General features: G+C 40.8%; 1 protein-coding gene across 1 annotated transcript; it reads left to right on the top strand.

Moving 5' to 3' along the window:
• The first annotated feature begins 38,304 nt into the window (after positions 1-38,304).
• On the top strand, positions 38,305-142,413 carry LOC126176491 (sialin-like). The gene is made up of 10 exons (XM_049923646.1): positions 38,305-38,391; positions 62,128-62,339; positions 65,528-65,761; positions 69,410-69,494; positions 77,068-77,282; positions 82,775-82,927; positions 86,323-86,455; positions 109,921-110,162; positions 124,779-124,899; positions 141,467-142,413. The coding sequence occupies exons 1-10, from the start codon at positions 38,352-38,354 to the stop codon at positions 141,586-141,588; spliced, it is 1,557 nt and encodes a 518-aa protein (XP_049779603.1). The 5' UTR covers positions 38,305-38,351; the 3' UTR covers positions 141,589-142,413.
• Positions 142,414-144,179: the final 1,766 nt, after the last annotated feature.

Genomic DNA, 144,179 nt, shown 5'->3' with positions numbered 1-144,179 from the left:
TGTCCATCCACACATTTATTATAGTATCGTGAGATTAATCACTCAAGACCTTTTTGTGATTTTAGCTAAAAAAGTTTCCTCTTTACATATTATATAGATACAGGGTGACAGTTATTGCATTATATAAAATAAAATCGTCATTACTTCTGAACGGTGTGCGTTAGGAAGTTCAAACTGTGCGGTTGGCCATGTGGCATGATGGGAATTAGTATGTGCTTGGCGAAGAAGTGCGCTTTCATTTCGATGGGTTCGTCAATAACCAAACTCTACATCTACATCTACATTTATACTCCGCAAGCCACCCAACGGTGTGTGGCGGAGGGCACTTTACGTGCCACTGTCATTACCTCTCTTTCCTGTTCCAGTCGTGTATAGTTCGCGGGAAGAACGACTGCCGGAAAGCCTCCGTGCGCGCTCGAATCTCTCTAATTTTACATTCGTGATCTCCTCGGGAGGTATAAGTAGGGGGAAGCAATATATTCGATACCTCATCCAGAAACGCACCCTCTCGAAACCTGGACAGCAAGCTACACCGCGATGCAGAGCGCCTCTCTTGCAGAGTCTGCCACTTGAGTTTGCTAAACATCTCCGTAACGCTATCACACTTACCAAATAACCCTGTGACGAAACGCGCCGCTCTTCTTTGGATCTTCTCTATCTCCTCTGTCAACCTGACCTGGTACGGATCCCACACTGATGAGCAATACTCAAGTATAGGTCGAACGAGTGTTTTGTAAGCCACCTCCTTTGTTGATGGACTACACTTTTTAAGGACTCTCCCAATGAATCTCAACCTGGCACCCGCCTTACCAATAATTAATTTTATATGATCATTCCACTTCAAATCGCATCTGGGGGATTGAGAATCCGTATTTCGCGATCGAGAAGTCTCTTCACTTCAGTTGGTGACTGTGTGGTGTTCAATGTCCAGTCACGGTATAATCGGTGCGATATTCCTCAATGGCACAGTGACTACTGAAAGCTACGTGAAGGTTTTGGAAGATGATTTCATCCCCATTATCCAAAGTGAACCTGATTTCGACAATATGTGGTTCATGCAAGACGGACCTCGACCCCATCGAAGCAGGAGAGTGTTTGATGTCCTGGAGGAGCGCTCTTGGGAACGTATTGTGGCTCTGGCTCTGGTGTACAAAGAGGCTACTGGCATGAGCTTCGATTGACCGCCATATTCTCCGGATCTGAACACGCGCGACTCCTTTTTGTGGGCCTATATTGAAGACAAGGTGTAAAGCAATAACCTCAAAACCATTGATGAACTGAGAACACCCATTCAGGAGGTCATCGTCAGCATCGATGTTCCAACACTTCAGCGGGTGATGCTGAATTTCTGCTATTGATCTGCGCCATACCATCACCAATGACGGCAGGCATATCGAACATGTCATAACCTAAATCCCAATACCTGTAGTGGCGTGAATAAAGTGTGTGCACGCCATAGTTTGTAACTAATTTACGTTTTTTTCATATAGTTCAATAATTGTCACTCTGTACATATTTATACCGAATATCTTTCGTACGGGTCGTCAGGCGCAGTTTGTTTGCAGTTTTCGAAGATTTTTGCAGTTTCATTCTTGTAGTCTGTAGCTGGAATCAGCCGAAAGAAATATGACTCATTACGTCTCTCATGCGACACCCAGTTTATTGTTACGGACAAAATGATATTTAAATGGAAATCTTCCATGCCTTTTCAACAGTGCGGTCCCAAATTAGTCTGGGACGATATTCATTTTATCATATGTATTATCAGAGTCAGTAAAACGCGAAGAATACCCTAGTATTCCAGCACCGAGTGAGCAGTTCTTTTGCATGGGGGCAGCAGGCATTGTGGGCCAGGGTGATGCTGTCGCTGCTGGAGTAATGATTATTCTCCTCGTTCTACCGTTCCTGTTCATACACGACTGTAAAAAGAATATCGCACTAGACCAATCTGGGACTACTTTGTCGAATGAGCATGTAAAATTCTGGTTTATAAATCATTTACTTTGTAACAGGAAACAAACCGATGCTTTCCGTCGACGCTGGGCGTCGCACGAAAGACGTGACTAGCAAGGTTTGTTTGGGATAACTCTATCTACATTTCATATATCAATATAATGTTTCTTCTAAGAGACGTCAGAAGCTCTTTCTCTGGTGTTTATATATATATTCAACAGATGATGCTTCAGTATGTACATAAAAAGCACGTGTATTTGAATGCCATATCGTGTCCGAATTTCAAAGCAACTAGTGAAGTACTTTCGGAGATTTAAGATTTCGAACAAACAAGCATTTATATTTTTATTTATATAGTTTATTTCGTGTTATTCCCCACAAAGTTGTGAGTATTCACACAGTGCTTCCTCCAGCTCTTACTTGTATGTGGCGTGTAAATAATCTGATACATTTATCTTATCTTCATATGCATTTGTTTCAGCTGGTTCTGTCTAGCATGCTTCTAGTTGTGAACTATTACCAATATTTTCCTATTTACATTTTTACTTGCGCTTTTTACAAATCAAGCTCTATGAAATCTCCTTCAATAAACTTAAATAACCTACTGGCGGAGAAGTCGTTCCATGCGACCTTCTCCTGTAATAAATCATCTCCTAAAATACAGTCGAGTAATAACTCTCCAACCACCAAAAACATATGTTCCAGTGGAAGAATCCACTCAACTGTAATTCTAAAAGTGGCTTGTCAGACAGCTGTTGTCAGTTTTAGGCTGCTGACTGGCAATGTTAATGTTTCCTTGTTTTCATTCAGCCTGCAAAGTAAATCTGCGGAAACTAAATGTGGATCTGCACCTGTGTGCACAAGCTATACAAACGGTTTTCCATTTATGTTCACATTGATCACTGGTAGCTTGCTTTCTTGAATGTTACATTTTGTTGTTTCAGTTCTTCATTCTTTTTCAATATATTCTCCATTGTTATATCATAAAAGCTTTATTTATTTTATCCTGACCCTTCTCGTACCTTTGCAGCCATTCAGGACTACGCCTGATGGTCTTTAGTTTTCTCGATCGTGATAAGTCCATCTTCCTTCGTTTCACTTGGAATCTGTTCGGTCGCATCATTCCGGTTGTTATTATTACAACAACATTGTTGTCCGTCTCTGCAGTTAGTCTCGTTGTGGTAGTCAAGTTGGTACCAGTGGTTGTTGCACATATCCGTATATCATCCACCTTTATTTACATCACACGCGTTGCCATTCATTTGCTTTCTGTCCGTCTAAACTTTTTCTGTCGTGTATCTATTCCACTTGATCTTATGGCTCTCGCCCTTCTGTTGCTTTCATGATCCATAGTTCCATTCTACGTCGTATTAAAATTGTGTCCAATTACGACTCTCCAATCTTCTTCTAACATGACAGTGCTACGAAGTTTTGCCAAGAATTTGTCCAGTCAGTAGTCTGGTACTGTTAATTATTCTTCTATGATGTGGAAACTTTCTGTCCAAAATCCTGAAATATATTTCTGTGAAATGCCCTGATTTCAGTACTTTGCAACAGCAGCAGCAGCGACAATCCTTTTCTGCAGCATCGAGACAGCACGTATTACTGACTGACATTCCCATCTGAAGTGGCAAACGCTACCAGTAACCAATGACAGACAGGTCAGAGCTATGGATGGTGAATCAATGAAATACACTTTGCAACCGACAGTTCACACAGAGGTGTGCTGGAACTGTGAGATCGAATACGCAATTGCAGTAGTTTTAGATTTGTCTATGTTGTCCAGAGATTGTATGTTAATGTGTGTTGCAAGTATGACAGCGAGTGTGATGAGCTAGACCGTCAAACTATATGAATTAAAGACGAAGTTGGTTGAGGGAGTGTAATTTTTTTAATGAAGGCAACAAAGGATACAATAGGTAAAACGACAAGGCCTAGTAGAAATCATTGAATATCGTTGGAGATACTGAATATAACTGATGAAAGGTGAAAATATAAAAAGTTCAACAAATGTAGCAGGTGAAAGTCAATACAGATGTCCAAAAAAATGTGCGTGATAGAAAGCGCAAAAAGGCTAGTGAGCAATGGCTAGAGGACACAAACAAGTCTATAGGAACATGTATAAGTAGGGGAAAGATGGATTCCGATTACAGCAAAATTACAGAGGTGCTTGGAGAAAAGCTGTATGTATATCGAGAGCTAAGATAGAAAACCAGTACTAAGCAAAGAAAGGAAGCTGGATGGTGGAAGGATTGTAGAGGGGCTGTACAAAAGAAATGAATCTGAAGGCAACATTATAGAAAGGGAAGAAGAAGAAGATGTGATGGAAAATATGATACTACGAGAAGAATTTGACAGAGCACTGAAAGATGGTTCAGATGGTTCAAATGGCTCTGAGCACTATGGGACTTAACATCTGCGGTCATCAGTGCCCTAGAACTTAGAACTACTTAAACCTAAGTAACCTAAGGACATCACACACATCCATGCCCGAGGCAGGATTCGAACCTGCGACCGTAGCGGTCGCGCGGTTCCAGACTGAAGCACTGAAAGACTTCATTCAAAATAAGGCCTCTGGAGTAGTTGACATTCCCTCAGAACTACTGATGTGCTTAGGAGAGCCAACCATGAAAGAATCATTCCACCTGTAGAAGACGGGGGGAAGACTTTCAAACTTCAAGAAGAATGTAATAACTCTAATTTAAAAAAAGCACGTTCTCACAGATGTGAATAATATCAACTATCAGTTTAATAATACATAATTGGAAAATACAGACACCAATTATTTGGAAAAACTGGTGGAAGCTGACCTTGGGGAAGATTAGTTCTGGGTTCTGGAGGTGCTGATACTACGATTTATCTTAAAGTTGATGATCCTTCGCTTACTCGGAATCGAAGTATACCAAAGAAGTATGAAAACAACGAAGCCAGCTCATTGCACACTTACAAAACACCAAAGTAATACTACAAAACTATTTACATTGAAGTTTGTGACTCAGTTTACTCTTGCATTACTGAGCGGTCTGCTTCAACTGGACTCACACAGGTCATTGCAGTTGAACAAGAGTGCTTGCTTTTATTAAAAAAGGTGAAACAAATTTGGAAAAATCAACTGAGATTTTCAAAAATGACATGACATTGAGAGACTGCACTAACACTTGAATGTGTTAGCCGATATTGCTAATAAGAAACAGCTGGTCTTAAAAGACATGTGTGATGTAAGTAAGTACATTACACAAGAACCTGCAGTTGGAGAAATGTTAGTAGTGAAGTGTATTAAGCTTCTCCAAGAAGTGCTAATCATGGCAGCAACAGCAGAACGGTCATTTTAGCACCCTTAGATGTCTGAAGTCATATCTCCGATCAACACTGGGACAGAAGCGATTGAACAACTTGACTGTTCTTTATGCCCACCAGAGATGTTTTGGATGAATAGGATACCCCACCAGTCAACAACTACTTCATATTCAGTAATCCAGTCAGATGGTCGACATTTGCACCTTTCTAAAGGCACTATAGCCCTAATAATGACATTTAGAGCAATATTAAAAATCTTTATAAAATAGAGAATTAAATACATACATAAAGTTAAATATTCAGTTTCTAAATATTATTAATAGTTTAGTACTATATTACTACAGTACTGTGTAAGTTATTTTCAAATACTTAAATTTTTTATGGTGTAACACCCAATTAAAACCCGCTATTTACATACTTTTTGACTGAAAGTATTAGGCATAGGTTTATTAACTATATTAAAGCATTAACTTTGAAATATTGTGAGCCTTGTTCAAAGTGAGCTTAAATTGGCTATTTCACTTATTAATCAGAGTGCTATTACTGTGCAACAGCAATATTTTATATTTTATTCTTTTAATGATAGCTTAGGATTTATTTAAATATAATTTCAGTCTTTTCAGAGCTATATATTCACTGCTCTGTAATAGGCTATAAGCATGATTATTACTGTAAATTAAATTAGCTTTTTACGAAAATACAGTGCTTGTTTATGTTTTGTTTCTTTTTTCAAAGCCGAAAAACGTGTCAGGCTTGTCGAATTTCCCAGAGTGTCGAGTTATCGAGAATCCAGCTTTTGGGGTTCCAATGTTGATCATATGACCCTAAAATGCTTAAAAATACTTTAAAACTTTCTATTTTACATCTAAAATTTAGAAAATTTCCTGGGGCAGGACCCACAGTATGGGCCCCAGCAATAATTTTTATAAGTCGGCGTCCCTGATCGGCCTACATCAACTCTTTGCACTATCCTCAAGAAGAAGAACAAGATTATGGAGGTACATGCTTCAAGAAGAGAATTATAAGAGTATGTAAACAATGGTTTCGTATTCTGGACGGTGTCGAAAGGTTGCTCCTTATAGGGATAAATGAAAAGCAATTGCAAGATGACACTATTAACGGGAACATCATTTGTGAGAAGACGAGAATGATTTTTGCCGACCTCGTTAAGAAAACGCCAAGATCGTCAGCGGCCGAAGAAATGTTTAAGGGAAGCCGTGGGTGGTCGAGAAGTTTAAGAGAGGAAGTGGCATCCACAGCGTTGTGAGGCACAGTAAAGCAGCCAGCTCCAACACGAAGGCAACTTAATTAGTGTCTTCAAGATGCTCGAAGATTCTGAGGGTTATCTGCCCCAAGAGGTTTTCAATTGGGACGAGAGGGGTCTATTCTGGAAAAGGATGCCTAAGCGTGCTCTTATAACAGCAAGGCAGAGTGCATTACCTGTTCACAAGCCAATGAAAGACCTTCTCACACTGCTATTCAGCGCTAAAGCAAGCGGCGATTTGAAAAATGAACCACTGCTTGTTTACTATTCAGAAGCTCCACGAACCTTCAAGAAGTGTAAAGCCCAGAAGAGCAGGTTAAATGTAATGTGGAAGTCCAACAATAAGGCTTGGGTAATACGTGATCTTTTGTGATTGGGTTAATGAACCGTTTGGTCTTTCGATAAAAAAAAATATTTGCTTGAGATGAATCTGTCACTCGATGTCCTGTTTGTTATGCTCCTGTTCATTCTCCATGTCGACGAGGTCACTTCCTTGAAGAATTTAAGTTAATCAAGATCCAGCTTCTGCCTCCCAACACCACTCTGTCTCCAGCTTTATGAAGCTCTGTCCTAAAGCACTCTTCGAGAATTGCTTTGAGTTGACTGAAGCTACCAATATCTCTCTCAGAGAGTTTTGTAAATATCACTTCAACATCGTTGCCTGCGTCAAGATGATAGAAAAGACGAGAAAACAGGTCACCAAGAGAACTCTCACCTCTGCTTGCAAGATGCTTTGGCCGGAGTGCACTTTCGAATGTGACTCTGAGACATCTGAGTCAGTACCTGTGGAGCCTGTAGTCTTTGTGTCTTTGGCCAAGAGCATGGGACTAGAAGTGGATAACAACGATATCGATGAGCTTATGAAGATCACAGCCAAGAAATGAACACTGAAGAGCTTATGGAATTGCAGTGAGTTTCACAGTAGGAAGTTGTGGAGAGGAGTTCAGAGGAGGAAGATGAGGAGGCGGCGGCAACAGCAAAGCAGCAGTCTCATGGTGCAATAAGAAAAATGGTGAAATCATGGGGATCAGTTGCATCGTACATTGAAAGTCATCACCCCAATAAAGCAGTGGCTATGCACGATACAAATTTATTTGAGGTTAACGCTGTGTTGCATTTTCGCCAAGTATTGAAGCGTCGGCAGAAACGGATGACTATAGATAGTTCCTAGTAAACAAGAGTTAGTTATGTATTGGGAATAATAAAGTACATAATATTATAAGCATAACTTTCTTTGACTCAGGACTAATTGTAAAATCTCCGATTAGCAGCCGGTTAAGTTCTATTCTCACATTAGCGCGAGAAACGCGTTGTACGAACCCGGAATAACTCCTGACCGGAGAATAAACTAGAGATAACTTAACCGGCGATTTCTGGGCGGTTAGCGAACTTAACCGGGGATAACTATTCAAGATGGCAGGGATAGTGACAGATGCCGCCAGCAATGACGAGATTTTGGATGAACTGTTCATGAGAACGAGCAAGGAAAAAAAAAGAGTGACGTCGCTGACTCCTAATTTACATCCAGATTTTGTTTATCAAAAGAAGCCGTCCTTCGTCTTGCCAGTCTTGTACGTGAGAAAATGGAGCATGTGACGGCAGGTGAGATTATTTCTCCGTTTTCTTCAATAATACTGTTAATTTGTAGTAATATGCATTCGATTTCTGTACCTCGTGAATTCAGTCATGTTATTTATGTAAACCAGGCACAATAAAAATGACGATTCCTACAAAAATAGTCTTGTTCATTTGGTGTGTCTTACAATTGCTGCATTAGCGAAAGGGACTAAGCCGAGTGAAGTGGCCGCGCGGTTTGAGGTGCCATGTCACGGATTGCGCGGCCCTCGGGCATGGGTGTGTGTCTTGTTCTTAGCTTTAAGTTAGTCTAAGTAGAATGTAATTTAGGGACTTCAGAAGTTTGGTCCCCTTAGGAATTCACACACATTTGAAAAGCACTATTTCGTTTTATTTAGCAGATAGTGTCGTAATAGACTTAACCAAATTGAAAAACCACACCGATTATGTGTACAATTTGCATTACCAGATTTTTCTGTTTTTGCTGAAACATCAACTTTTTTATTGCAAAACGTTTACACTAACCAGTAGTGTCCCAATATCATTAATAGCAGAAAATATTGTTCACTCTGTTTTCTATTGGGAATGCCCCATTTTGTAAACAGCACAACAGTGTCAAAGCAACTTTCCACCTTTCATTGAAAATATTAGAATTACAGGCCTATTAATGCTTCAGAGCAAGACGATTGTCTCCCACCTGCCATTATTTACCGACGCCAGTGAACTACTGTATTTGTTCTTACTTAGGCTAAGTTTAACACCGTAAGATTAAGAGGAAAGTAAGATTTTTTTAAAAAGTGATGCTTCCTCAGCTATAGAACATTGTTTCTCTGTTATTAGTATTATCCACATACGCCCACTCATATTTATCATAAAATAGTACCTGTATTTTTATGCTATAAGAACAGAAAAGGAATCTAGCAATCTGCATAGTTGTAGCATGTGGGAAGAGTGCCTGGAATGTTATGTTTTTAAATTTCCTTGAATATAAAGTTATTTTCAGTGTTCTCTTTTACGTCAAGCTGTAGCTAGTTGAAGGTAACTTAAAGTGAAATATCTTAATTTGTAATTGTGTTAGGTACCATTTTTCTGAAATTGATGTAATATTACGATTGTTTAATGTAACAAAAAGTTTGGTAGCACACTAATGTCCATAGTTCACTCAGTCAAATCTACAGCAGAAAATATTGTTCACTCCTGTATCCTATTGGGACGATAACGTTCCATCTTTTACTGAATGCCTCAGAGCAACAAAGTAGTGCATCACCTAACATTATTCCTATAAAGATGTAAATTATTTGTATTTACAAAAGCTAAGTTTAACACAGTAAAATCAATAGGAAAGTATTTTTTTAAAAAGAAAGCTATAGGTGACAGCTGCTGTATTTCTCAGTTATTAATATTATTTACATAACCACATACATATTTATCATAAAGTAATTATCTCTGTGTGACAAGAACATAGGTACTTCCCTCAGTTAACAGGAATCGTCAGTTATTGGATCTACATAATCATAACAGTGACTGGCAGTAAATTATGTTTTTAAATTTCTCTTGAATTGTCTCATGTTATTCTTCATTCTTTTCTTTCTTTCAAAAATGGCTCTGTTCTACCAATGGACCAGTTACTACACACACTCAAATATTTTGCCTCTGGTGATTTCTTTCTGTCCATTGGAGAATTTATTGGTATTTGTAAAAGGACAGCAAGCATGATGATTAAAAGGATGTGCATGACACTGGACAGCATGCAGAAGAGACAGTTTTTAATTATTCCAGTGCTCGGATGTAAAATAAAATAAAATAAACAAATGTATATGGATTAATATATTTTTACCCTGAAGTCATTAATATTAATTTTTATTTTCTGATCCTAATTTTGAGCTTTAAGATCCTTTTTTAAGCAGTACAGTTATTTCTCCTTTCTCTGGTTCTTGTCATGGTACTTTTGATGCAGCACCATCTACAACTCTAATTCTTTAACATTTTAGAATAGGTATTTCTATTCCAAAAACAAAACTGACAATCCTAAACTGGGATAACAAGAAAAGAAGGAGGAACACAGTGAAGGTGCCAGGTTTCTGGATATTTTCCTTTCCCTCCAGATTACATACAAGTGCTAGAGATGAATACACAACCCAAAATTATCTATGAAACAGTTTCTCAACCATTTATAGTGAGATACAATAACAGTAGCCTCCAGTTTGGTATGTACCATAGGTACCTTTCCACTACAAGACTTTTAAAAAGATAATGAATGCTTATTGTAAATGTTGACATCTTACTTTCATGTATGCTCTCAATGTAATTAATAATCGAATCACAGAAACATGATTCATATGTGCCCAAGAATTGCAAAAGTGGCTGCACAAATATTGTTCAATAATTTAGCAAAGGTATTTTCTGTATAACATCCACTGCTGCTGTCATGAATGCATCATTTTAAGACATAAATACAAGAGCAAGATGGTCAGTCAAATCAATCTCCATGATGCCTATGTTGTCACAATTTGTTGGCGAGACTATAAAGACAAACTATTTCACAAAGCAGACCGCATTTCACAGTTGCTTCTATTTATGTGCCTACTTACAATTCATTTTACCATCTACCCTACAGCTATATTAGATGGAATACTATCGTGTAGAAATGTTGCATCTGAATCGAATTGTCTGTGGCGTCCTTCTGTTGACAGCTTTATCAAATTGTGTATTTCATGGCACACAATTTGGAACTTTCATTCTACATATGGGGCACAATCAATGTATAGCCTCTGGTAGCTTTCCTGTGCTTAATATTTATGTGTTTCTTTCCTTAAATAATAATAATAATCACTAACTACTGATAGGCATAGTTAGCAAATGAAAGATTTTGATAGAGAACAAACAATGTATTTACCTTAATAGTGTTAAAAAGTCATAATATATATATCAGTTCGTGATATCCAGTATTAAAAATTTACTCTTTCTGATGGACACACGTCCAGATCATCCGCTCTCAAAACTCCGCCATGTCACTCCCCACATCCACCACTGCTGGCAGCTCACCTCCAACTGCACAACGCTGTGTGCTGTTCACATCCAACTCCCCACCACTACAATAGCGAATATTTCAACAATGCCAACCAGCCATAGACTGCACGAAACACAGTCAGTGATTTTCATACAGAGTGCTAAGTGGTTTTACCAACATAAAAACCTAAACAGCCTACTTACACAGTATACTGGTAAAAGTGCTGTGTACGTTTTGGCAGTTTTTACAAGACAAGTAGATATTGGTATCATCACAATGAATGATGGGAAATGACGTAGGTCACTTAGGATCAAGATGCAGATAGCAAATGAGATTTTACTTTCTTAACAAATGATTGCTGTTCATTTCACTCACAATAATTTAAGCAATGCTTTAGGTTCCTGCCTAACTTAAACCTCGAAAATCTTCATATATACTTAGAAAATAGTGAAGCATTTGTGACCAGCAAGATTGCAACTATTATTGACCATCTTCCTTTCCCATCATTCATTACAACATTTCCAACATCTACTTGTCTTGCAAAAACAGCCAACATGTAAACTTCACTGGAACCAATGTGTTTTATCACATATCTAGTTTACTGTCGTTAGAAAGATGTTTTAAAGTGACTGCATAGAAACTATTGTTTCAGATTCCTCACCATTAATTATTCTCACTGAAAATGGATACTGCTCCACCAGCTCGCCTTTGGAATTTCAAGGACTAACTGGGTTTACACTCACAGGTTACTCCTCACACAACCAGTTTCATGTTGGAATTTTACATAGCAACCACAATTATGCCTTGACTTTACATTTACTTGTGAATATATATTCCGCTATGAAATCTGTAAAAGAACGTAGGAGGAAAATTGGGGTATGAACTCAAAGAATCATTTTATTTCCAATATAAGAGTATCCAGTATATTGTCATCAAATATTTACTTTATTTTTCACAACAAAATAACAATACAGCAGCCCTCACACAGGTTTTTACATTTAAAATCATATTAATAAATAATTATAGTCTATTAATGGCAAAGAAAGAAAGAAAAAAAAACTGGCAGTTCCCCTGTACATAAACTGCCCAGCCAAAAAAGAAAAAAAAGACTAGTGAAACTTTGTAATTTTAATAAGGAAATTACAAAACAAAAGAAGTGGAGGTCCCCAAACACGTACATTTGTATGTTACAAATTGACTAGGCAGTGATTTCACTTTTCAGTTACAAGGAAACCAAGACTGTCCATGTTAGAAAAGGAGCCAAAATTCACACAGCCAACTACCTAACCAGAGTCAAACTTAAATTAAAACTTTCAGTAATTATTAAAAAAAGGGACCACTATACTCAAAGCCTAACACCACAAAAATTAAACGACCATGCCAGAAGAGGTCAATAAAAAATTACAATATTGTCAAGAAGTTTAACACAATAACAGATCTTCCATGCTATTTTACAATCAAGCATGTATAGCCAGTAATTGGATTCAGAACATTATTACTGCCCAAAGAATGCGAAAAAAGGCATTTGAAGCCTTAAATGCAAGACACTCTACAATTTCCAAAGTGCAAAGACAGATCTGAAGAAAAAAGCATGGCTAGATATATAATATAGTCTTTAACATTGCCGATTGATTTTCTTGAAGCAGTGGCATTGCTACTCCCAACATTAAAACTCTTAATGGTATCAGTGTACCATACTCCACATAGTGAGAGTCAATTATTTAAATAATTCTTACAAAAAATGATTATGTACTTTGAAAGACTGTGCAAACATAGAATATTTTACCTTTGCCAATATAAATATTGACATAAGGTTAAAGACTTCAAAGCAGCTTTACCTATTTAATATGTTAAGATCACACGAGCTACATTGGATTAATAACAATCCAACAAGGCAGCCACTTGTCTTGATAATATATCACTAACTGAAAAATAACTATATGCCTAAGGGGTGTTCAATACTCATTTTCTTTCAGACCATGAAGGTGCATGGTTATAATTCAAAATCGTATACCGAACTGCATCAAATCTTAGTGAATTTTTATCTGACAGAATAAGGTAAAGATGCGCATTGCTGGAGTGAGAAATCACATATAATGTAGGAATAATTTAAAGAGCCAATAATATTGACAGATGCATCTCTTTATAATCAGCTGCTTGGTGCATATTAAGGAAAACCAAGACAGCAATGAACTGCAAGAGTATATATATAAGTATCACATATGTAAAGGGCAGATAATTGAAATCATAGTAACTAGGCTTAAAAAACCCAAAATAGTTACACTTTGGTAGAGATACAATTATTTAATATGTTGCAAAATACAGCATGCAGTGTATCAATGAATGTCTTCAGAATCATTACAAAATGGTTACTTTAGCAAAAAAGCTTCTATACAATGAAAGAATTTAAAATTTGTAATAAAAATGACCTAATCTACTAAAACTGCTATATGATCTGAACACTATATTATTCAAGGTTTTCATAAAATGTTTAATGTCATAGTGTTGTAATTTATTTTCTTAATGAACTTAATGACTGACATGTATCAAGCATATCTCTTTTATATTTGTTACAATGATTTGCACAGCATATGCACTGTTCCTCCTTTTTTCATTCTACATGACACATTTATATTTAACGATTATTACATGTGTCTAGTATAAACCATATATATTCCTTTAACATGTTCACATTGCCTAACTTATCAAGCACCTATACAATTTTTGTAAAAATGTAAAAATGTAACAGAAATGTCTGTAGATGAATTAATAAATCAAAATTAACCCCTTCATAAAAATTCAGAAAACATCCTTGGTGGCATGATGTTTGTTGCACACAGTAATATTCTCGACATAAAGCATTCAAAGAGTGGGACAGTAATAAAATCGATCAACATACAAAACGTTTTTGGAAGTTAGAAAAGAAACGTCAGCACTAGAAAGGAAGATTTTGTTTTAACATTTGATTAACAATATGGGCATTAGAGGAGAAGCTCAGACTGCTTTGTTAAGGATGGGGAAGGAAATCAGCTGTGCTCTTTCAGAGGAACCACTGGCATTTGCCTGGGGTGACTTGGGGAAATCACAGGAAACTTAAATATGGATGACAGAGGGCGATTTAAGCTTCCATCCTCCTGAATACAAGTTTAGTATGTTACCATTGTGCCACCTCTCTCAGTATCAAAATTAGACAAAATAAAAGACAATACAATAACAATCAACTTCATGAAATCGGTAAGACTTCCAAAAGCTCAAGACTCGAAATTTCTTTTCCAAATTCTCTCAGTTCATGTTTCCCTAGAATCCCCTGATATGCTGAATTGCCTAGTAGTAAATTGTTCCAACCACCATGAGATCTAGTAACTGCAAATATAATTTCTAGGTGATCTTGTGAACATTTATAAAGAGATAAATACTTAAGCACAGGTGTTCATACACTTCCTTGTACAAACAGTAAACTTGAAATGGGAACTAGAAACCCAATAAAACCAGTTTTTCTATCTGAGTGAATGACCAGTTCACCAGTGCCCTTCAGTTTCAGTACAAGAATTCAAGAATGCACTGCCCTGCCTCAATGTGGAACTCATGAATCTTGTCATTGTTATTGACACTGAGTGGCTTCTTCTAACTGGCTTGCACCACGCTCCGTGATTTCATAATGTCAAAAAGGCGATTCATCGGACTTATAAATTTGACAGTAGCACAGCATTCAACAAAAGTCGAAATTCCTAGTGAAGATACTTCCTCTATGGCATCAGCTACTGTATCACTAAAATGCTGTGTGGCAAGTGACACTTTCATTTTATTTTTAATCCAATTAATGTGGCTTTGCCACTACTTATTAGCTGAATGAAGACCCCCATTTCATGAAACGTATATATAATGCTCAATGTAGTTCCATGATATTGTTTTACTGGGACAAGTAATCAATTATTTTTGTCCCCTAAAGTGTTCTGTACCAACTTATGCATGTGTGGCGGATCCAGCGCAAGTGATTCAGAATTGTTTTTGATGGAAACGCTGAAGGCAGTACATAAAGCTGACGGTACAACAACAATCTAGTGAAGTCGTCACAGTGAGCTTTGATGCAGCACCATCAGATGTCAAACATAGAGCTCTGACACCTGCAGACTCTGCAAGCAAACTAAGTTTGCTCTTTGGGATCCATTCATTTCTGCAATTAAAAAATAACCAACAGAGAGTTTCCAGCTGTCATTTACGCCCACAAACATGAACAGCAATGCTTCTTTTGCTTCTGGCAAACTATCTGAATCAATACCAGATCCCATATCAACATAAGCAAAGTACCGATGGCCGTCAAACCCTACACGCTGTTGTATTGACAAGGACTGCAAAGCATAGGAAAATCTGAATGACATGAGGCAGCTTTCATTTTCAAAACTTCAGAGGCCTCAGTTGTAAATCCAGGAGTCCCATTCACACTTTGGTACCATTTACTTATTGTTCTAGAATGTGGCAAGCAAGTGTCAGAGTTAATCCTCATTTAATTGTAAGCTTATGGTGAATAGCAGTTCAGCGTTAGTGCAAAAGACCTTAAAGCTGAACCGAATTTTCTGGGAATGGCGAAACCTGTGGTCTTGGCATATTGGCGAGACAACAACTCTTCATTTACGCCTCACACACTTTTAAGCACAGAAATACTCTCTTCTGCTAAGTAGTTTTTCTTCTGCAAAGCCTTGACAGTGTCTGCCAAACCAATAATATGCTTTTTGTGGTGACGGTTTGGTTGTTGGAGTTTTATCTTCTTCTTATGCTGCGTATTTGCCTCAGACACAACGTTTAACTTTCGCTTGATGCAAGCAACATTGTCATGAGATGCTGGGTATTAGGCAGAGGCACATTATTTGACAAGGCTAGAAAACAAACAGATGCATAAAATTACTAAAGTAGCATGTCACACAAGTGTTTGATGAACAAAAATTATTACCAACTTGGCAGTGGTTCTCAACCTACCCTCCACAGAACTCTAACAATTCTGCATGCAACTCCCAGGATTTTTGTAACCACTACTGTAAAATAAATAAAAACTGGGTCTCCTCTGCTTCCTGCCTTTATAACAATACTCTGAAACAAGATTAACGAGTAAGGTATAAATCAGGCTGAAGGAGCTCTGCTATAGTAGATCATTTAAAAAATAATTCCACAGGAGAACAAAAGGTTGGGAACCACTGTGAAGTAGTTTGACACATGTCTTCCCGGGAACATAATGGCTGGTCATCCTCTTCATTAAATCTCACTGATGTCGTTTCAGGTGTGTGTTTGTCGAACTTTGCTTAGGAACCTGCAACGTAATAATACTTGCTTAGAACGCGCCATATGTTATTTAAGCATTGTTAAGATCCGAAAGTCTGTAACTGCAAACATTTTGAATATACCAGTAATGGAAATGTGTAATCCACAGGGACATTAACAGAATGTAAAACATTATAGGAGTTAAAAAATTCTTTAGTACCGTTTAAATACATGCTAAAATTAAGGAAAATGTCACAGGAATGAGGGCAAAAGCGGTCAATGGCCTGGTTGAAGGAACTGAGCGGATTTACTTTTGAACAGTGTAAAACTTGACATTAGGAGGCATTTGCATTAAAATTGTCAGATTGTGTCTTTTTTCCTTTTTCTTAAGGAGTAGAAAGCTGCAAGGATACAGGGAACAATATTTGTTAACTGTGCTTTCGCAAACTGTGACCTACAGTAAATGGCAGGTGCTTATAAAACTATGTCCTACTGGCAGATATAGAATTAATGCAAACCACCATCTACACATACTACAGCATCCCTACAATATAGACAACTGTTTTGTATTGTTAATTTAACCAAATAGGCAGACTAGAAATAGCCGGTATTGTTTTCCAGACCAATAATGAAATTCTACTTGAATTTGGCAGTAGCAGGCAGGCTCAGTTCTGCATCAGACGAAATGACCATTTAAGTGAAATAAAAGACAAACTAGATTCAATATTACATCAACCCAGTTATGTTGCTGCAAAAGAAAGTTTCCCTAGATGAGTCATCACATCACAGTAGGCATCATATTCTTCAGATAAACAATCGAACAGTTCAGAAGAGAATATATAATCCAACTCATTCATAACAGCCACTGTAAATCATTTTTCAAACTTACACATTATCAGTTTGCAAATATAAGTACATGCACAATGCAACAAAATGTTTTGTACAAGGTTTTCAAGAAAAACATGAATCCGCCCAAATAACTGTATCACAGAACATGATAATCTCCTTTGAACAAAGAAAATCACATATTGAAAGGATGGTTTCTTCCCTGGAGACAAAATTCCCTCCCTAGATTAGCCCAAACCGTGAACGTTTTTGTAGGAAAAGACAGTGTGTCCACCTCTGCTGTCACTGCCACACAAGTCTACTAATGCTAAATACTGTCAAATACATAAAACATCGAAACATTAAAGTTATTTAAGAAACATTCCGCAAGTAGGAAGGAAAAGGTGGGAAAATGCACAGCACGGCATTATACAGGGTGATTCAAAAAGAATACCACAACTTTAAAAATGTGTATTTAATGAAAGAAACGTAATATAACCTTCTGTTATACATCATTACAAAGAGTATTTAAAAAGGTTTTCTTTCACTCAAAAACAAGTTCAGAGATGTTCAATATGTTCCCCTCCAGACACTCGAGCAATATCAACCCGATACTCCAACTCGTTCCACACTCTCTGTAGCATATCAGGCGTAACAGTTTGGTTAGCTGCTGTTATTTCTCATTTCAAATCATCAATGGTGGCTGGGAGAGGTGGCCGAAACACCATATCCTTAACATACCCCCATACGAAAAAATCGCAGGGGGTAAGATCAGGGCTTCTTGGAGGCCAGTGATGAAGTGCTCTGTCACGGGCTGCCTGGCGGCCGATCCATCGCCTCGGGTAGTTGACGTTCTGGTAGTTACGGACAGATAAGTGCCAATGCGGTAGGACTCTCCATACAGTTGATTGTGGAATTTGCAGCTCTCTGCTAGCTCTGCGAGTCGATTTTCCTGGGCTGCGAACAAATGCTTGCTGGATGCGTGCTACATTTTCATCACTCGTTCTCGGCTGTCCAGAACTTTTCCCTTTGCACAAACACCCATTCTCTGTAAACTGTTTATACCAACGTTTAATACACCACCTATCAGGAGGTTTAACACCATACTTCGTTCGAAACGCACGCTGAAAAACTGTCGTCGATTCACTTCTGCCGTACTCAATAACACAAAAAGCTTTCTGTTGAGCGGTCGCCATCTTAGCATCAACTGACGCTGACGCCTAGTCAACAGCGCCTCAAGCGAACAAATGTACAAGTAAATGAAACTTTATAGCTCCCTTAATTCGCCGACAGATAGTGCTTAGCTCTGCCTTTTGTCGTTGCAGAGTTTTAAATTCCTAAAGTTGTGGTATTCTTTTTGAATCACCCTGTATATTATCCGAACGCATGACAATGACGTTCGATCAATATCAACTTCGAGGAAATGATCAGAACATATTCAGCTAGTATTTGTTTGTTCCCAGTGTTTGCATCACACTGCCTTGGTCCACAATCTTCTCACTGTGGTGTCCTTCGATAACCTATACATCGTACAAATGAATAGAAGAAATTGTTGAGTAAATATAAACATAGAAACGGACAGCTCCCTCCCTCCCCCACAAACACACATACATTCATTGCTAAATGATTATTTTATGCTTCACTAAAGAAAATACTGTACCTAAAATTCTGCCTAATCAGTAAATTTCACTGCTTTATTATTTTTTGTGCTTCATTGATTTATTACATCCAGAGCCACAATATAGAGAACCTTTAACTGTGTGTTGTGTTGTATTTCTCTGTTTTATACTTCAATAAAAATGTTTATACCAAAAACTATGCAGCCTTGTCAATAAATTTCATTGTTTTGTTATTTGCTATAAGTTAGAGAACCTTTAAATGTGGATCGTTTTCTTTTCAGATAGATTTTCTCAACTGTTTCAGGATGGTGCTTCATTGTTACAAGCATTATAATGTGATAGATAATGGAGAACCTCCTATTAAACTGAAAGAACTTACAGATTAAATAAATAAAATTAATTTATTTTGCATTTTTATTTCCACGCAACAAAGTTACAAACCATGTGTCACACAATGAATCAGTTACAAACCATATTTACTTTTTTTTTACACTCACAGCCACTAAAATCTTTTGCAAATCACATTTAATGCTATTTTTTAAATACTCTTTTCACACATACACTAGAATCAGTTGCCAATCAAGTGAATGTTTTACTTATTCCTACATACACTTCTCATACATATACTAAAACACTTGCAAACAACATTAAATATTTTTTTAAATTTTTACACACAGAGAAATCAGTCATTGTCTTTCAGGCAGTAGTGCCTCAAAGCTAAGATATTCACTTAATCTGGAAGCATGAACCGTTTATCATCTTGTGCTGATTATCCTAGCTTGTGCTGTTTAACAGCAGAAAATACAAGACACTTGGACTGAAGAATATACCGTACAGTCGTTTCAACATAATAATTCAACACAATAATTCACCGAATATCAGCGTTTTAACAGATACACCATGTGTCACAAACCCTCCCAAGACTACATTGCGCTGTGATGCATGGGTGTGCGGTTTTGTGACATCACAGAGTCATCCCAGAGAATCAGCACTGAAGCACTGATAACGAGCAGTCGCTGGAAGCCTTCGCTCTCTGTGGACGACAGCCTTATGTGGTGCTACAGACGAATGCTGAAGATTAGGTGGGAGCTCAGTAATTCAGGGACAGTAGCACTGATTGTACTTAGAATTAGTGCTGATGAGTTGTCATTAATATTTCTATAGGACTTAGAAAAAGTATTGTGTTGCTAATCCAAGTGAACTGGCATGCCATTAACTGTCTAATTTTCTTTGTGAAAACTATTCAGATGGTTATTTATGTATTATTTAGAGTTACCTGTAATTGTGTCCTCCGGCGGACACTTATTATTAATTCAACGCTTGTGTTGCGTTTGAATGAAGTACATACTGGATAGTAACTGGGAAACACATTACATGTGCGCATGGTTCTGCTTGGGATGCCACATTCGAGCATAATGATTACGAGATGTTATAACTCTTGTGTATTCGTATCTCTCCAGTGTAGTTACTGTGTACAAAGACACTTTCGGAACTGAAGTGCGATTTAGCTGCACAATTTTAAGCTATACTAATTCTATGTTTCTCGTTGCAATGTAGCCTCATCCAGAGGGATAAGACTACTCATGTACTTTTGTTGGTGAAAACTATGCAACGGTCCCAGAAAACGATGTAACAGGCCTAGTAACTACACTTGGAGAGGTTTCCAGGCATCACTAGAGCATTGGAACTGTCCAGTCGTCTCTCCAGGATTGTCATCATGGTAACAGGGATCCTGCATTACAGCTATATTTCCCAAGGTTCAACAAAAAATTAGAAACATGAACGAACTACATAGCATGCTTAGAACAGCAATGGAATAACAGGTGACATCCAGCAGAGAGCCTTTTTCTTAGCATATTCAGGAGCACAAGTGTACAGATTGCTCCAGCAAGTCAATTCTAAGGTGGAACACAATGAATTAATACACATAACAGCTGAAACCAATTTAATGGAACCATTTGATTCTCACCTTCATGTGGCAGCAGCATGCCATAATTTGTTTAGTTGTAATAAGAAGAAAGGTCAAAGCTATCACGAGTGGATCGCACAATTGCCGGTATGTCTAGAGATTGCAGATTTCAGTGTTTAAACCCTAACTGTAAATAATTATATGTGGACTCGATAGTGTGGGAATGATTTTAGTTCTTACTTCATTCACTAAATTGGAGCCTTATAAATGGCTAACTGAAATTAGATGACGTCTCCTTGGATGCATGTTAACCGCTCATTCGGGCATTTGAACAAATTATGAGGGCTTCAGGAGCCCTACAGGATCTCTCACAGGTTTATTTAAATCGGCAGTTTCACCAATTCTTTCCCCGCCATTCTGAGTATACAGTAACAACAGAATATACCACCCTCAGGATGCATCGGGAGCTCCTAAGAAATTATGTTACCTTAGACCAAACCTTCAGCAGCAAACGTTACTTTGTATGCTGACGGACCATATGCGGAACGTCTCACAATTTTAATTGTTATTCAGTGATCACGACTGATTGCCACGATCGCCAGTGGAGAAGATGGAGCTAAATGCCGCGTACAAAAGCTTTAACTCCTATGAATGTGACGATCTGTCGCCCGGTGGATGACGGTTTCGGACACATGTTTCCATCAGCAGTTTATTTTTCTCCTGGATCCCTCTAAAATCTCCAACGTTTTTCCATACGTAGGGCAAAGAAGAAAAAAAAACCTGCAGGTGGAAACCCATGTCTGAAAGCTTCGTCCAGCAACAGAGTATCGCGTTCATATGTCACAAGGCCTGTCTATGATGCAACTACGTTCATCTTTTCCATTGGCGATCGTTGCTATCAGTCACGATCACTGGAAAACAACATTGCAAGATGTTCCGCTTATAGTCTGTCAGCATACAAAGTCGTGTTTGCTGCCGAAGGGGTGGCATAGTGGCAGGTGCTTACGCCTATAACTTCGACACTCTGTAACGTCGCTGGATGACATATCTGGACACGGGTTCCTGCCTTCCATTTGTTCCTCAAGGCACCCACCCCACAAGACACACACCACCCTCGAATTTCGTTTGAAGCATTTCTGGGACACTCTGTATGTGCTCAACAACTAAAGTTTTGCTTGACAACACAGATTATCTTATTCCTAACTGAAGTAAAGTTTTAATTATCAAACAACAAAAGATTCTAAACCCAAAGATAACTCTGTCTACTTTCAATCTTTTCTGCTTGTTCATTGCTGGTCAAGTTCTCTGTCAGTCGCTATCAACGCCTTAAATTTTTCTTTTTCCTAATACTGTAGATGTTCTAGTCCAGTTAAAATTACTCGATAGTTGACACATCACGCGTTGGGGCTGGTTTCCTGCTATGAGGGTGCTCAACACCAAGTTGGAACCACCCACCATTGCCGAACCGCCACAGTAATTGAGCAGCTCACTTACTTCCAGTTTCTTGTCCAGCATTCTTTGTTGATGTGATCGTATCCCAAATCATGGATATGGCACTTTTATTTCGTATTTCATCACATATGGCAACGGCCTTGCCGTAGTGGGTACACCGGTTCCCGTGAGATCACCGAAGTTAAGCGCTGTCGGGCGTGGTCGGCACTTGGATGGGTGACAATCCCGGCCGCCATGCGCTGTTGCCGTTTATCGGGGTGCACTCAGCCTCGTGATGCCAATTGAGGAACTACTCGAGCGAATAGTAGCGGCTTCGGTCAAGAATACCATCATAACGACCGGGAGAGCGGTGCGCTGATCCCACGCCCCTCCCATCTGCATCCTCCATTGAGGATGACACGGCGGTCGGATGGTCCCGATTGGCCACTCGTGGCCTGACGACGGAGTGCTTTAAATTTCATCACATATGGTAAGTGCACCAAAAACAACATGCACGCTCACACACACACACACATGCACACAACGTTGGTAATGAAATACACATTTTCATACACAGCACAAGCTAAACACTACTGGATACTTCTACACAAGACACAATTCTGCGTGATGTGTACAGTTATCATAAACAGAGAGATCGACTTACGGTAAATGAGCTTTGCACGTTGTGTGAAGCTGAATTTTCGAGGCTGTTCATTCAGCATTGTGACTGGGTCACTACAGTCATAAGTATAAATACATAATGCAGTCGTGTGGTATAGCGCATAAACTTCACGTGTAGAAGGTCGTAGGTTCGAATCTTCTCAAACGTTACGATTTTTCTATTTATAAATATAATCAGAAGAGATCGATAATTATTTTTATTCAGTTAATTTGTTTATATATATCATTTTTAACTTTGTGGCCACGTCATTTTCATCATCATATAGACTTTTGTATTTGCTCTAATTTTTCTTCATATAATTCTTTTTTCATTTGGAATCTGCATGTGTCACCTATGATCTGCGACAAGGTCCCAGCCAGGATTGCTCGTCAGTTGGTGACACAGCAGCTTGCGTAGCCAGTGGGAGGATAGTTTCACGTAATCAATGATAACCAGAATTAGCACTGAAATTGGATTTTTCCTGTCTTGTGTTTCCTCGTAGAGATTAGCCTTGTTGTTGTAGTCTTCAGTCCTGAGACTGGTTTGATGCAGCTCTCCACGCTACTCTATCCTGTGCAAGCTTCTTCATCTCCCAGTACTTACTGCAACCCACATCCTTCTGAATCTGCTTAGTGTATTCATGTCTTGGTCTCCCTCTACGATTTTTACCCTCCACGCTGCCCTCCAATGCTAAATTTGTGATCCCTTGATGCCTCAGAACATGTCCTACTAACCGGTCCCTCCTTTTTGTCAAGTTGTGCCGCATACGCCTCTTCTTCCCAATTCTATTCAATACTTCATCATTAGTTATGTGATCTACCCACCTAATCTTCAGCATTCGTATGTAGCACCACATTTCGAAAGCTTCTATTCTCTTCTTGTCCAAACTATTTATCGTCCATGTTTCACTTCCATACATGGCTACACTCCATACAAATACTTTCAGAAACGACTTCCTGACACTCAAATCTATACTCGATGTTAACAAATTTCTCTTCTTCAGAAACGCTTTCCTTGCCATTGCCAGTCTACATTTTATATCTTCTCTACTTCGACCATCATCAGTTATTTTGCTCCCCAAATAGCAAAACTCCTTTACTACTTTAAGTGTCTCATTTCCTAATCTAATTCCCTCAGCATCACCAGACTTAATTCGACTACATTCCATTATCCTAGTTTTGCTTTTGTTGATGTTCATCATATATCCTCCTTTCAAGACTCTGTCCATTCCGTTCAACTGCTCTTCCAAGTCCTTTGCTGTCTCTGATGGAATTACAATGTCATCGGCGAACCTCAAAGTTTTTATTTCTTCTCCATGGATTTTAATACCTACTCCGAATTTTTCTTTTGTTTCGTTTACTGCTTACTCAATATACAGATTGAATAACATCGGGGAGAGGCTACAACCCTGTCTCACTCCCTTCCCAACCAGTGCTTCCCTTTCATGCCTTATAACTGCCATCTGGTTTCTGTACAAATTGTAAATAGCCTTTCGCTCCCTGTATTTTACTCTTTCCATCTTTATAATTTGAAAGAGAATACTCCAGTCAACATTATCAAAAGCTTTCTCTAAGTCTACAAATGCTATAAACGTAGGTTTGCCGTCCCTAAATCCTTCTTCTAAGATAAGTCGTAAGGTCAGTATTGCCTCACGTGTTCCAATATTTCTACGGAATCCAAACTGATCTTGCCCGAGGTCGGCTTCTACCAGTTTTTCCATTCGTCTGTAAAGAATTCGCGTTAGTATTTTGCAGCTGTGACTTATTAAAGTGATAGTTCGGTAATTTTCACATCTGTCAACACGTGCTTTCTCTGGGATTGGAATTATTATATTCTTCTTGAAGTCTGAGGGTATTTCGCCTGTCTCATACATCTTGCTCACCAGATAGTAGACTTCTGCCAGGACTGGCTCTCCCAAGGCCATCAGTAGTTCTAATGGAATGTTGTCTACTCCCGGGGCCTTGTTTCGACTCAGGTCTTTCAGTGCTCTGTCGAACTCTTCACGCAGTATCGTATCTCCCATTTCATCTTCATCTACATCCTCTTCCATTTCCATAATATTGTCCTCAAGTACATCGCCCTTGTATATCCCCTCTATATACTCCTTCCACCTTTCTGCTTTCCCTTCTTTGCTTAGAACTGGGTTTCCATCTGAGCTCTTGATATTCATACAAGTGGTTCTCTTTTCTCCAAAGGTCTCTTTAATTTTTCTGTAGGCACTATCTATCTTACCCCTAGTGAGATAAGCCACTACATCCTTACATTTGTTCAAATGGTTCAAATGGCTCTGAGCACTATGGGACTTAACATCTATGGTCATCAGTCCCCTAGAACTTAGAACTACTTAAACCTAACTAACCTAAGGACATCACACATCACCCAGTCATCACGAGGCTGAGAAAATCCCTGACCCCGCCGGGAATCGAACCCGGGAACCCGGGCGCGGGAAGCGAGAACGCTACCGCACGACCACGAGCTGCGGACTTACATTTGTCCTCTAGCCATCCCTGCTTAGCCATTTGGCACTTCCTGTCGATCTCATTTTTGAGACGTCTGTATTCTTTTTTGCCTGCTTCATTTACTGCATTTTTATATTTTCTCCTTTCATCAATTAAGTTCAATATTTCTTCTGTTACCTAAGGAGTTTTACTAGCCCTCGTCTTTTTACCTACTTGATCCTCTGCTGCCTTCACTACTTCATCCCTCAGAGCTACCCATTCTTCTTCTACTGTACTTCTTTCCCCCATTCCTGTCAATTGTTCCCTTATGCTCTCCCTGAAACTCTGTACAACCTCTGGTTCTTTCAGTCTATCCAGGTCCCATCTCTTTAAATTCCCACCTTTAGCATTAAGTGTCATGAACAAAGCAATCGTGATTTTAGTTCTGTAGCAGATTGTTGATCGCCGTTTTCTCGGATACTTTGCCCATACAGAGGTTTTGATTAGCTTAGGACATGGGTTTAAATTCAGCGCTACAGAACCAGGTGTCTGCCGCTATTCAATCACTGGTGGCTTAAAATCAGTTGTGAACAGAGCATCTCGAATTTCCAGCAGACCTTTCGGTGGCCGCTTCCTACAATGCTCCGCATTGCACATTAACTGCGATGGTGAAGTGATCCTCTGTTTTTATATGTCGCCTAAAACCGAGCGCTAGCTGGCAGCCGATGTGGCAACACTATAGTGGTAAGTGAGACATCAAGTAATTTTAATCGGACTGTAGGCCCATTTTTGTTACTATGAAAGTGCAAATGGCATATGAGGTTTGTTTCTACAGTTCTGCTTTTGTTGACGAGTTTTGGCCACTCAAATACTTTGTCCTTACTCCGATAATTGATCCTTTCTCGATCACAACCTTATGTAATATTATTATTCCAGTTATTGAAGCACATCAGATAGCTCTAACAAATCTAAAAAAGACTCCCTTATTTCCATTCTAACCTCTCACTTTTTCTCTGTTTTTCTCTTTAGCCTAACCATTATGCTATCGATAAAGTGGCTCTCAATGATAGATTCCCATAAATATTTACTATCGTTGGAAGCATAAGCATTGCATCCTTCCTATTCTGATCTATCAAACATGCTCATCACAGAAGTCACAACAACAGTCATTGAGGACTCTTAATGATTAGCATTGTAATGTTCTCTCAGTTTTTAAAATAATCCTTAAGCCTTCAAATAAAACATGTTTCAATTGTGTCCATGATTTTGACCTTGGAACACCTTAAAAGATGTTATTAGCTTAACAGTACCAAATGTTAAAAAAACATAAAACATTGATCAACTTTTCAAGTCACAAATGCAGGTCGCGCGGGGCAGCCGTGCATTCTTAGGCGCCTTGCCACGGTTCACGCGGCTTTCCCCGTCGGAAGTTCGAGTCCTCCCTGGGGCATGGGTGTGTGTGTGTGTGTTGTCCTTAGTCTAAATTAGTTTAAGTTAGATTAAGTAGTGTGTAAGCCTACGGACCGATGACCTCAGCAGTTTGGTCCCATCGGAACTTACCACAAATTTCCAATTTTTTCACAAATGCAGTGAGAGAGTGTCGTACAACCTCAGCATGTGAGGCATGTGCAGAAAGACAACACACGCACTGTAAACACTAGAGCCACCACATAACCAAATACGACTGATACAGGAGTAATCAATAGAGAATATTAATCACCACCTCGTGAGCAAGTAGCATTAATTGTGTAAAATCTTCGTGGAGTTAAAAATCGAACTTTCGAAGATTGTCTTCTTCATCAAGAGATGACTGTGTGCTAGGAACGGGATCTGCTTCCTTTATAGTGGCGTTCAATTTAGTCATTGGTTGGATGACTTCGCTCGAAATTCTGAGTGCTAATAGCAGTGTGACATCACCTGGGGGGCGGGATTCGCAAGGGCAAATTGAAGAAGACAATGTGGCAATGTGCCTCCCTCCCCTACCCCATCGACACGCGAATGAGGGAAGGAAGGGGGTAGTGTCCGTCGCCACAAATACGGTCCAATGGATGTGAGGGGGCACTCTGTCACACTGTCGATTTTCTGTATTTGCGCCCAGGTGAAGTCACACAGTAAACAGAAATCAGAATTCCAAGCAATATCAAGTGACCTATGGAAATCTTGAAAGTCACTATAAAGGAAGCAGACCTTGCTCCCGGCAGACAGCCGTCTTCTGATAAAGATGGTGCCAATCTTCGAAAGCTGGAGTTTTAATTCTGATCTGTCGTCATCTTAACACCGCCAAGATTTTACACAAGTATGTCGCCGTGAAGGCCTTCAATGTCAAGTGGCATTACCTCTGGCAGTCTTTTGTTTGACCATGAGACAGCAGCATTCCAGCATAATTTGTGGAAAAACTTCAATATCTATTTATAAGGTGCTTGCAAATTTCATCTAAACTGTTTCCTTACCAATACTGTCCAAATAGCTGGAAGTGCACGCCAGGATCTCTGTGTTGTTATATTCCATAGAATGACTGGTGACAAAGCAGTGTTCTGTGATAGTAAATTTTCTCGGCTGTTATTAGCGTGTACGATGCTTATTCTCAATACACAGATCGTCGTCGGTCCTGATAGTCTGATCGATGTATGACAGGCCACAAATGCAAGGAATTTGGTAGCCGGCCGCTTTACGTAAACCAAGATCATCCTTTACGGGCCTTAAAAAGGGCCCTTATCTTAGATGGTGGTGGAAAAACACAGATTATGGCGTTTTCGTAGAACCCGACCCTTTCCTGCTGGAAATGCTATCTGAGTAAGACAAAAAGGCGGTAGAATTAGGTGCCACCTCGTTACTTTCATCATTCACCTAACAAGAGACTTCTTTCACTTCCTTTACATCTTGGCAACCAATTTTGATCTTAATTTTATCACTGACGTCATTTTTGCTTTTCCTCGTACTTTTGTATTTCTTCGTTTCACCCTTAATCCTCGTTCTGTACTCATTAGACTGTTCATTACGGCAGTGGTGGACTAGTGCATCGCCGACTTACTCTCAATTTAAACCGACCACTTTGTTCACGGTCTTCCATTCTGATCATTCCATTTTGGTTTCTGTACATAGTGTACAATACCTATGTTTCCCTACATCTTACACCATTTTTTTCTGAGAATTCAGAAAATTTTTCATCATTTTACAATGTCTAATACTTTCTCAGGACGACAAATCTCATTATCATCATTTGATTTTTCTTAAGTCTTGCTTCCATTATAGAGCCCAACATTAGAACTGCCTCTCTCGTGCCTTACCTTTCCTGAAGCCGACAGACTATCCCATAACAGATCTTCTTTTCCATTCTTCTGTACATTATTCTTGTCAGCAGCTTTGATGCAGAACTGTTAAGCACATTGTACCACAGTTTTCACACTTATTTGCCTTTGCTATCTTCGTGATTGAGTAGATTATATATTTCCGAAATTCTGATGGTATGTCTGCAGGCTCATAGATTCAACAAATCAATCTGAACGGTAGTTTGGTTTTACTTTCCTTAATGTTTTTGGAAATTCCAAAGGAATTTTGTCTACCTCTTCTCCCTTTTTCGTTTACAAGTTTTGTTGATCTGCATTTCTGAAAGAGAGAAACTTGTTAACATCGAATAAATCGTCAGTTTGGCTGGTGTGATTGGGTGTGTGTTGGAGGGAGGAGGGGGGGAGGGTATAGTTGCAGAAGGAGATAAAGGTTCACTACAGGGACAAGCTTCAAAAGGATGCAGGATGCAGTTGTTACGCAGAGGCGAAGAGGTTTTCGTAGGGTACAATAGCGTGGAGAGCTGCATCAAACTAATCTTCAGACTTATAATCAACCTTGCCTTCCCGGAACTTCCGCATGTTAACCGAATGTTAACCTGTCAACATATCTGATTGCCAAAAACCTGTTTTTCTGATAATATATTTGTCATTATTCATATCGATCCATTTCGTAATATCGATCTTGTACCATGACAATTAATAATCATAATTGTCAACTTAAATGATCAAGAAAACAAATTTACGGTAAACGTAATACCGTTACGCTTCAGTTTTCATGCAAGAAAATTTTTATCTTCATTTGTAGTTTTGCTACTTTTACTATCGATTATAAAATAGATTTTATGAAATAACAAGAAACTACTAGGTCTACAACTTTGCTTCCACCGTTTTTTCTCGAAGTTTGGTGCTTTATTGTGAAAAACTTACAAAAAAATACGATTCATAGTATTGCCCATCGCTGGCCACTACATTCTACCATCTTTCGGATACCATACGATTCCCCTCGCGTATAGAACTGGGCGTATTTTGTGGGGATCCATGAATCGATTCAATTTTTCACTTGTTGATATGATCGGAAGTGCTGGTCAGCCAGACTGGATGCCACTGATCGAAAAAGGTGGTAGTCAGAGAGAGCAACGTATGGAGAATACGGCGGGAGGGATAGGACTTCTCGTTTCAACGTTTCCATGTACGAGCATATTTTGGCGGGTTTTGAGACATGGGGTCGAGCACTGACCTGCTGCAAAATTACATTTACGTGTCTATCGCTATATTGTGCCCGTTTGTGTTTTAGTGCTAGGCTCGAACGCATCAATTGCTTTCAGCAATGATGTCCTATGACTGTCTTCGTCTGTTTGAGTAGCTACGAAAACCTTCTGTCTTCCACTGCCATGCCGGTCTTCGACATCAAAATCACAGTTCTTAAGACGTTGAAAACGTTCTCTGCACATTCTTCCACTATTAGTTCCCTCCCAATTGGTATTACCAACATTTTAAGAGCCACAGCCGCAGATTTCTTCATGTTAGAGCAGAAAATTAAAACTTCCCGCAAATGGCGAGAAATGGGCAGGTAAGTTGACGTACTTAATCGAGAACAACCTTATGACGCAATCACAAATCGACTAATATTTTTATGGCATTATGTTTACAGATGCCTAAGCTTATTGTATTACACCTATGACCAACCACCTGAACCCCACCTGCCACTACTGCCATCTATTGCAAAACGGCGGAAGCAGAGTTGTAGAGCTAATACCATTTTTCATGTTGTCAGAATTTGTAACCTTTGTTGTTAACCACTAACGTTTTAAATTTTCATTTAAAGAATTGTTTTCAGAAAGCAGGATATAAATTAAATCCGGAAAATAACTTCCATTAAGACAATCATGTTAATGCTAATTTGGGCTATATCCTGTTCTAGAAGGTACTCGAAGCTGGACTCGTAATACATAACGCAGTTTCGACTTTCGACTCCAAGCACAACACAGTAGGGCGAGATTTTGAAAGAATTGGTTTAGGGTCTATTGAGTTTGGTACATGTTGTTCTCTGATCGATTTTGTTCTTTGTATGGCGGAAGCAAGTTGCACAATTTATATTTGAAAAGTGTCAAATACGTGATAATAAATCATGTTTCAAGAACATGCAAGTAAAAGAAGAAAATGGTCAGAAGCAACACAATGTTCCAGCGACTTGTCATTTAAAACACCCCGGGAAAAAATCTTTTCAATAAGTGATACAGGAAGAAAGGAACCAGCCCTGACACTGTGACCAGCTTTGCAAGTACTATTTATCCGCAAATATAAAGTTTTTGCTCTTACCGTACATTTTAACTTTGTTTAAACCAAAAGTAGTTATTATAATGTAATAACTGTGCTTCTTAATATATGGATTATAAGTAAGGGAGTGCATTATAGACTGAAGACCGCCGGCCGCGGTGGTCTAGCGGTTCTGGCGCTGCAGTCCGGAACCGCGGGACTGCTACGGTCGCAGGTTCGAATCCTGCCTCGGGCATGGGTGTGTGTGATGTCCTTAGGTTAGTTAGGTTTAAGTAGTTCTAAGTTCTAGGGGACTTATGACCTAAGATGTTGAGTCCCATAGTGCTCAGAGCCATTTGAACCATTTTTGACTGAAGACCTCAACAACACACTCCAATGTATCTTCAGCATCATTACCTCTCAGACCATTTATCATAACGGCAGTATATTGGTACCACAGCAAGTTTGTCTTTTCTACAGACGTGTGACTTAGATAAATCATGTCAGTGGCACCAGCTTCATTTGTCCGCCCAACGAACTGCTCCTATTCGACTGCCGTCGACGCAAGGTCGTATTAATTACCGGGGCTCTGTAATTGTTGGCCGCTCGCAGGTCCGCCACACACAAAAGCACGTCTTTTGTGAACTACAGATGGAACTAGTTACCATCTGTCCACATCTAGACTCTGCTGGGTTCCAACGGCGCTGCAATGGGGGATCTAAGCAACATAAGGCCTATGTGTACACTGAAGATAATTATCCACCTAATTAGCATCTCAAGCATTTTTGCAAATGATCGCCCTACCATGACGAGAATACGATTCATTATTTTAAATTAACTCTCCGAAGATTACATAAAATTTAAGTCCTATCATGGTCGCCAGATATAGGATTATAAATCTGAAAGTCGGATGTTAAATTTGAAAACCTGTAGGAATCTTATTTTAAACGACGAGGGTAAACTTTGTGAAGAAGTGGAAAGCAAAGATGATGTCGACAAGTAAGTTTCTCTGACTCTCAGACCCAAGCAGTTTCACAGTAAAACATTACTGGACGGGTCACGTCATTCATTCCGTATATTTACAATAATGTGTTCCAACAGGATAATAACTGGCGATACCTTGTATAGCTTCTTGAAGACTTCGTAGCAATGTATCTGCACTTTTACATGATATAATCGCTTGATAACTTACCCATCAGTGTTCTCTAAAAGTAAATACTCATGAGCTCCGTATCTGGAGGAAACAACATTACACTGAACATCCCAGAAGCAAATAAACCACATCGATGATTCCGTGCCAGCATATTCAGAAATGTCTCATTGGAAATGATCATCATTGTACGAAAAATTGCTTAAGTTTCTCTCAGGTTGTGGTGCATAGTTAATATACATTAGTATGTCGTACTTGTGTCACATATTTCGTGCATTTTACGTGAAGTCTTCACGATGCTGTGACTGTTCTTACTTTCACATTAGAGAGTGTAGCGCAATCAATGAATGCCCTTCATAATCCATAAAAAGTACAAAATACCAGGACAACGTCTGTGAGAGGTGGTAACAAAGAGGTGAATTAGACATTGATGAGCAACTAACGCTTGTAATTTTGATATATACTGAGATATTGAAACACCTATAAGTTATAAAAAACAACAGATTTTGTGTTTTAACGCCACTCGAGAATCCTTGAAGTGACAATATATAACATGACGAATTGTGAAATTTGCACTGAAATATCTTTCAAAGTAGACCGGAAACGTAGCAATTGTTAAGACTTTCGGCAAAGTGGAGAGAATTTTAACAAGAAACATGTTATTGCACGCCTCTTTAGAATAGTAATAAAATGTTGTAAAAGTAAGCAGTTTGATTTAAAAAAAATGTTCTTCACCATAACAGGTAATTAAAAAGGTTCAAGTGTTAATAATAGAAAATGTCCATTTTCGTATTTCAATCGAAGAAAACATTTTCGATATATTGAATCGTCTATGGATTATGAGGGAGGGATACAACAAGAAAGATTCACAATTACGCGTTGTAACAGCGCATAGTGGTTAAAACTCGGTGTTATTTAGGATAGAGTGCTTTTTTACTAGACACAATAACTGGCATGTGAAAAGATTGCTGTACTGTCCTTCACTGGACATAACATTTAGAACGGTGAAGTTCATGTGAACAGTGATAAAAATATAGATGCTAATGCTGAATGCTATAGCCTGCACTATGACAGTTTTGGAGATAACAGAAAAACCTATAACGTTCTACCACTCATTGTTTCGTGAAGCAAAGATTTGCTACTGAGTACGTAACGATTCCGTTTCCCTGGGCTTCCGACAGGCGTCGTACACTGAACTGCTAACCAACATTAATTATGCGGAATGTCTTCGCAAATGTGGGATACGTGTTTCCCTTGATGAGTATTTGAGTAATTGGTATCACTATATTATATGCCAGTATGCATTGCGTAAATGTCGATCGCACTTCTCTCACATGACATCCTGAGTCATGGATCAAGGCAGTCGGGCAAATGCAGCGTTACTTGACTTCCGAAAGGCGTTTGAATCAGTACCACACAGAATGAGATTTTCACTCTACAGCGGAGTGTGCGCTGATGTGAAACTTTCCGGCAGATTAAAACTGTGTACCGGACGGAGACTCGAACTCGGGACCTTTGCCTTTCGCGGGCAAGTGCTCTATCCTTTCTTTCAGGAGTGCTAGTTCTGCAAGGTTCGCAGGAGAGCTTCTGTAAAGTTTGGAAAGTAGGAGACGAGGTACTGGCAGAAGTAAAGCTGTGAGGACGGGGCGTGAGTCGTGCTTGGGTAGCTCAGATGGTAGAGCACTTGATGTGCATGTTCAGGTTTTGGCGGCGCAAAGACTGTTCCATTAAGTTTCGGGTGTGCAGCCGCAAGAAATCTCGTTCTTCTTCTAATATTTCGGCTGTATAACGTTCAGCCATCTTCAGAGTGAGCCGCAAGACTGCCGCTCCAGTGCTCGCTTCTTCCCTTTATACTGTTGTACCGTGCGACTTGCGCATGCGGCCACAGATGCAAATGCGCCAGAGACGTTGGTCGGCGGCAGAGACGTGCATAATGCGCGAGTTGTATCTATGACTCCGCAGTTGATCTGTGTTGGCATATCGATATATCATTGTGAGCTGCACTGTAGCGACGTCTATGCGAGTTTATTACAGCAAGTGCCGGATTCCATGATTTATCAAGATTGAAACCACTATCTCTATTAATTAAATTCGTCGTCCATCTTGACCGGTTCACCGCTTGGTGCAACCAGTGGTTGCTCAAGGTTAATCCCTCCAAAACCCAGGCGATCATTGTAGGCAAAACCACCCCTTCCTTCCGCCTCCTTGATTTCTATCTAACCATCTATGGCCGTCCTATCGCCCTCACTCCCACCCTTAAGTACCTTGGCGTCACCCTCGATCGTCGCCTCTCCTGGACTCCCCACCTCCGGACAATCCAAGCCAAGGCACGCTTCCTACTCTGTCTCCTCAAGCTCCTTTCCGGCCGTATGTGGGGTCTGGACCCCTCCACCATCCTCCACACCTATAAATCCCTCATCCATCCTATCCTTTGTTACGCCCATCTGGCCTGGATCTCCAGCCCCCCTACCTTTTATAAATCCCTCCAAATCCTTGAACGCCATGCTCTCCGACTCGCCTATCGCATCCGTCTCCCCTCCCCCATGTGGATCCTGTACGATCTCATCCCCTTCCACCACCTCCTCCTTTTCCTTGAAAGGATAAGGATCCTGTACAGCTCCCACAAACTCGATCCTCCTCACCCGCTTGTCTCACCCATCCTCTCCCATCCCCGCCCCCTGCCGCACCTGTATTCCCACATCCCACCAGGTCTCCATCTCTCCACCCTCCTTACCCTCTCCCAAGGTGGCTTCCGCCAGCTCCCCCTCCCTGATGATGTCCTCCTCCCCTCCATCTACCCCTCCTATCAACTTTGATCCTCCCCCCCACTTCCTGTGTCCTTTCCTTTAGGCACCCTCCCTCCCTTCTCTTTCCTTTTCCCCCATACCCCTCCTCCGCCCCTCTTCCCCTGGGATTCCCCTCCCCCTTCCTCCCTCCCCCTCTCTCCCCTGCCCATGACATCTCTGCTCTCCCCTCTCCCTCTCCCTCTCCCCTTCCTCCTCTTCCTCTCTTGGCAGGTCCCCGGACTCGCACACGCTCAGTGAACATTCGCGCGCCGGAGATCATCGCCATCAGTGTCTCGTATGTGTGCCTTCGTTTGTGTTTAGTGTTCTTTCGCCGTCACGCCACCACTGTTCACGTGTGCCGTCGCCATCATCCATGTTACGTGCGCCGTGTCAACTAGTGTTAGTGGTATTTCTCGTTGAGCGTGAACGGCTCCATGTTTTTTGTTTTTTAGTGTCTACATTTTTTGCGCGCCGTTTTGATTGTATTGTCTGTGCCACCTATATGTATTACTTATAGTAAAACTCAAGGCTGAAGAGCGGCGTACTACGCTGCTGAAAGCCCGCCTTTGTGTAAGGTGATCAAAATCACAATAAAGAAGAAAAAAAAAACTGGAGCGGCAGTCTTGCGGCTCACTCTGAAGATGGCTGGACGTTATACAGCCGAAATATTAGAAAAAGAAGGAGATTTCTTGCGGTTGCACACCCAAAACTTAATGGAACGATAGAGCACTTGCCCGCGAAAGGCAAAGGTTCCGAGTTCGAGTCTCTGTCCGGCACACAGTTTTAATCTGCCAAGAAGTTTCAGTACCACACACTCTCTTGTTATCGAGAGTACGATGATATGGGCTATTAGGTAAGATTTGTGGCTGAACTGAGACTTTGTTGGTTGGCAGAACACAGGCCGTTATCTTGGATGGAGAGTCATCGATAGGTGTAGAAGCAATCACAAGTGACCCCCAAGGAAGTGTACTGGGATCCTTGCTGTTCATGTTGTACATTACAGACTTTGCAGACAAAATCAACAGTAACCTCAGACTCTTCCCAGTTGATTCAGTTGCGTATTATGAAGTACTTTCGGAAAAAAGCTGCATAAATATCCAGACAGCTCTGGATAAGATTTCAAAGCAGTGCAAAGATTGGTAACTTGCTTTAAATTTTCGGAACTAAAATTTATCACTTCACGTATTATCCTATGACTATAATATAAAGACTCGCTGCTGGAATCGGTCAACTAATACAAACATTTGGGTGTAACTAATTCTACGAAAGTGAACTGGAACGATCATATAGGCTCAGTCATAGCTAAGCAGATGGGAGCCTGCGATTCATTGGTAGAGTATTAGGGAAATGCAGTCAATCTGGAAAGGAGATTGCATACAAAATACTCACGCGACGCATCCTAGAATATTGCTCAAATATTTGGGGCTCATACCAGACAGGACTGACTGCAGATATTGAAGGAATTCAAAGAAGGGCACCAACAAGTCACAGGTTTGTTTGCGCCAAGGGAGAGTGTCACTCAGATACTGAAAGACCTAAACTGACTGGCACAGACTCAAACTATTCCAAGAAATCAGATAATAAACCGCTTCAATCGTCATGATAGAACCAATAAAAAATATTTACAACTGATGCGGCTCATTATCTGAATCTACCAAGCTCAGTTGCGGATTTCCAGTGACCAAATTTTATTCCGTGAAAGCACACTCACAAAATTCTTAGATCCAACTTAAGTGATGAAGTTAGGAATACGCTACAGCCCCCTACTTATCGGTCCCATAGACGTCTAGAAGGCAAAATCAGGCCAATTACAGCGTTCATAGAGGCATTTAAACATTCTTCGTGCGCCCCATACGTGAATGGAACGAAAAATGCACTAATAAATGGTACAATGGGAGTATCCTCTCCCACGGACTTCGCAATGGTTTGCAGAGTATAGTTGTAGATATAGATAACAACGGTTGTGATCCAAGGAAGTATAATTTGCACTGTAAATTCTTAGTATACATAAACAATTCATTAAATACGAGGAGCATCATCAATACTATAACATTGTAACGATGCTAAAGACTAGCATAGTACCACCGCTGGACGATCGCGAAATGTCTTGATCACGAATTCCACTTGTTTTCATGAATTGCAGCTCTGTTTAGACGTTGTCAGATGTAAAATAATGCCCATAAGAAAGAGAAAAAACAAGGTATACCCGATTACTAAATGTGTGGTGACAATTTTGAGCACGTTGCAACGAATAAGTATTTAGTGGTGATGTCAGAAGCAGCTCATGGTCTTGAGGCAGCCTTCGCGCTTCCCGCGCACGGGGTCCCGGGTTCGATTTCCGGCGGGGTCGGGGATTTTCCCTGCCTCGAGATGACCGGGTGTCGATGTGTCGTCTTCATCATGATCATTCATCCCCATTACGGTCGGAGGTAGGCAACCGCAAACTACCTCACTAGGACCTTGTCTAGTCGGCAGTGCGAGTCTCTCGCATTGTCCCCTGCGCTCCTCGGAGTATGGGACCTTACCATCATCATCATCATCACCACCACCAGAAGTGGAATGAAGTGGGGCAGTCACGTAATAGTCGTATCACGTAATGCTAATAGACAGCTTAGATTTGTTAGAAGGGTTATGGAAAGTTGGAGTAAGTATTTAAAGGAAACCGAATGCATGTCGTTAGAGTAATGTTCCATTGTTTGGAGTCCTTATCAGCTGGATCGTAAATTGTGCATGTAGCCCACATTATGAAAATACGAAAGTTTAAAGTAATAGGGAATCCTTGGAAGAAAGACGACGCAGTTCTTGCCAGTTCTGATAAATATAGGGAATTGGTGTTCGAAGAAGATTGTGCTACCAGTATGCTGCCACCATTGCATATCTCGTGTACGAATCGTGGGACAGGACAACACAATTAGGATACGTAGAGAGGGGCATATAGACATTTATTTTTACCTCTCTCGATACGCGAATGATACAGGACAAAAAGATGATAATATTGGTGCTAAGTATCCCCCACCACTGTACAGTGCCTTGCCGAATACATGTCTTCGTGTAAACTGACATTAAGAAAGGAAGGAATTGTTTACATGAATCTAGTGCATGGAAGTACAGGCTCGATAGGACCAGCGCGTGTCAGAGAAGTGTTGTCCTACGTCATGTTTGATTTTGATGTGTACGAGCTACTATTCATGTAAGCCAACATTTCCTCCACGTGTTTCGCTTTCTGTATTAGTGAAGACTGAAACGTACGGGCAGCGTTCCGCGGATCCAGTACTGCAAGCTCTTCTCTTTGTGACGTGTGAGCCGCCCCGCGCGAGAAGTTGTTTGCACCGTGCTTAGTACGCATTAAGCTTCACCTTCAGCAGGACGGGAGATTCATACGGCCTAGCAGGGAGGCAAGCTCAGATGTAAAGTGACGTAATACAGCTGTCACACAACACGCGACAGCAATAGGGGAGTGTTGAGTGATTTCTGGAGTGTCTCAGCATCTTTTAAAATACACCTCTCCCGTTACGCCTTCGTCGTTCTGTACTGGAGGCGCCGAAGAGTATAAAAAGAGGCGCACTAGCATAGAGTCGTGGAGTCGGTGGCGGCGGCAGAGGCCTTCAGCAGACAAGTGTTTTACTTCAGAAACAAGATGACGGGAGCTGGAACGGCGGCGCCGCAGGACAGGGCCGGTGAGCCATTGTTTACATCATGTTTACACCAGAGACTTCTCCTTATCTCTTACTTTCTTACTCGTTTTGCACATGTAAACAGCACTCTGAACTTGTTCGGGATGAGCATTTTTACTCTCTTAACATGGCAAAATTTCTGCATTAATCCAGTGTCTTCCATTCTGCTAACCGTTCCATGCCCACTGACATTTAAAAATTATCCGTGAAGGGGCACTTAGTTGGTAAATTTCCAAGAATTCGTATGCTTCCTTTTGTTCAAAAATGGTTCAAATGGCTCTGAGCACTATGGGACTTAATATTTATGGTCATCAGTCCCCTAGAACTTAGAACTACTTAAACCTAACTAACCTAAGGACAGCACACAACACCCAGTCATCACCTCCCTTTTGTGATTGTTTGTAAATAAATAAGTTCTATGTAAAATAAATCTAGCTAAATCTTGTTACCTACTTGGAACAGATAAAGTTAGATACTATTACTTTTCACAGTTCCTTAGAACTGCGATCCGTAGGCTGTATACAGTTATTAAGGGACGTAACTGACCTTTATTTGGCTATAATTATTACTCGCTACAGTTCTAACACAGTCAGCTGATTTATGCCGTCTATCCTCATTTACAAGTGATCTGTACGGACATATAACTCAGGCTTGCTACTTGGACTTGAAAGATATACCATTCTTTTCAGGGTTCCGTATCCCAATCGGTAAAAACGGAAGCCTTATAGGATCACTTTGCTGTTCGTCTTCCTGTCTGTTCGTCAGTCAAAAACAGTTTTTCTCAGGAACATCTAGACCTTAGACGTATCAAGCTGAAATTTATGTCTCATACTAAGGTCTACATTCTCTCGGTGGTGTAGAAATTGAAGCTTCTAAGTCAATGCAGTCAAAATATACGGCTGTTTGTGTCACATATTCTGATACTCGCAAACTCGCTCATTAGCACCTATGGTAGTTCCCTTTGACCTAACATAATAAAATTTGGTAAAAAACAAAGTTTCTCAATACAAGTAAAGAAAAATATCAGATAAAAATTAATTTGTAATTATATTATAAAAAATATATTTCCTCTGCCATTTGTTAGGCGACTACAAGCTTAACATTAAAACATTCTCGAAAATCTTGCAATTCCGAGGACCGATATGTTACCATTATTAATGTCGACAACAGGCTGAAGCGGTCGAGATTCTCGGTTCTCGGGATGGATGAATTCATTATACATGGAATTAAGTTTGTAAGGAACCCTTAGCGCGTGGGCTCTAGTCGTACTTGACCTTTTTTTTGTTATTGTCATTTCTTTGTGTTTACTGGAAATGAACCATAAGCATCGTACATATCCTTCTGTTCAATTGATAATGAAGTGTGATTAATTAATAAAATTTCTCGGGCTTCCAGACGCGTCAGGTGGTCAAAATCCCACGAGCTATCGTCCAATCTCTCCTCAGTCATTGTCAAGTGGTAAGACTGACTGGCAGACCAGTCAGTTTTACCACTTGACAATGACTGAGGAGAGATCGATCGAAAGCTGTGGGATTTTAACCACCTGACGCGGCTGGAAGCCCGAGAAAATTTTATTAATCATATCGCCACGAAACCATGCATTCATACAAGTGTGATTAATGTTCGAATCGTTATTCCGTCAAGTCTTCACGGAATATATACTGCTGTTCATTCTGGATGAAATCATATTCAATTTCAGTAAATGAACACGCGTACTGGATAGTGGTACCAGAATTCCTTGCTAGCTGAACAGCGCTCGGCGTGAAATTTGCGAGGTAACTCAACAGCTACTTTCGATTGGTGAAGGACCAACCGATTGACCTCTCGATTGTTCACTTGGTCTTTTCAGTCGAATTAAACTACACAATGAAACCAGTCTATGTGACTTAGTCAGCTCCTCGATTGTTTTGACTCACTCGCCAGCTTTGATTAGTTTCACTCAGTGTGAGGAAACCGACTGTCAAGTCTGCTGCGTCAGTTCTCTGAATGTTTTCACTCAGAAGGGAACCGCTCCCACTTGTCATCACCGATTTGTTCAAATTTATTGCATGCACAAGCCTTAGCTAGAAATGAAAGACACGGAAGTGGGAGCTCCAGATGGCCAAGCGTTTAGAAAAAAACATCGTTCCTGGCTCAAGTCGGACGAGGCACCAGCTACTCACGGTAACCTCGTTTCCAGCCTGTGGTCATCACAACGGGAAGCCCATAGAACAGTAATTCGAGGGTTGTGAATTCGAATCCCTACGCAGAACCATTGTTTTATTTTCAATTTATACTTTAATCACACTGTAAATAAGTCGAAATAGTGTCAGTATATTGTATTTATTAAGATTTTCATAAAAAGCATGAAAAGAAAAATCAAACGAAAATTTTGGATTGCGAATAAATTTCCAATGTAGGATTCCCCTCAAATGTGATCCACTAGTGCAATTCTGCCAACGTCAGGTAAAAGAATTTGGTCGAAAACATCAAAACTGCTCTAATCTCATCGAGAGAGAAAAAGTATGTAATCGCATTCTGAGAAGATTGTATGAAAATACATTCCACCGAAATGTGAAATGATTTGGGACGGTTAAAGCAGGCTCAGACATGGTAATTGGATGTCTCTATAGGCCCCTGGCTCAGCAGCTGTTGTGGCTGAGCACCTGAAGGATAATTTGGAAAATATTTCGAGTAGATTTCCCCACCAATTTATAGTTCTGGGTGGAGATTTTAATTTGCCGGATATAGACTGAGAGACTCAAACGTTCATAACGGGTGGCAGGGACAAAGAATCCAGTGAAATTTTTTAAAGTGCTTTATCTGAAAACTACCTTCAGCAGTTAAACAGAGAACCGACTCGTGGCGATAACATATTAGACCTTCTGGTGACAAACAGACCCGAGCTGATGAGTTCAGCCGTAAATAGAAATATTAAAAAAGGTAGGAAGGTTTTTTCTGTTTAGCAAAAGTGACAAAAAGCAGATTACAGAGTACCTGTTGGCTCAACACAAAAGTTTTGTCTCAAGTACAGATAGTGTTAAGGATCAGTGGACAAAGTTCAAAACCATCGTACAATATGCGTTAGATGAGTATGTGCCAAGCAAGATCGTAAGAGATGGAAAAGAGCCACAGTGGTTCAACATCCGAGTTAGAAAACTGCTGAGGAAGCAAAGGGAACTACATAGCAAACATAAACATTGCCAAAGCCTTACAGACAAACAAAAATTACGCGAAGCAAAATGTAGTGTGAGGAGGACTATGCGAGAGGCGTTCAATGAATTCGAAAGTAAAGTTCTATGTACTGACTTGGCAGAAAATCCTAAGAAATTTTGGTCTTATATCAAAGCGGTAGGTGGATCAAAACAAAATGTCCAGACACTCTGTGACCAAAATGGTACTGAAACAGAGGATGACAGACTAAAGGCCGAAATACTAAATGTCTTTTTCCAAAGCTGTTTCACAGAGGAAGACTGTACTGTTGTTCCTTCTCTAGATTGTCGTACAGATGACAAAATGGTAGATATCGAAATAGACGACAGAGGGATAGAGAAACAATTAAAATCGCTCAAAAGAGGAAAGGCCGCTGGACCTGATGGGATACCAGTTCGATTTTACACAGAGTACGCGAAGGAACTTGCCCCCCTTCTTGCAGCGGTGTACCGTAGGTCTCTAGAAGAACGTAGCGTTCCAAAGGATTGGAAAAGGGCGCAGGTCATCCCCGTTTTCAAGAAGGGACGTCGAACGGATGTGCAGAACTATAGACCTATATCTCTAACGTCGATCAGTTGTAGAATTTTGGAACACGTGTTACGTTCGAGTATAATGACTTTTCTGGAGACTAGAAATCTACTCTGTAGGAATCAGCATGGGTTTCGAAAAAGACGGTCGTGTGAAACCCAGCTCGCGCTATTCGTCCACGAGACTCAGAGGGCCATAGACACGGGTTCACAGGTAGATGCCGTGTTTCTTGACTTCCGCAAGGCGTTCGATACAGTTCCCCACAGTCGTTTAATGAACAAAGTAAGAGAATATGGACTATCAGACCAATTGTGTGATTGGATTGAGGAGTTCCTAGATAACAGAACGCAGCATATCATTCTCAATGGAGAGAAGTCTTCCGAAGTGAGAGTGATTTCAGGTGTGCCGCAGGGGAGTGTCATATGACCGTTGCTATTCACAATATACATAAATGACCTGGTGGATGACATCGGAAGTTCACTGAGGCTTTTTGCAGATGATGCTGTGGTGTATCGACAGGTTGTGACAATGGAAAATTGTACTGAAATGCAGGAGGATCTGCAGTGAATTGACGCATGGTGCAGGGAATGGCAATTGAATCTCAATGTAGACAAGTGTAATGTGCTGCGAATACATAGAAAGATAGATCCCTTATCATTTAGCTACAAAATAGCAGTTCAGCAACTGGAAGCAGTTAATTCCATAAATTATCTGGGAGTACGCATTAGGAGTGATTTAAAATGGAATGATCATATAAAGTTGATCGTCGGTAAAGCAGATGCCAGACTGAGATTCATTGGAAGAATCCTAAGGAAATGCAATCCGAAAACAAAGGAAGTAGGTTACAGTACGCTTGTTCGCCCACTGCTTGAATACTGCTCAGCAGTGTGAGATCCGTACCAGATAGGGTTGATAGAAGAGATAGAGAAGATCCAACGGAGAGCAGCGCGCTTCGTTACAGGATCATTTAGTAGTCGCGAAAGCGTTACGGAGATGATAGATAAATTCCAGTGGAAGACTCTGCCGGAGAGACGCTCAGTAGCTCGGTACGGGCTTTTGTTAAAGTTTCGAGAACATACCTTCACCGAAGAGTCAAGCAGTATATTGCTCCCTCCTACGTATATCTCGCGAAGAGACCATGAGGATAAAATCAGAGAGATTAGAGCCCACACAGAAGCATACCGACAATCCTTCTTTCCACGAACAATTCGAGACTGGAATAGAGGGGAGAACCGAAAGAGGTATTCAGGGTACCCTCCGCCACAGACCGTCAGGTGGCTTGCGGAGTATGGATGTAGATGTAGATGTAGATCAGTATCGTTACGCATGGTTTGGTGCCAAGCTGTGCGGTGAGAGATGAACTTTTATAAATATATACCATTTTGCTGTTCTATAGATACTTTAAAACAAGAACGTAATTGTAAAAATGCGGGAGTTAAAAACGTGTGCAAGATGCCGAGAAAATTACTGCTTCCCTGTTTCTACGATGAATATCTCTCCTGTACGTGTAAATCGTCAACTACAAAATAATAAAACAATGTAATTTTATATACAAATCTCGTGTATGCCTTACAGTCAATGCCTGGAAATTTATTCGCAATTTCAAATTTACCTTTGAGTTTCTTTTCATCTCTTTTAAGAAAATCTTAATAAATGCAATTTATGGAGTATTATTACGGTTCCTTCCCACTGTACGTAACGTTGTAATTGTGGTCTTCAGTCCGAAAACTGGTTTGATGCAACTCTCCATTCTACTCTGTCTCGTACGAGCCTGTTCTTGTGTTTACTATTTTCGTCTCTTGGTCTCCCTCTACGATTTTTACCACTAGCACTTCCCTGCAATACTAAATTGGTGATCCCTTGATGTTCAGAATGTGTCCTATCAACCAATTCCTCCCTATGGTCAAGTTGTGCCACAAATTTCTTGTCTCCCAATTTCTATTCAGTTCCTCGTCATTAGTTTCGTGATCTATCCATCTAATCTTCAACCTTATCCTGTAGCACCACATGTCGAAAGCTCGTCTTCTCTTCTTGTCGAAACTGTTTATCGTCCATGTTTCACTTCTATTTATGGGAACACTCCAGACAAATACTTTCAGAAAAGACTTCCTGATACTCAAATGTATATTCGATGTTAACAAATTTCTCTTCTTCAGAAGTGCTTCTCTTTCCATTGCCACTCTACATTTTATATCCTCTTTACTTCGGCCATCATCAGTTATTTCACTGCCCAAATAACAAAACTCATTACTACTCTAAGTGTCTCGTTTTCTAATCTAATCCCGTAAGCGTCATGTGATTTAACTCGCCTATATTCCATTATCCTTGTTTTGCTTTTGTTGATGTTCATCTTGTATCCTCCATTCAAGACAAGGTCCAATCCTTTCAGTTACTCTTCCAAGTCATTTGCTGTCTCTGACAGAATTTCATTGTCATCGGCAAAGCTCAAAATTTTTATTGCTTCTCTCTGAACCTTAATTCCTACTGCAAATTTTTCGTAGGTTTCCATTACTGCTTGTTACATGTACATATTGAATAATACCAGGGATAGGCTACAACCCTGTCTCACTCCCTACTCAATCATTGCTTCCTTTTCATGCCGCTAGACTCTTATAACTGCAGTTTTAAATAGCCTTTCGCACCCTGTATTTTACTCCTGCACCATTCAGAATTTCAAAGAGAGTATTCAACAACGTCCAAATCTTTCTCCAAGTCTACAAATGCTAGAAATGTTGGTTTGCCTTTTCTTGGCCTATCTTCTAAGATGTGTCGTAGGCTCAGGACTGCCCAGATTGTTTCTGTATTTATCCGGAATCCAAACTGATCTCCCCTGAGGTCGGCTTCTACCAGTTTTTCCATTCTTCTGCACAGAATTAGTGTTAGTATTTTGCGACCGTGTCTTATTAAACTGATAGTTCAGTATTTTTCAGACCTTTCAGTGACTGCTTTCTTTGGATTTGGAATAACTACATTCTTCTTTAAGTTTGAGTGTATTCTGCCTGTCTCACACATCTCACGCACCAGATGGAAAAGCTTTTGTCATGGTTGGCTATCAGTAGTTCTGAAGGAATGTCGTCTACTCCCGGTGCCTTGTTTCGATTTATATCTGTCAAATTCTTCTCGCCGTATCGTACCTCCCATCTCATCTTCTTTTACGCCCACTTCACTTTCTATAATATTGCTTTCAAGTTTATCTCAATCCTATAGACCCTCTGTATACTGCTTCTACCTTTCAGCTTTCCCTTCTTTGCGTACGACTGGTTTCCCATCTGAGTTATTGATGTTCATACAGCTGCTTCTCTTTTCCCCAAAGGCCTCTTTAATTTTCCTGTAAGCTATATCTATCGTTCCTCTAACGAAAAAAGCTTTTAAAACCTTATGTTTGTCCTCTAGTCAATCCTGCTTAACAGTTCTGGACTTCCTGTCAATCTGATTTTTTAAACGTTTGTGTTCCCTTTCGTCTGCCTCATTTAATGAATATTTATATTTTCGCCTGTCATCACTTAAATTCAATATCTCCGGCGTTATCCAAGGATCTTTACTAGACCTTTTCTTTTTACCTATTTGATCCTCTGCTCCTTTCAATATTTCCTATCTTAAAGCTACCTGTTCGTCTTCTACTGTATTCTTTTACCTGTAGTGGTTAACCGTTGCCTATTGCTCCCTCTGAAACTGTCAGCAACCTCTGATTCTTTCAGCTTATCCCATTTCCTCAATTTTCTACTTTTTCCGATTTATTCAGCTTTAATCTACAGTTCATAGCCAATAAATTGTGGTGAGGGGTCCACATCTGCCCCTGGAAATTTTTTAAAATTTAAAACATAGTTCCTAAATCTCTGTCTTACCACTATATAATCAATCTGAAACCTTCCAGTTTCTCCAGGACTCTTCCACTTTTACAACTTTTTTAGTGGTTCTTATACCAAGCGTTAACGGTGATTAAATTATGGTCTGTGTAAAGTTCTACCAGGCGGCTTCCTCTTTCATTTCTTTCCACATTCACGTTCAATTTTTCCTTCTCTTTCTTTCCCTACTATCGAATTCCAACTCCCCATCACAATTAAATTTTCGTCTCCCTTAACTATTTGAATAATTTCTTTTATCTCGTCATACAGTTCTTCCATCTCCTCATCATCTGCGGAGCTAGTTGGCATATAAATAAAAATAAAAAGAATGCTGCGTAGGGATTCGAACCCACTACCCTCGGATTAACTTCCTGTATTCCTTCCGCTTTGTCGACCCCTGTTTGGGAAAGAAGTTAACATAAATAGCTCGTACCTTGCCAAGTCTCAAGCAAAAATACTATTTATTTCTAAATGATTGGCCGTCTTGAGCTCCATCTTTTGTCAGTTATCGCTGGACAAGCCCTGCACATGCCATAAATTTGAGCGAAGTCGTTGATGACGAGCAGGCGCGGTCCAGTTTCTCCGGTTTGAATGGTGTCACTGATGTACTATTCCAATTTTTCCGGTTATACGTGGACCATGCCCAGGACGGCCACCTGTTTTGAAGACAAGTAAATTATCTTATTTCAAGGAGAAATGTATAAAAGGTACATTTCTTAAAATTTCAAAAATTGTGTTCATTTACTTATATCTGACATTAAAAATGGATATTTGGTTGGTTTTGAAAGGTTAATAGCTGGTGCTACATTATAAATGCATGTTTAAATAAATGAACAATTACTTTTTTATTTCAATTTATTGAACGTCCATGTATCTCTTCCCGCTAATTTGTACCAATCACCGACAATGTTCTTTCGGCAAATACTGAGGTGTTATCAAAAGAAATATTAGATATAATACATTTTTAAATTGTTTGATGATTTCCTCACTTGCTACATATAAGCATATACTGCCAATTGCTGGAAGTGAGTTTTTCGCGAGAAATATTTGTCATAATTCATTAATTTACTTAGAATTTTTTTAACTTGTACAATATCTTTAGCTTCTACACAAATGGCTGGATTATTGTTTAAGGGCTAGATTGAAATGATTTTAAATTATTGGACATCATCACACCTTTTCAGTTAAACGGAATGCAGTCGCCAAAATTTAGTGATGTTCCCTTTCTCTGGACATATCCCTAAGGGAACTTTTATGCTCAATTTTATCAACTTTATAGCCCAACCACTCATCAGTTGTACTAGTTACATGTCAATTGCATCTGGAAGAACTTAATCTACAGGAATATATCAGTCATGAAAAGAAGAATTAGTTTATTCAGTAGATAGTTAAATACGTATAACTCCTACTTTACGTTTGGTGTAACTGCTGAAATGTCTGTACGTACCATTATTGCTAGGGCTACCCCCTGGGGGCATATGCATGAATGAATAATTCGGTTAATATGCGAACCAATCAGGGCTGCAACTTTAATAGTGGCAAATATTTGTTTACGCCTTACATAAACCAGATACATGTTTCAAAGTTTTGCTGTGCTTAAAAGTAGTCCCAGCAATGTGTACAACCCGTTGCCAGCGATGTGCTAGTCGTAGGATACCCTTAACAGCGCCAATTGCTCTGATAGTTCTAGTGGAGCAGTCTGTTACTGCCAGAAGAATGTGTGTAACAGTTCTGAAGCGAATGCCATAAAGTGCTTCCTTCAATATTAAATCTCTCTGAAATAACAAGGGCTTAAGTCAGATTCCATCGATCGAACGAATCGCTCACAACTTGTGCCACATGCGCCCGAAGTTTCTCCTGCAAAGTGATGGGCGGATACTGCAGAAAATCCGGCGACCAGCTTAGAGAAAGAAGCGGCGACACTTTTTGCAGAGCCTGCCCATCATTTCGCAGGACAGTGCCTGGGAGTTTACAGCCCAAGTTGTGACCGATTTGTTCGATCGAGGGGTCTTGGAAGTGCTGTACCACCCACCACACTCTCTGCACTTAAGCCCTAATACTACTTGATGGTGCCCCAGCTCAGTTACGCATTTCTGTGCGGAGGCATCTCGACAACATCTAGTCCGGCTGATGGATCGGACGAGGTGGTCCAATCCCATGGTCTACCTGGTCGCTCGACCTCAGCCCTTTAGATTTCTTCCTGGACGAAGTCGTATTTTCGAGGCCCATCCCGGATGTGCAGACACTGCAACAACGCATTCATGTTGTCTATGACGTAATTCGGTTGCACGGTGGCACATCTGAATGAGTGCAACAATCGCTGCCGTGCCGTGTTCGCAAATGCTTAGAGGACAGTATAAGTCACTTCAAACGCCTCGTCCAACGTTGGTCTCATGACATTGTACAGCACACGATGAATTAATAAATACGCCGTAGCAGAGAAACCATGCATTTACGACCCTGTGTCCATATGGCATGTTCTGTTCCTTGTTCTCTAGGGATCGTTTATTACTATTGGTCCACATTTCGCAGAATGCCCCTGTCGATTATTATTATCTGAATTGTTGATTTCAGATATTACACGGACATTTTGTGATTTTTTGATCACTTTCCTTAAGACAGAACAGTATTCCTAGTGTATGATATTTTGATTCCTTGTTTAATGTTTTATTATTACCAATATTTATTATTTTCATTGGAAAGCAGCTGTTTAAGACTGATACAAATCCTTTAATGTACACCGTCTGTCAAAAAAGTTCTGAGACTGATTTTTATTCCTAGCGTATAAGCAACCTCAGCGTTGTAACTACGGTGGTAGCTTGAACTACCAATTCTAAACAATAGCTGTGCATTCGACCAGTGAGTTGTGAACAGGCAGTATTAAATAGCAGACGTTTTTCTGTAGTGTGTCAACATTATTGTGTCACAAATTGCAGTGGAGTAACATTCCTAAATCAAATGTTCGAGACATCCTATATAATGTTCCTAAGCAGACTAAAGTGTGTGAAAAGTTTGTCCGACGCACCTTGACTACCGAACACAAACAACGATGTGGACGCCAGCCGTGATTTGATTGAAGCTAAAAATTAATGCAGACAATCCTTGTCTGGTTAAAAAGAGAAAAGAAAGACAAAGTGCAGAAATTCACACTAAGGGTCAACGCTTTGACGACGTAATCAACATTCCAACTTTAACCAATGTGACCCCCGAGTTTAACAGTATTCCAAAGAAGGTCTTTTTTGAGTGTTGCGTATCGTCGTATGAACGTTCTGTGTGTTGTTTTGGTAAGTTTTATGGGACCAAACTGCCTAGGTCACGGTCCTGTGCGTTGTACTCAAGTGTGGGGAGACTACGTAGAACATCTGAAGCATTAAAACAAGTCTTAACGTTTCTCTGTTTATTATTAATATATGCTCGAGACGTTTTGGGGTGATGGGGGGTACGTTAAATTTGGAACAGACATCTGTCTCACTATATACATCCTTCCAATCAGCTTCCTGTGGGAGTGCCTCGAGACTGTCTGTTTCTTTATGATGTCTCTGGTATCCATGATACCACATCAATGTGAAGAGAAAAGTCTTCGCCCTGGAATGTCATTGTCTGGAGCAGAATTGTCTTAATTGAGGAGCACGGCTTCGAAATGAGCCCCGACGCCCAATGAAGACGTGGCTGGAGACACCCCGGGTAGTGGTAGGATACCAAACTTGCTGTCGCCGACCATGACGGACCGACTGGCATGAGTGATTGTCTGGGGTACCATTTCCTTTCATAGAAACACCCCATCGGTTGTCATCTGCGGCACCCTTACAGCACAGCGGTACTTCGACAATATTCCACGCTCTGTTTTGTTGCCCTTCAAGACAAGCCATCCTGGGCTTACATTTCACCAAAGTAATGCCCGCCCGCAGACGGCGAGAGTTTCTACTGCTTGTCTTCCTGCTTGCCAAAGCCTACCTTCTCCATCAAGGTTGCCGGATCTCTCGTCAATCTAAAATATTTGGAGCCTTATGGGCAGGTCCCTCCAACCAGCTCGGGACTTCGACGATCTAACGAGCCAATTGGACAGAATTTGGCACAATGTTTGGCACGATATCCCTTAGGAGGACATCCAACAACTCGGTCAATCAATGTCAAGCCGAATAACAGCTTGCTTAAGGATCAGAGGTGGGCCAACGCATTATTGACTAGCTCAGTATGTGAAGCTTTTTCTCTTGAATAAATCATCCACTGAAACTTCCTGGCAGACTAAAACTTTGTGCCGGACCGAGACTCGAACTCGCGACCTTCGAGTCTCGGTCCGGCATACAGTTTTAATCTGTCAGGAAGTTTCATATCAGCGCACATTCCACTGCAGAGTGAAAATCTCATTCTGGAAATCATCCACTTTTTCTGAAACTGTAATCATTCGTTAATGTGTACATGTACATCACATCTACCGATTTCCGTCCCACTCGGATAATTCTTTGGTGGTGCGTCCTTTTTTTGTGTTAGAATACATTTTCATGTAACAAAGTTACGTATCTCTGTAAACTGATGTGTTAACTGGCCAACCAAACTCACATGAACATCATTTAGTAAAAGATGACAAACTACAAGTATCCGATAAGGCAGAGAGATTCCTACAGAATAGAAAAACGTAGAAAAATTACGTAATAACAACAGTCAAAAACTGTTTTAGGTCTAATTTTCGTAGAATAATTATAATTTAAAATAGGTTCTCATTTTAAAAATTTGATTGAAGGATATCCACTGATGATAGTACGAAGGTGCAGAAAAATGTTGGGTTTATTTGAAAAAGCAGTTTGCATAACAGGCCGACCTTATACCCACTGATTATATCTGTCAAGCAGCAACACAGATGGATGGAAATTCGTTAACTTTGTTTTTCAATCCTCTGACATTTTGTTAGATTATGATAAGATTAGACAAACAAGACTATGTTTTGGTACGGCACTTCTTTTATCTGGACGTATTTTGAAGCAGTCTGTCGAAATGAGGCATTTAACCTAAAAGGTGATCATCTTTCACACTTGTAATCAAATGAATTTCGTAATTGGTGACGTAGCCCTGCCACTATTTATATTTCCAGGGATCAGTTCATTTGATTCGTCTTGCCCCTTCCTGTTAGTTAAGATGTAGGCCGTTTGTATCACCATCTTTCAGTAGCAGTAGATGGCACAATATCAATATGAGCCCTGAGCGAACTCAGCAGCAGTTCCTGATTAGCTGTGTGGTATAGCTTTGTTCATGCAAGATCGATCATGACACTGCAGAACCTAAACAAAGCCCACATTTGACGAAGATGGTGCTGCACCTAGTTATTCCTGGTCACTCCTAATGGTGTATTCTGCATTCTTGACCAACTGTTTCCTGCTCCCCCAACACCAATGCCTTTTCCTCTTTACTCATATTCCTGGTCTGTGCCTCACTATCCTCTACTACTTGTTCAAGGACAGTACTAGGTTTTGCAATACGTGTGACCTGGTACATTAATCCTGTTATCCTAGTTTTCCATGAGGTTGTTGGCCTGCATCCTTCCAATGACTACTGCATAGCAACAGGAGCTGTGTTATTCTACTGAACTTTTAATTATTAATGCGATTGGAAGGATGATTTTTTTATTTACTGTATATAGAAGAAATTAGCTTCAACCACCGGATTAATGCTTTACGGCACTGCAAACTGACAGCGTCTCGTCTGCAACCAAAGATATGACATATTCTGCGAAAAACCGTTAAGTACATGGCAGAGGATAATACCTGTCTGAATACGTATTATGGTTTCTTCCAGTCCCATTTGCGTATGAGGAAGGGGAAGCAGGATTGCTTGTACGCCTCTGTGCCCGCAGTTTTCAGTCTATTCTAATTCATGGTCCATACAGGAGCAATATGTCGGGGGCTGTAGTACACTCCTAGAAACCTCTCTTCATACTGGTTCTTAAGGCCCTGTAAATTGTCTTTCGCAGGAAAGTTGACATCTGTTTTCAAGCGTCTGCAAGTTTTTCAGCATGTTCATGACACTTGCTAGTGTATCAATCAAACATGTGTCCATACATTCAGTACACTTTGTTAGTTCTATACCAGAAAACCTCCTCCCTCTCTAACCCGATACTTTACAGCAGCGATACTCAAACTAAGTTTCACGGAGCGTTGGGACTCAGCAGGACCTATGTGGGGGCTTCGCTACAGTAATACACACGCCAAAAAAAGTTTTGCATCACCCTGGTTCCCAGAACTCCTGAAGATAGACGTTGACTGTGGATATTGTATCACGGACACAGTCCCCTTGACTGTCCAGAGATGTCACTAAACCCGCCTAAGATGTAAACAACCATGCATGAGCAGCGCCTATTAGACCGAGGGGGTCAGACAACCGATTAGTTCGTCATTCAATCGGCTCATGTTATCTGTAGTTTAACCATTCGTACACGGTCAATACTGTGGTTCGATCGCCTCCGCATTGTTACTTTGCGACAGGAAGGGCTCTCAACAAAGGAAGTGTCCCGACGTCTCGGAGTGAACTAAACCGATGTTGTTCGGACATGGAGGAGATACAGAGAGACAGGAACTGTCGATGACATGCCTCGCTCAGGTTGCCCAAGGGCTACTACTGCAGTGGATGACCGCTACCTACGGATTATGGCTCGGTGGAACCCTGACAGCAACGCCACCATGTCGAATAATGCTTTTCGTGCAGCCACAGGACGTCGTGTTACGACTCAAACTGTATGCAGCGCTGTAGGCTGCATGAAGCGCAACTTCATCTTTGCAACACACCATGCAGCACGGTACAAATGATCCCAACAACATGCCAAATGGGCCGCTCAGGATTGGCATCACGTTCTCTTCACCAGTGAGTGTCGCATATGCCTTCAACTAGACAATCGTCGGAGACGTGTTTGGAGGAAACCCGATCAGGCTGGACGCCTTAGACACACTGTCCAGCGAGTGCGGCAAGGTGCAGGTTCCCTGCTGTTTTGGGGTGGCGTTACGTGGGGCCGACATACGCCGCTGGTGGTCATGGAAGGCGCTATAACGGCTGTACGATACGTGAATGCCATCCTCCGACCGATAGTGCAACCATATCGGCAGCATATTTGGCGAGGCATTCGTCTTCATGGACGACAATTCCCGCCCCCATCGCACACATCTTGCGAATGACTTACTTTAGGATAACGACATCGCTTGAAGAGAGGGGAAGCGTGTTCTCCAGATATGAAGCCTATCGAACATTCCTGGAATAGATTGAAAAGGTCTGTTTGTGGACGACGAGACCCACCAACCACTCTGAGGGATCTACCCCGAATCGCCGTTGAAGAGTGGAACAATCTGGACCAACAGTGCCTGGATGAACTTGTGGATAGTATGCCACAACGAATACAGGCATGCATCAAGGCAAGAGGACGTGATACTGGGTGTTAAAGGTACCGGACCACCATCTCTGAAGGTCTCGCTGTATGGTGGTACAACATGCAATGTGTGGTTTTCATGAGCAATAGAAAGGGCGTAAATGATGTTTATGTTGATCTCTATTCCGATTTTCTGTACAGATTCCGGAACTCTCGGAGCCGAGGTGATGCAAAACTTTCTTTGATGTGTGCAACAACCTAAAGAACAAATCACGTCAAATGTTGTCACATACTGAGAAAACCAACCCTTATAAATATCATAACGGCATCGGTTTTGTAAAATTTAGTTTTTCCTCTCAGCGCACAATAGCCGAAACTGAGGCGACATCAGCATAAGAAATCTATAATAATGCAACGATAGAAGACTACACATGAAAGAATTTAACTAGTACGAGCAGGTATGTGTAGCCTCGTTACTCATTATTACAGATGCACGCAGTGGTGGTTCTGACATGTTCTCCGTGTCTCTATCTCCTTCTACCTCTGCATGCTGTCTAATATAGGCATGCTGCGAACTTTCCACTGCTCTGTCTCCATCTCTCTCGTCTGCACAAACACCTCGAACAGTCTCAAAGGATTTCGTCACTTCGTTATCTGTGCTTCATTACTCAGGACTGTATAAACCCGAGCAGCACAGCACAGTCTACAATACTTAACTTGAGCTTGCGACTGCAGTGTACAGCCCTATTCGGCATGGCGTAGCCGCAAACCACTCTCGGGCCGCGATATTTTCGATTCATATTTGTTAGTCACGACAGTTGTAAAATACTGTACCTTATGATAATATTATTCCACGTATATCACATTGTTAAATTAAATTGTTGATTTTAAAAGATAGAATGGAGCGTTGGCTTAATGGTGTTGCAACAAAAACTTGCATGGAAAGTTCAAAGGCGGTTTGCTTGAAAGATGTGGCATCAACCTCAGAGATATCCGATTAAGACTATGGGATTCAAGAAGGTGATGTAACGAGTTCGAGCTCCATGGTCTCAGGCAGTAAAATATCTAACGACTCGTTAAAGGTGAAAAAAGATAGTACGACGCCTCTTACACCAGTATCAGATTTGCTGATTTTAACGGCTCACTCTCTGCACATTATGTAGTAAGCTACGTCCGAATAGTTCCATGGTACCTGTTGAGATGCGCCGACATTCAGAAACTATACCCTCCAACTGGAAAGACAAAGATGAAGAATTTTTTATCCATGAGAAAGAACAATTATTAAGAATAACTATGAAGTATGTGACCCAAAGTGTGAATGAAAAAGCCACGGAGGCATCGTATTTAGTCAGCATCACGTTGCACAAGTGCGTGAAGAGCACAATATCGCTGAGAATTTTATAAAACCGTGTGTGGCAGACGTAACACAATGTATCGTCAATGAAAAAACTGCAAAGCATGTTTCTACAACGCCACTTTCGAGTTACATTGTTTCGCATAGAATCAACAACCTCGCAGGATACATCGAACAAGATTATTTGGACTAAGAGCTGAATTACAAGTTTTTATCACTGACATTTCTTTTAAATTATAGAACTGTTTGAGCGATGTGGCTTGGTTGTTCAGACTAGCTTTTTTGTCAGATATGTTTGGAAACATTAATGAACTGGATTTATCTTTACAAGAGAAATAGACAGCAGTTTTCATTACTAATAATAAAATAAACCGCCTTTAAAGTTAGATTTTTGGATTATGTTGACAAGAGCGGACTAGGAAGATTTTTAACACTGAATGTGTTCGTTGGGGAGACAGCAGAATTACCAAATGAAATGTTTGAAGAATTCGACCAATGTCTCCATGATATGCACGCGTATTTTCAGACGTATTTTCCTGAAGAGCAGAATACGAAGCTCAAAATGAATTCATGGGTTCAGAATGCTTTTGTACCAAATTTGCAGAAGCCAGAAAGTATATCAAACAAAACCTATGAATCACTTTTAGAAATAATATCAGATTCAGACATGGAATCGTTGTTTAAAACAACGTTACTTAATAATTTTTTGTGCTGGGTTCGTGATGAATATCCAGAATTTGCCACACAGGCTCTGTTCTTCTCCCGTCGCAACAACATATTTGTGTGAAACGTAATTCTCAGCATATGCAGCTACAAAGACAAAATACCACAATAGACTGAATGCTAAACCTCACATGTGCCTTCAGTTCTCTTGTATCGGACCTCACAAATAGTGGGTAAAAAAAAAAAAAAAAAAAAAAAAGCTTCATACCTCCCATTAAATGGAAACAATTTTATCAGTTTACAGCGGAATCAATACGTACTTATTTTGTGTATTAGGTTAGTGTGTGTTGTTTTGTATATTGTTGTAGAGGTCAGTAGTGTATAATGTACATTTTTGTATGATTTTCATTAAATTATTATAATTAATGTACGCAAAACCAGATTTTGTTTATTTTAGGAGTCCGTAAAAGCGTTCCGTGCCCAAAATAGCTTGACAACCGCTGCTTTAAAGATTCAGACTCGCAGTGAAAAACGCATCATACCATTTGTGTGTCGCACAATGACATAATTTTGCAGATCCATTCAGTGGTATACGTGGATACTGTTTGCAAAATGTGCTGCTAATAGAGTTAGTTAATAAAAAAATGGAAAAATTAAAACGTCATGCCTGAAACTGAAGTTTTACAATGTGAACTGCGAAAATGAAATAGACAATAAACTTTTTCCCATTCATTTTTTGTGTGGGAGTGGGAGGGGCGAGAGGGGGATGGGCGGGCGGAGGAAGGGATGGAGTGCAAGGAGTCGGGGGGGAGTGGGTGTCAGTGAGAAAAAGTTACGAAAAGTTTTGAAATTAGGCGTAACGATTGTTGGAAGACTCATTCCAAAATACTGCATGGATGTACTGTGGATACACTGCACTCTGTCAGTTGCACTTACTCAAGACGACACAGTTTCTATCTGGAGTAGTTGTCTTACTGTGTTAAACCTTTGACGTAAGATTATACCACTTAATGAATAGATTATGAAAACATTTTAAATTTGGTCAATAATTACATGAAATACTGAAAATTGTAATTGTAGCCCCTGGGAGCCATTAGATAGGTAACTTGCAACTGGGGCTGTGGAGCTGTGTGTACTCATTTAAAAATTAAGTGGTATGGGTTCCACACACTTCATTAATATTGTATGATGCGCCTCATGAGTGTTTTGTAAGCAAACTTCTTGGTATGGTAACAGCATTTTCCTCGTATCTTACTACCAAACCGAAGTATGCCACCATCAAGTGTACCAACACACTTCCAAGGGGACGTCTTAACCAACTTTAACATCACTGATAGGTACTTTCCTGCATAATAGGAGATTTTTCGTTTGTCTTCAGGGCAAGAAGAGCATGTGGAGAAATCAGAGGAATGGCCTACCTCAGGGAAGCGTCCTCTCCCCAGCTCTGTATAATATATATACAAATGACCATCCAGTGCCAAATATCACGCGCCAATTTATGTATGCCGATGACACTGCAGTTGCAGCCCAAGGTAACAATTTTATGGATGTAGAGAAGAAATTAACCAGTACCTTGGAAGCTCTCTCCCAGTATTATGAGGCAAACCACCTAAGGTCTAACCCTTCCAAGACGCAGGTCTGTACATTCCATTTAAAGAACAGGGAGGCAAATCGCGAATTAAATGTAATATAGAGAGGTGAACGTCTCGAGCATTGTAAAACGCCCTTGGTGTCACGTTGGATCGCACACTGACCTATAAACATCATTGTAATGCCACAAGGGGAAAAGTCTCAACTAGAGACGACATCATCAGGAAACTAACCAGCGGATCCTGGTGTGCAAACCCAAAAGTCCTGAGAACTTCAGCCCTTGCGCTCAGTGTGTCAGCCGCGGAATATGCCGCTCCAGTATGGTCTGCATCAACACACGCGAGAAAAGTTGATGTCGCGGTGAATGAAATGGCACGAATTGTTACCGGATTCTTGAGGCCAACCCCAGTGCACAAGATGTACTTAATCATGGGGATCGCACCGTCCAACGTACGACGTGACATCGCTGCCGATGCCGAAAAAACCAAGCAAGAAAAGGACATGCGTCAGCCTTTACATGGACACCAGCCTGTTGAACGACGGCTTTGTTCGAGGAAGAGTTTCCTGTCACGTACCCGAGTCCTGGAAGGGTCGGTTGCAGAGAATCTTTTGAAAAGGTGGGAAATCGACCTGAGAAACCCCCATAAAGATGTAAAAGAAGAAGTGGCGCCTGGTGGAGACCTACCATACACAGTCTGGAGAACCCTAAACCGTATGAGGGTAGAAGTAAGTGCAAGACAAACCTGCAGCAATGGGATTTCCTAAAAGAGAATAAGAACACTATCTGTCTGTGTGGTTCTGTCCAGGATCCTCAACACCTGCTTATCTGTCCATATTTAGACCATCCATGCACAATGAATGACTTATGGGACGCAAATGACAAGGCCATGTTGGCTGCTGATTTTTGGAAGTCTGATGTCTAGTTCCGGACACGGAAAGTAAAGCAAGTATCTATCGACGACTTTCCCCCACAAAATCTTTATCCAGACACGAATTGATACCTCTTACGCTGCTACTTTCATTAATAGGCGTTGGTGTAATGCAGAGTCGAATGATTTTCAGAAATCAACAATTGCTTAAGCCACTTGACGGGCTTGATCCATTGCTTTCATGGTGTCATATGCGAAATGTCCGACATAGGTTCCTCAAGATTGGTGTTTGCCGGACCATTGATAACTGGCGTGGATGAGGCCATTCTGTTCGAGATATCTCGTTACGTTTGAGCTCAGAATATGTTCTAACATTCTGCAACAGATGGAGGTTAATGATTTTAGGCAGTCGTTTTGTGGATCACTTCAGCTAGCGGAATAGGGTGTGACCTGTGCCTTTATACGATATTTTATGATTAAGAGAAGGGAAAACTTGGTTGTAAATTCCTGACAGAATAAGACAGGGAATCCATCGCGCCCTGGGATCTTGTTCAAGTTTAGTGATCTCAGCTGCTTTCCGATCACACTGACATTAATATTTATGTCACGTATTTCTGAAACGATGCAAGAATTAAACGGTGGCTGTATTGCTGATCTTCCTTTGTAAAAGAACATGAAAAAACTGGAAGTCACAACTTAAAAACTGTTGTTATTCCAATCGGATGTTGGGTTATTAATGTTCAATGAGAACAGTACATCTCCAAATCGTACCGGCTAGTACCACGTTGGCAACAGAATCCAGACAACAGCACTCATCTGTTCTGTCATCGATCACAATCCCCATCCAGCTTCAACTTAAGACCTCGTTGCTCGTCCATGTTGTATGACTTTGTGGATTATGTTGAGGACTCTGATTATTTGTGTTTCTTGCTTACAAATTGAAAATGGGAGACTAAACATTGTGCGTGAGTATCCTACATTTTTCCACTGATGAGTCTTCACAATAAACTGAGCAAAAATGTTAGAGCAATAAATCTTTAGTAGTTGTTCAGTTTCAAATGCACATATGCTCAAAACTACCATTTAACTGTTATTATCAGTCGAGGATCAGCAGGTCACATACAGTAAACATAGTGATAAAGTCCCCAGTCACGCAGAGCAAAAGTTTTGCCCTTACAATATCTCAGCACGTGAGTTACAACGTTGTGCTTCTCATGTTGGAACCTCCCTAGATAAATTAACCATTGTCTATTTGCACATGCTTTAACGTAGCGCCAGATAATGCTGATTTCCCAACACAAGACGCGTATTACACCGCCTTAGGCTCTGTACCAGTTTCTTACAGCACTTTCAAATTGTTGTTAAACTGAATAGTTATCGTATCCTCTGTTCTCCTTTTGATACTGGTTGCCCTGTAGAGTACATCTAGATCTACCACTGTTACAACATTCGAGTGAATGTCATTTCATGTTCCAATTTATGAATACTGTTACTCATCCGTACGCACCACACCTGAGGCACATGTTCTACTCCATCGAAATGTCACATTCAGCACACTGTTAATGCTAAAAGCAGTGATGTATGGTAAAAAGTTGATATTCAAAACTACCTGCTCGGTCAGACGTTTAAAACATTCGAAGATACTTCAACCCCTTATTGAAGCATATTCGCGTAACATTACCAAAGTCTCCCTCCCAACAAAATAATATTTTCTAGTTTTAATTATTGTAAATTACATACTGATATACAGCATATATTAACATACTGCTTCTTGCAGAAAGCTACTTTACGTCCCACAAGGTATCTAATATGGGAAATAGTATTCTTAACTGAACAGTTGTGTGGCAAGCTCAACAAGTAAGAAACCACAACCCTCATTCTGAAAAAGTCATGATTACCGGCTCAAACTGCTGATAAAATCTTAAATTTAACAAGTAGTTTCGGTTTGTAAAAGCATTTACGGCATTATATTACTCGTATATAGAATCATTGACATCATATATACTAATGAAATCATGAGTCTGTCACTGTTGTCACCTCGTAATCTAAATTACATTGTCAGTATAATATAAATTGTGGTAGACAGTGAACTCTTTCATGTTACATCAGCAATCGATGTTCATGGCTGCTGCATAACACAGTTTGTTTATTGACGATGTAATTTATATTATGACGTGCCAACAGACAACTTTATGATTTTATTATCTGACGTCCGTGATTTTACAATCGCCTAATATGAGACTATAACTGCTTTTAAGAACCTGACGATGGTCTGTCGAGCAGTTCCAGGCGGTTACCATGACATTTTTCAAATACTTTCGATCTGTGAAACACCACTTTCTGAAAATATGTTCTTGATTCTGTCTCACATTACATAAGAGAATTTCAATGGAGAGCGCTTATGGTAAGTTCCGTGTTAATTTCGCACGACAGAAAAAAAGAAGAAAAATTCGGAGTAGGTATTAAAATCCATGGAGAAGAAATAAAAACTTTGAGGTTCGCCGATGACATTGTAATTCTGTCAGAGACAGCAAAGGACTTGGAAGAGCAGTTGAATGGAATGGACAGTGTCTTGAAAGGAGGATATAAGATGAACATCAACAAAACCAAAACGAGGATAATGGAATGTAGTCGAATTAAGTCGGGTGATGCTGAGGAAATTAGATTAGGAAATGAGACACATAAAGTAGTAAAGGAGATTTGCTATTTGGGGAGCAAAATAACTGATGATGGTCGAGTAGAGAGGATATAAAATGTAGACTGGCAACGGCAAGGAAAGCGTTTCTGAAGAAGAGAAATTTGTTAACATCGAGTATAGATTTATGTGTCAGGAAGTCATTTCTGAAAGTATTTGTATGGGGCGTAGCCATGTATGGAAGTAAAACATGGACGATAAATAGTTTGGACAAGAAGAGAATAGAAGCTTTCGAAATGTGGTGCTACAGAAGAATGCTGAAGATTAGTTGGGTAGATCACATAACTAATGAGGAAGTACTGAATAGGATTGGGGAGAAGAGAAGTTTGTGGCACAACTTGACCAGAAGAAGGGTTCGGTTGGTAGGACATGTTCTGAGGCATCAAGGGATCACCAATTTAGTATTGGAGGGCAGCATGGAGGGTAAAAATCGTAGAGGGAGACCAAGAGATGAATACACTAAGCAGATTCAGAAGGATGGAGGTTGCAGTAGGTACTAGGAGATGAAGAAGTTTGCACAGGATAGAGTAGCATGGAGAGCTGCATCAAACCAGTCTCAGGACTGAAGACCACAACAACAACTACAACATTTAGTTGTAGCAGTCGTGAAACCACTAAATAGCTGTGTAACTCTGGAAGGATGACATCATTTATCACGGTTTAGAAAACACGACAGCTCTTTAAAAATTTACTAGAGGTAAAAGAAGTCTTTTCACCTCATTTAACCATTGAGAGGATTTTAAAGCGATCTTAAAATATATTTGACAGACAATTTCTACTTTCTTTCTCACTGAGAGATGTGGTGTAATCGTTAAGTCACTGAAGTGGTTCTCGCGAAAATTAAGGTCCTAATACTCATCCAGCCAACATGATTTAAATTTTCTTTGTTTGTCGGAAAAAAAATCTCACGGGGATACCGGACTGTTAACTTTTGCAAGGCCGTGATCAATTTACTTCCACATCCCTAACCAAGTGAACTAAAACATCTTTAATGAAACGCTGAATGGAAATGGGTTTTCAAATGAGTTTTTGTGAAATTATCGTCAGGAACATTTGTTTTCATCGTCTTTATCCAACGAATAATGTCAAAACGAAAGACAAAAAAAGACAGTTTGTGTTGTTGCCTAACGAACGTGAATAGTAGTGATGACCGCAATGAGTGTATGTGAAGCCATGGAAAGCAGCATGAGTGTCATTCGTTGAAGAAAGACGATGAAACCGAATGTTACAGATAATTTCATGGTATCTCACTTATATCCGACGTCCGTGTAACTTAAGACAAGCGTATAAGCAGTCTCACGAACACTGTATAAATTCGAAACCGGTAGCGCTGCCCTTTCAGCAAAGTAAACTCAAACGAAATTATAGCTTGTATCCCGTAACAGCAACAGTTCTTCAATAATGCAATTATTTGACGAATTAAGACGGCACAGATATTAAATGATATGAAATATATTTTTTAGAAAACTGTGAATGAGCGTCTGCTTTTTCTACATCTTGTCATTCTTAGATACTGCTTCGTCTTGGTTATTTTCCCTTGCAGACATACAGACGTTAAGAATGTCAACTTTAAAATAGCACAGTAATGCTAGCAGAAACAACCCTGTATCGACCTCAAATGTTACGAAGTGACTACCTTTCGGTTCATGTCGCAGGCTTCTGGAAGACGCGCTACACCATGCTGCTACTTAATACACTGGGCCTGGCCATCAGCTACGCGACGCGTGTCAACATCTCGGTGGCCATCGTCGACATGGTCAACGGGACGGCGCTACAGGAGAGAGATACTGCTGATGGGATCCAGCTGGTCCGCGACCCTGACTCCTGCCCGGGCGAGCTGGTGCTCGAGGGTCCAGGCGGGCGCAAGGCGAGTTGCGGCTGACGTAAATGTATCCTGGCTCAGGTAGTCGAATTACTCTAGCAAGGGGTTCCAAAGGTCGTTAAAATTTTCTTTGATTTCCACGTTGGACCATTTCTTTGACTTTTAGGCAACTGTCACCAACATCGCCATTAGGAACAAACTGTTCACTGTCGGGAGTAGATTTTACCCGTATTTATAATGATTATTTCTGTCCCTATGAGACCGGGACCTTTCATCTCACATTTCCTCTAAGGTTTAAGAGAGTATCTAAGTAAAGTGCAGAGAGTGATAAAATATAAATGACTGGAAGTTCTACATCAAGCTGAACAACAGTTATGTGTGAGAAAATGTAAACTCTAATACTGTTTTGATTAAGCAGAGCTGTATAACACAAATGGATGATGATGACGTGCTCCTGGTAAATGTTGATAAATGACAGATTGTTGCGTAGGAACTTACTAGAATTCACGTATCATGAGGCCTGTCTTGTGGAAGTGACATGAATGCAATTGTGGTAAATGTAAATGTCGTGTGACTAGGGCCTCACGTCGGGTAGACCGTTCGCCGGATGCAAGTATTACGATTTGACGCCACTTCGGAGACTTGCGCGTCGATGGGGATGAAATGATGATGATTAGGACAACAAAACACGCAGTCCCTGAGCGGAGAAAATCTCCGACCCAGCCGGGAATCGAACCACTTTTTTTTTTGGTTCCTTATTGTTCGTCGTGTTTGGTCGTAGCGCACGTCACATGACATCCGTTGAAGTTCGTTGTTCATCCCTTCACTCAGTTTTCTTTTTATTACAGAGAGCAGCCAGTTCTCTGACCGAGCACGCTGAGCTACCGTGTCGGCATCCACTCAGCTACCGGGGGCGGACGAAATAGTGGTACGATTGTGTTCGTCTCGCATGCCACGCATTCTTTAAGGGATGAGATTGTGCCTAATAAAGCTTTGATTGACGGAAAGGTTATTAACAAGAAGGATAAATTTCGGCATGAATTTCTGAAATGGGAAGGGGAAGTCGGTATTAGGTCTTTTATCGTTCTGGTATTCAGTTGAACTACCATAACGATGAAACTTGAGACCCTGATGAGCACAACCTTTTGCTTTCCTCTTAATAAGCCAGCCTGTGACAACAGTTTCAAATCTGAAAGAAAGAAGACTAAACTTCCTTGTATGGTTAGGACGGTTCTACGATAATTGTTACCTGTAACTTAAAGACCACTATAACAGAACAGAACGCTGACTTCAAGGATTTCATAGAAGACACTATCAACGGAAAAGTGCGGTGGGCACACAAAGCTTTTCTCGTAGAGCTGCAAATGCAAAAATTCTTATGAGCGATGTGAATGCAAAGAATAGCTTGCAGTGATGCAACAAGCGTAGAAATGGACTGTCGACCTATGAAATTTTCTGTGGTCTCACTATTCTACTTTTACATTACGTCCTAAGGAAGTGTGTATATTTATCTGCAGAACATCAGGAACAACGTGCATTCATAGCCGCCTTCCCAAAAAGTACAATGTTTCACGCGGGCATATACACTGAAGCGCCAAAGAAACTGGTATAGGCATGCGTATTCAAGTGCAGAGGTATGGAAACAGGCGGAATATGGTACTGCGGTCGGCGACGCCTATATAAGACAATTGTCTGGCGCCTTTCTTAGATCGGTTACTGCTGCTACAATGGCAGGTTATCAAGATTTACGTGAGTTTGAACGTGGTGTTACAGTCGGAACACTAGCGATGGGACACAGCCTCTCCGAGGTGGTGACCAAGTGGGGATTTTGCCGTAAGACCATATGACTAGTGTACCGAGAATATTAGGAATCCGATAAAACATAAAATCTCAGACTTCGCTGCGGCCGGAAAAAAGATCACGCAACAAAAGGACCAACGACGACTGAAGAGAATCGTTCAACGTGACAGAAGTGTAATTCTTCCGCAAATTGCTGCGGTTTTCAATGCTGGGCCATCGACAAGCGTCAACGTGCGAACTATTCAACGAAATATCGTGTACCCTTGACGACTGCACGACGCAAAGCTTCATGTCTCTGCATGGGTCCGTCAACACCGACACTGGACTGTTGATGACTGAAAATATGTTGTCTGGTCGGACGAGTCTCTTTTCAAATTGTATCGAGCAGATGGACGTGTACGGGAATGCGGACAACCTCATGAATCCATGGACCCTGCATGTCAGCAGGGGACTGTTCAAGCTGGTGGAGGCTCTTTAATGGTGTGGGTCGTGTGCAGTTGGAGTGATGTGCGACCCCTGATACGTCTAGATACCACTCTGACAGGTGACACGTACGTAAGCATCCTGTCTTATCACCGGCGTCCTTTCATGTCCATTGTGCATTCCGATGGACTTGGGCAATTCCAGCAGGATAATGCGGCACCCCACACATCCAGAATTGCTACAGAATGGCTCCAGAAACAATCTTCTCAGTTTTAAACGCTTCCGCTGGCCACCAAACTCCCCAGACATGAATATTTGGGATATCTTGCAACGCGTTGTTCAGAAGAGATCTCCACCCCTCGTACTCTTACGGTTTTATGGACAGCCCTACAGGTTTAATGGTGGCAGTTCCCTTCAGCACTACCTCAGGTATTAGTATTGTCCATGCCACGTCGTGTTTCGGCCCTTCTGCGTGATCGCGGGGGCCCTGCACGATATTAGGCAGGTATACGAGTTTCTTTGGATCTCCAGAGTAATTATCAGCAGATCATATCATTTTGCAGTAGTGATCATACATTATAAAGGCATGTTCTCTAAAGGGAATTTCGTTCTAACATGACGACGTATCCATTCACACGCTTGTTGAATCTGATGCTGATGTGGTAATCATGCTTGTGAAATAACGCCTATTTTTGCGGATTCTACAATCGCTAGATTTCAATATTACTGAGTATTTATGTTGGAAAAACGGCTGATAGCAGGTTACATTCCAGTAGCGCATTAAATTCCTGCATTATTCAAGAAATTGACGACTTTTTTCAACGATGAACAGTGAGTCAAGCACAAAATCCCGTTAATAATCATCATTCACATCAGTGAAACCCGTTCTGGCTATCTTAGATTGCACAACAACATACTAGCTGAATTTCATGTGTGGTGTATCTGTAAAGTTTTAATGTACAATATCAAATAAACATATCAGAAACATTTTCATTGTATCTTTATTTCAGGATGGAGAGTTCATGTGGGATAAGCATATGCAAGGAGAGATCCTCGCAGGCTTCTACTACGGTTATACGGTTGGGCATATCCCAGGCGGTGTGCTTGCTGACCGTTTCGGTGGTAAAGTCGTCCTGTTGTTCGGCATTCTCGTCTCATCTATTCTGACTGTTCTGACACCGCTGTCTGCGTGGGCTGGCTACTACGTACTGTTTACCAACAGGGTCCTCCAGGGACTAGCTCAGGTACCTACACTCCTTTTCTTCCTTAGTTACTTCATCAGTGTCTAATGCTTGAGTATTGATTCTGATCTAGGAAAGAGGTTTAGATAGCCTTAAAATACCAATAAATAACTTGTCTGTCTGACGTTGGCTTGTTAGTATTTTATCCATAAAATAATAACAAACAAACGTCAGCAGACAAGAATTCTCAGCACTGTAAAAGGATTAACAGAACATGAAATGCAAATAAAGGCTTAAAATTTTCTGCTGCACATGTTCTGGCCACACAACTGATATTCTTTAGTTCTTACTTGGTAGACTTCCCAAATAAGGAGGATACTTTTATGTCAGTTACCAAGAGGTATTAGTCGGTGACATACTGGAACAAAGGCAGACTACGTAAAACATAATGTATCAGTTTTAGCAAGGATGACAATGAGGTCTGTAACTGAATGTAACACGGAGATGTGCCATATGAACTGCTGAGAGTGGTAAGAGGCTGGGGATGGCGTTGTCGAAACTTCTTAAGCAAAAACAATTCAGTTTATTAACAGCGTAAAGTCTGCTCCTGTGTGACTTTCATTTACTGACCTGCACAGAAAAATTATTGAATGCTTAGTGAGACAACAAAAATTTAATAATTTTGGTAACTTTGAAAATTGCCGCTCGGGATTAGCCGAGCGGTCTATGGCGCTGCAGTCATAGACTGTGCGGCTGGACCCGGCGGAGGTTCGAGTGCTCTCTCGGGCATGGATGTGTGAGTTTGTTTTTAGGATAATTTAGGTTAAGTAGTGTGTAAGCTTAGGGACTGATGACCTTGGCAGCTAAGTCCCTTAAGATTTCACACACATTTAAACATTTTTTTTTAAAACTAGATACACCCGCAATCTGAGGATTGCTCTCGAAGGAATCGTTAGTCGCAGCATAGAAAAGGGATTTACATTAGCGAGGGAAGTACGAACGGGTTATTTCCTAGTACCACATTCCACGATTATGGTTAGTTTTACGCTCTAGAAAAAAAAAAAGGAAAACCTGTCTCGCTTTAGATCGATATGGAGGAGGTAGAGGGCTTGTCTGATGAACTGACCTGGAGGAAATTATCATTCGTATTATGTTCTGACAGTGAAATCGCAAAGTTAAAGACTACAAGCTCTTGAAAAGGGTGAGAATCACTATCTCAATTTTTACGTACCGCGCAAGCGGCCATTTCGACACAGTCCAAGACAGCCAGGAATTAATCCATTTTCACTTACCTCCTTTTACAGCCTTCGCTGAACTGCCAAACTCCTTCGCCTTTCCTACAGTAAAAGTTGCCACGGGACTATTGTAATAATGACGTACAGCGGTTTCTCCACTTGAATGGTTATTGTTAAATAATGAACGGACATACTCCCCTCAGCCCAAACTCTATTCAACGCTAAAAAAGTAAAGATATCAGAATGTGACAAATCAAGATCAACTTCAACATATCTATTGTTTGTCTATAGAGATCATAATATTCCATCTGGCACCGAAATTATTTATTGTCACGTTTAAATAGATATAAACAGTCCATAGCGCATACATAATAAGCAGCGACCAAAGACCTCAACGCTCAGAGAAACAAAGTATGACTTACGGACTGATGCACACAAAACAGTTTTAATGAAATTTCTCAACAGACTCAATCAGGGTTACAATAAGGGGACACAAATGAATACAGAATTTAACAATAATACACTAGTTCCTAACACAGTAGAGAGAATGCCAAAAAATCAGATCCTCTTAGTTCGTTCAGGCTACAACCTTAGGACATGAATTAAGATAAATAAATAACAGCGTATAGTGAAAGGATACGAGACACACAATAAAGAATCTCACCACAAGACCAAATCACAATAATACACAACTAAAGCCGACACCCTACTTCATAATAAACAGACAAAACAAGAGGCCAGCTGAGGTGGCCGAGCGGTTCTAGGCGCTCAGTCCGGAACCGCGTGTCCGCTACGGTCGCAGGTTCGAATCCTGCCTCGGGCATGGATGTGTGTGATGTCCTTAGGTTAGTTAGGTTTAAGCAGTTCTAAGCTCTAGGGGACAGATGACCTCAGAAGTTAAGTCCCCTAGTGCTCAGAGCCATTTGAATCTCTTCTTCTTTAATTTCCACTTTGATTACACATACTTTAAAATTTACATTACTTACATTAACATCACAGAAAAGTACTATTAAAAGATTAAATTTACAAATAAAGTTTCGACATTCTGATACATTCATTCATATTTTTAATTCGTATCAACAAAATCGGCGAATGAAAGGTACTAACCTCACACTGAAAACAAATACAATGAAGAAACCAGGGACTACTGTCTAATTAACACACAGTAATTACCTAAGGCGAAAATCTCCGTACACGTCGTGTTACTTTATACGGAAGTGACACGTGGACGACAGACAGTTCACACAAGACAACAATAGAAGTTCCGTGAATGAAGGTCTATAGAAGAATGCTGAAATCACATGGGTAGATCCAATACTTTAGTGAGGAGGTAGTGAACCGAAATGGAGGATAAAGAAGTTTATGGCAAAACTTCACTAACAGATAGGACACAGAGGCATCAAGGAATAGCCAGTTTGGCTATGGAAGGAAGTATGGGGGGAGAAAAACTGTAGACAGAGACCTATGCATCAATAAAGAAAGTAGGTTAAAATGGACGTAGGTTGCAATAGTTACAAATGAAGCGGCTAGCGCATGCACAGGTTAGATTAGCATGGAGTACTGTATCAAACCAGTGTTATATGAATACGTGGGTGTCTGTTCATTCGTACATGCCCGAATGAATAGACACCACGGGTTCATATAATTGATGCGCCTCAATGTGTAATGAACCCACCACCTTCAGTGCGGATGCACAATTACGTTCGGCTTCCTGTGGACATCTCAGAGTGGTGGGTATGGAGGACATGGACGACAACTGCGCTATAGGCGGGATCATGGGTGGGGCGAGGGGCGTGCCGAGATAGTCCGAGAAATGACAATAAACACTCTGTCCGTTGGCGCAGTGGTTAATGCAACCGCCTCGGGTTCGACTCCCGGTTTGGCACACATTTTCACATGTTGCCACTGGTTCCGCATGAAGTCCCAATGCATCTGACATCAATAGTTCCCTCCGTTTCCTTTCTTCCCTCCTCCAGCTTCAGTTTACACGATATTTACTCTCTTTAACGTATTTGGATATTTGAATGTGCCTTGGACTACTGGTTATCTACATATACCGTACGTTACACAATCGATTCCCGACGTACTCTATTGGAATTCTGCACCTCACCGCTCCTGATAATTACAACAAGTAATGCGGTATTGAAAACAGTTCTCTTCACAGTTCACTCGCATAAATTAAGATATAAGCAGATGTACTGTGTGCAACAGATTGTTTCTTTCTTTCTCTCTGTCTCTGTCTCTCTCTGTCGCTTTTTCGCTCTTTCATTCTTGCTCGCTTCTCATGACTGTCGAAGTACGAAAAGCTAAATTAAGCGGGGCATTTTAAGATCATATTGTGTAGTTTATGTTCACTGCAGCTCTATTATGTAATTAAAGCATTTCAGCGCTTTACAATATCTTTGTCATTAATTTATTTTTCATTTTTTTCCTGACTGCGCAGATCAGATTTAAATAATGTCTTTTTCGTTTACAGGGTGGCATAATACCAGCTATACAGACGACTGTTTGCAGGTGGGCACCAGACCACGAAAGGAGCTTGTTTTCCATTATTTTCTTAGGTAGGCGTCAAGAAGTCTGTTTCCTATTATTTTCCTAGGTAGTCGTGAACGAGCATGTGTTCCATTCTTTTCATCGGTGTCAACAAACTGTGTTCTAACTTTCGTTCAGTACACATTACATTTCCATAAATATGTGATATTTAATCGTTGTTCAGGTGTGCTATCAGTAGGACAATGGTATTACTAAGAACGTAAGGTTCCGCTGCTGGATATTTTCTAGAGTGACTACTAAATGGTGATCTGTTTGCCAACCACAGATGCAGGGCAACGTCGATGAGAGGATGCTGCTCACCCCACACTTGTGTTATTGCTCTGTTATTCTTTTCACTTCAAGGAATTACTCCTCCTTGATATGTCATTCATATTGTGAATACTCTTACACTAGGTGAATGGATGAGGGCAACACATCCCATCTACCGAGACACCTTCCCCATTGTCCTCAACGCCCACACACTGAGCCAGAGCCAGTGTACAGGAGATTTCCTTCGTCTACCTAGTTCATTTGCTTCCGTTCGAAGAGTGCTTATTGTAACTCAAACCAGTGTAATTTCAGTATTACTTTAACTTGACTTCACGGGTTATGTACCGTATTTACATATACTTTTAAAGCAGTCGCTAGGATTAAAGGCTCGACCCTAAAAACGGAAATGAAATGAGATGTCCACCAAATTTTGAAACAGATTGATTGATTTTATTGAGTATTCCAGTACACCATATTATTCACCTTGGTTACAAGCCCTGATTTTCAACATACTCTCCGTTTAACGTGACGGCGTTACGCCGACTTACTGAGAGGCCTGTACGGCCGCATGGTTCCACGCTAGTGGCCGACGTCGGAGCAATAACATCCACTTCATCCACGTACTGCTTCCCGCTCAGTGCATCCTTCTTTGGACCAAACAGCAGCAAGTCGGAGCGTACGAGATTCGTTCCTCTCGGGTGCTCAAATTTTTGTGAGACGCTGCGTTGTCATGGGGCAGGACAAGTTCGTTTTGCACTTTTGTGGCGACGAACACGCTGAAGTCTCTTCTTTAATTTCCTTAAGGTAGCACAATATACGGAGCATTCAAAAAGTCTCTCCGCAGTGCCGTATGATTGTTCGCCTGCCTGGGTTTATTCCCTTCAAGTGGTCTCTCCCAACATTCCAATATTTCGTTTTTCTCAGCCAGCGTCAGTAGTATCGTTGGTGTGTGTCGTTACGTGTTGACGTGAACGTTTGAGTTTAGTTCCTTTGTTCGTTTGTTCCTTTTTTGTCACTGTTAAACTGCTAACCATTGAAGAGAGTGTGTTTTTAGTCGAACAAGTCTTCAAAGCTGGCGGTAAATATACAGTTTCAGTTCGTCAAACATATAATTCAGTTTTCCCGGAGACAACACACCCACATCGCGGTACTGTGCGAGATTTGATTAGCAAATTTCGAAGTACGGGTTCAGGACAGATGCATCGAGACGTGATCGTCCTAGCGTTTAGTCTGAGGATAAACCACTCGATATTTCCGATGAAATGTCCATGAGTCCGAACAAGTCAGTAAGAAAACTCGCCCAGGAAATCGATGTTAGTGTCGGAACGGTCCACACAGCTGTAAGGAAAAAATCAGAACTTTTCCCATGCAAAGTGACAGTCGTGTAAGAACTGAAAAATACTGATCATGGCAAGAGACTGCATTATTGTCAATGGTTCAAAAATTTCGTTCAACAAAATGGAGGAGATATTCTTAGTGAAACGTATTTCGCTGAGCCGGCCGGGGTGCCCGAGTGGTTCTAGGCGCTACAGTCTGGAACCGCGCGACCGCTACGGTCGCGGGTTGGAATTCTGCCTAGGGCATGGTTGTGTGTGACGTCCTTAGGTTAGTTAGGTTTAAGTAGTCCTAAGTTCCAGGGGACTGATGACTTCAGAAGTTAAGTTCCATAGTGCTCAGAGCCATTTGAACCATTTTTTTTTTCGCTGATGAGGCGTGGTTTCATTTATCCGGGTACATGAACTCGCAAAATTCTCGTATGTGCAGTACTGCAAATCCGTTGTGTATTCATGAGGAACCACTTCATTCTGTGAAAATAGGAGTTTGGGTTGCAATTTCTAGACGTCGGATTGTGGGTTTCATATTTTTCAACGAAACAATAAACGCACAACGATATTGCAGTGATATTCTGTGCCCATTCATAGGAGAACTTGTATTAAGTGAAATACTGAACGGTTATTTTTAACAAGATGGTGTAACCGCGCATACAGCTCGCGTTTCAATGTCACTGCTTGCTGATGTTTTTGACGATCGCATAATTTCACAGGGACCTTGGCCTCCACGATCGCCTGACCTAACACCACCAGACTTTTTCTTCTGGGGTGCAGCGAAAGCAACTGTCTATAAAAACCGTCCAAAATCCATCGATGAATTGAAAACTGCAATATCCACTTTCACTGCTTCTGTTACAGAAGAAATGTTACAGCTTGCTTTTGGAAACATGATTAGACGAATTCAATTGTGTATTAAACAACAGGGGGGACACTTTCAACATTTAATGTGAAAATCTGTAAGTAAAAATGAATATTCAATAAATTAATAACTTGTATTTCACTGAATTTCATTTCGGTATATTCACTGCGGCATACGGCAGGCGCGTCTAACAGTCACACGGCACTGCGGAGAGAGTTTTGAACACCCCGTACTTCAAAGTTGGTCGTTGCACCACGAGGGAGGACATCAAACAGAATAACCCCTTCAGAGACCCAGAGTTTATTGGCTGAAAGTGTGGCTTTCAATTTTTTTTCAGAGAAGAGGTGATGTTGAGCCAATCCACGGATTCCAATTTGTTTCCGTTTCGAAGTGATGAACTCATCTTTCGTCGCCAGTGACGATGTTCGACAAAAAATTGTCACGATCAGCCTCTTAACGCGCAAGCCATTCCGGACAGATGGTTTCTTGTTGCTGTTTATGATCTTCTGTTAAGAGACGAGCACCTCAGCAGGCACACACCTTTGAATACCGCAACTGGTGGACGAGTGTGTCAGCACTCCCAACAGAGACGTCCAGTTGTGCAGCACGATGTTTGACTGCGCTCCGTCGAGGACCTCGAATGAGAATGTCCGCACCTTCCAGCACAGCAGGAGTCAGAGATGTGTACGGCCGGTTAGGTCAGGGGAGACTGGAAAGTTTTGCGCGATCTTGTTACAATGATGGCAGATGCCTCGCTCGCCGACTCGCCGTGCCTTTGTTCACTGCCAGATCTCCGTAGACATTCTACAAGTGTCTGTGAATATCTGCGATGCTCTGGTTTTCCGTCAAAAGAACCTCAATGGCAGCTCTGGGTTTGATCACACCTTCCTTACAGACGCCATTTTGAGGGCATCTTGTAGCGCCGCCACCAACTGGAACTTCATGAAACTACAGAGAATGAAGCGAGAATCTTCCACGACGTCCTACAACAAATTTCACAATTTTTCAACCAGAATTAGCGAGAAGAAAATGTGCTGCATTACCCACGGAATGTCCTCCATAATTTATTTCGTTCCTTTGTGCTCACGGTTGTGTTCGAGTTAGTGACCTACATGTCTGTTTCTAGAGGTGGGCTTTATTCTTTGTAGAATATGCATTATCACTGTTGCATTACGAAAGTTATTCGTAAAGGCAGAAACATTAAACATATTTATTTAAAGCGTTATTCCCCTCTCTTTTTTTCGGATGTTGTTTCGCCGGCATTACAATCCTTTTGTTGATGCTCAAATCACTATCGCGTATTCTATTCCTTTTAATGTCTCTCCACGGATCAGTGTTAATTATGCTGTATCGTACGTTATTAACACATTTTTCTGTTACTGGGAGTGAGATTAACGCTACTGTCAACTATGTTAGGGGTATACAGCGGTGCTCTGCCGCATAACGCGCATAATAAATGATGGCAATGGCTTGTAGTTCTGTACTCATACGGGTAGCATGAGAGCATGAGATCTGTTACCACTAGCGTATGAACTTGTAATAGTAGTATACCAGCAAAAATCTGATGTCGGACAAAATGTGCCATACAGCATTAGTCTAGTGCGAGCATTACTTCACGACTCGTACTTCGCATGTGCAAGTAAATCGGTTTGATGACCTAAAAAGGGAGAGTATGGCTCTAGAAACGCGTAGTTGCGAGTTAGAAGTGGCTTTTTGTGTTTTGTATCCTGAATAAATATGTCGACTGACTCAAGAAACACTATCTAGTGTCCATAATGTTAACATGACGAATTTTTGAATAGTATGGTTGATAGGAACTTGATATAGGTATTTCAGGAGCTGTGGACAGAAGGCTGCAGCCCGTGTAATGGAATTACGTGTTTCCGTCAGTGGAAACCAGAGGTAGACCAGTTCTCACTATTTGTAAAGTCCTGCTCTCGGTGTTTTGTGGCAAAGTAGATTGCTGATGAAATTTTCAGGAGTGTGGTTTAGTCATAAACACCAGTATTTATTTTTACAGCCCAAGAAAACTGCTTTGTGCTCTGTAACACAAAGCACGTGCCTAGGTGAGACTTGGCGTTGTTCTTCTCTGCAAATATACTCGTCCTCATTCGGCAGCCACAGTGCCACGACTCATTTGTGGTTCTGACAGTGAAACACTTCCTCCTTCCTTCATCTGCGATCTCGCCCCATCTTTCTTTCTTCTATTGGTGGCAACAGATTCCTGGAGTCTTATATATCTAACAGGAAAACAAAGGGTGTCGTTGCGAAATACCTGTGCAGTAAGCATCAGTCTTCATCTGACTGGGAATTAATTACATGTGGTGTTCCTCAAGGTTCCATCTTGGGTCCATTCCTTTTACAAACATTGCAATAAGTAGGAAGTAAAGTACAGATTTAAAAACAGCTGCTAATCAAACTTTCACTGACATTAACAAGTGGTTTAAAGCTAATTCATTGCCATTAAACTTTGAGAAGACCCACTATACGCAGTTCAGAACCTGTAAGACATTTGCTTCCAGGATGTGTATAACATATGAAGAAATGCAGATCGAAGAGGTTGACAGTGTTAAATTTCTGGAATTACAACTTGATAATAAATTCAATTTGGAAGGGAATACCACAGAATTGCTTAAGCGCCTAAACAAGACTGTCTTTGCCTTGAGATGATGTCAGATGTAGAAGATATAAATATAAAAAACTTTCATACTTCCATTCTATTATATAATATGGAATCATATTCTGGGGCAACTCATCAAACTGAGCAAAAGTTTTTAGGGTGCAAAACTGTGTGACAAGAATCATTTGTGGTATAAAATCAAGAGCATCATGTAGAAACCTGTTCAAGGAACTTTGTATTCTAACCACTGCTTCTCAGTATACAGTACTGGCCATTAAAATTGCCAAGAAGAAATGCAGATTATAAATGGGTATTCATTGGACAAATATATTATACTAGAACTGACACGTGATTACATTTTCACCCAATTTGGGTGCATAGATCCTGAGAAATCAGTACCCAGGGAAACCACCTCTGTCCGTAATAACGGCCTAGATACGCCTGGGCATTGAGTCAAACAGAGCTTGGATGGTGTGTACAGGTACAGCTGCCCACGCGGCTTCAACACGATACCACAGTTCATCAAGAGTAGTGACTGGCGTATTGGGACGAGCCAGTTGCAAGGCCACCATTGACCAGATGTTTTCAATTGGAGAGAGATCTGGACAATGTGCTGGCCAGGGCAGCAGTCGAAGATTTTCTGTATCCAGAAAGGCCCGTACAGGACCTGCAACATGTGATCGTGCATTGTCCTGCTGGAATGTAGGGTTTCGCAGGGATCGAATTAAGGGTTGAGCCACGGGTCGTAACACATCTGAAATGTAACGTCCACTGTCAAAGTGTTGTCATTGCGAGCAAGAGGTGACCGAGACGTGTAACGAATGGCACCCCATACCATCACGCCGGGTGATATGTCAGTATAGCGATGACGAATACACGCTTCCAATGTGCGTTCAACGCGATGTCGCCAAACACGGATGCGACCATCATGATGCTGTAAACAGAACTTGGATTCATCCGAAAAAATTACGTTTTGCCATTCGTGCACCCAGGTTCGTCGTTGAGTACACCATCGCAGGCACTCCTGTCTGTGATGCAGCGTCAAGGGTAGCTGCAGCCATGGTCTCCGAGTTCATAGTCCATGCTGCTGCTAACGTCGTCGAACTGTTCGTGCAGATGGTTGTTGTCGTGCAAAAGTCCTCATCTGTTGACTCAGGGATCGAGACATGGCAGCACGATCCATTACAGCCATGTGGATAAGATGCCTGTCATCTCGACTGCTAGTGATACGAGGCCGTTCGGATCCAGCACGCCATTTCGTATTACCCTCCTGAACTCACCAATTCCATATTCTGCTAACAGTCATTGGATCTCGACCAACGCGAGCAGCAATGTCGCGATACGATAAACCGCAATCGCGATAGGCTACAATACGACCTTTATCAAAGTCGGAAACATGATGGTACACGTTTCTCCTCCTTACACGAGGCATCACAACAACGTTTCACCAGGCAATGCCGGTCAACTGCTGTTTGTGTATGAGAAATCGGTTGGAAACATTCCTCATGTCAGCACGTTGTAGGTGTCGGCACCGGCGCCAACCTTGTGTGAATGCTCTGAAAAGCTATTCATTTGCATATCACAGCATCTTCTTCCTGTTGGTTAAATTTCAAGTATGTAGCACGTCAGCTTCGTAGTGTAGCAATTTTAATGGCCAGTAGTGTACTTATTCCTTAATGAAATTTGTTGCAAGTAATACATCTCTATTTCAACCAATAGCTCAACACATAGTGCCAATACTAGGAAAAGAATAATCTACATAAAGACCTAAAATCATTTAGCTTGGTCCATAAAGGTGTCCAATATTCAGGAATACATATTTTTAATAAATTTCTAGCAACCGTTAAAAACTTGATTTCAGATAAAGCACGGTTTAAACAGAGGTTGAAAGACTTTTTGATAGGCAACTCCTTCTACTCCACAGATGAATATCTTCACACAGACTTTTAAGCCAGCTTAAGTAAAAATCTCTAATTGATTTCAGTTTTGACAGCAATTACTGACAACAGTCAGGATTAGGTATTTTGTCTGTGATGGATTTATTAATAGTGCATAACAGTGTTTAATTCTGACAGTGTGTTAATTCTGTAAATATTAGCTGTTCCAGTTTACAGCGTTGTAGTCACCTATTTCGACAATCGCCTGACAAATGATCAGGGTAGTAAGTATTATATTCAAATGTTTTATTTTTTTATGTTATACTTTTTGACATATTCCACACCCACGAGAATCATCTAATTTTTTGGGTGTATGGAACGAAAACTGAATCTTACGTAATCTGGATGACGAGACTGTCAAGCGGCTGTTACCGTCTGCTTATAACATGTGAAACGTCGTATTTGAGTGGTGCCTTGCTATCTGAACATGGATAAAAATCAAGCCTTTGGTGCTTACTTTCTGGCTGCTCCTTGCAGTTCCGCAAGACTTTACCAAGTACGTCTAAGAAATGATACGCTTGATTCGATTGTGCAGTGAATATTTCCTGTTGTTACTGAGCTGCTGCGACATTTGTTTGCCGACAGGGATATTTATTGGAACCCTCGTATCTATGGCGGTGACGGGCGTCCTGTGCGAGACCGTCGGTGGGTGGCCGCTTTCCTTTTATTTTTTCGGAGGCGTCGGACTGCTATGGTGCGTGCCCTGGTTCTTCCAGGCTGCAGATTCGCCGTCGCAGCACCCGTACATCGACCCAGCCGAACGTAACTACATCAAGGCTACGATACGGTCAGCTGCTAAGGTAACGTGCGCTTTCACCAGCTCTTTCTGTATCATAAAATAAATGACTACTAAATGACGTTGTAGTCTTCCTGCTGCGACGCTGGTCTTGAGGAGTCGTATGTGAGGTAGCTGATAGTAGTGACAGCTATCGAAAGGCGTTCCACTCCATTTAAAAAAAATGTAATTTGCAAGAAAAACATACCACAAATTCAAGAACCACCCGCTATGCTGTACTCGTGTTGTTGTAAGCACCAACTACAAAGTTTAAAGTTGGTTAAAAAAGCTCCACTTTCTTGAACTTCATCATTATTTTTATATTTATTGTTATCCTAATCAGACACACTTTCGCAGACTCTTGACAGCCTAGTAACAAGACCACCGTCAAGAAGATCGTGACTGCCATGTATTAACTGCGACGGTGCAAAACCTCAGTTACGGGTTGCCTACCTAATGGCTTCCAGGGGCAACAAAAATTAGTCTTTCGATATTTTATATAGTTATTGACAGCATTTAAAACTTTAGAATGCTTTCATAATCTACTCATTAAGAGATATAATCTTATGTTAAATTTTAACACAGAAGACAAGTATTAGACTTAGGAATTGTATTTATGCCTTGGCGCAGCTTAACTGACTGCATACAAATTACCCTCACTACACTGCTTGACAGTCGCTGAGGAACAGAGTAGTTGTTGAACAGAAATAATCACAAACAATGATGGATGATATGAAATACAGTACATACGTAATAGAGGTGGAGTGGCATATTTATCAAGAAAAATTATGTATATTACACCACATGGGAAAGCAGGGAACAGACATAAATAACGTTCATGTTTGACACAGCTCAGACTCCCAAAATAAAGGTCGATATCGAACTCTCAGTAAGGAATATGCCCTCCTCTGGCATTAATGCACATTTTACACCCGTTATTCGTGCTCGACGGTGGATAATGTACTACTTCTTTCTCAAGGCGGTTTTCAGTTCTTGCACTGTTCAGGGTAGGGGTGTCAATTAAGAAACACGTCTGCCAAAAGCATCCCAGGCGTGTACAATGTCTATAGCACTTAGGTTTGAGGAGTGCGCAGGTCATTCCATACGTTCAATATCTTCACTTTCCAGTGTGTCCGACTCCTCAGCTGTTCTGCGTGAGCGGCCGCTGTCGTCCGTAAACAGAAAATCGGGACCTACCGTCCGTTTCCTCCCCCCACCATCCACCGTAAACAAAACAGATGGACCATAATGTCTAGGTCATACCATTGACGTTCGTAAACATTATAAGGCGTGTAATGTGTTCCACTCTCTCGCTCTCTCTCCACACTAAATGGTGGCCAGAATCACTTGCCACATCAAGCAGTAATCGTCGCAGAACATCACTCTGGACCATTGTTGCTGATCGCATCCAACATACTCATTACACCAGAGAACTCTTTCTCGACGACAGCGTTGGAATGCAATTAACAGGCTTCCGAGCATAGAATCCTGCCTGATTTAATCGCCGTGAAATGGTTCTGCCAGAGACGAGTATACTGATAGCGGTTGCAAGGCTACAGTGATCTGCCTGGGAGTGAGATGTCTGTTCCTTTCCGCCACTAGAGCTACGCATCAATCCTCTTGCTTGGTGGTCCATCTATGACCACAGCCATGCTTTTTCATAGCATTTCCACCTTCAGGGGCCTTTTTTTAATCGCGAGATGATACTTTTGGATACAACGCACCCACTGCTGAGGCCGCAGCAGTGACACTTTTACCAGCTTCGAGCCGTCCAAATGCTCGTCCATGATCGTAAACACTCAAACGACGCCTTGCAGACTTGTCATATCACACGAAAATGTCATAGTAACCGGTTCCACAATCACCTCCGTCAAACACAGTACTGAATGAACTGTCGAATGCATACAGAGCATTCGTGCACAGGCTTCGCTGCTATTAACACATCCTGCCCTCCACATTTCCTTTTACTGTCATTGGTCTGGTGTTCCACAGCAATTGTCGGTTGTTCCGTAGCAGTTATCAGATGTTCCTCAGCAACTATCAATGATGATGATGATGATGATTGGTTTGTGGGGTGCTCAACTGCGCGGTTATCAGCGCCCATACAAAGTCCCAATCTTTACTCAGTCCAATCTCACCACTTTCATGAATGATGATGAAATGATGAGGACATCACAAGCACCTAGTCCCCGAGAGGAGAAAATCCCCAACCCGGCTGGGAATCGAACCCGAGACTCCGTGATCCAGAGGCAGCAACGCTAACCACTAGACCATGAGCTGCGGACAGCAACTATCAAGCAGTGTGTATTAATCCAGTAGCAGAAAATGAGAGCTAAGTGCAACTTCCAACAAATATTGTACATAATTTAAAACCATTACTAAATCTTTTGTCGCTGGTACCCTCCCCATTCCCGCCCCCCGCCCCGCAACATAATGAAAGGAAAAAAAAATGGCTTACTGGCTTACTACATTTCCGCTGCTCATGCAGTAAAACTGCAGCATCAAGCATGACTTTTGATATATTACTTCTTTACGATTAACTTTATTCGCAACACGTTTTGCAGACAGTACTCACATATATCTCTGACTGTAGCTGTAAAATTATGTCATAGTACGACACATAGTTTAGTAGGTATTACGTCATAAACATTGAGATACATGAAAATCTAGCTTTTCTTTGAAACGAAGCGCAAATTACCCAGACGATAACCACCCACTGCTTGACAATGAGCGGATTTATCGACCTGCAACGAACACTAAAAATAATTGCAAACCGTTTCTAACTTGTTTCTCACTTACATGCTTGACGTCAAGTATTTAATACATTAACTCATTTGCAAGGTAATGAGACGTTTGAAGATGTTTTATACATGGGAGTTGGATTCATAAAAGAATTGAGGGTTTTCTGGTTAAACGCTTATCTTCGTTTCTTGTATCTTAAAAGAGAATATATATCATTAAATGGATCATTGATATGAGTTTCAATTTCCAGCAGCCTTTCACGCCAGTTGGTAGAAAATGACACCGACTGGTTTTAAAAACTGTACTTTACAAAATGTTCATTACATTAGCTACTACCTGATACCGATAGGGTGAAAAATAAAGATAACGTTTTTATTTTATCTAAAATATGATATTAAGCATTATGCTGTCAGATTTCATTGGGTGCAGATTCTGTTGTGTCACTACGATTTACATATAGAAATCTATGTAATCTACCATTAAGAAATATTTTAATATAAAAACTGATATTTAAAATGTAATAATTTTTTTCATGTACTTGATATGCATATACCAAACGCGTTCTGGGTTTATCTGTCGCCGCTGAAGTTACCTTACAAATATGAACGTAGATTACGATTTTTGTACTTCTGATAACACAATGTGGAACTGTTGTGCATTTTTGTGCTAATCTACTGTTATTGAAGCCTTGAGTTCGAGTGAGACGTTACTTCATTTTAGTCCACAATGAGCTTTAATCGGACAAGTACTAAGACATCAAAAGCATAAACGAAAAGATCAAGGAGTATATAAATAAATTCAGAGATTATTTCAGGAGAATGAAAGAAAATGGATTGCGTACAAAATAACGGATTACCCACCAACAGAGAAAAGACTAATAGGTTGACCAGTAAAAATGTGGGGAGATGAAATAGAAACTAACCATAGACAATAGGGACACTGAACAAAGCACATAAGAGGTAAATGCCTAACACGTGAAGAAAGAAGAAGAAGTTTTATGTTACAAGAATTTGAAGGATAATAAAGAGATAACTAAAGAAAGAATCTGAAGTGACAAAATTGCAGCTGTTCAATAACGTATCTCGTTATGTGATCTGATTAGAAAACTAGGCGGGTATTTTCAAGTGTCTGCTTCTTCAGCAGCAGGCAGTTTAGTATCATCGGAGTACTAGTATAGGTTCAAGTTATATAAGATCACCATCATGCCATATACTGGCAATTTAATTGAAGTATTTCCCCTCAGCTCAGACAAAGTGGTATAAGATACTGTGTCATCACGACCTGTGTATGTTCATTTCCGCGGCCACGCGACTGGTCTCGCATTCAAGAAAACTGTGGCTCAAATAGCCGCCCCCTCACCCGTATTATGTTTTCCATGGTTAACATGAGTCGACTGAGGTCAAGGCTGGGAAGGTCCCTTTGAACATGACCCGTCCTCCATCCTTGGCCATACAGTGCTTGTGCTCTTCCTTTAGTGGCCTCGTCGTCGATGGGATATTAAATCCAAATATTTTGCCTATCCTTTTTGCATACAATGCACTCAAAATGGTTTTCTAAATCTTGTTCTTGACACCTAACAACTTTCTTACTTTTACACCAGAATATTGGCAATGGTAGAAAATACCGCCAAAACTAAAAAACACGCACACGAAATGGAACCTTCTGGCAAACCAAAGGAACTAGTGTGTCCTCTACATGTAGCAGGAACAATATCTGCAACTTTCCAGTCATTATAACGTCGGTATGACTTCATCAATAAGGGATACAGAAACAGATGGCTTTGCATGTCTCATACAGGGCTATTTTTTTCCACCGAATATACCTACTTCCGCTTTTTTTCCTCCTAAACGAATACCATGTCTTTAGGTCCCTCGAGATTATACCTCCAGGCACTTCTCGAATTAATAGATCTTGAGGTTTGAGAGTTAGGTAGCCGACTGAACGAAATGTAACTGTTTGCCCTTCACTCGAACTGCTCCCCTCAACTATCAGTGCTGAACGTGGCAGGTGACGGCAAGTAGAACACAGCCAGCGACAAGGGAGGATAACTCCCTCCTCCTCCCACCCCCACGTCACTGAAATTCATGCTGCTTTCCCAGGCAAACTTATCAATTCAATATTACACTGAAGAAAACTGGGACATGTAATGGCTGTTCACTTTTAGCAAGATCACCTAGAGGCATTTATCGTGACGTGAAATCCAAAAGCCGTTTCGTCACCATTCACAACGTGACACTAACACGAGTCCCTTCCCCCCCCCCCCCCTCCCCCCGCCCCCTTCCGTCCACCGCAGCTCAGACCACAGATCTTTGATACGCTGTTGGGCTGCGGTGTCATAAAACGGCAACGAATCAACCACAGGGAAATGTCCCTTTCAAATGGTGGACATAATCGGTAATTACGTATATCGAACCACAAAGGATAAGAAAAAGAAACATTTCAGTTTGAGGTCGCGTTGACAAAGTGGTCATTAGAGACAGAGCAGGAGCTTAGATCATGGAAGGATGAAGGAGGAAATGATCCGTGACCTATTCAACGAAACCACTCCTGCATTTGCTGTGAACGATTTAGGGAAATCACTGAAAACGTAAATTTCGATGGGTGGATGTGAATTTGTACCACCGTTCTGCGAGTCCATTGTGATAACCATTGCACTACCACGCTCGATGCATTGAAACAGATTTCAGAAAATCGTTCAGTTGTTCTTTAAATTAGAACGACACGAACATTACTGAGGAGAGTACAGTGGAGTGTGTTGCTTGTTTGGTGTTACAGAAGAACCTACCTGTGCCGTGGAAGAGCATTATGTCAACGCCAGCTATTTGGGCTCTCGTCGCTATCATGGTTACTTTCGACTGGACCTTCTACCTGCTCATCACGTCGCTGCCGCAGTACATCGCCCAAGTCTTGCACTTCGATATCCGCAGCGTGAGTGTCCTAGCACTACTTATTCCATAACTGAAAAAGTGACCTGGAGTAAAACAGATTTTATGCTGTTATGTTTCCTCTCCGCAAGATGATCTCTGTTTGTTTTAAAATGTATGAATCATGCCAATATACTTTGCACAGATGTTCGCAGAAATTTACTTAAGTGGGGAGAGGCCCAAGACTCTAGAGTGGTGTTTTCTGAGTAACCCAGCTGCCGAGCTAGGATATATGTCACAACAGAAGATCTCACTTTTATAGGAGACGTAGAGAAATTATAATATCTCACAGAACTGATTAACCTCTAGACTTGCACTGCTCCAATGGCCCCTGACATCAAACATTTATTTGACATTTTGTTAACGTGTGAATGCAAGCAGGATTTGTTAGAGAATATTTTTCCACACTACTGATACATTACTTGGTGCCGCAAGACCCTCCCTCAAACATTAGTTGCCGGTGGAGTCTTGGTAAGTCCTTCAAAGATTTTGGAGTTAGGTGCCTCTGGCACTCGTCTCAGCTGGACGTCCCAAGTGGCCGCATGTGTCGCATGTTTCTTAAACCTGCCCCAAATATAAGAAAGGCGAGTCTAATTAATAGAAGTTACAAGCTATAGCTCAAGGTATAGCACCTCCTCACAATGGAGTGAAAAAGGGTAAGTCAAGACACTTTATTATAGAGCGTAGATTTCGTTTCTTTGTGAGTCATTCCCCCTCTCATGGTTTTGAACTCGCTGTTATATGGTTCAACAAAGGAAGGTGGAGAAAAGCCGCTCTTTTGTGGTATGCCGACTATCACAATTGTGGAGTTGCCAACGAGCCGTAACCCAGTTGTTTTGGTAATCAACATCTCCTTTTCACACGTCTCTAATCCATTCTATTGAATACCATTTAGGCCCCACATCCTATATGCTTTTCTAAGGTGTGAGTGCTTTGTTTACTATTCATAGGCACACTCCAAGAAGACTTTTGCGGAGGCGGTAGACGGATATGCCTGAATCAATAAAATGACATCGATCGGTATTAAATGATTTCTGCCCCATATTCTGACACTATTTAGTGCATCTACATCTACGAGAGCAGAAATGACACACTGAGTTAAAGAAAAAGTGGAAACAGTCATTAATCCTGCCATCTTGGGTGCTCTTCTTTGCACTTCGAGACCTTCAATAACGTGTATGCCCTTCGTGAACATTTCCCACAATCTGACGCCTAAGTACCATGCTCTAAATAGTTCTACAGTCACCCTGTGGTATCCGTTCCCATTCTTCAGTGAGAGCCCGTGAGAGTTCTTCGAGAGTTTGTGGTGGAACACGACGACCACGTACACCTCTGTCAAGCACGTGCCACATACGATTGATGGATTTTAAGAAGGGACACACCGCCTACCATTCCATTACTTCAATGTCCAGGCTTCGCAGCACATTTCTACTGACGCCCGTCGCGCCGGTTCTGGCATTAGAAGGAATTCAGAGCCACCACCGCATACACCAGCCACCACCTGGTCCAACAGGATCTGTTCGATGCACTGACTAACGTTAAGGCGAATATGGACAACGAGAAGATCCGCATGGCTGTCAACACTTAAGCTTCCCCACAACATCACAGAACCTTAAAAATCTGTCGATTTCCTGGACACTATTTGGCAGGTACCGCTCGCTACGGGCCTCCGTACACGAACACCTTGCGTCGGAAGATATCTACACTCGCGTGCGAATAACACGATCCGCCAGTGACGAAGTTGCCAAAGCACATGGGAACGGCAGAACTGTAGGCGAGCTGCAAGATGTTGTCGTGCCAAGTGGGGTACTCGAACAGGACGTCTGAATTGTAAGTTATTTTCTCGTAACTTGTTTATTGTAGTCTGATAGGACATAGCGGTTCCAGTGGCCCTTCAGATATCTATCTGCAGTACTCTTGGTGTTGAAAAAAGGGAAAAATCATCTAGAAAATTGTAATAAGCTATTTATAGCAAATTTTAAAAGACAAAATTTTCGTAGAATCTAGAAAAAATAAAGTTTTCGTACAAAATCGACAATGTCGTGCATACTTTAGACTATAAGGTAGATAAGAGCCTGTGTTGTAATCATCGGAGCTACAGTTCATTACTTTAAGAAAAACTGTTTTTTGCAACTTTGCCGTTTGGATCGAGTTTAACGAAAAAGAAACTCTGTTTAATGTTTAATTTCCTATTCACTCATGTTTTTTGTGTGCATCTGGTAATTTTTGCAAATTTAATATTAAGCTGTCACAGAATGCTTGCACTAAAAGACTTCGCTGAAATTAAGCAAACGCACCTACCGTCTAACATGACCGAACTCTTCGGGGTTAGTACAACGGTCTGCCACATGAAACTGAATAACCCTGCGCCAGCTTCTACCCAACAGAAGCGGGTACCGTGAATTGTCACAAAAAGATTGAGGGCTCTGTTTCAGCACTGTCTTGCTAATTTTTTTTGGAAAATCCTATGGGACCAAATTGCTGAGGTCATCGGTCCCTAGGCTTGCACACTACTTAGTCTAACTTAAACTAACTTACGCTAAGGAGAACACACACACCCATACCCGAGGGAGGACTCGAACCTCCGACGGGGGGAACCGCGCAATCGTGGCAAGGCGTCTGAGACCGCGCGGCTACCCCGCGCGGTTGTCCTGCAAACGTTCGCATCTACCTTGAGTTCAGGACAGCACAAAGACGCAGCTTCACCGACAAAAAGGGCGTAATTTCATGTGACCGTGTGACAACAAAAGAAACATAGGTTGTGCAGCACTTCTTAAAGCCTCGGTACTCCTCGCCCTGGTCGTACACGTAATCGTATAATTCTCCAACCTTACGGTCTAGCACATTGGCAATCATTTCTTGGAGCATACGAAATTCTGTAATGCATGAAAAAATTCTATACTCCAGCTTCCAGAGAGACAGGGAGGTGCAGGTGCCCTCTCTTGCTCCCTCTTTACGCCGCATCTGAGGATGAGTCTGAATTCCCCAAAAAATTATTTAATGTAAATAAAGTAATGTTACATAAGTGACTTCTCTCAGCCATAATTCACTTCATATAATGTCACGGTGTTCAAAGATACTCATAATGGATAAGATTAATACACGTTTTATAAAAGGTCTCCTACACTCCTACAGTATGTTAGTGAGGTGTGGGTATACAGAGTTGAGCTGTGGTAAAAGTTACGTGGAATGGCGATATCGTGGGTGATTATGTAACTTTTCTGAATAAATGGCATTTAGCCTCTTAATCCTTCATATTACTCTACGAGAAATTTGAAAACTTATTTTTTCATTACCAGCCTTTTTTATTATAACGTTAATATGAGGCACACACTCTTCACTTAGTTGAGAACTAGGCCTATGTTATCAGTAACGCTTTGTTTTCCTGCTTTTCGACAGAATGGGATCGTATCAGCCATTCCTCACATCACTGGTGGTGTTGGAAGTTTGGCTTTTGTGTGGTTTACTGACTTCTTGCTCCGGAAAGAATGCATGTCCAAAATCTGGAGTTTCCGCGTTATAAATGCATTAGGTAAGTACTGGTTGGCTAAAATCTCAGATTTCAGTAACAGCTTACGTCGATGTTCAAAACAGTGCAGATGTATACACAGGACATTAACATGTCAGTTGTAACTTACCATCTTGTGTCTAAGTCTTCTGGAACTCCCTGTTTATAGTTACTAATATTTGTACAGGTCAAGCAACCACATTTATTCTATCGAAAAAAAAAAAATTTAGTTAACACTGATAGGTAGCAATTGCCTGACGATGTAGTGCTTCTAAATTTGGCTACCGGGAGGTGGAAGCTCAAAATAAGCTTCATGTTCTTTGGGAAAAGGCGCAGAGTGAAGAGTCCGACATAACTAAGGAAGACAGGAAAGTTGGATTAAATATTCCATCAAAGGTGAGGCCATTAAGGTATCTTGCCATTGAAAAACAAATCTAACAAACAAAAGCACACAGCCGTTATAAGTTTGGCAAACTTGCAACAGTTGAGAGTTCAGCAAACTTACAACTGTTGCAAAATGTCGACAACAGTTTCAAACTGTTGTAAATACACATATTTGCTTTTTTTATGGAAAAGAAAATGTATTCCAGCTGTGAAGGTGCATTAGCACTTTGTGGTATAATACTTGCTGTAATTGTTTATCACGAAAATCAACTCCAAAATGCGCATGTATCCCAGAAGATTTTTGTTACAAAGAAAAACTCACGGAGCTTTTTAATGCTGTGTTGGAGAAGCTACCTATTGAACGCAGATAAGGTTTCAAGTTTTGCCAGAATGACTTGTGGACGATTCGAAGAACTCTTGAGGCTAGCAGCACAACATATTCACGTTGTTGAATTTTATAGCTACAGTGTCACCAACAAACACTTCTTGTAACCTGTTTTTGGCACCTGGTGACAGTCACTAAGTCTAATGTGTTCTGACTGAATATAACTGGCTACGATTAGTGAAACCGTGCCTAGAGCGAGCTGAGTTACCGTGAATATACTCAAGTTTTTTGTAAAAGTAAGAACTGTTATTTTACTATCTACACATTCTTTACACATTAACACGTAAATTTATCGGCACATAACACATATTCAGTTGCTTCACTATATCCCACTGTCTCAAGGTAAGGAACAGAAAATTATTGTTAAGGTGTTATATTACCATAGTAGCTGGCAGGTACTCCAATCTTTCATTAAAAAATGTAAATTGCAGAAACACTTCAAATACATGCACCTACACCCAGATACACTATTGTCACCAGCATTTCCTTCTGAAAGAAAACAACCACAATATATTTTAAGACCCGAAATGAAATTAGTAGATGTCACTGCCTTACACTTATAATTTATCCATTTATTGAATCAGAATGATCAAACAGCGGTTTCCTAAGTTCAGTTTCTAATAAAAACTGAACAGTTACTTCTATGGATCTCTCAGGAGTCTCCGTTGTATAAACACAAAGAAGATTCAAAGCAGACGAAACGGTACTGTGCATACGTCAGTCACCCAGTTCTGACATGTTTTTACCCACTGACTGGAAAGTATAAATTCGAGACAAAACTCCTTTCAACTAGTTTTTCAAACTCGCTACTTCATACAACCACTGACAACAGTTGAAAATTAAGTCAAATTTTGAGTTGAAGCCAGTTGTCAACCTAGTTTGTTGGAGTTGGTCTTCGGTGTGTAGGTACCTTTAGAGATGGAGCGCCAGCTCGGAGTTGTTAAGAATGGGAACTGCAATCGACTATACTCTTTCAAAGGAACAGCCTCAGCATTGGTGTTAATGGATGAAGAGCCATGATGGAAGACCTAAATTTGGATGGCAGCATGGGGAATTGAGCCGCCATCACCCTAAAAAAGACACCAGTCTCTCGACACTACGCCACTCTGCTTGCGCCGACTTAGCGGCAGTCTCTGTGATGACTCTTTGAGATGAAAACTTTTTACTCTTTAGTGCAGATAGTTTTAGAGCATCTGTTGCCTACGGACCGGGGAGAGGAGGGGAGGGGAGGAACCAGTGACAGATGAAAGCTTTAAGTCAATTCGCAATGAGTGCAGCGACAGAGGAAAACATCCAAATTGGAATTCCACTATTGCGTCATCACCACCACCTTCCTTTCAAGTCTTGAGATGTTTCCTGTATCGAACTGAGAAACAAAATCATTCCCATCTTTTTCAAGGTCTTTCAATATCTCTTTTGCCATTAGGCTTGTGGTTCAAGATTTTCTGGGGAATTTGCTGACCCTTCTCATGAGGTATTGTCTCCGATCTTCACGATGTTTTTGAATTTTTTCATTCATGTTGAAAATATTTAATTCTGTTCTAATATCTTCATTTCTAATCATGTAGCTTACTGCGTAGCCCTTCATCTTCCTTAGGAAGCTGAGGTCTGCTATCACTTTACAGAATTTCATGATAGTCTCTGTTTATGTTTTATGGCCCAGTGTTCTGCTAATGGTACCACAGACAGCTTGGTACTTGTGTGTTTGATTTTCATTGTCAGAGTGAAAATCAAAACTTATAGCACATCCTAAATAAGAGATTTGAGAGACTTGTTCTAAAACCCAATTGTCCAAAACAATTTATGATCTGACTGGATATTTTCCTCAGAATGCCATTATTTTCGTTTTATTACTGGAAATTTTACAGTTGTATTTTTGCTTATTTCGTTCAGCTGGTATACCGACATGTGGAGGTCATTTTCATTTCTTTGAATACGATATTATCAGCAAACAAAAGTTGTTGTTGTGGTCTTGAGTCGGAAAACTGGTTTGATGCATTTCCGCATGCTATTCTATCCTGTGCAAGCCTCTTCATCTCCGAGTAACTACTGCAACCTACATCCCTCTGAATATGCTGTATTTATCTCTTGGTCTCTCTCCAGTACTAAACTGGTGATCCTTTGATGTCCCAGAATATATCCTACCAACAGATCCCTTCTTCTAGTCAGATTGTGCCACAAATTTCTTTTCTCCCCAATTCTATTCAGTACCTCCTCCTTACTTACTTGATTTACCCGTCTAATCTTCAGCATTCTTCTGTAGCACCACATTTCGAAAGCTTCTATTCTCTTCTTGTCTAAACTATTTATCGTCTATGTTTCACTTCCATATATGCCTACACTCCATACAGATACTTCCAGAAGAGGCTTCCTGACACTTAAATCTATACTCGATGTCAACAAATTTCTCTTCTTCAGAAACGTTTTTCTTGCCATTGCGAGTCTACATTTTATATCCTCCCTACTTCGACAGTCATCAGTTATTTTGCTTCGCAAATAGCAAGACTCATTTACAAGTGTCTAATTTCGTAATTTAATTATCTCAGCATCATCTGATTTAATTCGAATACATTCCATTAACATCATTTTACTTATGATGGTGTTCATCTGATATCCTCCTTTCAGGACACTGTCCATTCCGTTCAAATGCTCTTCCAAATCCTTTGCTGTCTCTGACAGAAATACAGTGTATCGTAAAACCTCAGTTTTTATTTTTCTCCATGGATTTTAATTCTTACTCTAAATTTTTCTTTGGTTTCCTTTTCTGCTTGTTCAATGTCCAGAATGAATAACATCGGGGACGGGCTGAAACCCTATCTCATTCCCTTCTGAACTACTGCTTCCCTTTCACGCCCTTATAACTGCCGTCTGAATTCGGTACAAGTTGTAAATAGCCTTTCGTTCTCTGTATTTTACCCGTGAAAGAGAGGATTCCAGTCAACATTGCCCAAAGCTTTCTCTAGGTCTACAAAGGCTGTTAATGTAGGTTTGCTTTCCTTAACCCATCTCCCATGAGAACTCGTAGGGTCGTATTGCCTCGTGTGTTCCTACATTCAGGTGTTATTCATTTGTTATCTTAATCCTTTTGTTTACCTTACATTTCCATTTCCGAAGAATAAACGCAAAGTAAATATTAAAACCGGTGAGTCATAGTCCACACCCTTCTCTAACACCTCAGTTAGTAATTATTTCTTCTAACCGATTTCTAAATGTGGTTATTACAATGTGTGTATTTTTCTAAAGTCTTTTCACTACCTCTATTATGCAATAAGGACATGCACATTCAGATATAATACTCCTTCGGCTGTCACAGCCCGCACGGTCAAAAGCCTTGTCAAGGTTGCACTTTGCTGTAATTTGTCAGAAATTTCCAGAACCTTTATTGCCCACCGTACAGGATTGTTCGTAGGTACCTCCAGGTTTTAAGAAGATGACTGCATGAGAAATATAACACTAAAGGTAAAATTGCACATATCAGTGGACAGAACGTCTTTCAGTTCCTAATACGCCCGACTGCGTAGTTGCAGGCATGTCAGAACACGTAGAAAATTCATCCGCTCCATATTATCACCTTGAATAAGAAATAAGCGACCCAGTGAACAGGTTCCTGAAACAAGCTATTGTCACGCCTTCCCGAGCAGTTTGCGGCAGCGACTACAATGAATTGCATGCACGTATTGAAGTTTATCATGTTGTAGACATCTGTCCATATTGGGTACCTCTCATGCGAGTCAAATACATGGAGAGATGCTTTCTCCACTGTTATGTGTCTACTTTATGTACGTCCTGCACTAAGGCAGGATCTGTGATTGATTATGCAAATTTGCAAATATGCTGTTACAATGGCGATCGATCAATTGCGTCATCTTATATCAAGATTTCCAAGTCGCCTCGTCTCAAATTAATGCTGAAACAGATAAATACGGATTAGGACAAGGTAGATACAACGATTCGTTTTAACAAGAACATGTCAGAGTTTAACCAATATATTGACATAAAATTACAAACGTTAAAAACACCGCGTCTCCTGTCAAAGCGTGAGTCGATATAGGAAGCTAAAACAGAAGAGAGTGAGGGAGACAAGAACCCTCGCTAAGGAAACTGAAATCACTTGTTTCAACAGACATTAGTTCACATTTGAAGAGTCACAGATTACACTCACATAATTTTCTTACTACGTCGCGCCGTTTCACCTCTGGAGCGGTCGCTTATGCAATTAATTTAGAAAAAGTGTATGACAACTTTAGGGTGAATATTACGATTTATGCACGCATAGTGTAGAAAAATGTATATTTTGACCATATAAAGACATACTTACACCTTTTCTAGTAATAGGTCATAACTTTGCCGTAATAGGTCATATTTCGGCCAATTTTTGCCACAAATGCATATATTAGTCGTTTCTTTAAGGACATAAAAATAAGAATATGAAAAAATTGCTGATATGACAATGCATCAGGCGATATTTACACAAATAAAAACAACCGTTACTTGAAAGCCTTTATTTGTCAGAACTAGTAGGCAAGCAGCGCAGTACTATAGTCGATTCCCTACGTAAGACATTGTTGCACGGAGTCGACAAAACGCAGTCGAAGCCAACAAACACGGCTTCCGACGTAATGAACATCGCACACGTGGTCATGCTATTCTGTTTGAATACAAATTCAGTCTCGTTCAACATACCGAAAGTTAAGTGCTCCAGCAGCAGGAAGTTGGGAGGTTTTGTTTACGATTTAACAGAGAGAAGTTTTTCAGCAGTGACGGGGAAATATTATTTTCTAAACTATATGAAATGAATGTCAGTGCAGAAAAGCGCTTTATTGTGCAACAACACTGTAATACCAACAAACACAGCTGTTCTGTGAAGAGAAGTGCTGAAAATGACTGCAGACAGACACTGTTATAATGAGCAGACAGGCCCATCTTCAACAGTAAAATCATTATTCAAGTATTTGTGTGAGTTGGCAATGTCTTACAACATCCCATTGGAGAACTGAATTTCTTGGAGAAGCACATAACGCATCCAGTTGGAGATGAATCTACGTTGAGAATGAACTATTTATCCGTGTGCTACGAGGATGTGCTCACCGTAATACGAATTAGTGTTGCTGCCAAAAGGTCTGAGTGTTCATAGATGCAACCATCGATGCGGGCTGGCGATATGTTGTAAATGTTGTTATTGGGTTTCTAATAGCTTACGGGCCTGGAGAAATGATCCTCCTGACATGTGAAGTTCTCGAGACACTAAAGACCTCGACAACTGTCATTTTGTTTGACAATTACGTGAAGCTCCTGAGGCCAGATGGTGTGAACGGAGACAACGTTTTCCTGCTAGTAGCAGATGGTGCTTCATATGCCTAAAGCAACCAAGGGGCTTCAGATTCTCTACCCCTGTACGGTGTACGTTAATTCCCTTGCTCATGCATTACTCAGAGTTGCAGAAGAGTTATTATCAAATTATCTTCTTGTGTACAAATCAGTTTCATGTGGCAAGTCACGGAACAGATGCCTCCGCTGACTCACTCTTCCCCCCCCCCCCCCCTCCTCCCCCCCAAACGGCCTATTATTACAACATAGTGTTCTTGGCTTAGCGCTGCTGAGTATTACTGCACGAATTACACCAAAATAAAGACAGAGTTTAGCGAGCTTGACAACGATGATTCATATAGTAACAGAACTGTGGAAGAGGTCATGACAGGTACCCTGCCCAGAAACTTGGCCTACATCAACGCCAATTTTTCAGTCGTATCAAAAGCCATCACTAGAATAGAAGCTGCTGGTCATCAACTGTGTGATGCACTGGATATTATGTAACATGTGCAGAGCGAGTTGGGTCGAGCTCGTGGTCATGTGGCTGAAAAAGTTAACAACAAATTGAAAGGTATTCTTCAGCAGAATCCTGGATACTCTACAATGTCCATAATTAGTGAGAGTCCTTGTGGGAACGCCACAACGTTTGAAGACAATGAACCGAAGTTAGCCTGTAGTGACCTTGCCACCTTCGAATACGATTTTGTGACATCCTATGATGTGCAGAGGAGCTTTACACGGTACAAAACTATCCTCAGTGATAATTGTAAGTCTTTAATAACGAAAAACGTGGAAATGCACGAGGTGGTCCAGTTCAGCTATGCAGAAACTGAAAATTGACGATACTTGTTAACTAACTGCGAATGCTTCTGAACGTGTGCAGTATTAAAAACGTGGGTTTACTATTTGGATTGGTGTTACTGTTTTCACTGTATTTCGAGATTTTTGCACATGCAGACAACCCCATAATAAGAGCTAGTTAGTTTCAAACACTCTAGAAAATTATTTATTTATTATTTAGCGTATGGTTCATAACATCACAATAAAAATTACAGAACAACACGATTAAAAAAATCACATATGTATAAACAGAACAATAAATAACAGTTTGAATATAAGGAGAATTAGAGAATTTCAAAAAATCATGACCAACCTTCAGTTACAAATCCATGAAGACGTTTCAGCGTGTCTAGTGGTAGGGGCCAGCCGCGGTCCAATTGCAGTCCTTTATTGAGCGTGACGTGCTTCCTGAGTTGTTTGTCTTGTGGGCACGGGCAGTTCCTTCTCAAGCATGGTTGTGTGTACACCGGCAATACTGCCCACGCCAGAACAATCAGTCGATCACAAAATAATTACAATTGGCCAGGGGTTGAAAATACCACTTCAGTTGTAAATTTCCTTTATTATCGCACGTCAGGTTTCGGGCTCTTATAAGCCCATCTCAGGTGTTGTAGTGGAAATAAAAAGAGACGGGAGATAATTTTCACACGCAGCAACACATATAAAAAACAAAAAATTTCTTAGAAAACATTTCAAAACCACCGGTCGGGCAAGGTGCTGTGAAACATATGGCAATGCGAAGGTGACACTATACAGTACTACAAACGACTGCCTGGGTAGGGAAATATGAAAATAATACCAGGACACTTACACTTGGTGCTGTTGCCCCCGAGCGCCGCGGTGGACGTGAACTAGGCGCGGTGTGCTGCCTATGAGCGCAGAACAGGGAGTAGCGGATGCGAACGAGGAAGCAAATTGGTAAAGCAGAGTGGAAAAAGTGCTGCCATCTATTGATGCACAGAAGAACGCGGGGCCACTAACCCGGCCGTTCACAATTTGAATTAGTGATTTACATTTAAAATGAAAAAATAACAATAAAATTACGTAAAAAATATACGAAATAAGTTAAAAGTGCATTAAGCGTAGTAAAGGAACTTATTGAACAGGTCAGTACATAACTGTGATAAAACTGAGTGGAAGCTGCAATATAAAATTATTATATAAACCGTAAAGCGAAATCAGACATTCCTTTTACATGAGTGGTAAACAAGTTTTAAATTTAGTGGGGGTGTATAAGTGGCAACGTGGAACAACGCGCCACAATCATCAGTTAAAGGAACATAGACATGTGCCACTCCCATTTACTAGCTCTCGTTACTGATCAACAGCGAAAGTAGTCTATACTGTCGGAAAGTAATATGCCAATTATTAGCTAGCAGCAATAGCACTAAAAGGAAACATTAAAAGTTGGGTCAATTTAACATGTGCTAACTGACAGTCGACGACTAGTCGAGCATTATTTTGTCCATGATGATCATGTCATCAAGAACAGAGAGGAGTTAATTACACATCTCAAACATGTAACTGTAACAAGTGATACGAATCTAGCAAATCTCCACATCATAAGTATGTACACGTTTAAAGAGGTGATTACTATTACCGAATCCAACTTACCGATGTTCTCTCGTCTAGATTCACAAATGAATTCCTTCATTTGCTCAGAATTGTCCTGGACCATAAATACTTTGTCTTCAAAGACAAAATGAATGGACAAACTGATGGGTTAGCCATAGGATACCCCATTGCCAGTATAATAGCTAATATTTACATCAATCACATTGAACATCAGTTTTTTTCAACCCATTCACAACACCTTAAAAGAGTAGTAGCTACAAAAGATACGTCGATGACATCATACGTTTGCGTAATTATACCGACGCCCAGCTGCAACTTTTTCAACACGACTTTAACGAAATGCACCCCAAGATTCAGTGTACGATGCAATACCACTCTGGCTTTACACTCCCATTTTTAGATCTGGAAGTTTCTTTACAGGTCAGTAATGTTCACTTTAACATATTTAGAAAACCAACTACGACTAATTCTATTATTCATTGCTCTTCAGTTCACACAAAGCAGCAAAAAATGGTATCTTTTCGTGCTCTGCTTTACCGAGCAACCAGAGTCCCTCTCTCAAAAGAAAATTACCAGCTCGAGTTGGATACCATTAAATTCATAGCACATGTTATTGGTTACGAGCCAAATGTTGTTGATGTTCTTCATCAGCAAATGCAATCGAAAGGCGTTCCCAACGATCTCTACGGGATTACCCTGTCATCTACTAATAATGATAACCCTAAATTTTTTTTTGCAGGATTGCATATGTAGACGTTATATCTTACAAGACTGGCAAATGGCTTAGAAAAGAGGGGTTATACACACCTTCTCCACCGCGCGTAAGGTCGGGAACCTACTGAAGCACCATAAAACCAGAGAAGGCAATCTCTACGCACAATCGGGGGTCTATCGCATCCAGTGTAGTGAGTGCCCTTCCGCATACATAGGCCAAACAGGACGCTCCTTTAACATACAGTTCAGAGAGCATCAGAATCTTAGCATTTGCAAATCCACTCTCACTAACCACCTGAAACATCATAACCATTCCATTTCAAAAATAAACACAAATTGCAGCATTCTACATATTCAACGTTAAGGGCCCGGTTTTAAACATTTTAGAAGAAATAGAGATCATCCTCAGCATTTGCCGTGATCCGTCTGGCATTTTGAAAGAGCAAACAGCACTTAAGAACGAAGTCCTGTTGAATAACTTCTTTTTTGAAGCAGCGTCCAACCTCAATTCCTTCTCTTTCTGGTCCCTGATTACTGTACGCCATACAAGTATATTTCTTAATTGGGTCAGTGGTTTTTCTTGCCATTACTTTTTTGCCATTATTTTTGTGCCTTTCAATACGCTTAAAGAATGTACGGCACATGCCTGTTTCCTATAGTGAGGTCGGCAAAGTCCACCCTGTTCATTTTACATAGCTGTAAAATTATCCTCTCTTAGTAAAAGTTTGCATGTTTTTCATTCTGTCCTATGACTATGGCGCATTATAGTACTGTGGCATTATCTGTGCCCTCACTAATTAAAATTTACACGTCTTTCATGATGTAAGTGCGTCTCAGGTCTTATCTCATGTAAGCCTCGATTAGTTGTCGACTGTTAGTTAGCAGGTTTTAAATTGTCCCAAATTTTGATGTGTCCTTTTAGTGCTATTGCTGCTAGCTATTAATTGACATATTACTTTCCGACAGTATAGACTGTAAGATTTCGCTACTTTCCCTGTTGATCAGTAACGAGAGCTTGTAAATGGGAGAGGCACATGTGTATGTTCTTTTAACTAATGATTGTGGAGCATTGTTCCACGTTGCCAGTTATACATCCCCACTAAATTTGAAACTTGGTTGCCACTCATGTAGAAGGAAAGTTAGATAGCCCTTTACGGTTTATATAATAATTTTATATTGCAGTTTCCACTCAGTTTTAGCACAGTTCTTTACTAACCTGTTCAATACGCTCCTTTACTACGCGTAATCCACTTTTAACTTATTTCGTGTAATTTTTATGTAATTTTTTGTTGTTTCTTCATTTCAAATGTAAACCACTGATTCAAATTGTGAACGGCCGTGCTAGTGGTCCCGCGTCCTTCTCTCCGTCAATACATGGCAGCTCTTTTTCCACCCTGGTTTACCAATTTGCTACCTCGTTCGCATCCGCTGCTCCCTGTTCTGCGCTCATAGGCAGCACACCGTGCCCAGTACACGTCCACAGCGGCGCTCGGAGCCCACAGCACAGTGCAAGTGTCTTGCTATTATTTGTGTATTTCCCTGCCCAGGCAGTCGTCCGTAATACTGTCTGGTGTCACCTTCGCATTGACATAGGTTTCACAGCAGCTAGCCCGACCGGCTGTTTTGAAAAGTTTTTTAAAAATTTGTATAATTTTTTTGTTTTTATGTGTATTGCTGCGTGTGAAAATTATCTCCCGTCTCTTTTTGTTTCCACTACAACACCTGAGGATGCGCTTATAAGACCCCGAAACCGGTTGTGCAATGATAAAAGAAATTTACAAGTGAAGCGGCATTTTCAACCCCTGGCCATTTGTAATTATTTTGTGATCGACAGATTGCTCTCGCTTGGGCAGTGTACACACAACCATGCTTGAGAAGGAACTGCTCGTGCCCACAGGAAAGACAACACAGGGAGCAAGTGGCGCTCAAGAAAGGACTGTAATTCTACATCTACATCTACATCTACATCCATACTCCGCAAGCCATCTGACGGTGTGTGGCGGAGGGTACCCTGAGTACTTCTATCGGTTCTCCCTTCTATTCCAGTCTCGTATTGTTCGTGGAAAGAAGGATTGTCTGTATGCTTCTGTGTGGGCTCTAATCTCTCTGATTTTATCCTCATGGTCTCTTCGCGAGATATACGTAGGAGGGAGCTGGACTCTTCGGTGAAGGTATGTTCTCGAAACTTTAACAAAAGCCCTTACCGAGCTACTGAGCGTCTCTCCTGTAGAGTCTTCCACTGGAGTTTATCTATCATCTCCGTTCAAAAATGGTTCAAATGGCTCTGAGCACTATGGGACTTAACATCTATGGTCATCAGTCGCCTAGAACTTAGAACTACTTAAACCTAACTAACCTAAGGACAGCACACAACACCCAGCCATCACGAGGCAGAGAAAATCCCTGACCCCGCCGGGAATCGAACCCGGGAACCCGGGTATCATCTCCGTAACGCTTTCGCGATTACTAAATGATTCTGTAACGAAGCGCGCTGCTCTCCGTTGGATCTTCTCTATCTCTTCTATCAACCCTATCTGGTACGGATCCCACACCGCTGAGCAGTATTCAAGCAGTGGGCGAACGAGTGTACTGTAACCTACTTCCTTTGTTTTCGGATTGCATTTCCTTAGGATTCTTCCAATGAATCTAAGTCTGGCATCTGCTTTACAGACGATCAACTTTATATGATGATTCCATTTTAAATCACTCCTAATGCGTACTTCAAATGGTTCAAATGGCTCTGAGCACTATGGGACTCAACATCTTAGGTCATAAGTCCCCTAGAACTTAGAACTACTTAAACCTAACTAACCTAAGGACATCACACACACCCATGCCCGAGGCAAGATTCGAACCTGCGACCGTAGCAGTCCCGCGGTTCCGGACTGCAGCGCCAGAACCGCTAGACCACCGCGGCCGGCCCTAATGCGTACTCCCAGATAATTTATGGAATTAACTGCTTCCAGTTGCTGACCTGCTATTTTGTAGCTAAATGATAAGGGATCTATCTTTCTATGTATTCGCAGCACATTACACTTGTCTACATTGAGATTCAATTGCCATTCCCTGCACCATGCGTCAATTCGCTGCAGATCCTCCTGCATTTCAGTACAATTTTCCATTGTTACAACCTCTCGATACACCACAGCATCATCTGCAAAAAGCCTCAGTGAACTTCAGATGTCATCCACCAGGTCATTTATGTATATTGTGAACAGCAACGGTCCCATGACTTGGACCGCGGCTATCCCCTACCACTCGACACGCTGAAACGTCAACCACAAAGTGCTTTCAGTCAGAGTGTAGGACGCAGAAGTCAGTATTTATACTTGTTCGACTCGTTTCTATTATGACAAGGTACCTCTTCTAGTCATGTAAAGTGGCCAGGCCAGCACAGCGCGACGTAACGCCGCTGCCAAGTGCACCACGCGGGTGTCTTCCAGGCTGCCACCTCAGCATAGTTCGGATACCACAGCGAAATTTCACAGGCAGCATGCTGGCTCAGCTGACCACAGTTTATGAAATCTGGGTACAGAGGCTTTGGTGCAACAACTTACACGCATTACATTATATTTATTCATGTAGCCGGTCAGCTCCTAGTGTTTGCACCAGCGTTTATCTGACGGTCTTCTTACAATCGGTAATAATTAGGGCACGGAGTTTAATGACCTAGCAAACAGTGAAGTATGCAAGCATTTATGATCTAAAGCTTATATAAATATGACCTTACAAATAAAATAACGCTAAATATAAGTTTAGTCAAAACATTCTTGTTGATTTTTATATGTTATATACACTGTTCAGTCACATTACCGTGACCACTTGTCAAAGAACTGAAGAACCATCTTTTGCAGGATGGTCTGCTGCGAAACGTGCAGGAAGAGTGTCAGTGAGGTTGGGGAAGGTAGTAACAGGGGTGTGGAGTCACGCTGACTCCAGTGTCATGGCCAGCTGCGCTTGGTTCCTCGGTTAAGGATCCAGGGCACGAACAGTCAGATTAAAGTGGTCCTAGAGATTATAGAGAGGGTTTAAATCCAGCGAATTTGGTGACCAGGGAGTATGGTAAACTCTTGCCGGTGTTTTTCGAACAACGCACTTACACTGCGAGCTGCGTGACACGTTGCATTTTCCTACAAGCAAATGCTGTCGTACCGAGGAAAAACAGGCTGCATTTAGAGATGCACATGGTCCTCAAGGATAGGTGCATACTTATCTAGATCCAGTGTGCCTTCCTCACTGACGAGATCACCCAGGGAATGCCTCGAATACACTCCCCTGGCCATAATGTTCCCTCCTTCGGCCTGGACCCTTTGCTCTCAGACGTTTCACGCCGTACGCGCCAACGCCCATTTATCCGATAGAGCATAAAACGTGATTCCTCTGAAAAGGACACCTGTCGCCACTCAGTGGGCGTCCAGTTGTGGTATTGGCGTGCAAATTCCAGCCTTCGTCGCTAATGAACAGCAGTCAGCATGGGTGCACCTGCTTAGGAGTCCCATATGTAGCAAAGTTCACCGAACGGTCGATGAGGAGACACTGTTGGTAAGCCCTTGATTCATCTCTGCAGGCAGCTCAACAGCTGCACGTCTATTCGCCCGTACACATGTCCGCAGTCGTCATTCACCCCTTTCATCTATGGCGCGTGGTGCACCACAGTTGGTTCGGCGTCGGTTTTGGATAGTGCCATGCACGGTATACTTTAACCACGGCGGTATGAGAGCAGATTACAAACTTAGGCATTTCGGAAATGCTTCTACCCTTGTCCTGAAAGTCAATGATCAAGCCCTTACAGGCGTCAGATAAATACCTTTCTTTCTGCTTGACAACTACTGCACTGTTTTCCGCATCCCCCACACGTTTTGTGTACACTCTACTGCTAGTGCTGTCACCTACCGTCCATGTGTGGTTATTGCATGTTGACATCTAACGAGGCGACTTGGAAATCTTGATATAAGATGACGCAATAGATCGATCGCCATTGTAACAGCATATTTGCAAATTTGCATAATCAATCACAGAACCTGCCTTAGTGCAGGACGTACATAAAATAGACACATAACAGTGGAGAGAGCATCTCTTCATGTATTTGACTCGCATGACAGGTACCCAATACGGACAGATGTCTACAACATGATAAACTTCAATACGTGCATCCAATTCATTGTAGTCGCTGCCGCAAACTGCTCGGGAAGGCGTGACAGTAGCTTGTTTCAGGAACCTGTTCACTGGGTCGCTTATTTGTAGGTGCGAACTAATCCGAGGTGATAATACGGAGCGGATGATTTCTCTACGTGTTCTGACATGCCTGCAACTACGCAATTGCGCGTATTAGGAACTGAAAATCAGAGAGACGCTCTATCCACTAATACGTGCCATTATACCGTTAGTGTTGTATTTCTCATGCAGTCATCTTCTGAAAACCTGGAGGTACTTACAAATAATCCTGTACAGTGGACAGTAAAGCTTCTGAAAATATCTGACAAATTACAGCAAAGTGCAACCTTGACAAGGCTTTTGACTGTGCGAAATGTGGCAGCCTGTAGATGCTGCTATGGAATATCTCAGACCACACATTTCAAGTAACTTCCATAATATGAATTTGACCCTCACTACCCCAGCAGAAATAATGTCTATCATAAAATCTTTAAAATCTAAAACATCTAGTGGGTATGATGAAATATCAACAAATTTAATTAGATTAGATTAGATTAGATTAGATTAATACTAGTTCCATGGATCATGAATACGATATTTCGTAATGATGTGGAACGAGTCAAATTTTCCAATACATGACATAATTAAGTTAATTTAACAACTTACTGAAGTTAATATAACAACTTTTTCATTTTTTTGTTTTTTATTTTTATTTTATTTTTTAAATTTTTTTTGTTTTTTTAATTTATATCTAAAAATTCCTCTATGGAGTAGAAGGAGCTGTCATTCAGAAATTCTTTTAATTTCTTCTTAAATACTTGTTGGTTATCTGTCAGACTTTTGATACTATTTGGTAAGTGACCAAAGACTTTAGTGCCAGTATAATTCACCCCTTTCTGTGCCAAAGTTAGATTTGATCTTGAATAGTGAAGATCATCCTTTCTCCTAGTATTGTAGTCATGCAAACTGCTATTTCTTTTGAACTGGGTTTGGTTGTTAATAACAAATTTCATAAGAGAGTGTATATACTGAGAAGCTACTGTGAATATCCCTAGATCCTTAAACAAATGTCTGCAGGATGATCTTGGGTGGACTCCAGCTATTATTCTGATTACACGCTTTTGTGCAATAAATACTTTATTCCTCAGTGATGAATTACCCCAAAATATGATGCCATATGAAAGCAACGAGTGAAAATAGGCGTAGTAAGCTATTTTACTAAGATGTTTATCACCAAAATTTGCAATGACCCTTATTGCATAAGTAGCTGAACTCAAACGTTTCAGCAGATCATCAATGTGTTTCTTCCAATTTAATCTCTCATCAATGGACACACCTAAAAATTTGGAATATTCTACCTTAGCTATATGCTTCTGATTAAGGTCTATATTTATTAATGGCGTCATACCATTCACTGTACGGAACTGTATGTATTGTGTCATATCAAAATTCAGTGAGAGTCCGTTTACAAGGAACCACTTAGAAATTTTCTGAAAGACAGTATTGACAATTTCATCAGTTAATTCTTGTTTGTCAGGTGTGATTACTATACTTGTATCATCAGCAAAGAGAACTAACTTTGCCTCTTTATAAATATAGAATGGCAAGTCATTAATATATATTAAGAACAACAAAGGACCCAAGACTGACCCTTGTGGAACCCCATTCTTGATAGTTCCCAAGTTTGAGGAATGTGCTGATCTTTGCATATTATTAGAACTACTTATTTCAACTTTCTGCACTCTTCCAGTTAGGTACAAATTAAACCATTTGTGCACTGTCCCACTCATGCCACAATACTTGAGCTTGTCTAGCAGAATTTCATGATTTACACAATCAAAAGCCTTTGAGAGATCACAAAAAATCCCAATAGGTGGTGTTCGGTTATTCAGATCATTCAAAATTTGATTAGCGAAAGCATATATGGCATTTTCTGTTGAAAAACCTTTCTGGAAACCAAACTGACATTTTGTTAGTACTTCATTGTTACAGATATGTGAAGCTACTCTTGAATACATTACTTTCTCAAAAATTTTGGATAAAGCTGTTAGAAGGGAGATTGGACGGTAATTGTTGACATTAGATCTATCCCCCTTTTTATGCAAAGGTATAACAATAGCATATTTCAGTCTATCAGGGAAAATGCCCAGTTCCAGAGAGATATTACACAGGTAGCTGAGAATCTTACTTATCTGTTGAGAACAAGCTTTTAGTATTTTGCTGGAAATGCCACCAATTCCATGTGGGTTTTTGGTTTTAAGCAAGTTTATTATTTTACTAATTTCAGAGGGAGAAGTAGGTGAGATTTCAATTGTATCAAATTGCATAGGTATGGCCTCTTCCATTAACAGCCTAGCATCTTCTAATGAACACCTGGATCCTACTATATCCACATCATTTAGAAAATGATTATTAAAAATATTTTCAACTTCTGACTTTTTGTTCGTAAAGTTTTCATTCAATTTGATGGTAATACTGTCTTCCTGTGCTCTTGGTTGGCCTGTTTCTCTTTTAATAATATTCCAAATTGTTTTAATTTTATTGTCAGAGTTGCTGATTTCAGACATGATACACATACTTCTGGATTTTTTAATAACTTTTCTTAATATAACACAGTAGTTTTTATAATGTTTGATAGTTTCTGGGTCACTACTCTTTCTTGCAGTCAGATACATTTCCCTTTTCCGGTTACAAGATATTTTTATACCCTTAGTAAGCCATGGTTTGTTACAAGGTTTCTTACGAGTATATTTAACTATTTTCTTGGGGAAGCAGTTTTCAAATGCATTTACAAAAGTGTCATGAAATAAATTATATTTTAAATTGGCATCAGGTTCACGGTACACCTCATCCCAGTCGAACTGCTGTAGGCTTTCCCTGAAATTTGCAATTGTTAAATCGTTGACTGAACGTACTACTTTGGAGGACTGTTTAGTATTGCTGAATGGAGCTATGTCATATATTGTAACTAGCTGTGCACCATGATCAGAAAGACCATTCTCAACAGGCTGAGCATTTATCTGGTTAAATTTATCTTGGTCTATAAAGAAGTTATCTATCAGTGAGCTGCTATCCTTTACCACCCGAGTAGGAAAATCAATAACGGGTGTCAAATTGAAAGAACCGAGTAATACTTCAAGGTCATTTTTCCTATTACCCTCTTTCAGAGAATCTACATTGAAGTCCCCACAAATAATAATTTGCTTCCCCCTGTCTGACAGATAGCACAACAAGGAGTCCAAATTTTTCAGAAATAGATGAAAAATTCCTGATGGGGATCTATATACAGTTACAATTATAAATGTGCCTTTATTTAATTTAAGCTCACAGGCACATGCTTCTATATGTTTCTCTACACAAAACTTTTTTGTTTCTATACTTTTTGCACAATGATAACTTTTGACATATATGGCAACTCCTCCTTTCTCCATATTTTCTCTCATTACATGTGCAGAGAGCTTATATCCATTTACATTTACCTTATCCATATCAGTAACAACGTGATGCTCAGACAGGCATAGTATATCTATTTCATCCTCAGCTTCTAAATCTTCTATACAAACCAGAAGCTCATCTATTTTATTCTTTAAACTCCCAATATTTTTATGAAATATACTTACATTATTTTTAATTATACTTTTATGAGAACCTTCCCTTATTCTAACATTTGCAGTACTCTCCTGTCTGAGTTTCTCATTGTGCTTAGGCCTAGTTGCTATACCAGTGGTCACATGGTGTTCAGAGAGGCAGATTATGTCAACTGGGTTGGGTGACTTTAATTCATCAATGCAATTACCTAGGACTGAGATACAACTTGGTGGAGATAAAATTTCTGGTGATTGGTGAAAATTTATAATTGACAGCTGTGATTGGTGATCCAATGTGCTAGAATTGTGCTGTTTAATTTCTTTCCTAAACTGAAGATTTGTTTCAATCCTGACCTCTCGTAGAACTTGACATCTTTCTGTCTTACCTATCCTAAAAAAGGTGCTGCTCCAACACCTGTAACCACTGGTATTTTACCATTCATGGCAGTGCCTCCCCCCCTTAAATTTCCTGCTATTACCCCAGCCAGTTTCCCCTTCCCTTTCCTGTTGAGATGTAGGCCATGCCTGGTATAGTCCCACCTACTGAGAGAATCAACAGGAACCACACCAATATGAGCCCTCGCACCCGACCCAAGCAGCCATTCCAACTCCAAATTAACTCTCACAACATAAGAGTTAAAATGAGGCCGGTCATGGCGTCTCAGGACAGATACAAATTCAACATTGGTGTGTCTCGATGCCGACGCAATCTTTACCAGGTCACACTCTATACTGTACCCAGGATCTCTGTCGATGCTGTTCCCTGGCCCTCCCACAATAACCAAGGTGTCTTCCCTGGCAAATCCTTTACAGAGTGAACCTAAATCCTCTGTCACCTGATCCAGACTAGCACTTGGTTTGAAAAAATTTGTGACCTGGTATTCTGGTCCTAATTCCTCCTGCAGAAGTTGGCCTACACCTCTGGCATGAGAACTGCCTAACAACAAAACTTTCTTCCTTTTCGATGGCTTTCCTACATTCTTTTTCAATTTACTATTGAAAGTTTGTTGTGTCCTGTCTACACCTACCTCTGCTTGAGGCTCATCAGTTTCTAACTGAAGCAACAGGTCAAACTTATTTTTGACATTCACCACAAAACTGTCAGACTTAGTTCTAGGCCTGTTCCTTCTGTTACCTGTTGCCACTTCCCACCTCTCTTTGCCCTTCTCCCTCCTTAACCTGTCCAGATCTTCCCTAGCCTGATCTAGCTCAGCCTGAAGGGCAGCAATTTTCCCCTCCTGTTCCACTATCTTCCTATCTCTACTGCAAATCCTACATAAACACTGATGAGCCTGCTCCACTTTCCCGACACCCACGCCACTGCAGTCCCCCAGTGAAAAAAACTACTGCATCCATCACACCAAATCCCGGAACTAACAATTCTACGGCAAGTCAGGCACTTCTCACTCATGGCAAAAATAATACTTTAGCAAGAATAAATCAATTAAATTACCGAAAATCAAAAAAGACGTTACAAGAATTAAGCCTATTCACAAATGTATATAAGCAAGTTTCTGATTTAAAATTCCGCTGTTTTTCTGAGATCTGTATGAAAACAATGAAGGTATACGCTATTTATTTTATATTTCACTCGATGGAATGAAAAAAAGGACAATTAAACGGGATACTTTAACTTTGATTCTCCAAAAACGTTACGACAATTAGGCCTATAAACAAATGTATATAAGCAATTTTCTGGTATAAAGTTACGCTGTTTTTCTGAAATCTGTATGAAAACAATGAAGTTATACGCTATTTACGGTAGTTTACTTATTTGTTACCGAGAAATTAGTTAAATTACCGTGAAACAAGAAACAAACACGTTTACAAAATTTAAGCCTAAGCGCGACTTCGCGAATTTACGATCTTTCCGTGTTTTCTGAAAAAATACGCAAAGAAAAGTCAAACCTTTAACGACAAGACTAAATGATACACTAATGCATGTATTTAATTTGTTGTCGGCGTTAAACTAAATTATATTCCTGTCTAAATCATTTAACTTTCTGGAAATGGTTTCTGGCATCACTTACTCGGCGGCCATCTTGGAAACAGTTAAAGAATGTGATTCTGAGTTAAGTAACATATTGAGCTATCTGTGTAACCAGTCATTATCAGTGGAATATTTCCTCAATGGTCGAAATATGCTGACATTAAGCTACTGTTTAAGAAGGGAGATAAAGAAATAGCATCAAATTTCCGTCCGATTTCACTTTTGCCAGCATTCTCATACATTTTAGAAAAAGTAATGTACAATCGGCTTTAATAACCACATCTCAAATAACATACTGTCAAAGTCGCAGTTCGGATTTCTAAAGGGTTTTGATATTGAGAAGGCTATCTGCACTTACAGTCAAAATGTGCTTAATTCATTAGACAAAAAATGCAGGCAACTGGTATATTTTATGATCTGTCAAAGGCATTTGACTGTGTAAATCACAATATCCTTCTAAGTAAACTAGAATATTATGGTGTGACAGGAAATGCTGCAAAATGGTTCAAATCTTATATCTCTGGCAGGAAACAAAGGGTGTTATTAGGAAAGAGACATTTATTAAGCTATCAGGCATCATCCAACTGGGAACTAATCACATGTGGGATCCCAAAATGTTCCATTTTAAGGGCCCTTACTTTTTCTTGTGTATATCAATGACCTTTCGTCAGTAACATTATCAGATGCCAAGTTCGTTTTGTTTGCCGATGATACAAACATTGCAATGAATAGCAAATCAATTGTAGCCTTAGAAAGATCGGCTAGTAAAATATTTGTGGACATTAATCACTGGTTCCTAGCCAATTCCTTGTCACTAAACTTTGAAAAAACACGCTACATGCAGTTCAGAACTTGTAAGGGGTGTCCCACGAGTATATGCCTAACATAAGATGACAAGCAGATAGAAGAAGTGGACAGAGATAAATTCTTGGGATTACAGCTTGATAATAAATTCAACTGGGAGGCGCACAACACAGAACTGCTGAAGCATCGTAACAAATCTCTATTTGCAATGCGAATTTTGTCAGATGTAGGGGATATAAAAATGAAAAAGCTGGCATACTATGCTTACTTTCATTCCATAATGTCATATTGGATTATTTTTTGGGGTAATTCATCGAGCCAAGCTAAAGTTTTCCGGACACAAAAACGTGCAGTAAGAGTTATATGTGGTGTGAACTCAAGAACATCCTGCAGAAGCCTGTTTAGGGAACTAGGGATATTAACTACTGCTTCCCAATATATTTATTCCTTAATGAAATTTGTCATTAAAAATATATCACTTTCTCAAACCAACAGCTCAATTCATGGAATCAATACTAGAAATAAGAATAATTTTCACAAGGATTTAAAGTCACTTACTCTTGTACAAAAAGGTGTGCATTATTCAGGAACACACTTTTCAATAACTTTCCAGCTGCTATAAAAAGCTTAACAACCAATGAAATTCACTTTAAGGGAAGCCTAAAGGATTTATTGGTGGCCAACTCCTTCTACTCCATTGATGAATTTCTCAGCAGGACCAACTGATTTGGGTGTACAATATAACTTCTGCACCATTTCAGTGCAGTAATGTGTTCATTGTAAATAAGTGTGTGTGTGCGTGCGCGCTCTCGCGCGTTTGTGTGTAAGTACAATCTGACTTCTGCACCATTTTAGTGCAGTAATGTGTTCATTGTAAATAAGTATTGTGGTAGTTCTATACATATCTATTACCTCATAAGTAAAAAGAAAACCTTTTTTATTTTAAATTCAGTGCATTATACTTTGTAAAATGAGTGTTTCATGTAGTCTACATTAAAAAACATGACAATCATTCCACTTGGGACCTGTGGAAGGTACATTAGCTAATTTGTTTCACTTGCAAATATTTGTCATGTATTATTGTTTTTCTGACATGTTCCACATCCTGGAGGACCTCCTCACTATGGATGAATTGAAATGAAAGTAAATCTAATCAAATCTACGGAGTATTATGTCTGAGTGTGCATGTCCTTATCGCATAATAGAGGTAGTGAAAGTCTTCAGAAGAACACAGACATTGTAATAAACACATGTTAAAAGAAATAATTACTAACCGAGGTGTTAGACAAGGGTGTGGATCCACCCGTCATGGAAGGTAAACAAATGGATTAAGATAACTCAGTTTTACCACAGTTCTGTACAGACCTGTTCAATACGCTCTTTTACTACGCTTAATGCATTTTTAACTTATTTCGTGTATTTTTTGTTGTTTCTTCATTTTAAATATAAACCACTAATTCAAATTGTGAACGGTCAGGCTATTGTCCCCGCGTTCTTCTCTCGGTCAATAGATGGCAGCAATTTTGCCACCCTGGTTTACCAATTTGCTTCCTCGTTCGCATTCGTCACTCCCTGTTCTACGCTCATAGGTAGCACACCGTGCCTAGTACACTGCCATCACGGCACTCGGGGACCACAGCACCAAGTGTAACTATCCTGCTATTATTTTTGTATTTCCCTGCCAAGGCAGTTGTTCGTAATACTATCTGATGTCACCTTCGCCCTGACATAGGTTTCACAGCACCTAGCCCGACCGGCCGTTTTGAAATGTTTTCTAAAAAATATTTGAAACATTTCTATGAAATTTTTTGTTTTTTATGTGTGTTACTGCGTGTGAAAATTATCTCCCGTCTCTTGATATTATCAGTACAACACCTGAGGATGGGATTAGAAGAGCCCGAAACCGGTCGCGCGATAATAAAAGAACTTTACAAGTGAAGCGGTATTTTCAACCCCTGGTATAATGCTCAGTTGCGGATGTTCTTTCGGCAGGGTTGTTTGTAGTTTTAGTTAGAGTATGACAGTATTAGGCTACTGCTACAACCTTTGTCAAGAGCTACTCCGTGCCAGCCTTCCATTTGATGTAGATGTAGATGTGTGTCACCGAGCCTCGTTTACAACCAGCTGCTACTTCTGCGAGCTGTTAGTCTAAAGGCCGTTCCTAGACCTGATGCACCAGTGTCAGAACGGTTGCTCTCTGGCTGCGGTCTCCTCCAGGTTGTCATCAAGTGGCTTCTGGGCGTCTCCGAGGGGACCATATGGTAGGAGCATATGTTGTGATCATTTTGGGCACTCACACCGTGTAAGTACTTAAGGGTAATACAAGGAAGTGGCATAAAATGGGACGTCCACGTAAGATCGTTTCTAAGCAAGGGAGTATCAGCGTTAGGAAAGGTGACTGAGAGACTTAGATTTGTTGGAAGGGTTTTGGCAGTCACAGTATGACGCGGTGCTAGGATTGAGCAGGTCGATGTAGCTCATACATAATTGTAACAGAAATGCTCAGAGAACTTAAACAGGACGACATAGTTCTCACCAAAGCCTGTATTCCATGAATCTGTGCGCTCATTATACTCCCAGCAAATATGCCAGTCAATGAGATTCTAGCAGTGGGAAACTCTCAAGTTCGATATTCACTCTGTCCTTAATTCCATGCCCTGACACTTAGACCTCTGCTCACAGAACATGTTTGACACCACACCGAATTTTCAAAGCCAGAGATCAACTGCAGCTCTGTAATGTGCAGGTACCCTTGTGCCCGCCGCTACGATGGTGGTGGTAGCGTTGGTGGGCTGTGACAGCACCATCATCATCGCGATGCTGGCGCTCAGCGGCTTCTGCACAGCGACCGACTGCACGGGCTCCTACCTCAACATGCAGGCCATCGCCCCCAACTACGCGGGCACCATCGTCGGCATCGTCAACATGTTCGCCAACCTGACGGGCATCGCCGTTCCTTACATCGTCGGTGCTTTCACCAACACCAACGTAAGTTGTTGTGCCATTACGTGAAACAGTACATATGGAATTTCAAGAAGATGTTTCCAATTCACAAGACTATACCTTCACATGAAAAGAGATGGAAGCTTACAATGAGTTTTAACTTACGCTTAGAACTACAACTTTTCTATTTCAGATTTTACAAGGGTGTAGAAATTATAACAATTCCTGAAGATTGTACTGGAACACTCTTCACCTAAGCAATACTCTTATGATACCTTACTTAACAGATTTATAAAACTCAGTACAATAACAATATAGTTCGTTGATTTTTTTAAATATTTTTTTTACCCTTTGTATTTCAGTTGTGTAAATTTTTGGAACATTGTATCGGACAAAAAAACTGTAATGTGTGGAAAAATCATTTTTGTTGCAAAAAAGTTTTAATTTGATGGTAAATCCTTGTAAACGCACTGCTCCATCATATCACGTAGTTTGTTGAAGAATTTGTCAGCTTTTTCCTTGTCAAACCTGATACTTGCCGCAAAGTCTTGGATTCAGGTGTTCTTAGCGTTGCATCTTTATACCTTTACAGACGATCATGATAAAAGTCTTTATCCGATTTAATTTTTGTTATTTTTAACAGATGTATTACTTTCAGTTGCTCTGCATTTTGTAAACTCATCATCATCATCATCATCATCATCATCATCATCATCATTTAAGACTGATTATGCCTTTCCGCGTTCAGTCTGGAGCACAGCCCCCCTTATACAGTTCCTCCATGATCCCCTATTCAGTGCTAACATTGGTGCCTCTTCTGGTGTTAAACCTATTACTTCAAAATCATTCTTAACCGAATCCAGGTACCTTCTCCTCGGTCTGCCCCGACTCCTCCTACCCTCTCCTGCTGAATCCACGAGTCTCTTGGGTAACCTTGCTTCTCCCACGCGTGTAACATGACCCCACCATCTAAGCCTGTTCGCCCTGACTGCTACAGCTATAGAGTTCATTCCCAGTTTTTCTTTGATTTCCTCATTGTGGACACCCTCCTGCCATTGTTCCCATCTACTAGTACCTGCAATCATCCTAGCTACTTTCATATCCGTAACCTCAACCTTGTTGATAAGGTAACCTGAATCCACCCAGCTTTCGCTCCCATACAACAAAGTTGGTCGAAAGATTGAACGGTGCACAGATAATTTAGTCTTGGTACTGACTTCCTTCTTGCTGAAGAGAGTAGATCGTAGCTGAGCGCTCACTGCATTAGCTTTGCTACACCTCGCTTCCAGTTCTTTCATTATGTTGCCATCCTGTGAGAATATGCATCCTAAGTACTTGAAACCGTCCACCTGTTCTAACTTTGTTCCTCCTATTTGGCACTCAATCCATTTATATTCTTTTCCCACTGACATTACTTTCGTTTTGGAGATGCTAATCTTCATACCATAGTCCTTGCATTTCTGATCTAGCTCTGAAATATTACTTTGCAAACTTTCAATCGAATCTGCCATCACAACTAAGTCATCCGCATATGCAAGACTGCTTATTTTGTGTTCACATATCTTAATCTCACCCAGCCAGTCTATTGTTTTCAACATATGATCCATAAATAATATGAACAACAGTGGAGACAGGTTGCAGCCTTGTCTTACCCCTGAAACTACTCTGAACCATGAACTCAAATTACCGTCAACTCTAACTGCTGCCTGACTATCCATGTAAAGACCTTTAATTGCTTGCAAAAGTTTGCCTCCTATTCCATAATCTAGTAGAACAGACAATAACTTCCTCCTAGGAACCCGGTCATGTGCCTTTTCTAGATCTATAAAGCATAGATACAATTCCCTGTTCCACTCATAACACTTCTCCATTATTTGCCGTAAGCTAAAGATCTGGTCCTGACAACCTCTAAGAGGCCTAAACCCACACTGATTTTCATCCAATTGGTCCTCAACTAATACTCGCACTTTCCTTTCAACAATACCTGAGAAGATTTTACCCACAACGCTGATTAAAGAGATACCTCTGTAGTTGTTACAATCTTTTCTGTTTCCATGTTTAAAGATTGGTGTGATTACTGCTTTTGTCCAGTCTGATGGAACCTGTCCCGACTCCCAGGCCATTTCAATTATCCTGTGTAGCCATTTAAGACCTGACATTCCACTGTATTTGATGAGTTCCGACTTAATTTCATCCACCCCAGCCGCTTTATTGCACTGCAATCTACTGACCATTTTTTCCACTTCCTCAAATGTGATCCTATTTCCGTCATCATTCCTATCCCATTCTACCTCGAAATCTGAAACATTACTGATCGCATTTTCACCTACATTGAGCAACTCTTCAAAATATTCCCTCCATCTGCCCAAAGCATCCACAGGATTCACCAGCAGTTTTCCTGACCTGTCCAAAATACTTGTCATTTCCTTCTTACCTCCCTTTCGAAGACTGCTAATTACACTCCAGAATGGTTTTCCAGCAGTTTGACCCATAGTCTCCATCCTGTTTCCAAAGTCTTTCCACGATTTCTTCTTGGATGCTGCAATTATCTGTTTGGCTTTGTTACTTTCTTCAACATAACTTTCTCTGTCTACCTGGGTTCTGGTATGTAGCCATTTTTGATACGCCTTCTTTTTCCTTTTACAGGCTGCCTTGACAGTATCATTCCACCAAGCTGTTTGCTTCATCCTACTTTTACACACTACTGTTCCAAGACATTCTTTAGCCACTTCTACTACTGTGTCCCTGTACCTTGTCCATTCCTTTTCCAATGACTGTAATTGACTACATTCAACTAACTGCTACCTTTCTGAGATCGCTGTTATGTACTTGTGCCTGATTTCCTTATCCTGAAGTTTCTCCACTCCTATCCTCCTACATATGGACCTGACCTCCTGCACTTTCGGCCTCACAATCCCAATTTCACTGCAGATTAAATAATGATCAGTGTCATCAAAGAATCCCCTGAATGCACGTGTGTCCCACAAAGCCTTCCTGAATTCCTGATCTGTTATTATATAGTCAATGACAGATCTGGTTCCCCTGCCTTCCCAAGTATACCGGTGAATGTTCTTATGTTTAAAAAAGGAGTTTGTGATTACTAAGCCCATACTGGCATAGAAATCCAAGAGTTGTTTCCCGTTCCTGTTGGCCTCCATATCCTCTCCAAATTTACCCATAACCTTTTCATACCCTTCTGTTCGATTTCCAATCCTGGCGTTAAAATCACCCATGAGCAGAACACTGTCCTTGTCCTTTACTCTAACAACTACATCACTGAGTGCCTCATAAAAACTATCCATCTTATCTTGATCTGTCCCTTCACAATGCGAATATACTGACACAATCCTAATTTTCTTGCTAGACACTGTCAAATCTATCCACATCAGTCGTTCGTTTACATACCTTATTGCAACTACGCTGGGTTCCATTTCTTTCCTGATGTAAAGCCCTACACCCCATTGTGCTATTCCTGCTTTGACTCCTGACAGGTAGACCTTGTATTCTCCCACTTCCTCTTCTTTCTCACCCCTTACCCGAATGTCACTAACAGCTAAAACGTCCAGCCCCGTCTTACTTGCAGCCTCTGCCAGCTCTACCTTCTTCCCAGAGTAGCCCCCATTGATACTAATAGCTCCCCATCTCATTACCATTTGTTTGCCAAGTCGTATCTTAGGAGTCCCTGGTTTGTCAGTTAGAGGTGGGACTCCGTCACCTCCAAAGGTCCGAGGCATTTTGCTCTGATTGTTGCCAGCATCATATTTAAAGTACCAGGGAAGCAGGTTGCTAGCCTTACTTGCCCCGAGTCCCATTGGGTTTTACCCCTAACGGCTGAGGGACTAACCGGTGGATTTGGTAGTCTTTGCCGTATGAGCACAAAGGTGACCACGACTCAGAATATGTCCGAGATGCCCAGCCTTATTCCAAAGTAACTGGTATTCCGACTGTCGGGACCACTTACTTGGCCACTCATACATTGCCCGTGGTTCATGAACTAGGACATGACTACAGGAACCCACACCATGAACCACATTTTGTAAACTAGATTTAATAAATCATACAGGGTGTCCAGGTTGAACATATGCAGCAGCACTCCGTATTCAGGCCACTAGTGACCCATCGGGACCATGCAACCGCCGTGTCATCCTCAGATAAGGATGCGGATAGGAGGGGCATGTGGTCAGCACACCGCTCTCCCGGTCGTTACGATGGTTTTCTTTGACCGGAGCCGCTACTATTCGGTCGAGTAGCTCCTCAATTGCCATCACGAGGCTGAGTGCACCCCGAAAAATGTCAATAGCGCATGGCGGCCGGGATGGTCACCCATCCAAGTGTCGGCCACGGCCGGCAACGCTTAAGTTCGAAGATCTGACGGGAACCGGTGTATCCACTGCGGCAAGGCCGTTGCCAGGTTAAACATATAATAATATAAAATTTAATAACTTGAGACATAGTTGAGATATTTATTGGCGTAATGGAGATATTTATTGGCAATTTCCTTCTTCTACAGGTTTGGTTCGTGTTTGTTTGCGGTAGTTGACTGCTTGCGTATGCGCTTAACTGTTATGTTCACTTAAACGTGTGTTAGTAGCCATATGGACTTCATAGCAGAAGGTGTTCGGTATACTGTGCTACAATTTCCTCTTGATGTGATCTTTTGGCGAGATGACGTACGATGCCATTTTACGAACGTTGTGATGGATTTTATGGATTATGAGTTCACAGATCACTGGACACGGAGAGGTAGTCCATTGATATCTTGGTCCCATAGAAACCTAGACATTACGCCACTTGATTTTTTTTTCTGTGGGGGTTTATCAATAATGAAGTGTACCAAATACCATTTCGTGATTTACCAGCTCGGCGCCATCGCATTCGTGCAGCTATGGCCGATGTTACGCAGGCAGTGCTCAAAACAGTTGGAGAGAAGTGGAACACAAATTACATATCTGTTGGGCCACTTACGGTGTGACTATCGAGATGTATTACATGTATAAAAAAATGTGAGTTAGCTTACTTGTAGAAGCAAACAGCCAATAAATATCTCAATTACATCTCAATTTTTACATTTTATATAACAATATGTTTAACCCAGACATCCTGTATTTACTAAAAAAGCATAAGCTGCTTATCTAAATTTTTAACATTATTGTTCGATACTCTTTCCAATTTGTCACTCAATATTGTCTGGTAAAACTCATTATTTATTCAAACAGGGCCCATGGCCACTATTTGCTTTCTCATAAATCTTACATCTGTCACCTAACGACCCCTTGTAACTGAATACTTCTGACTGGCTTTCTTGATTGTCATTTCAAGAAGCTTGGCTTCTTCTACGGCCACCTTCATGTTATTTTTATACCATTTATACCCTACCTGGATCTATTGACCAGATAGGGCAATCATTTATATGAATGCGGGGTGTCTGTTCTTTTAGGCAATGGATCCGCTTTCTTCAGAGTGGATGCACAAATACATCCGACCTCCTGTGGGAATCTCAGAGTAGAGGTAATGGATGAAATGGATAGGTGGCGCTCGATGGGAGTGTGCATCGGCCGTGAGGCGTGCCGAGATAGTCCTCACAGATGCGATAACGCTGTGCCCCTGATGGCGCAGTGGTTGACGCACCTGTCAAAAAAGCCGGAGATCGCAGTTTCGAGACCTGCTCCGCCCTACACATTTTCACTCGTCGCCGCCGATTCCGCGTAATGTCCCAATGCAGCTACATCAGTGACCCCCTCCCTTTCCTTTCCTTTTCGCCTCTCCACCTTCAATTTACATGTAGTAGACATTAATATTGGGAGTGTATTCTGCTCGAAACACAGACCTCATTTTTTAACAAAATTTGGCCAAGTACAAGCAGGACTAGCGCACTGCGGGTTCTGTACAAATTTAATTGTGTATGTAGATGGTTCATCCATGCCGGGAATCAAGAATCTCTGAGGTTTTTAGTTTTTATCTATACCGATACTGGCAATATATCGGTTCTGGGAATATCAAGACCTTAAGAAATTTTCTACAGTCGTTTCTGAGACTAGCTCACACATACAAAAAGAAGTGAACAGGTGATTTCAGTTTATATACCTAGATAGAGTAGATTTAATAAGATATTTTTTATTTACTGAAAAAGTCTAGAACTGTAGGTAGAGAGAGCATTCCCCCCGTAGACAAAATTGCAGAGTTATTGCAACACATACATCTTACACTCTAAATACCCAGGATGTAGCATTCAGTCATATGATCTGCTGGTCATAGATTCTAAATTTGATTGTGCTTGTAATCCAATTGTAAACTCCTAATTCAGTTACACTATACTGTGTGTGCTGCATCGTGGATACCCCATCTTAAAGAGAGAGAATACAAGTATGCGTACATCAATGCAATAAAAAGAAGTCCCTGTGTATAATAGCTTGCATTAGATTCCTGCCTGTCAAATGCAACTTAGTCATATGCAGTAAGTGCTTTAAAAACCTTGCTGAGGTGTAGTTGGAGCCTAAAATGTTTTCCCCGTTCTTTTTATAAGAATAATAGTAATAATAATAATATGGCACTTATGGATAATACATGTATCATACTCAAAGCTATTACAAGATTCCATTAAAACACACATTTTAACTCCGAGCAGTTCCAATTTGTAGCAAGATCGTGTTTGTTTGTTTGAAATAATAATAATAATAATAATAATAATAATAATAATAATAATAATTATTATTATTATTATTATTATTATTATTATTATAAAACCCTGTGGAGGCCTGGGAAAAGAATAGGCCTTCGGTATGTTCTGCCAGTCGTAAAAGGCGACGAAAAGAACAAGGGGCTAACCCCTCTTTTAGTGTGATTAGTTGGTTCAGGACAGAACTAATGAAGCCTCGGACAAGCGCTGTCATGGTCAGGGACGACGCTTGAACCCTATGCCCGTCCACAATGGTAACGACACTGCTAGCCACACGGAAAATGATTTAAATCCAAATAGAGGTGTTTTGCAGGATATGCTTCCTGCAACCGCCCTAGAAGGAAAACAGAGACAGAGGATGAGATGGTCAGATGAAATTAACCGACACTTCATGTTCTGTTATTACCAAGCAACAAACTTAAGAACCAACACAACTGGATACAGATCACAAGTATACACAAAATTTATTACCAGATACCCAGAATTAAATTTTTTAACAGAACAACGACAAGATCCGTGTAGTAATCAAAAATAACAGGATACCCCAGTCAGAATTAGAAAACATCAAACAACAAGTACAACAAATACTGGAACAAAATAATGTGCAATCAGAAGAAGAAGAAAATACAGTAATGGACACAAACATCTCAGAGCAAACAAACAAAGAACACCACACATCAGTTAAACAATCAGAGGAAGACGATGTCTTAAGATGGCCACCAGAACAAGCACAAATAGAACATGAAGTGACACACATGTTAGATATAGAAGAAAAATTTCAGCTAACATATATAGATTACAAAGACACAAATACAGACTTTAGACCATTCTTGCATAGACCACCAAATAACCCACAAGTCGAAACAACAATAACAACTATCAACACAATCATACACAACAAAATAAATGAAAATACAACTATGGAAGAGTTACAACTACTGGTTTATGTAGGAGCACTCACTACACTAAATATACACACTAGGCACAGATCAGAACAAACCAACACACAGAAGAAACCCACAAAACGAGCATGGCAACACAGGATACAGATCAGAATAGAAAAACTGAGAAAAGACATTGGACAGCTAACACAATTTATAAGAAATGAAATATCAGACAAAAAACGAAAAAGATTAGGTAAAATCTCACAACAAGAAGCGATAGAGCAATTAGATGAAAAGAAGCAGAACAAGCATTGGCCAAATGACTTAGAAGATACAAAAAAAGTGAAAATAGAAGGAAACAAAACCAAACATTCAACACAAACCAAAAGAAATTTTATCAGAAAATAGATAACACACAATTTAAAATAGACAACACACCAAACATAACAGACATGGAACACTTCTGGAGCAACATATGGTCAAACCTTGTACAACATAACAGGCATGCACGGTGGATACAAGCAGGAACAGACACATACAAGACGATACCACAAATACCCGAAGTGATAATTTTGCAACATGAAGTCACCCGAGCAATTAATTCTACGCACAACTGGAAAGCCCCTGGAAAAGATAAAATAGCAAATTTCTGGCTAAAGAAGTTCACCTCAACACATTCACATCTAATTAAATTATTTAACAGTTACATTGCAGACCCATACACATTCCCTGATACACTTACACATGGAATAACTTATCTGAAACCTAAAGATCAAGCAGACACAGCAAACCAGCAAAATATCACCCCATAACATGCCTACCAACAATATACAAAATATTAACTTCAGTCATTACACAGAAATTAATGACACACACAACACAGAACAAAATTATAAATGAAGAACAAAAAGGCTGTTGCAAAGGAGCACGAGGATGTAAAGAGCCACTGATAATAGATGCAGAGGTGACATATCAAGCTAAAACTAAACAAAGGTCACTACACTACGCATACATTGATTACCAAAAAGCTTACCGAGCGGGGTGGCACAGTGGTTAGACACTGGACTCGCATTCGGGAGGATGACGGTTCAATCCCGCGTCCGGCCATCCTGATTTAGGTTTTCCGTGATTTCCCTAAATCACTCCAGGAAAATGCCGGGATGGTTCCTCTGAAAGGGCCGACTTCCTTCTCAATCCTTCCCTAATCCGATGAGACCGATGACCACGCTGTCTGGTCTCCTTCCTCAAACCAACCAACCAACCAAAAAGCTTTTGATAGTGTACCCCACTTATAGTTAGTACAAATATTGGAAATATACAAAGTAGATCCTAAATTGATACAGTTCCTAAACATAGTAATGAAAAACTGGAAAACCACAGTTAATATCCAAACAAATTCAAGTAATATCACATCACAGCCAATACAGATTAAGTGTGGAATATACCAAGGAGACTCATTAAGTCCTTTCTGGTTCTGCCTTGCTCTGAACCCACTATCCAACATGCTAAATAATACAAATTATGGATACAATATTACTGGAACATACCCACACAAAATCACACATTTGCTATACATGGATGATCTAAAACTACTGGCAGCAACAAAACAACAACTAAATCAATTACTGAAGATACAGAAGTATTCAGCGATGATATAAATATGGCTTTTGGAACAGACAAATGTAAGAAAAATAGCATAGTCAAGGGAAAACACACTAAACAAGAAGATTGCATATCGGATTACCACAGCGACTGCATAGAAGCGATGGAAAAAACAGATGCCTATAAATATCTAGGATACAGACAAAAAATAGGAATAGATAATACAAATATTAAAGAAGAACTAAAAGAAAAATATAGACAAAGACTAACAAAAATACTGAAAACAGAAATGACAGAAAGAAACAAGAGAAAAGCTATAAATACTTATGCTATACCAATATTGACCTACTCATTTGGAGTAGTGAAATGGAGTAACACAGACCTAGAAACACTCAATACACTTACACAATCACAATGCTACAAATATAGAATATGTCACATACATTCAGCAACAGAAAGATTCACATTAAGCAGAAAGGAAGGAGGAAGGGGATTTATCGACATAAAGAACCTACATTATGGACAGGTAGACAAATTTAAGAAAATTCTTTCTAGAACGAGCAGAAACTAGCAAAATACACAAAGCAATCACTCATATAAATACATCAGCTACACCACTGCAATTTCATAACCACTTCTACAACCCTTTAGATCACATAACATCAACTGATACGAAGAAAGTAAATTGGAAAAAGAAAACACTACATGGGAAGCACCCGTATCATCAAACACAGCCACACATCGATCAAGACGCATCCAACACATGGCTAAGAAAAGGCAATATATACAGTGAGACAGAAGGATTCATGATTGCAATACAGGATCAAACAATAAACACCAGATATTACAGCAAGCATATTATTAAAGACCCCAATACCACAACAGATAAATGCAGATTTTGCAAACAACAAATACAAACATTAGACCACATCACAAGCAGATGTACAATACTAGGAAATACAGAATACCGCAGAAGACATGACAATGTAGCAAAAATAATACATCAACAGCTTGCCTTACAACATAAACTTATAAAACAACACGTTCCCACATACAAGTATGCACCACAAAATGTACTGGAGAATGATGAATACAAATTATACTGGAACAGAACCATTATAAGAGATAAAACAACACCACATAACAAACCTGGCATCATACTCACCAATAAAAAGAAGAAATTAACACAACTAATCGAAATATCCATACCCAATACAACAAATATACAAAAGAAAACAGTAGAAAAAATTGAAAAATACATCCAACTGGCTGAGGAAGCCAAGGACATGTGGCATCAGGATAACGTTGACATTATACCAATTATACTATCAACTACAGGAGTCATACCACACAATATCCACCAGTACATCAACCCAATACAGCTACCTCCAAGCTTATACACTTCTGGAAATTGAAATAAGAACACCGTGAATTCATTGTCCCAGGAAGGGGAAACTTTATTGACACATTCCTGGGGTCAGATACATCACATGATCACACTGACAGAACCACAGGCACATAGACACAGGCAACAGAGCATGCACAATGTCGGCACTAGTACAGTGTATATCCACCTTTCGCAGCAATGCAGGCTGCTATTCTCCCATGGAGACGATCGTAGAGATGCTGGATGTAGTCCTGTGGAACGGCTTGCCATGCCATTTCCACCTGGCGCCTCAGTTGGACCAGCGTTCGTGCTGGACGTGCAGACCGCGTGAGACGACGCTTCATCCAGTCCCAAACATGCTCAGTGGGGGACAGATCCGGAGATCTTGCTGGCCAGGGTAGTTGACTTACACCTTCTAGAGCACGTTGGGTGGCACGGGATACATGTGGACGTGCATTGTCCTGTTGGAACAGCAAGTTCCCTTGCCGGTCTAGGAATGGTAGAACGTTGGGTTCGATGACGGTTTGGATGTACCGTGCACTATTCAGTGTCCCCTCGACGATCACCAGTGGTGTATGGCCAGTGTAGGAGATCGCTCCCCACACCATGATGCCGGGTGTTGGCCCTGTGTGCCTCGGTCGTATGCAGTCCTGATTGTGGCGCTCACCTGCACGGCGCCAAACACGCATACGACCGTCATTGGCACCAAGGCAGATGCGACTCTCATCGCTGAAGACGACACGTCTCCATTCGTCCCTCCATTCACGCCTGTCGCGACACCACTGGAGGCGGGCTGCACGATGTTGGGGCGTGAGCGGAAGACGGCCTAATGGTGTGCGGGACCGTAGCCCAGCTTCATGGAGACGGTTGCGAATGGTCCTCTCCGATACCCCAGGAGGAACAGTGTCCCTAATTTGCTGGGAAGTGGCAGTGCGGTCCCCTATGGCACTGCGTAGGATCCTACGGTCTTGGCGTGCATCCGTGCGTCGCTGCGGTCCGGTCCCAGGTCGACGGGCACGTGCACCTTCCGCCGACCACTGGCGACAACATCGATGTACTGTGGAGACCTCACGCCCCACGTGTTGAGCAATTCGGCGTTACGTCCACCCGGCCTCCCGCATGCCCACTATACGCCCTCGCTCAAAGTCCGTCAACTGCACATACGGTTCACGTCCACGCTGTCGCGGCATGCTACCAGTGTTATAGACTGCGATGGAGCTCCGTATGCCACGGCAAACTGGCTGACACTGACGGCGGCGGTGCACAAATGCTGCGCAGCTAGCGCCATTCGACGGCCAACACCGCGGTTCCTGGTGTGTCCGCTGTGCCGTGCGTGTGATCATTGCTTGTACAGCCCTCTCGCAGTATCCGGAGCAAGTATGGTGGGTCTGACACACCGGTGTCAATGTGTTCTTTTTTCCCTTTCCAGGAGTGTATATACAACTACAGAAATCTGTAATTATTGATACATGTTCAATTACCCAAAAGTTCCTAAATGCAATGTAACATATACCGTACAGTTAAAAGGAAGTCACACTTGATCAAGGTCCGTGTCACTTTCCATTTTTGACCAGGCATAACGTCTGAGAGAAGAAAGAATAATAATAATAATAATAATAATAATAATAATAATACCTGATGGTGAATATTAAACCATACGGTGCAGACAGACACTCACTGGCTGCCAGACTGAGAGCAAAATGATGTGATATGAAGAGTATTTGTACAGACTACTGTAGATGTCTGCAACACGCTGCAAATGTGTACCTCTTTGAGGAATATCCAAAAAACCAACTTTTCTTCTATGTCATTCATGTCGAAAGAATAATGTAAATTACTATGTATATAGCAAAACCGAAAAAATGGCTAAAATTATGATAAATCACTTAAAAATAGGCAAAACGCCAAACAATAGAGGAAGCCCAACATCTGTATCGCCCTTCTGGCATACTATATGCACACTGCATACCACTTATTAATGGATGATACAAACTGAATGTTTTGCGATCAGCACCCTGCTCTTTGTGTGTGTGTGTGTGTGCGCGCGCTTCTCTTATGTGCACATATGTTTTGGAATACTGGGAGGTTGCCATGCTTTGTGGCGCTTACAGACAACAAGAAGACATCATTAAATTATAATCATCCTGCTGGTAGGACAACACACTCATTTCGACACAAACTATGGCGTCATACACTTGTTAATAATGTAAGGATGAAGTAGATTTGGCATAAAGCAAGAGTTTATTTACTTAGCTATCGAGTTGTGGTAGGTTATTTGCATTTATATGCCTTCTGAATCTTTTTTGTTCTACCTGAGAGCACTGGTTGATTGCATGCAATGTGCTAGTGGAATACAGCATCTGATTCTACCTTTACACAGACCTCGTATTAATGTCCAGATACTTCTGACCATGTTTAGTCCATGCAGTTTGCATATCACTTAGACGAAAGTAGGTTGTCAAATAAGTTTTGTTCTAAATTTCTCTGGTGCACAGAGTGACGACAGACATGCTGAATGTTGTGTAACCTTATGTGGCTGGCTGGTGGGCACGCTAGGGTGGGGGGAGGGGAGGGGGGGGGGAGACAGCGAGCTGCCTCTGTGGAAGACATGTGTGTATGGTAGCTCAGAACTGAGTCAGCATCCACTGTGGACACATTGTGCACCATGTGACCCATGCTGGGCAGCCCCAGTCATTGGCCAGTGCGATTTGGACTCTAGTTGGTGTGATAAAATCTTTGTACCATTTTTACCCCACAGTGAGCTAAAGTGTAAGTGGTTATCCCATAATAAATGACTCACTGAACGGTGCATACTGCCTCCCACATTCCTTTCTAAGTGATATCTCCTGATGTATTGCATTTGTGTATGTGTGTGTTTAGGAAAGGCTGCATGTGTGTGTGTGTGTGTCTGATGTGACTGTAGATCCTAATTGCCAAGTGTTATTTACAAGTACACAGTACATGGACTCCTCCTCTTAGTAAATGTCAGAGTGTGTAGGCTTTTGTTTTAACAAGTCTAAGTTTAGGATTAGTATATATATATATATATATATATATATATATATATATATATATATATATATATATATAAATTTCCAAGACTGTAGCATGATTTCAATTGACTAAAAATCTTTATTGTTTAAATAATGCACTGTGATACTTGTCAATCATGAATGCCTAGTCCTTCCCAGACACATAGGTGTGTGACGGTGATGGTCACACCATTTTACCTGCCATGACAATTTGCCAATTTTATCGCCTATCCTGCGAATTTGCCACTTTTACTGCCTATCCTACCATCGCCCTACCAATTTTACGGCCTGTCTCTCCAATATGCCGCTTTTAGTGCCTATCGGTTTCTAGATTTGGTGTCAAATTAATTATGGACCTCTCACTATATAGCATAGATATTGAACGATGAGAAACTGCCTGAGAGCGTGCTTGTATTCGCCAAGAGCATTATGACATCGATGAGCAATTGGGCGAGAGAAGAATGGGGAGTTGTGGGGAGGGGTAGATGGAGGGAATAGGATAGGTAGGGGTAGGAGAGGGGTGGGACTGGAGAGTGTGGGAAAGAGAGGGGGGGAATTGGTGGGGAGGGGACGGGTTGACTTTGGATATAACTCGTGCAATTGCATCAGCTGTAATCTGACACCGGAAATGATGCCTTAACTGATCGAGAATCTACTCATTGTGTCCCGAATTTCCTTATTCATTCTATTACACAATACCTTCATGATCATCGTTTGACCTAGTTATCACCTCCATAAAACACTCAAGTTACAAAGCTGACCCTTCACAAGAGGTTTCATAATGTAGTTGTGATTTGTTTTCTGGTACAAGATTTTCAGCTGGATGCCATTTGGGTTCTTGTATGTCCATATTTCAGATGTGACTATGATTAATGCATTTAGAACATAATGTTGTGTTAATATGAAGTCTGTAACTTCTATTTTACTAATTTATGAACGTGTCAGAATGATGTAAAACCAGCTAAAACCTAGAGCCTGACAGATATTCATATATTGGCATTACTTTAGATCCTTAGATACCATGTTGAGACGGCATGCATCAAATAGAAAATAAGTATAGCCTTCTTTTTGTAACTACAGCAAACACGAGCAGCTTGGAATGCTGTCTTCTACCTGTCAGCTGGGGTGGCCACTGTGTCGTACTTAATCTATGCTGTGTTCACTACCACTGAAGAGCAGCCGTGGAATGTGCCACCATCAGGTAAGTGCTGAAAAGTAAAGAGTTAATTATATTTAATTTAATTTACTTATTTATTTAACTTAGTCATATTAGGGCTTTCAGAGCCACTATTCCATTGGATCAGATTTTAACATGTACAATACTTTTTACAGCACAGTTCCTTAAAGAATTATAATAAACTTAATATGATACATGATAATGAAGTTATAACAATAGAATTAAAAACTGATTGACACCAGATTTAAATGTACCTCTTGCATATAAGATAACAGTACTTAACCAATAAATACGCAGTTACTTAAAGAATCGAACTCCCACATAGGAAACAGCTTAAAACCACTGATTAATTTACAAATGAGGTAATGTGTTAAATATTTGATGTTAATTATGTAAACAAGAAAAAGTTTGGGAAGGTTTGAAATTATGCTTAGAGTTTGAAAGTCGCTACATTCTCCCATTATGAAACACTGGATGAATATAGTGTGGGTATTTTTCGCTCCATACTAAGCAAAGCAAGTTTTTCACGCATCTCGATGTTTATGACGTAAAATATCCTGAAACATGTGTCGTACAATGATATAATTTTACAGGAACATATAGCGGTATATGTGGATACCGTCCGAAAACTGTGCTGCGAATAGGATCGATGGCAAAGAAGTAATAAATTAGAACTTCATGTCAAATGCTGAAGTTCTACTGCATGAATTACGAAAGTGTATAAGGTGCATGTTGCGTATCCCCGTGTACTTTGATTTTATATACAGTTTGTGTTGCATAGCACTTTAAGTAAACTACACTCCTGGAAATGGAAAAAAGAACACATTGACACCGGTGTGTCAGACCCACCATACTTGCTCCGGACACTGCGAGAGGGCTGTACAAGCAATGATCACACGCACGGCACAGCGGACACACCAGGAACCGCGGTGTTGGCCGTCGAATGGCGCTAGCTGCGCAGCATTTGTGCACCGCCGCCGTCAGTGTCAACCAGTTTGCCGTGGCATACGGAGCTCCATCGCAGTCTTTAACACTGGTAGCATGCCGCGACAGCGTGGACGTGAACCGTATGTGCAGTTGACGGACTTTGAGCGAGGGCGTATAGTGGGCATGCGGGAGGCCGGGTGGACGTACCGCCGAATTGCTCAACACGTGGGGCGTGAGGTCTCCACAGTACATCGATGTTGTCGCCAGTGGTCGGCGGAAGGTGCACGTGCCCGTCGACCTGGTACCGGACCGCAGCGACGCACGGATGCACGCCAAGACCGTAGGATCCTACGCAGTGCCGTGGGGGACCGCACCGCCACTTCCCAGCAAATTAGGGACACTGTTCCTCCTGGGGTATCGGCGAGAACCATTCGCAACCGTCTCCATGAAGCTGGGCTACGGTCCCGCACACCGTTAGGCCGTCTTCCGCTCACGCCCCAACATCGTGCAGCCCGCCTCCAGTGGTGTCGCGACAGGCGTGAATGGAGGGACGAATGGAGACGTGTCGTCTTCAGCGATGAGAGTCGCTTCTGCCTTGGTGCCAATGATGGTCGTATGCGTGTTTGGCGCCGTGCAGGTGAGCGCCACAATCAGGACTGCATACGACTGAGGCACACAGGGCCAACACCCGGCATCATGGTGTGGGGAGCGATCTCCTACACTGGCCGTACACCACTGGTGATCGTCGAGGGGACACTGAATAGTGCACGGTACATCCAAACCGTCATCGAACCCATCGTTCTACCATTCCTAGACCGGCAAGGGAACTTGCTGTTCCAACAGGACAATGCACGTCCGCATGTATCCCGTGCCACCCAACGTGCTCTAGAAGGTGTAAGTCAGCTACCCTGGCCAGCAAGATCTCCGGATCTGTCCCCCATTGAGCATGTTTGGGACTGGATGAAGCGTCGTCTCACGCGGTCTGCACGTCCAGCACGAACGCTGGTCCAACTGAGGCGCCAGGTGGAAATGGCATGGCAAGCCGTTCCACAGGACTACATCCAGCATCTCTACGATCGTCTCCATGGGAGAATAGCAGCCTGCATTGCTGTGAAAGGTGGATATACACTGTACTAGTGCCGACATTGTGCATGCTCTATTGCCTGTGTCTATGTGCCTGTGGTTCTGTCAGTGTGATCATGTGATGTATCTGACCCCAGGAATGTGTCAATAAAGTTTCCCCTTCCTGGGACAATGAATTCACGGTGTTCTTATTTCAATTTCCAGGAGTGTATATGTTAATTATTGTTGCGAACACAAAAGATAAAATGCGGTTCTTGCTACTGGTTTCAGTGGTTGAAAATTTTAACTTTGTGTCCTATGATCTATTATGTGGGGATACGCACAACACAAAAAGATTTTCTGCTGTGAATGTATGATCTTTAATTTGCAAGACTATGTCCTCATAATTCTGATCTGGCTTGTTAGAAATGAAACACTGTATCATTACGGTAACTGATCACGAAATTAAACATGTATTTTTCTACTTTCGTATCTGAAATACAATGAAAATTACTCTTATCATACGCACAGAAGTTACAGTATGCCGTGTTTGCCAAATATAAAAGCTGCAGTGGATTTTTTAATATTTGAAAACCATTAATTGCCACGGCTAACACGAGAGCATGAAACTAAAGATGAAAATTGATTTTAATATTACTAGCCAGACCAGATTTCAACACAGCAGTTTTTGATATCACACAAGTAAAGTTTTAACACTCTGATTTACGTAAATTATTTACGTCACTGATATTGTCCTAGCAGTTGCCCATGTCCATCTGAAAATAACATAATAAAATCTACAATTCTCCTCTGGGGTCTCCGGGAAGCTGAAAGAAATAATTTTAATGTACCTTTACCTGCTCGCTCAGTTGCGGGAAAACTGCTTTCATTCAATTATAGTCAGTGGCTCCAGCGGTCGTGGGGCAGCACTGCGTCACGGAAAATTCTAAATTCGCTGAAAACGGCTAAAAATGTGGTATGACATACTGGGCAAGCTAGTTACAAATTATTAAACGCATTTTTAACCATTTCTATATTCAAAATCAACATAAAATTCAAACTACACACCTTTTTTATACATCAGTATCCAGTGCCGTCTTTCTCGATAAAAGAACAAAAGAAAGATAACTAAACGTTCGAGAGAGCGTCACAGGTTCTTACAACATTCACGGCTACAGGAAGATAGACAGAGTAATGCCTAAACCTCCACTGTTTACAAGCAATTTAATATGCTAGTATATGTCTTTGTTATATTTTTGATTATCATTGTCTGCTTCGGTTTCCACACTCGTCGAACACAGACGTTATTTGTAAAGTGGTCATACATAATATTCCACAAACTTAAAAATGAAAAATAATCATGTCCTCTTTTACAGTATCCACATAATCGATAACTGTTCATACAGAAATGAAATGTAATAACACATATAAATGTTTTTTTTTTCCACACATATTACACTGATTTTACAAATGTCAGGAGACGTCACAATCAGGCAAATGGAAGTGAGACAGACGGAAGAAATTAAGGAAATTATTATTTCAAAAGTAATCACCATAACTGGTAATGCATTTATCCAACTGCAACACAGGACGGTCAGTGCCTTCGTGGAAAAATGTTTGCAGTTGCCCACGGAATGCACTTACCACACTGTGAGACAAGACAGACAATGCCTTCATGGAAAAATGTTTGTGGTTGCCTACAGAATCATGTATGTACGCCGGCGTGCACCTCTTCATCCGAAGTACATCGACGGCCACGAATGTCTTTCTTCAGGGATCTAAAAGTGTGCCGAAGGTATATAGCCAACGTTGTTTCGACTACGCTGCAGAAGTCCTCCATATAGTCCGGATCTCACCTCACGCTAATCCATATTTTTGGATACCTGAAGAAAGCCATTGGTCTATTTGCTTCGGACAAAGAGGTGCACGCCAGTGTACAATCATTGTTCCGCAGACTACCGCAAACGTTTTTTCATGAGGGCATTGACCGTATTGTCTCATAGTGGTATGAGTGCATCAACAGGTATGGCGTCACTTTAAAAATAGTAAACAGTTTACTTACATATTTTTCCATTTGTCTCGTATTCATTTAACTTTCCCTTATGCTATAAGCTTCTTTCCTTTCATCATTTTGGGGGGTTGCGGTGAAAAAAATTTTCGTAAGGATTTGGAATTATGTGTAAAGCTTGTTGGAAGTCGCTAAGCGCTTTCAGTGTCAAATACTGGGTGAATAAAATCCAGGTATTTGCGCGCCATCAGTTACACTGCCTCAAAGAACACAGTTTCAACTATAATGCTTGTCTTACTGCTTTAAACTTTTAACTCAAGATTATACCTCTTAGTTAGTGGATTATAACAGCATTTTAAATTTGGTCAATAATTACGAGAAATATTGAAAACAAATATTTTGTTGACATTGCAAACCGTTACATAGTCAACCAGCTACTGATATCGGGCTCCTGGTTAGTACTTAGCAATACAGGTAAGAACGAATAGAATTAATATTAGGTTGGTACATAAGTTCGTAGTGTTTTTTTGTTTTGCATGTTGGTATTCCAGTTGCTAAGGGTTATTTATCGATTGTCGTCTTTTATTTGTTGTTAGATGTTGCTGTTTTAGTTTATGTATTGCATTTTGTCATTGGGAGATAGTGAGTGCAGCTGTGGACGCTACAAAATGGAGTGCCAAGAGGAGAAATCGGAACGTTTCCGACATATTGTTCTGTTTGAGGTCAGTAGAGCAGTGACAGCAATGTAGGTAGCCAGAAACATTTCCGCCGTTTGTGGGAATAATGACATTGGACAGAACACAGGACAGAACACAGTGTGCTCCCTGCCGCCGTTGGATAAGCAGCTGCAGCAGCAAGTCGTATACTCTGAGCTCACTTATTTGTTACATAGTTTAATTCTTAATTTCTTTGCGTGTTTTTGGTACTTGCATTGTTTAATTCATAAATTTCGGGCGTATTATAGTATTTGAGAGTTGTAGCATTGCGTTTTAGTACCTGAATAGTGGAAATTCGCGTAGTCGTCTGTCATCTGTTTTAGTTTTGAACGGCCAGTGTCGGTTGGTCCCAGTCAGTGTGCTCCCTGCCGCCGTTGGATAAGCAGCTGCAGCAGCAAGTCGTATACTCCTAGCTCACTCATTTGTTACATAGTTTAATTCTTAATTTCTTTGCGTGTTTTTGGTACTTGCATTGTTTAATTCATAAATTTCGGGCGTGTTATAGTAATTGAGAGTTGTAGCATCGAGTTTTAGTACTCGAATAGTGTTAAATCGCGTAGTCTCCTTCCGCCGCCGAGCAGTGTGTCAGCAGTGCACAAGTGGCAGCATTACTGCATTTACTAGGCAATCTTGTATTTTAATAACCGTTTCAATTTTGTGTCGTTTTCTTTGCGCTCTCTGTAGATTAGTTCAGACGTTCTTTGCACAACAGTTTTTAGCATGGATAGGGACTGCAACTGCTGTGTTCGGATGCAGGCTGAGTTGGCATCCCTTCGCTCCCAGCTTCAGGCAGTGTTGGCTTCGGTCACACAGCTTGAGGCTGTTGCCAATGGGCATCACTGTGGGGGACCGGATGGGGGTTTGTCGGGGACGGCCAGCTCGTCCCACGCATCCCCCGATCGGACTACGACTGTGGTTGCCCGGGATACTGCCCGCATTGAGGCTGATCCCTCACCTGTGGTAGAGTGGGAGGTCGTCTCAAGGTGTGGCAGGGGGCGAAAGACATTTCGGAGGGCTGAACGGAAGGCCTCTCCAGTTTGTCTGACGAACCGGTTTCAGGCTCTGTCTCAGGCTGATACTGATCTTCGGCCTGACATGGCTGCTTGTCCTGTTCCAGAGGTTGCCCCTCAGTCTGCAAGATCCGGGCAGTCACAGAGGGTGGGCTTACTGGTAGTTGGGAGCTCCAACGTCAGGCGGGTAATGGGGCCCCTTAGGGATATGGCAGCAAGGGAGGGGAGGAAAACCAAAGTGCACTCCGTGTGCATACCGGGGGGAGTCATTCCAGATGTGGAAAGGGTCCTTCCGGATGCCATGAAGGGTACAGGGTGCACCCATCTGCAGGTGGTCGCTCATGTCGGCACCAATGATGTGTGTCGCTATGGATCGGAGGAAATCCTCTCTGGCTTCCGGCGGCTATCTGATTTGGTGAAGACTGCCAGTCTCGCTAGCGGGATGAAAGCAGAGCTCACCATCTGCAGCATCGTCGACAGGACTGACTGCGGACCTTTGGTACAGAGCCGAGTGGAGGGTCTGAATCAGAGGCTGAGACGGTTCTGCGACCATGTGGGCTGCAGATTCCTCGACTTGCGCCATAGGGTGGTGGGGTTTCGGGTTCCGCTGGATAGGTCAGGAGTCCACTACACGCAACAAGCGGCTACACGGGTAGCAGGGGTTGTGTGGCGTGGGCTGGGCGGTTTTTTAGGTTAGATGGCCTCGGGCAAGTGCAGAAATGGCAACAGCCTCAACGGGTGCGGGGCAAAGTCAGGACATGCGGGGACCAAGCAGCAATCGGTATTGTAATTGTAAACTGTCGAAGCTGCGTTGGTAAAGTACCGGAACTTCAAGCGCTGATAGAAAGCACCGAAGCTGAAATCGTTATAGGTACAGAAAGCTGGCTGAAGCCAGAGATAAATTCTGCCGAAATTTTTACAAAGGCACAGACGGTGTTTAGAAAGGATAGATTGCATGCAACCGGTGGTGGAGTGTTCGTCGCTGTTAGTAGTAGTTTATCCTGTAGTGAAGTAGAAGTGGATAGTTCCTGTGAATTATTATGGGTGGAGGTTACACTCAACAACCGAGCTAGGTTAATAATTGGCTCCTTTTACCGACCCCCTGACTCAGCAGCATTAGTGGCAGAACAACTGAGAGAAAATTTGGAATACATTTCACATAAATTTTCTCAGCATGTTATGGTCTTAGGTGGAGATTTCAATTTACCAGATATAGACTGGGACACTCAGATGTTTAGGACGGCTGGTAGGGACAGAGCATCGAGTGACATTATACTGAGTGCACTATCCGAAAATTACCTCGAGCAATTAAACAGAGAACCGACTCGTGGAGATAACATCTTGGACCTACTGATAACAAACAGACCCGAACTTTTCGACTCTGTAAGTGCAGAACAGGGAATCAGTGATCATAAGGCCGTTGCAGCATCCCTGAATATGGAAGTTAATAGGAATATAAAAAAAGGGAGGAAGGTTTATCTGTTTAGCAAGAGTAATAGAAGGCAGATTTCAGACTACCTAACAGATCAAAAGGAAAATTTCTGTTCCGACACTGACAATGTTGAGTGTTTATGGAAAAAGTTCAAGGCAATCGTAAAATGCGTTTTAGAGAGGTACGTGCCGAGTAAAACTGTGAGGGACGGGAAAAATCCACCGTGGTACAACAACAAAGTTAGGAAACTACTGCGAAAGCAAAGAGAGCTTCACTCCAAGTTTAAACGCAGCCAAAACCTCTCAGACAAACAGAAGCTAAACGATGTCAAAGTTAGCGTAAGGAGGGCTATGCGTGAAGCGTTCAGTGAATTCGAAAGTAAAATACTAGGTACCGACTTGACAGAAAATCCTAGGAAGTTCTGGTCTTACGTTAAATCAGTAAGTGGCTCGAAACATCATGTCCAGACACTCCGGGATGATGATGGCATTGAAACAGAGGATGACAAGCGTAAAGCTGAAATACTAAACACCTTTTTCCAAAGCTGTTTCACAGAGGAAGACCGCACTGCAGTTCCTTCTCTAAGTCCGCCGCTCGTGGTCTCGCGGTAGCGTTCTCGCTTCCCGAGCACGGGGTCCCGGGTTCGATTCCCGGCGGGGTCAGGGATTTTCACCTGCCTCGAGATGACTGGGTGTTTGTGTTGTCCTCATCATTTCATCATCATCCAGGCAAGTGGCAAATTTGGACTGAGCAAAGATTGGGTAATTGTACGGGCGCTGATAACCGCGCAGTTGAGCGCCCCACAAACCAAACATCATCATCATCATCATCCTTCTCTAAATCCTCGCACCAACGAAAAAATGGCTGACATCGAAATAAGTGTCCAAGGAATAGAAAAGCAACTGGAATCACTCAACAGAGGAAAGTCCACTGGACCTGACGGGATACCAATTCGATTCTACACAGAGTACGCAAAAGAACTTGCCTCCCTTCTAACAGCCGTGTACCGCAAGTCTCTAGAGGAACAGAAGGTTCCAAATGTTTGGAAAAGAGCACAGGTAGTCCCAGTCTTCAAGAAGGGTCGTCGAGCAGATGCGCAAAACTATAGACCTATATCTCTGACGTCGATCTGTTGTAGAATTTTAGAACATGTTTTTTGCTCGAGTATCATGTCGTTTTTGGAAACTCAGAATCTATATGTAGGAATCAACATGGATTCCGGAAACAGCGATCGTGTGAAACCCAACTCGCTTTATTTGTTCATGAGACCCAGAAAATATTAGATACGGGCTCCCAGGTAGATGCTATTTTTCTTGACTTCCGGAAGGCGTTCGATACAGTTCCGCACTGTCGCCTGATAAACAAAGTAAGAGCCTACGGAATATCAGACCAGTTGTGTGGCTGGATTGAAGAGTTTTTAGCAAACAGAACACAGCATGTTGTTATCAACGGAGAGACGTCTACAGACGTTAAAGTAACCTCTGGCGTGCCACAGGGGAGTGTTATGGGACCATTGCTTTTCACAATATATATAAATGACCTAGTAGATAGTGTCGGAAGTTCCATGCGGCTTTTCGCGGATGATGCTGTAGTATACAGAGAAGTTGCAGCATTAGAAAATTGTAGCGAAATGCAGGAAGATCTGCAGCGGATAGGCACTTGGTGCAGGGAGTGGCAACTGACCCTTAATATAGACAAATGTAATGTATTGCGAATACATAGAAAGAAGGATCCTTTATTGTATGATTATATGATAGCGGAACAAACACTGGTAGCAGTTACTTCTGTAAAATATCTGGGAGTATGCGTGCGGAACGATTTGAAGTGGAATGATCATATAAAATTAATTGTTGGTAAGGCGGGTACTAGGTTGAGATTCATTGGGAGAGTCCTTAGAAAATGTAGTCCATCAACAAAGGAGGTGGCTTACAAAACACTCGTTCGACCTATACTTGAGTATTGCTCATCAGTGTGGGATCCGTACCAGATCGGGTTGACGGAGGAGATAGAGAAGATCCAAAGAAGAGCGGCGCGTTTCGTCACAGGGTTATTTGGTAACCGTGATAGCGTTACGGAGATGTTTAACAAACTCAAGTGGCAGACTCTGCAAGAGAGGCGCTCTGCATCGCGGTGTAGCTTGCTCGCCAGGTTTCGAGAGGGTGTGTTTCTGGATGAGGTATCGAATATATTGCTTCCCCCTACTTATACCTCCCGAGGAGATCACGAATGTAAAATTAGAGAGATTAGAGCGCGCACAGAGGCTTTCAGACAGTCGTTCTTCCCGCGAACCATACGCGACTGGAACAGGAAAGGGAGATAATGACAGTGGCACGTAAAGTGCCCTCCGCCACACACCGTTGGGTGGCTTGCGGAGTATAAATGTAGATGTAGATGTAGATGTAGATGTAGAACACAACAAGAAAATGGTTTTTTCGCTTTAAGGAAGATCTTTTTCATATTAGTGACTTTCCACGTTCAGGAAGATATTTGCGGTTTCATGAAAATCGTTAAAACGCATTTATGCACTATGATCCACGTCACCTTACTCGAGAGCAGGCAAATATAATCAAGAATGATCATTCGGCCATAGGGCAACATTTGCAAGCAAGGGGGCAGATTCAAAAATCGGGTGTGTGAATACCGCATTCTCTGAGCCAAAATCACAAAAATCGGCTGGTCACCACATGTAAATCTCTGCTTGTTCGTCATCAATTGGCTCGTGAATAACACAGATAATTCGTATACTGTATCGTTGCTGGTGACGAGAAATGATGTCTTTATGCTGACATAAGGAAAAGAAAGGAACGGTTAAGCCTAAACCAATCAGAAACTCCCCGTACAAAGAGCTGCTCTCATCCATAAAAGATAATGTGATGCGTCTGGTGGAACAGCGACAGTCTGGTGTACTACAAATTGCTTTCCCAAGGTGTAACCATCACTGCTGACATTTATTGCCAACAACTGAGACGTCTTGCAGACGTAGTCCAAGAACAGCGACCGGGAAGACTGCGTTAAATGATGCTACTAGCCGGCCGCGGTGATCTAGCGGTTCTGGCGCTGCAGTCCGGAGCCGCGGGACCGCTACGGTCGCAGGTTCGAATCCTGCCTCGGGCATGGGTGTGTGTGATGTCCTTAGGTTAGTTAGGTTTAAGTAGTTCTAAGTTCTAGGGGACTTATGACCTAAGATGTTGAGTCCCATAGTGCTCAGAGCCATTTGAACCATTTTTTTTTTATGCTACTCCACGATAACGCCCGTTAGCATTCTGCTACACAGACAAAAAACACTATACAGAGGTTGGATTGGGAAGTCATCCTGCATCCACCTTATTCATCTGGTTTTGTGCCCCCAGATTTTCATCTTTTCCGCTCTCTATCGAACAACCTTCAAGGAATTTCCTTTCCGGATGAAAATGCGCTCCGAACATGGCTCGACGAGTTCTTCGCCTCAAAACAAGTCTTTTACTGTCGCGGAATCGAAAAGTTACCCTAGCTTAGCAGACTGTTGCAAATAGTGAACGAGAATATATTATTGATAATTAAAGTCTTCTTTTAGGTATCTGTTGTGTTCATGGATAGACGCTACGAACTTAAGCAGCATCCCCTTACTAGCGATACTACTCCTATTGCTAGTAATACCAACAGTGACAGTAGAAGATCGTATTTACGTGTGTACGAAAATGATAGTTTTTAATATAGTGAGAGCTGAAGGAAAAAATTGTCAGATAGACCACACCGGCTAGGAACTTCTGGAAATGAAGAAGTTCTGGTGACAAAGAAGAATACAAAGTTGTAATGAGATAATGCAGTGATTTTCAAACATTTTGGCTCCACCGCTCCCTTAATTTAAACATAAACACCCACAGTTCCTTTCGCATATAACACTCCACTGGAATTCTGGGGTAAATAAACCGAAGTTCCGAAAAAAGTGAATAAAATTATTTATTGCTTTATGAACAGCTGACACATCAATTTCAACCAATTTTTAATGTTAGTACATCTTATTCATTCAATAAAATCACTGGAAAAGATAACCTTCATTCCTGATCATCAATTCTTCAAATCTCGGTAGAAAGTTGTAAATTTCGAATTCCATCTTTTTGTCTACATTCGTTTATGATCTGTCTTTCGTGTTGGTGATTGCCAATACTGAAAAGCCTACCTCTCGTAAGTAGGATATTGGAAAAGTTACCAAAATGCGGTGGGCCATGTTACCTACCTGCGGATATTCTTGCGTTACCAAGTTCTAAAACTGAAGCAGTGATGGGGAAACGAACTTCGATTTCATAGTAAATAACTAATTCACTATTCTTATAAAACCACATGACACCCCTTCTGCAAGACTGTGACGTCCCTGTGATCCGCGATGCATAGTTTCGAAACCCCTGAAGTAAGGGATACAATAAAGGAATGGCAATGATTATTGTTGTTTTGCTACACGGGGTAGCCGCGCGGTCTAGGCGCCTTGCCACGGTTCGCGCGGCTTCCCCTGTCGGAGGTTCGAGTACTCTCTCGGGCAGGGGTGTGTGTGTTGTCCTTAGCGTAAGTTAGTTTCAGGTAGATGAAGTAGCGTGTAAGCCTAGGGGCCGATGACCTCAGCAGTTTGGTGCCATGTATTTATTTATTCATTCGTATGACTATGGCCCCCATCGGGCAGACCGTTCGCTGGGTGCCGCTCTTTCAATTTGACGCCACTTCGGCGACCCGCAGTCGATGAGGATGAGAGGATGATGATGAGAGCACAACACCCAGTACCTGGGCGGAGGAAATTTCCCGACCCAGCCGGGAATCGAATCCATGCCCAGAGGATTGACAATTCGTCACGCTGACCATTCAGCTACCGCGGGCGGAATTTTGTCCCATAGGAACTTACCACAAATTTCCAAACATTGTTGTTTTAGTAGATAAGTCATTAGCTGTCATTTGAAACTGGTGTAGTGAGGGATATCATTCCAGTGACAGGTTTCTGCTACTGAAAAGAACGTAGAGAAGGGGACGGAGGGCTGAAGGTTGGACAGAAAGGATTTTAGTCTGATGGGAACGTTTCTGCATTGGTTTTCTGACTTAAAAGATCGGAGAAAGATATGAGGGAGAATACATGTTTATAATACGATAAAAAGAAAGAGAGTTTGTGGAAATTTCATATAAGGTAAAAGAGTAAATACACAAATCCTCTGCAGTGAACTTTTTTCGTTTTCAGTTCAACCATGTGGGACATACATTTCAAACCTTTGGAACGTTTTCTGTATTTACATTTTTCTCACAAGAATGAGACTCTCTTTGAAAGAACAAACTGTTTTTGCCATAAACGACACTAATGTTTAGGGCTTCCTAAATTGGCTGGGGAAATAACAGGAAAGTTAAAGGGAGGAGGCACTGTCATGAGTGGTAAAATACCAATGGTTATAGGGTTAAGAAAAGACCCTTTTTTAGGGTAGGGAGGACTGAAAGAAAGCAAATTTTAAGAGAGCTTAGAACTGAGAGAAACCTTAAGTTTGAGAAAGAAATCAAAAAACATATTTCCAGCTTATTACATCAGCATAAACAGCTATTGGTTAAGAATTTTCAACAGTCAGCAGATATTATAACTCTACCAAATTTTAACTCAGTCAATGTGAAAGGTCAGCTATCTTTATTGCATCAAAATATTCGAGGACTGAGAAATAAAATTAATGAATTAACTATTGGCATAGATAAATTAGAGTCTTCAAACCCAGCTGACATAATCTGCCTCTCTGAACATCATGTGAACACTGGTATAGAACTTTTAAGTGTTACAGGGTTTAGGTTAGCATCTCACTTTTGTAGATCAGAAATGGAGAAAGGAGGAGTTGCCACATTCATTAGGAACTGTCATACGTTTAAGAACATAGACATTCATAAATTTTGCCTAGAACAGCATGTGGAAGCATGTGCAACAGAATTAGAATTTCACAAATAATCCTTCATAATATTAAGTGTATATCGAGCACCTGCAGGTAACTTTAATCTGTTTGTAAACCACCTTGAAGCTGTACTGGCCCATTTAACAACCAAAAACAAATAAATAGTGGTTGCTGGTGATTTCAATGTAGATTTCCTCAAAGACTCTCCCAATAAGAACTTATTTGAGTTAGTAACACTATCATTCAACTTAATTCCCACTGTAAAGTTCCCCACTAGGGTAGCCACTTGCTCACAAACAGCCATTGATAATATCTTTATAGAAAAGTCTAATGAACAAAATTATATTACAAAACCAATAGTCAATGGCCTCTCAGACCGTGACATGCAGTTCCTTCTGTTAAATGTTAATACTGAACAGGATGTAAAATCTGTTATATCTGAGCTCAAGAGGGTAATCAATAAGCCAAAAATTGATTACTTTAGGACACTTCTCAGAGACATTCACTGGACTGATGTTTACAGTGCTCATGGCATGAATGAAATATATAACACTTTTCGTAATAAAGTGCTTACCTTATTCGAACACTGTTTTCCTCCAAAACGTACCAAGGTTAGAGCAAAGTCTACAAAAAAGCCATGGATTACTCGAGGAATAGGGGTATCTTGTAAAACAAAAAGAAAACTGTATCTGTCAATCCGAAACAGTTCTGAAATTGATGCTATAGCACATTACAAGAAATACTGCAAAATATTAAATACCATAATATGGATGTCACAGCAAATATATTACAAGGAAAAGATAGTCATATCAGATAACAAAATAAAGACAATATGGGATATAGTGAAGGAGGAGACCGGTAGAACCAGACATGAAGAGGAACAAATAGCATTAAGAGTAAATGATACATTGGTGACAGATGTATATAGTGTTGCAGAACTTTTTAATAAACATTTTATAACTGTTACCTAAAAGATGGTGTTGTCAGGTTTGGTAGATGCTGCTATGGAATACCTCAGCCCAGAAATTTCAAGCAACTTCCATAATATGAATTTGACCCTCACTAACGCAACAGAAATAATGTCCATCATAAAATCTTTAAAATCAAAAACATCTAGTGGGTATGATGAAATATCAACAAAGTTAATTAAAGAATGTGATTCTGAGCTAAATAACACTTTAAGCTATCTGTGTAACCAGTCATTTATCAGTGGAATATTTCCTGAATGGCTGAAATATGCTGAAGTTAAGTCACTGTTTAAGAAGGGAGATAAAGAAATAGCATCAAATTCCTGTCCAATTTCACTTATGCCAGCATTCTCAAAAATTTTCGAAAAAGTAATGTACAGTCGGCTTTGTAACCATCTTATTTCAAATAACATACTGTCAAAGTCACAGTTTGGATTTCTAAAAGGTTCTGATATTGAGAAAGCTATCTACACTCACAGTGAAAATGTGCTTAATTCATTAGACAAAAAATTGCAGGCAACAGGTATATTTTGTGATCTGTCAAAGGCATTTGACTGTGTAAATCACAATATACTTTTAAGTAAATTAGAGTATTATAGCGTAACAGGAAATGCTGCAAAATGGTTCAAATCTTATATCTCTGGCAGGAAACAAAGGGTGTTATTGGGAAAGAGACATGTATCAAGCTATCAGGCATCATCCAACTGGGAACTAATTACATGTGGGGTCCCACAAGGTTCCATTTTGGGGCCCTTACTTTTTCTTGTGTATATCAACGACCTTTCATCAGTAACATTACCAGATACCAAGTTCGTTTTATTTGCCAATGATACAAACATTGCAATAAATAGCAAATCAAGCATAGTCTTAGAAAGATCAGCTAATAAAATATTTGTGGACATTAATCACTGGTTCCTAGCCAATTCTTTGTTACTAAACTTTGAAAAAACACACTACATGCAATTCAGAACTTGTAAGGTGTGTCCCACAAGTATATGTCTAACATACGATGACAAGAATTTAGAAGAAGTGGACAGTGTTAAATTCTTGGGCTTACAGCTTGATAATAAATTCAACTGGGAGGAGCACAACACAGAACTGCTGAAGTGTCTTAACAAATCTCTGTTTGCAATGCGAATTTGGTCAGACATAGGGGATATAAAAATGAAAAAGCTGTCATACTATGCTTACTTTCATTCCATAATGTCATATGGGATTATTTTTTGGGGTAATTCATCAAGCCAAGCTAAGGTTTTCCGGGCACAAAAACGTGCAGTAAGAGTTATATGTAGTGTGAACTCAAGAACATCCTGCAGAAGCCTGTTTAGGGAACTAGGGATACTAACTACTGCTTCCCAATATCTTTATTCCTTATTGAAATTTGTCATTAAAAATATATCACTTTCTCAAACCAACAGCTCAATTCATGGAATCAATACTAGAAATAGGAATAATCTTCACAAGGATTTAAAGTCAATTAGTCTTGTACAAAAAGGTGTGTATTATTCAGGAACACACATTTTCAATAACTTGCCAGCAGCCATAAAAAGCTTAACAACCAATGAAATTCACTTTAAGAGAAGCCTAAAGGATTTATTGGTGGCCAACTCCTTCTACTCCATTGATGAATTTCTCAGTAAAACCAACTTATATAAGTACAATATAACTTCTATGCAATTTCAGTGCAGCAATGTGTTGATTGTAAATGTGTGTGTGTGTGTGTGTGTGTGTGTGTGTGTGTGTGTGTGTGTAAGTACGATCTAACTTCTGCACCATTTCAGTGCAGTAATGTGTTCATTGTAAATAAGTATTATATGTTTATTACCTTATAAATAAATAAAAAACTTTTTTATTTTAAATTCAGTGCATTAGTATTTGTAAAATGACTTTCATATGGTGTTCATTAAAAATGACGATCATTCCACTAGGGACCTGGGGAATGGTACATTAGCTTATTTGTTTTAGTTGTAAATATTTGTCATGTATTGTTGTTTTTCTGACATGTTCCACATCCTGGATGACCTCCTCACCATGGATCAATTGGAATGAAAGTACATCTAATCTAATCTAATCTCTAATCTACAATGCCATTGCTCCACTACTAAACTAAAATAAAGAATATTCAGAAGTGATCTTACTTGCCACTTGGCACTGTCATTTGATATCTACAAGTAAGATGGAGTTTGTTCAAAACATCAAAATTAGGTTAATATTTCTTATCATAATGACAAAAATGTCGAAGATCAAATGAAAAGCGCAAATATGTCCTAGAAATGCTTGTGATGGAAAATACTACATCACACCAAAAACATTATACGAACTATGTAGAAGCACAAGTCTCAACGAATTTCAACAGACGAGTACACCAGAAGGACATATCAATAATTCCCATTTTTCCTCTATCCATATGTTATCTAATATTTTGCCCGGAGCAGTTGTCATGATATCAACACAATATTATCGAACTCGATAACAGCAGTAAATTGTATTTCAAATGAATACATTGCCAAAATTAGCAATAAACGTGTAGTGAAACTTGATACAGAGTTTCATAATGTTTTAATCATTTGTCTATCTTTGTTTCAGAAAGAGCACGCAAAGCGAATACCAGTGAGGGAATCGAGAACACCGCATTTGATGAAGGAGTGATGCAAGCGGTTGACGAAGAAGTAACACAGAGAGGTCATCGGAGAACTGTTGTACCGTAGAGGCCATTCCTTGGGCACTGAATCTCTAAGAGAGACACATACACACATATAAGGCACTTATATTCTATTTTCGTAAGTTAAGCAGATCGTCAATGTCACCAACCGTTTGACATCCCCTGCAAAGGCTTTCTCCAAGTAGGTCTGTTTTCAGTATCCACACCTACAGCTCCTCCGCAGATCAAATTGTGCTCGAAGGTACCACTTCAGTTCCAGCTCTCTCCTACACCAACTGTGGATGGAGAGCGGGAAGAGCGACTATGATAAGACATCGCATGAATTCGAATTTCTACGAGTGACGGTCATTTCTCGGGGAAGTAATACACTTATGTTGGAATTTTAGCAGTGAACCTCCAGAAAGCACAATGCCCCTCTTGTAGTGTCTGCAAATGAAGTCCCAAGAGCACGCTTGTTACGCTATTGCTCTACGTAAACAAACCTGTGGTGCAACAGAATTCTCATCTTCTTTGAATATTCTCCGTCTTTTTTGTTAATTCTAAATGTCAAGAGACCGACTGACGAGTTTTCTGTAAGTTACCTCTGTCTTGGGAAAATTACTTTCTGTAAGGATTCTTCCAATAAATCGGTCTGGTATGTGCTTCCCCTACAACTACTTTTATCTCGTCGTTCTTTAGATCGCCTCCCTCAGTTATTCCAAGATTTTTAAAGTTGGGCGAGTGTTTCTAGTGATTTGTCGCTAACAGTGTAATCGGACAACACCACAGGTCAACGAAAAGTATTTTTTATTACTTTTTGTCAGGTAATAGTTTAACGTCACTATTTTCGGGCACTGAATCTGTGTCTGACTTTTTTTGTGTCATGTAAATGTGTGTGACACTGTGAGTTGTAATGAACAATAAAATTAGCAAAATAATTTGAAAAAAGTTAAAGTTTTCACTGTGAACAAAGGCTTTTGTTGAAGTATAAACATTAAAATTCTTCTTCAATATTTACATGTTATGTGCCCGCTACCTTACATTACCTTTCCATCTTCACGACTAATATTGCTCTTTTACTCAAATTAATTGCCAATTACATTTGTTGTTGAAGTGACGAACAGCCGACTCTCGCCGTGTTGGTAGTCCAGCAGTCCTGATACCGTCTTTCTATCACTTTGATATCTTTATAAAAGCGTCCACCTTGTTTGTCATTGACAAATTTTCGAGGAAAAAGAAAGGTGACTATTCAAAAAGCGAATCTTGAAGTGCACCAAAAAGCCTGTGTTCTTGAACTTTTCCAGCATGATAGCTACAGCACAAATATGTAATGGATCCTTTTATTACTTAAAAATTTAGCAACAGTCTCCTTGAAACACAGCCAAACGTCCCTCTAACGCAATCAGTTTTGATACAATGTTGAAACTGGACATTCTTTTTCGAATCTCAGGTCGAACCAAAACTTTCACAGAAATAACTGAAATATTCTCCATTTTTGGCTAATGCTTTCAACAGGAGCTTCATTAGGCTCAACGTAATCTCTAGTGATGGTAACGAAACATTTTTTTAAGCCACGAAGCTCTTGTACAAAATATGGTGCAAGAAACTGTGGAGTGGCAAGTGATTGTGTGTTGTGTGGGCGTAAATCCTGAATAATTTTTGAATATACTTATTTACTCATTTCAATAACTCCAATTGCATACACAAGATGACACAAGTAATATATTCAGCATTAAGTTTACCAAAAATAAAACTTTAATGTTTAACACAATAGAACATATAATAAACTGATGTGCCACTTTGAATTCACCAACTTTACAATAAAGGGGACAAGAAATACTGTACCAAAATAATTAAATAACAGAAAAAGGAGAACAAGAAAACACATAGTAATCAACCAGCAGAAAAATGCTCCTATCGGAACACAAAAAGGTGAATATACTTCTGAAACCAGGTCACCAGCATTGAGAAGCCTAATGCAGGATTGGCTCAGGTGACTTTTAGCATAGGGGGGTTATGTAGGGATTTTACAAAAGAGGATCAGATAGTGATTGTGGGTGGGGCTGGTAATAGTATTGATAGGGATGGGGAGTATGACATAGATAGTGACCTGGAAAAGATAGCCACTCAGACTGGCAACACGAATGTGCATTTCGTGGAACTGTTTCAGCGTCACGATCGGCCTCATCTTAATACAGCCGTCAGGAGTAATAACATGAGACTTGGGGGTGCGCTAATGACAGAAGGCATGAGTCACATTTCAGTGGTGTCAGTGGAGTCTATCAGCAGGACGGGTTTCACTAGACATGGCCTGCACCTCAACAGGTATGGAAAGGGGAGGTTGGCAAAGCTTATAGGTGACAGCATAGATGGGGGTGGTGAGATCACTCATGGGAAAATTCCGGTAGTTGTGGGTGTTAGAGCTGTACCTTTTTTAGATTGAAGTCAGCTGACAGGTATTCCTACTTAAGGGAAGTCTCTCTAACAAAGAAACCACTTTCGACAAAGCTTAGGTATCCGATTAATGAGGGAATTAGTATATTTCATCAAAACATACAAGGCATTAGAGATAAAGTTAGTGAATTACTTATAGATGTTGACTCTGAAATTATTGGTATATCTGAACACTTCTTAAATAAGGAGATAATTCAGAGGCTT

This window comes from Schistocerca cancellata, chromosome 3 (genome assembly GCF_023864275.1).
Source record: "Schistocerca cancellata isolate TAMUIC-IGC-003103 chromosome 3, iqSchCanc2.1, whole genome shotgun sequence".
In the NCBI taxonomy this organism is placed as follows: Eukaryota; Metazoa; Arthropoda; class Insecta; order Orthoptera; family Acrididae; genus Schistocerca; species Schistocerca cancellata.
This window is presented reverse-complemented; position numbering and strand designations above follow the sequence as displayed.

What these genes read in the sequence shown, in the direction of transcription:
- LOC126176491 (XM_049923646.1), top strand. Translation starts at nt 38,352, where the DNA reads ATGACGGGAGCTGGAACGGCGGCGCCGCAGGACAGGGCCG. An exon ending in CGATACGGTCAGCTGCTAAG is followed by an intron (nt 77,283 to 82,774) that starts GTAACGTGCGCT and finishes TTGGTGTTACAG; the next exon opens with AAGAACCTACCTGTGCCGTG. An exon ending in GTGCTTTCACCAACACCAAC is followed by an intron (nt 110,163 to 124,778) that starts GTAAGTTGTTGT and finishes TTGTAACTACAG; the next exon opens with CAAACACGAGCAGCTTGGAA.